Source organism: Sus scrofa, chromosome 2, assembly GCF_054392235.1.
Source record: "Sus scrofa isolate SSC_HxYL_T2T_F1_AM1 chromosome 2, Sscrofa_HxYL_maternal_Yorkshire_Landrace_v2.0, whole genome shotgun sequence".
NCBI lineage: Eukaryota > Metazoa > Chordata > Mammalia > Artiodactyla > Suidae > Sus > Sus scrofa.
In genome coordinates, this window is record NC_139384.1 from 124,834,674 (window position 1) to 124,978,852 (window position 144,179).

Sequence of the window (144,179 nt, forward strand, 5' to 3'; positions counted from 1 at the left end):
GAAAAACTTCCTGAGAATTTAAAAATACCCCTTTGCCCCATTTTTAAAACTCAGACTGCATTTCAAACAACTTAACTATTAACGTTGATCAGATAGGTTGTTCCTACCCAGGAAGGTGGCATGAACTACACAGAAACCTCAGGCTCACAGAACTATAGGACTCAATTTTGTCATTCATTATGAAGATTATCTAAAGAAGTCCAACACAATGTCTAATGTTTAGCCCTTCATAAATGGTAATTATTCTTATAATGTAAAAATGCATTTTTCTCAATGAATCTTATTAAGAATTGCTGTTTCATAATCAAGAGAGTTCATGGTGGTCTGCAGCATTTCTTCCTGATAGTAATGGCTAAGAGGTAGTATCTTTCAAAACAACAAAAAAAGATAAAGACCTACCTTATCTAATATTAACTAAAAAAAACTGCATGTTGACTATAAACTAAGAACACAGAATAGATGGAATTCCCTTTGTTGCTCAGCAGTAATGAACCTAACTAGTACCCATGAAGACGCAGGTTCGATGACCGGCCTTGCTCAGTGGGTTAAGGACCCAACATTGCCGTGAGCTGTGGTTTAGGTTGCAGACTTGGCTTGGATCCCGCGTTGCTGTGGCTGTGGTGTAAGCCTAGCAGCTACAGCTCTGATTCTACCCCTAGCCTGGTAACTTCCATATGCCAAGGGTGAGGCCCTAAAAAGATACACACAAAAAAAGAATACAGAATAAATTGCCACACCCAGGCATGTAGCCTTTTAGTAAAACTGACATTAATTAAATTTTAATGATTTTGATTTACTAAAATTCCCAGGTCAAATTCTTTCCTCAGAGGTGATTAAGATGCTTTTAACATTTTTATCTGAAACGTTCATCAATCCTAAAAGGCATTGCTAGCATCAAACAATGATAGAAAGCAACCATATTTGACCATGATTTGCCCATCAACAAAGAACATTTTTTTTCAAACTTTTACCTATGCACAAATGGTAGTTCTGAACCTTTAGATTCTTGACTTTCTAGAGGAAGCAGAGGGATTAAGTGATTTGTCAAGGTCATGTTACTTCAAATATAATTTTTGAGGGAGGGGGAAGTAGACACCAAGAAATTACAAAAATAAGGTTGACAGTGATCATCAAATTCTAGCTAAGATTAACAAATGGCGTATGAGCAGTTAGAAAAGGGGGTAGTATGGTTTCACTAAGAAGCATTTTCAGCTAACTTCATTTGCTTTCTTGATTTAATATACCAGCAGATTAGGCTACTTCCTCAGTAAAATCTACTTGTCAGCTAAACAGGACAGAATTTTTACAGTGTCCTTTTAGTAAACACGAAGAAACATATATAAGTGATCGGTAGTTGCTTCAACAACTGCACCCAAAGTACTGACTGAAAGTCAGGGTCACCTGGAGGGCAGTCTACAGTGGCATTCTGAAAAGGGTCACATTTTATCTTATTGTATTCAGTATTTATCAGCAACTTGTACAAAGCCACTAAATATCAAAGGCATGCTTCATTAAAATTGGGATCGACATAGGCTGAGGAAGGATCAGAATTCATATGGACCCTTATAAGTTAAATTTAGGAAGGATGAATGCAGTCCTTCAATTAGGTTAAGAAGAAATTGTATAATTAGTGGGAATGGATCTGGCTTACCAGCAAGTTTAGCAAGAACAATGTGATATGCTTACCTAATAATGATGGTAATAAGAATAATAAAATCAACATATACTAGTCATAACAGTCATATGAGAATCACTTTGATGTTGAGAATAATGCCTCTGGACCCTGCTCTAGTGAGACCACAGAAGAACTGTGTTTAGTTCTAACATATTTTAAGTCAGGGATTAAAAGTAGCCAATTCCAGGCTGATCTCGAATAGATAGCATGCAAGATCTGAGAAAAGTGTGAAGCCTGAGGGAAGATATGAAGAAGTGGCCACACAGGAGAGACAGAACCTTTCTGTCTAGCTTCACATATGTCCTATTTATAGGAACATCTGGGTGATACTCTTCTAACAAGGAAATCTTACCCATGCAGGAATGCTGAGTGGCTCTAACTCTGGAAGTCCATGAACCACTTCTGTATAACTGGGGTCTCTTCTAAAGTCCTCCTGCTTAGATCACAGTTAAAGGGCTGTATAATCATGTGTTCAGGAGCCTATCCCAGATTTCCTTAATAGCTGTGTTCTTTGCTATTAACATTAAATCCTCCGGGGGGGGGGTATACTTATAGAAGTGATACGACTACACAATTAAATATTAGAAATGACCACTGAGTACATCCTGTTTATTGTTTATGATTTACACAAAAAATGATGAATTGCGGTTGTAGAACAATAAACCAATCATTACATTTAGACCAGGGCTTTTTCAAAAACTTGCATTCCATTTTAACAGTTTACATATATTTAACAGCTTATATATATAAATTCAGATCACAAATAATCTTAAGAGTTAGTCCACGTAGAGATAAACAATTAAGAAACACAAAAGAAAACCACATAGATCTATCTTTAAATATCAGCATTCATATTACAAGAGAGAAAATGTTTAAAAAAATAAAATAATTAGGTCAAGTCACTTAACATATAATAGAGAAATAAGAGAAATAATATTTGTATTAATATTTATACTACTAATTTACCTTCATATATTCTTTACTTTTTTGAAAGGATCCAAGATGTGATCAAACAATATTCTGGTCTCTTAACTTGTCAGCCTCAGCTTACATTAGTTTGTTACAATGAAAATTCTAAAACTTCAATTTTTCTTTTAAAAGAATTTTTAAGCCAACTCTTATTCAACTTTTCTCCTTCATAGCAGCTGTTTATAGATAGTAGGGAGCTGAGAATGAAGGGCAGAAACAGATGGAAAGCAAAAAGTACAACAGCTATCTTAAGTTCAGCTCTCAACACTGCTGGTTGAATCTGGAACCAAAACTTAACAACTGGCAGATAACAGCTAAATCTTAACAGGCAAAGAAGAAATATTTTCTTTGGGACAGCTGCTATCTAGGAGAACAAAACCAATGTCCCTTTATACTGCCTAAATATAATGTGTGGCTTATTACAGAGAAATGTGTAGCACTGTCAGTTTAACCAGTAAAGTGTCACAACTGATCAATAGTACTTAAAGGAAACAAACAACAACAACAAAAATCACACGAGTCACATTTTTTCCACAATATACACATGAAAATTAATTGTAATCTGATTTGACTCCTTGACACTAACTGATCATCAATGAAATACAGTATGGAAAGATCACAAAGTAGAAAACAAGCAAAGATTAGTTTATACAACAGTGACTATATACATCAGAAGGAAAACATGCTACCTAATGCAACATTAAGGCCTGAATGTAAGCATTTCTAAAGTCACAGAAGCCCCAAAGAACCCCGAAATTACAAAGTCACCACATAACATGCATGCAATGTTCAATTCTGCTTTACCCATAAAAGGATACACAGTATTTTGCTGTAAATACCAGACACATTTACAATATATGCAAAAATTAGAATGCAAGTGTTATTATGTTCCTTATATTTAAGACTCAAATGTGCCAACAGTGAAAATCCACTTTTAAGAAAGGAGAAAAGAGATGGAATATAAATACTCGGAGAAATTACACAAATAAAAAGTTATTTTGCACTTGGGAAGCCATATAAATATTCCTTTTCTGTGTCCAAGCTAAATGATGCACATACTACTTGGATGGATGTTCACTCACTATGTGCTTTACTTTTTACTTGCTCAAATGTGGCACTCTTAACACCCATCATTCTCTGGTGCTGACTGATACCCAATAACACCTGCAAGTTAAATATTATGTTCACATAGACACACACTTGCCTATGGGGTGTGATCACCTAAATGGAAAGCTGTTAAGTTTTAGTTTGGTAATATAATTACAAAGACGATCCTATGGGTCAAATTTCCCATGTTAAGAAAAAAAAAGGAAGCTGATTTTCTCACTTTTGTAAAAGCTTGTGAACACAACTCTTTCAGAGGGTAAATCTGAGGTCAACATCTTCTCTTCTCTTTTACAGAAAATAAGGAAGGAACTGTTATATACTCAGTTCTGTTCACAAAGTCACTAGGCAATCATACAATCTACTTTTTCACCCATGGCTTAATTTCAAAATACTTATTTTTTACTTTAGTTCCACAGTGAATAATTTTACCAAAATATATGAGTGTAAAGAAACAAATGCTGATAAAATAATGTGAATAATCCTTGTTCAGCAATACTTTAAAATAAAAAAATGTAACACAGATTTAGATATGTTGTAAAAAGGTGTGGCCAAATCTGTCTCATATCCCATCTATTTTATGCTTTACACAATTTAGTACAATTAATCTTCCAGTTTTTTAAGGTATCAGGTTTTCCTTTGGGATACAACAGAAAGAGTGTTTTAAAACACTTTATGCTTGTTTTCAGACTTTCCAAAATACTTCAAAGTTACCTTTAACTATATCTAGTATTTATTATACAAATGTGCCATGAGTGTTTTGGACCTTCAAGTATAATTTTATCCAAGTAGAAAGGATTTCATAAGGCCATCTAATTCACCTCACTATACCAAGCACTGAGCACACGACATTGTTCATATGCTTTGTTAAACTTACTTTTAAGCACATCCACCAATTAAAATATAACAATTTATTTTACTACCTAACCGTTTCCTAGGGATTACATTTAAGGTTTTAAAATTTTATGATGCTCTAGCCAGAAGTTTTGTTTGGCATTCTAAAAAGCCCTAATTTCAAAGATGGAAGAGTAGATAGCTTCTTATAAAACCACTCAGTATTATGAACTAAGAGGTTTTGATGAAGCAAAAGCAAAGGGACCAATGAAAAAGCATGCTTTAGAATTCTTTTTTATTTGCAACAAAATCAAATTTGGCTACTGTTGTGATCACAGTCTTCACATTTGATGCAAATAGACAGGAAAGCTTACTTAGAATCACTTAGTGGCAGAACTTCAGAACAAAACAATGTGTGCCACATAGAGGATTATTTCTTCTGGAGAAAGTTAGTTGATAAGCTTGACTTTACAATTAATAACATATTAAACTAAAGAAAATGGATGCACTGCTCAACATTCAGCTTGAAAATGTTTAGTACTTTCTGCAAACCTAAATTTAGTTTAGAAAGGTTAATATTCTTTCTAAACTATGGCATAGACTATATATAGCATTTTTAATATATTTATATATAATTATTTGCACATCAGATTTAGAAGGAATTGGCAGATTTACTCTGATAGACTGATCTCATTCAAGTGTTAGGGTTTAGGGGGCTTCTGTAGTACTGTCATTTGAAGGTGGGGCATCATGATCAGGCTCAGAGGAAGCAGCTGCAGGTGTTTCAATCACAGCAGGTGGAAAATGACGGCGGCACACAGGGCATGTCCCTGACTAGAGGGAGAAAAAAACAAGGTCATAGCCAAAGGAAAGGTCTTAACTACTATAAAATATCTTAAGAAAGAAAAAACAGTATCATTATCCTACAAACAAGTCAAATAACTTAAAAAAAATAAATTTCTAACCCACACAATATAGAGAGGCAAAATTCTGATGCTATTTCCTCTTCATCCCAATCAGATTGTAATTTCTTTGAAGTAAACTGTGTCTCCTAATCATGTTTATGTCTTTCACGTTACTCATCTTTCATTTAGTGAGTATTAAATGAGAGTATACTAAACTCTCCACTTGGTACTGGTGCTACAGGGGTGAGAACATGGAGTCACAAGGCATGTCCTCCCTTGAGCTGAATTATTTTATGTAATCTACAATGCACAGGACTAGAGAAATCAGAGATCTAATTAATTCACACATTTATTACATCAAATCATGCCCCTAGATTCTTCCTCATTTAAGGCTCACTTTGGTTTAGCACAGATATGCCACAACAGGGGCACCATAGACCTTCTTTATAAGTTATATAATTCCTTTTCAAAAAGATATGGAGAGTTAGCTGCCTTCTAAATTATAAAATAAATTGCGGGAAGGTGGAACAGGGAAAGCAATTAGATTGGGAGCACATTATTTTAGAACCAATGGAAAATTATTAGAAATATATCATCTGGCAATGATACCCAGATATATTCCCTCACAATCTGATATTTTCCCCAAAGAGATCTATCTGATAGAAAGCAGGTTAAAGAAATCAAGTTGTTGAAGGTGACAAAGATTTGTATCTTGGGAACCTTCTCCCCAGGAGAAAGGCTTCATAATACGCTGTTTCCTGAGGGGAGAGAGACTAAAGAGATTATTACCTTGGGTTAAAGCAAAAACAATGATAATTCAAGATTGTACAACATATATAATATCTACAATTCAAGAATTTAACTCAGCAAACACTTATTGTGCACTTGCCATAGAGATGAGGCTATGAAAGCTACATTTTAGAGTCAAATAGATGAGTGCTGTTTCAATCAACCACACAGTGGCTATGTAACTTTAGATCAGTAACAATTATTGGAAAATGAGAGTAAGGATACCAATACGTCCCAGAATTACTGTTAGGATTAAATGGGAAAATACATATGAACAACAACTGTTGCATGACATAGAACAGACAAACAAAACACTAGCTCCTTTTTCAGGCTCTGATACTATTTTGTGAGTTTTAAAAAAGGGGATATTAAGAATAGAAAAGGTGGAACTTAAGTTGGACCTACCTAAACCACCTGCAATAACAATAAGGGAAAGACCACACCAGGCTAAGCAAACATGAGTGAATGTACAGAGGAGTAAGTCTGAAGATCACAGACCGTCTTGAAAACCTAGACAGAAACTTTAGATTTTATAAAGAAATGGTGAACAATGCTGCATTGGATTTTAGAGACAGTAACTAGAGTTCTGACAAAGATGAAGTATGAGTAGAAGGGGAGAAACAGAAAAGAAAGATAAAGGAAAGAAAAGAAGAGAGGAAGGGAAGAAAGAACCACATCCATAACTAAATAAGCTGGCAAAGTGCTTTGTGAAATTCCACTGAACTGCATGTAAACATCCTTAATGCAAAAATAGAGTTTACAGAGATGATTTAAGTAAAACTTTTTCTTAAGTAATTCCAATATATTTAAAGATTATTGGGTAAACATTCAAAAACAGTATATAAAAATTTGTAATAGGAAGTACTGGACAGGTTATTAAGTATTTCTCATATACATTTTTAGATACCAATTCTTATTAGCAGAGTATCTATAATAATGTTATAGTCGTCTGAGTAGTCCCATAGGCTTCTTTACTTAAGGTATTTGAAATCATCAAATTTCAGAGCTAGTTAAAAGATCTAATTCACTTTATCCTAAAATCATTTGCCTATATTGTTTTATACACAATGTTAGTAAGGTAAAATTGTTTGATATTACCATTAATCTGTAGTCATTAAAAGATAACCAATTTTAAACAATGAGTTAAAAAGTACTACAAGTAAGTAGCTACATAAAATAGGCTTAACTTATAGGAGAAGCTATTAAAATATTAATTTTTAAAAAGAAATCTGCAACTTACCTTCTGTAGCCAAATTGAGACACAAGGTTTGTGAAAGAAATGGTGACAAGGTAGCTCTGTCGCTATATCGTCCTTAATATACTCGCTGCAACAGATTGGACAGCATTGCTCCTGACCAATAGCTGAAAACAAATAATGTGACTTATTAATCCTATAAAGTTCAAGTTTAACAAAATTGAAAATCAACATATTAACTCATAGATGATAATTATGAAGGACAAAAGAACCACACTGATCAATTAATTGGCAAGCATGTTAAGACATGATATGCTTAAGACATGACAACTTGAAATTTAACAACACTGCTTTTGTAGAAAAGTTGACTGGAGAACATTTGTCCCAGCCTATCACTTGATAAATTAAAAAATTCTACCAGGTAAAAGTTTGTCAAAACTAGACTTTGTAGAAAATCTAATGAAAGTTTCTGACAGCATTTTATCTTCTAGATGCACTGACAATATACTTGAATAAGCAATGTGTCATTCAACATCAGATATCAGCTTTGCCCTCACCAGTGTGATCTTCAAGAACAAGGGTCTCTGGGAGACCATCGATGCTCTCTTTACTGGCTGGTGGGTTGGCTACCTCAACATCCACTGCAAGAGACTCTAAATGTGCAAGGGCAGTCTGAAAAGGAAGTCACATTTCTTTGTTAGAAAACCTGTTTTAAAGCAATAACAGAAAACTATTTTTAAAGGTAGCTTCCAAAATTACATCCACCATTATTCTCTTTCCCATTGGTTTCTTCTGCTTCAGTCCCTGTCTTTTTTGCCTCCTTTCAAAAGGAACCATCATCACCACTAACAAATCACAATAAAATAAAATATACCAAAAAAGTTCTATTTTTCCACAAGTACAACAAAAATCTATCTTGTTTCAATAACTATGTACTTTGCCCATTACACTTTTATTTTCAGAAGAATGGTTATCTCTTCCAACTTATAAGTTTCTATGTGAGATAAATAATTTGAAAGAAAGTAAACAGTTCAGATAGGTTCAACTCATCAAAGATAAAATGTGGCCAAAGTTAGGAGATGCTCAAGGTAGGAAGGCAAATAATGAATTCCTGAGTGGCTGTATCTGTTCCCGATACAGAGTGAGTACACCCACATTATTAGTTCCCTAGTACAGGCACACCTCGTTTTACTGTACTTTGTAGATACTGCTTTTTTTAAACAAACAAACAAACAAACAAACAAATTGAAGGTTTCTAGCAACCTTGTACTGAACAAATCTATCAATACCATTTTTTTTCAAATAGCATTTGTTCACTTTGTTTCAGTAATTCTCACAATCATAACAAGAGGCAAAGAAGATATTTTATAATGATAATAAATTCATCAAGAAGCTATAACAATCATAAATAAATATCTACCATCCACCCAATATCACAGCAGTCAAGTATAGTAAGCAAAAAAACCCTAATCTAACGTGACATTAGACAACAATACTGTAATACAGTAGTGTGTTAACCACTTTACTAAGTATAAAGGTTAAAGAACAAGAGTATTAAAAATAACTATACTACAGGGGAGTTTAATATCTCACTTTCACTAACAGATCATCTAGGCAGAAAACAAAAAGGAAACAATAGATGTGAACTATACTTTAGGTAAAGTGGACCTAACAGACACATATAGAATATTCTGTACATAACATCAGCAGAATATACATTTCTTCCGGAATGCACATGGAACACTCTCTAGGTTAGATCATGTGATGTATCATAAAACAAGTCTTAGCACATTTGAGAAGACTCAAATCACATCAGCTATCTTTTCTGACCAAAATGGCAAGAAATGAAAAGTCAACAACAGGAAGAAAACCAGAAAATTCACATATATGTGGAAATAAACAACACATTCCTGAACGACCAATGGGTCAAAGAAGAAATCAATAGATAACGTTGAAAGAAACAAAAATGGAAATACAACATGCCAAAACTTATGGGATGAAGCAAAAGAAGTTTCAAGAGGGAAGTTTGTAGCAAAAACCACCTACATTAAGGAAAAAGAAATATCTCAAACAACTTAACACCTCTAGGAACTAAAAAAGGGAACAAACTAAGCTGACAGTTATCAGAAGGAAGGAACAAAGATCAGAGCAGAAATAAATGAAGTAGAGAACAGAAAAGAAGAAAACAACAACTAGGAGCTATGTTTTTTTAAATGAAATTGACAAACCTTTAGTTAGACTAAGACAAAAGACTCAAAATCATAAATGAAAGAGACATTACACAGAAGTACAAAGCATCATAGGAGACTATCATGAATAATTAGCTATACAACAACAAATATCAAAAGAAATGGGTAAATTCCTAGAAACACAAAACCTACCAAGAATTAATCATGAAGAAACAGAAAATCTGTGTAGACCAATAAAAGTAGGGAGAATGAATCAGTAATCAAAAATTTCCCAGAAAAGAAAAGTCCAGGATCAGACGGTTTCCCTGCGAAATTCTACCAAAGAACTGATCTCAATCCTTTCTCAAACTCTTTCAAAAAACTGTGGAGGAGGGAATATTCCCAAACTTGTTTTATGAGGACAGCGTTACTCTGATACAAAAGCCAGTTAAGGACACAACAGGAATACACTGTTTTACTGAGTTTTACTTTATTGTGTTTCACAGGCAATATATTATCTATAAATTCAAGGTCTGTGGCAACCCTGTATTATCAGATGATGGTTATATTTTTTAGCAATATAGGATTTAAAAATTAAATATTTTTTAGCAATATACAATTAAAAATTAAATAAGTACATCATTTTTCTAGACATAATGCTATTGTCTACTTAATAGACTATAGTATAAACATAATTTTTATATGTACTAGGGAACAAAAAAATTGTTAACTTGCTTTATTGTGATATTTATTTTATTGCTGTGGTCTTGAGCCAAACCCACATTACCTCAGAGGTATGCCTATATAAGAAAAGAAAACTATAGCCCAACAAAATAGTAACAAACCACATTTAACAGCACAAAACAGGATCAATCATACACTGTGATCAAGTGAGATTTATCCCTGGGATGCAAGGATGGTTCAGCACACGTGAATTGATAAATGACACACCACATTTATAAAATGAAAAGATAGAAAGCATATGATCACCTCAAAAGATGCAAAAATAAACCCAAGCTGCCTTTGACAAAATACAGCATACTTCCATGATAAAAAAAAAAAAATCTTTTAATAAATTGGGTATAGGAGAAACACACCTCAAAATTATAAAGGCACATATATACCACATGTTCAAGGATTAGAAAAATTTGTATATTAAAATATCCATACTACCTAATCTATAGATTTAATGCAATCTCCATCAAACTTCCTATAGTGTATTTCACGGAAAGAGATAAAAACATCTTAAAATTTGTATGGAACCACTAAAAATCCTGATCCTGAATAGACAAAGCAAGGAACAAAGCTGAAGGCATCATATATCCTGATTTCAAACTATACCACAAAACTATAGTAATTTTAAAAATATGGTACTGGCATAAACACAGACACACATTCCAATAGAACAGAATCAAGAGCCCAGAAATAACTCCTGGCAAACATGAACAACTAATATTTTGACAAAAGAGCCAGGAATACTCAATGAAGAAAGGATAACCTCTCCAATAAGTGGCACTGTGAAAACTGAATAATCAGATGCAGAAGGATAATCACATGCATCAAAGTGAACCTCCTACCTTACATCACTCACAAAAATTAACTTGAAATGGAATAAAGACTTACACCTAAGACCTGAAACTATAAAACTCACAGAAGAAAATACTGAGCAAAAGTTCCTTGACACTGGTCTTGGCAATGATTTTCGGATATGACAACAAAAGCATAAGCAATGAAAGCAGAAATAATTAAGTGGACTACATTAAATGCAAAAGCTTTTGCATAGGAAAAGAAAGAATCAACCCAAAAATGAAAAGCCAAGCTACAAAATGAAAGAAAATATTTACAAATCGTGTATCTGATAAGGAGCCAACATTCAAAATATATAAGGAACTTAATAGCTAAAAAACAAATACTAAAAAATGGGCAGAGTAACGAATAGACATTTGCCCAAAGAAGACATAGAAAAGGCCAAGAGACACATTAAAAGAAGCTTGATAACACTAATCATCAGGGAAATTCAGATCAAATCACAATGAGATACCACCTCACACCTGTTAGAATGTCTATGACAAAAAGACAAGAAATAAAATTGTTGGCCAAGCTGCGTAGATAAGGGAGCTCTCATGCACTGTTAGTGGGAATGTAAACTGATGCAGCTACTACAGGAAACTGTAGAAAATTGCCTCAAAATTAAAAACAGAAATACCATATGATCCAACAACTCCACTTCTTGGTAGTTACCTAAAGGAAATGAAATTAGGATCTTGAAGAGATATCTGAACTGCATTTTTACTGCAATATTATTTACAATAGCCAAAATATGGAAACAATCCACTAGTGAATGGATAATGAAGACGTCACACACACACAAAGGAATATTACTCAGCCAGGAAATGAAGGAAATCCTGCCATGTATGACAACATGGATGAACCTTGAGGGCGTTATGCTAAGTGAAATAACTCAGAGAAACACAAATACCGTATAATATAACTTATACGTGGAATCTATAAAAGATGAACTTCATCACATAAACAGAGAATAGAATGATGGTTGTCAGGGACTGAGGGCTGGGGAAAATGGGCAGTTACTTGTCAAAGGGTACAAACTTCCAGGTATAAGTCCTGGGGATCTAAGGTAGCATGCAATTATAGACAACAGTATTATATTATTTACTTGAAAGTTGCTAAAAAAAAAAATCTTAAATGTTCACACAAGAAAGAAATGGTAATGATGTGAGATGATGGAGGTAAACAATCCTACTGTGATAATCATGTCACAATACATAAGTGTATCAATCACTTAAACTTATATGATGCTACATGCCAATTATATTTCAATAAAGCTTGAAAAAACAGGGCATATAAATCCAGTGGAGTATTATTCAGCCTTGAAAAAGGAAATTCTGATACATGGTGCAACAAAGATGAACACTGAAGGCACTATGTTAAGTGAAATAAGCCAGATAAATACTGTATACCTTATATCAAGTACCTAAAGTAGTAAACTCATTAGAAAGTAGAAAGATGGTTGCCACAGGATAAGGAAAGAAGGGATTATAGTTTTTTTTTTTTTTTATGATGCACTTAATGCCATCTGACTATATACTTAAAATGGTTAAAATGGTAAATTTTATATCATGTGTCTTTTACCACAATACAAAATAAACTAGGTTTCCTAGGTAGGAATAGGATTCTACCTGTTAATATCATGTTCTCTTAGACAGCAAACATAATCTTTTGTATATTCCTCAAGATCTAGCCTAGATATTTTAGCAATAAATTGTGTTTCCAAGAAGGATTTGAGATGATCTACATTATAGGATAGGGCCAAGGTGAAAGCAAGGTCAGGACTGAAAAAAGAGTAATAAGCAAAAAAGGTTCATTAAAAGAGTTATAATAAACATAGTTAATAACACTGGGTACTAAATTGGACTTTGGATTTGGAGACAGATACTGCAACAAGAAAAAGTGTGCCAGTAATTGAATTATTATTACCTCTCAGCTCCAAAACTGCCCTTCATTTCTGTTTTATGAAAATAGATCTGGGCCTTTTAAATATTTTTCCTTTGTCAGCTACCATGATCTTTGGCTTTACCAGTAGAAGGTGGTGGAGAGATATCACAGGAGGAAAGGACTTTGCTTCTTAGTTCTAGTGGACTTGCTGGGCAGGCCTCACTCCTGTGTAAGGGTTCTCTACTGTGGGCTTCGGTAACACAGACGACTTCTTCTGCACCAGGTTTTTCCAGTCTGATTGGCTTATCCCCTCCCTGACAGATTTTGTAGCGGAAAAGCTACGGCAGCTAAAAAAGGTAGGATGACTGAGGACACAGACTCTAGAGAAATGCAGATCTGGGTTATATCACTAACTGAAGAATCCTAACCAGGTGAGATTTCTTGCTGAAGGCAGGGAAAATATGGAAGAAGGACACTCTCAATTACAGATTGTGACCAAATACAGAAACAAGGACTAGTAGCTTTGAATATTTTCTATTTGCTTGGTATATATATTTGTTTATTTGTATCTATTAATCATTTTCCTTTTTTTTTCTATCCTTCCCATTTTTATTTAGTACAGCAGTCAACTTTATAATTTAATTTTTAAATAAGAGAATATTCAGTATGACTGACTTAATTTGTAATTGTAATTAACATAGCCAGCAATGGATACAATGACTCTCGGGACTGTTCATCCATTCATTCTGTGGAAAGGGTGAAAACTTCATTTTTAAGAACAGCTGCATCTTTTATGGGGGGGGGGGTGTCATACCTGCTGCATGTTAAAGTTCCCCAGGCCAGGGATCAAACCCACGCCAGAGCAGTGAGAATGCCAGGTCCTTAACCTGGTATAACACCAGGGAACTCCAAAAGTAGCTGCATTGTATTAGTTAGAAATATAGCCGTATTGTTGGATGCGAGTTCAAATCCGTGTAGAAAGGTGTACACAGAATCCAAGTAGTCAAAGATACTAACTGTTCCAATTATCAACTATTGTTCTTCAGATCTAAGGTGACTATTTTTGTAAGCTCTCTGAAAATGGATTTGGGCCATCTAAATATTTTCCCTTCTAAAAGCTGTCAAGTTATTCAGCTTTGTTCATCAAGGATGCTCAAGAGACAGCACAGAAGGAAAAGGGCTTTGCTTCTGATCCTGGTGAGAAGGCCTGACAGGCTTCTTTGGCATGCTCTCTCCAGCACCAGACTCCAGCAACGTGTACAGTTTCTGCAGCTTCTAGATGCTGTACTCCATGTGGCCAGCAGCAGCCAGTTACCACTAGCTTCCCCCAGCACCCACCTTAGACAGTTCTTTAGCAGAGGATTTCCAATTAGACATCTCCCTATGAATAGCTTTCCCCAGCACCCTACAGGGCTGATTTCCAGCAAGTTCTGCCAGCCCAGTACCACAATGACTTTTCTGCTATTAAGTGAGCCAAAGCCATCTCCATCAAGGTATGGATCGTAGAGTGGGGACTCTTCCTTAGGTGATCCTGGGTGATGGCTGTTCCTTAGATGTGTTTTTCTATATTCCTTAGAACAATCTTTGTTATTAAACAAGCCCTTTTTACTCTAATCCCATTACAGCTAATAATTTTTTATACTAAACTTTCCCACCAGGAGATAGGAAATGGAATGAAAGAGCCTGTAATTTGTTCCTTCCTTCTCATAAATAACTATATTTAGAATCTCCTCCAATTTTCTATGTATTTCTCAAGATGGACTCTGCAAGTACTTATCTGTGCTACATATAAACAAAAAAGAAGGTAAAACACTTTGCTGCACACCTGAAACTAACACAACATTGTAAATTAAGTATACCAAAAAAAACTAAAGTTACAAAAAAGAAAAGGGGTATGATTTATATAAGAAGTTCCATTTTAGGAGGCTATTCCAGGCTAACTATACTTTAATACATGTTTGGGTCAATAGGTTCATTTTTCCTTTCTTATGATTATCTGCATATTTGCAGTACTACTGAAAACCTGAAATTTCAATATACGTAAAAATAATTTATTGCCTTGGTATTAACATATATTTAAGGTTGATCTGGCAACAGGTCCAAGCAACAAGAGCAAGAGAGACCATTTTATAGCCACTGCTCTGAAAATCTATAAAAATGTGTCCATACCTTAGTGCAATATATTCATCTTTTTTTTTTTTTTTTTTTGCTTGGGCCGCTCCCACGGCATATGGAGGTTCCCAGGTTAGGGGTCTAATCGGCGCTGTAGCTGCCGGCCTATGCCAGAGCCACAGCAACACAGGATCCAAGCCGCGTCTGCAGCCTACACCACAGCTCACGGCAACGCCGGATCCTTAATCCACTGAGCAAGGGCAGGGACCGAACCCGCAATCTCATGGTTCCTAGTCGGATTCGTTAACCACTGCGCCACGATGGGAACTCCCTTTTTTTTAATCTTTTTTTTTTTTTTTTTTGGCTTAGTGCAATATATTCAAATGTGAGTCCAAGTGTCAGAAAGACAACTAAATGGCCTAAAGAGCCCAAATGGAATACATTTAGGTTTAAACACAGACCTAGCATAAGCCTTTGTCAGTACAAAATTTAGTTTCTAAAGAATAAAACAGAATTGAGTTTCTAAGGACTGAAGACTTAAAACAAATGACTTAATAATGATTTTTTTTTTTTTTTTTTTGCTTTTTAGAGCCATACCTGCAGCATATGGAGGTTCCCAGGCTAGGCGTCAAATCGGAACTACAACTGCCATCCTACACCACAGCTTACAGCAACACCGGATCCTTAACCCACTGAGCAAGGCCAGGGACTGAACCTGTGTCCTCATGGATGCTATGCAGATTTGTTAACCACTGAGCCCCATGATGGGAACTCCCTTAATAATGATTTTGAATGACCACTGAATCCAAACTTGCTACCTGATTAACACTTGGTTGACTGCTAATTTGAATGTATCTTTGAATACAGCCATTTACTGAAGGCTTACCATGGCACCAGGTTTTCTGCTGAGTGCTTTAATGCAATCTCACAATAACCCTTGAGGTAAATTTTGTTATTCCCATTCTATAGATGAGGACCTGAACCTTAAAGGAGGTTAAGTAAATTATCCAAAGTCACAGAGCCTAAAAGAATCAGTCTAACCCAAAAGTCCAGGAGCTTATTTTATGCACTACCTTCCTAAGGCCTACAGCCTAGTGTATATGAGGTACTCTGTAAATATGTTAACAGTTTCCCAGGGGTCAGGGGCATGGAGAGTCTTAAGAGTCTCAATTTCAATTAACTTTCTTATGTAATCTTTCCTCAAAGAAATTTGCCTGAGAACTCCCCTTCTGTCAAAGTATCATGCTGGCTCTCCGTTTCCACATTCCTTTTTACGCTAACCTTTTTCCACTTTTATAAATAAAAGCCTACTTCTCACCCATTCAAACAGGGCAATCTGAAATACTGGGGTCAAAATGAACTATAACGACTGAATAACAATTCTTTGCAGATGGTTTCCAATTCTCTACTTTCAAAACAAACAAACAACAACAACAAAAAAACACCCCACCAAACTGAAGGAGGCTCTAAATAATTTGTTAAGTTTTTGTGATTTTTGGCAAATATCTCAGAAGAATTCAATGACAATGCTATGACAAACTCCTTCCATTCCTACCAATTTACTTATTTTGAATAAGATTTTTCAAGCTTACATTCATAAAGGTGAAAACCAGAAATAAACTTGAGGCTGAACTGTATCTCATTAGAGGAATGAATCAAATGCACTCATAATGTAATTAGGGAAGGGAAAAACCCTCTATTTCATCAAGAGATGCATTTCCAGTAAAGCTTTAAATTATATTCAAATAATTACTTATCAAAATTTATAAGTTTGTTTTTGATGAAAAGACCCTACAAACAATTTTAACTCAATTTAAATCAATTTCATTACATTTAAATTCCTGAACATATTTCTACTGCAAAGAGGTAAATAATACTACTTATTACTTATTACAAAGAGTAAATAATATTTCTTAAGAATGCCAAAAAAATGTAGATGTCAATGTAAAGATATGCAAAGGAGTACTTTTTTTTTCTTCTAAATTTCTTCGGGAGTAAGTAAAAAGTTTTAATATCACTGTTTTAAAACAGTTAAAGCTCTTAAATATTTTGTCCTGTTCCCACTCAAATCTGAGGCAAATGTTTGCTGTCAATGTATTCACTAATATCCACTACCTGAAAAGAAAGATCAGCCTGGTATTGGAAAAATAATAGAAATGAAAACAACTATTGCCAAACAGAGATTGGACTGCTTGAGGAAAAAACACTTCAAAGCACTCAGTTTGTCTTACTGTGTTTGCTTCATGTAAAGAATGTTAGTGTTAAATTACTATTATTATTATTATTTGCTTTTTAGAGCCACACCCATGGAACATGGAGGTTCCCAGACTAGGGGTCTAATCGGAGCTACAGCTGCCAGCCTATGCCACAGCCACAGCAACACCAGAACCGAGCCGTGTCTATGACCTACAAAACAGCTCACAGCAACACCAGATCCTTAACCCACTGAGTGAGGCCAGGGATCGAACTTGTAAAGTCATGGTTCCTAGTTGGATTTGTTTCCACTGTGCCAGGATGGGAACTCCCAAGAATGTTAGTGTTAAATTTAAAAGGAAAAATCCTAAATTATAACTTATTTTCCGATTCATTTTTCAAAATGATTAAGTGCATGCTAGACCTAGAAAAAAATAAAGATTTCTAGAGTGATAGGAAGAACTATAGTGATTCTCTAGGAATGAAATAGGTCTCAATCAAATACAAATAAAATAAAGCTAAGCACTAAATCTGAGAAAGCTGTTATGCTGTGGGGAGGGGAGACACTTAACATCATTAATCTGAAAGAGAAGGACAGATGGGTAAGAACCACTGGGTTCCCTGAGGGCAGAAGCCAACAATGTGGGGACTCCAAGTTCCCTGACATACTATGCTCTTTCTCGCTTCTGGTTTTTGTCCACTCTTCTAGCTCCCTTACTTAGCACAACTTTTCATGACCAATCTCTCTGGCTCTTCTTTTACATTTCCCATTAGTAACAGATAATAAAACTTGAAACCAGACTCTAATATTGATGTATTCCATGTGGTCAGTTAAAATTTATATAACTCAAGGAAGTTAGTGATCCTTAATCTTTATATTTTCTACTTCTGATGCAGGTTATCATGGTGTGCCACTTGTTTCATGTGTCAGAATCTGGCAAGACAAATTATATGAACTGAGAAAAATCCTAATGCATTATCCTATCTCATGATGTTCTAACTTTTCTTCTACTACAAAGTATTTCTTTTTCACCCACTTCTGTCAATGAAATGTAACTGACATACAGCACTGTGTAAGTTTAAGGTATGTGGCATAATTTATATCATGAAATGATTACCCCAAAAAGTTTAGTGAGCACCCATCATTTCAATATAGGTACAAAAAAGAAGTAGAAAAAAATTATTTCCTTGTGATGAGAATCCTTGGGAGTTATTCACTTAACAATTTTTATATATAAAACACATCAGTATAAATTTTATTTTATCATGTTATATAAGTTATATCCCCAGTACTTATTTATCTTATTACTGGAAGTCTATGCCTTTTGATTGCTTTCTTTTTTTTGTCTGTTTAGGGCTGCACTTGTGGCACGTGGAGGTTCCCAGGCTGGGGGTCCAATTGGAGCTACAGCTGCCAGCCTATGACACAGCCACAGCAAATGCAGGATCTGAGCCATGTCTGCGACCCACACCATAGCACCCGGCAACGCCAGACCCTTAACCCACTGAACGAGGGCAGGCATTGAACCTGCGTCCTCATGGATGCTAAACAGATTTATTTCCGCTGAGCCACGATGGGAACTCCCTAATTGCTTGCATCCAATTCTCCCTTCACCTCAATCCCACCTCCAGCAAACACAAATATGATCACTTTTCCTGAGTTCGTTTTTGAAGTATAATTGATCTACAATACTATATTAGCTCCTCTTACACTATGTAATGATTAGATATTTCTGTACATTTCAAAATGAATACCATGATACATAGTACTTCTGCTACGGTCATTTTGTGGAAAATGTACGCTATAATGCAAAACTGAGAGCAATCATTTCCATGGAAGATTACAAAGCAGAGCTAACTTGTTGTGTGTACATGTGCATGCGTGTGTATGTGTAGATATATAGGTATGTCCCCCTCAATTTACTTATCACCTAATTTATGAATCTAAACTGGACTTTCTAAACTCATAAAATGCCAAATCAATGTGCTATTATAGTGTTCCTGAAAGTTCTCTCACTTTTGTTTTCTCACTTTTGATTCACTCACAGTTTTATCATTGCTTGACTTTGGAAATCACTAGAAATAGTGATTTATATAAATAAAGATTTCTTATAACAAAATCCACCAGTGCACTGGAAGTTACCAAATGCGAAACGCTTGGGATTTTGACCATAGGCAAATACAATTATGAACAAGTTTTTGTGTCTTGGTCAAATAAAGCAAAGAAAGCAAGACAAACAGGCACCGAATGTGCCACATTTATTTACCGTGTATGTGTGTGGGAATGGGGGGGGGTAAGTTTTCTAAATGCATCAAGAGAGATTTAGAAGCCATACGAACCAAAAACGAAAAGTCATTTGTAGTGTATCTTTGGAGCTTTAATTTCATTTAACTAATATACTTGTACACGTGTGTGTATAAAATATTCAATTTCACAGACCTGTATAATTCAAAATGTATTTTATAAATATAAGTAAAATAAACACTTTATATTCTATAGTAAGAGCTGGAAGGTTTTTTTTTTTTTTTTTTTTTTTGTCGTTTTGTCTTTTTAGGGCCACACCCGCGGCATATGGAGGTTCCCAGGCTAGGGGTCTAATCGGAGCTGTAGCCACTGGCTTACACCACAGCCACAGCAACATGGGATCCAAGTCGCGTCTGCAACCTACACCACAGCTCACAGCAATGCCAGATCCTTAACCCACTGAGCGAGGCCAGGAATCGAACCCAAAACCTCATGGTTCCTAGTTGAATTTGTTTACCAGTGAGCCACAACGGGAACTCCTGGAAAATATTTTAAGTTTAGGCGAATTTATAGGATGTCAAGTAATTTATATACATGCTGAATCACTACTCAGTAAATGTTATTAAATTGATAAGAAAGTTATTCACCTTTTCTTAAAAACAGTTAAAAAAACCTTTGATTTTTAACACTTTGCATCCCACCAACTTATATATGGGTACCAGAGTCACTAACATACCTCCATAGCCTGTGCTAAGCGTTCTTCTAGTGCCATGTAAGTCAGGAACTGAGGATCCACATAAGAAATAGCTTCAGCAACTCCTAGTCCATCTGCAAAGCCGTCAAACAGGCTGGAAAAAAAATACAACCTTGATTTGGGAAAACTTTATAGTGAAGACATAATTAATTATACTAGCAAACTAACAAGCTAATAAACATACTACAAGCAGAGAACCTAGACTATTTTAATATAAATCTTATGGGGTGAGGGACAGGAAAAACCCAAGAGACAGGTTAAATGCAAAGCATAAAGAATTAAGACACTGGTCCCACTCCTAATAGGCTGCCACATTTGCTGCACAAAGTTTGTAAGAAAACTCTCTACATTTCTAGTTCTAGCTCTGGGAACTGTTTATGGCTAGGATAAAGGTAGTACTTTCCTAATTCTTTCTCATGTCTTTCCTCTTTATTTCAGTTTCCAATTTAAATATAAGTGAGAACATCATAAAAAAAGAAAAGAATTATTGCATTTAATTCTATCATTGGTCAAAGACTCTTTTTCTTCTCTTACCTTGAATTACTTAATTACTTGGGGCTAAAAAATATTTTACTTTCCTCAAGTTTTTCTCATTAATCATCCTTCCGTTCTTCTAAGAACGTAAGCCTCCTCCCTTATTTTCAGGTTGAAAAAGATTTAGCTCCTACTGCTCATTTTTACTACAATTTTTTTTTTTTTCTCAAGGGCTGTAAGCCCCTTGAAGGAACACGTAATGTCTAAATCTGGTCCTCATCTCCTTCCTCCATTCCTACATATACACCGTTACTCCTTTTCCCTCTAGTCTTGGAAATACTGAGTATTTCGAAATCGGGAAACCGTTTAAGTGCATCCTCAGTCACCTTTTTTCTAAATCTTGTTCTCCTGGCAATTACATTCAAGTCCGTCCCTTCAATTATCCTTTCTGCAGATAATTCGTAAATGCCTACCTAATTCTAAATTACCTTCTGAGTTCTTGATCTACATTTTTAGTTTTCTGTGAGGCACTTTACTTCATGAATTCCTTCCACCTCAAATCCAAGTTCTCCAAAACTGAGCTTATTTTGTCTAAAGACTTCTGCTAACTTCCATAGTCCTATCAGAAACTGTATACCATAGCCAGAAACACCTACAATTATACATGCTAGCTTAAAATAGTTTTGATATCAACCTCTGTGCCACCATTAAGATTACAAATCTATCGCCAAGAGATACAGAAGTATTTTTATGAATAATATATTAAGGCATAGTAATATCTAGAAATCAGCAGACATTACATGGTACAAAGGAAAAGACATTTTCAAACAATCGGATTTTAGAATTAGAATGAAAACTAACATTACTGAATCCAACCTCCCTTGCGACACCAGAACTCCTTCATCTAGCAGGGAGATGTGTGGGTAAAGAGGAAGAACCTAGGAGCCAGTCAAACAGGAATTTAACTCATAGTTAACAATGTGAAAAGTTTAACTGTTAGTCTGTTTCTTTATCTATACAACAAATTAAATGAGCAGACACACAGGTGCCTTGCCCAAAGATGGCACCAGAGAAGGCATTCAAGAAACAGTAGAACCATTTCCTCCATGTGGAAAATACACTGCTTTCCTGCTTTCTAAGCAGGTATGTACAGTATATAAGAACCCTATTAAAAGTTCAAAGCTTATGTGACGTGCTCTAGTTCTGCCTATTGAAGCAACACAAACCATGCCCACTTTCCCTTTGCAGAAAATGCCTTCAAATGATTAGAGTCAACTATCCCCCAATAATTCTTCTCTTTTCTAGGCTAAACAAATCTAGACACCCAAAGCATGATATCTGGTTGTAATGTGGTAACTGCAGAATAATCAGCTAATATTAAAAACTCTAGTATCATTCATTTGGTGAACACCATGGTAATTATTGTTTCAGACATTAATCACCAAGGACACCAAAACTGGTGGATGGAACTGTGAGAGGAAAATGGTTATCTGCCCACTGAATGTTTATTAATAACAAAGGTAAAAAAATGGCAACCATACAGTGATGAAATCTGAAAGAAAATACCTTTACCAAGTGATAAGAATATCATCTGTAATGGCACCATTAGACACCGTGTGCTTTCTGAGATGAACTGAGAAAAATAAAACATTGCTGTTATAGTGTTTCTGCTAAAAATGTGTTAACTCAAATCTAAGTATGACATCGGACAAAACCAACCTAAGGGACTTTCTATGAAATAAACAGCCTGTACTTTTAAAAAATGTCAAAGTTATGAAGGACAAAAAAGACTGAGGGAATGTTCCAGATTAAAAGAAACTAAAAGAAACAGGTTAACTAAGTGCAATGAGTGTTCTTGGATTGGCCCAGAGAAAAATTTCTCTAATGACATTAATGAGACAATTATAGACATTTGAACAGGTCTAGATTAGATAACAGTACTGTATCAGTGTTAATTTCTTGATTTTGACAATTTTTTGTGTTATATAAAACAATCTCTATTTTTATGAAATTCATTCGAGGCTATTTATGAGTAAAGAAGCATCATGGCTGCAGTTTACTAATCATAAATGCATCAGAAAAAATATCAAAAATATTAAAAAAGGAAAGAAGGAATGCTAACAGGAATGTGGTAAATGTTAACATTTAGGGGATCTGATTGAAAGATATATGAGAATTTCTTGTACTATTTTTGCCACTTTTCTGTAAGACTGAAATAATTTCCAAAGAGTTAAAAAATTCTATTATTAAACCATGGTTATATCCACAAAGACTTAATTTCTCAGTCTTATTAGGTTAATTGTTATAACCCCAACTTCTAACCAATAGAAAAGTTGTTTTCAAAGAAATGATGCACCTGGGATGGGTCTAAATCCAAAAACCCATGTTTTTTCATCAACTCCTTTACTTGAATCTATGAAATATTCTCTGGCTATTTTACAACATTTCTGCAACTTAATCAAAATAAACTTTTGCTAGCGGACTTTTTCCATTTTCTTTTAAGTTAAAATAAATAACAAAAAAAACTTTAATTTTTTTTCTACCAGTGGCAGTATTTTTTTTAAATGTGTCAAAATTTGTGTTAGAGAATTTCTGCTTTTTGCCATGGCTTTTTCTTTTAGTTGTCAAAATGACATGCTATTTTAATGTGAAAATCAAACCATATTTTTACCTTATCAACATTTAGCTACCACTACATAAAGTGAATAGAGGACCACATAAGCAAAGAATGAGGTGTTGCCATATGTAGACAAAATTCAGAATATTCTGTCTTAAAATCAATGCTAAATTGTTTTCCATATTAATGAAAAACTATTTTGAAGCTTCCCAAATTTATGGACAATCAACAATGTCTCAAAAATATTAATAAAAGAGCCATATCCAGAAAGATTATCAATGTATTAAAACCTAAAATAAAGGGTTTTTTTTTTTTTTTTTGTCTTTTTAGGGCCACGTCCACAGCGTATGGAAGTTCCCAGGCTAGGGGTTGAATCAGAGCTGCAGTTGCCAGCCTACACCACAGCCACAGCAATGCCAGATCTGAGTCACGTCTGGAACCTACACAACAGCTCATGGCAACGCCAGATCCTTAACCCACTGAGCAAGACCAGGGATCGAAACCACATCCTCATGGATACTAGTCAGGTTTGTTATCAGCTGAGCCACGATGGGAACTCCTAAAATAAAAGTTTTTAAATTTAACTTAAAATTTATTCAATAAAGACCTCAATTTTTCTTTCAAATTTTTATGTGAAACTTTTGAAAGTTATTTAGAAATATATGTCAAAATCTTTAAAAATATCATGTGTCTCAATAATGTTATCTCTTATTAATCTGACCTAAAGAAATAACTTGAAGTACAGATCAAATTTTGGGGGATGGGAAGTTAACTGTATTATTTCAATGACAAAATAGTCAATTAAATTTTAGTGTGATAGTAGGATGGATCATCTATATAATGGAGCTATAATAATTATATTTATAAAATTTTGAAAATGTGCAAAAGAACAAAATTCCTCATATGAAACCATAATTGCCTCCCAAAATGCACAGATGATGCTAAACAGACAACTGTGTCATCTGCTGAGCACTGTGAGGAATGACTGCACAATGTCATCAGGGAAAACATCAGAAGTAACAGGGGTTCAGTAAGAAGGTAATGGGCAGACATAAGAAAGGGAAGAAAAGAAGGGGGGTGTCAAGATCAAGACTAAGACTGGCTGAGTTTCTGTAATGTTTGGGAAGAAAGAAAATAGGTTTTAGAGAGTGAGAATGTTTAGGATGGAATTACTAATTGCTTGTGTGGCTGTGGTGAAACCCCTTTTACTTCTACAATACGGTCAGTAAAAGTCTGCTCTGAACATACTGTTTTTTCTTCCCCTGGGGAGGAAGAATAGGAAATAGTAAGGAGGATTTTGTTTTTTCCTTCATGCTGCTGCACGTGAAGCATATGGAAGTTCCTGGACTAGGGGCTGACTAGGAAAGCAGCTGCTGGGCTACACCAGAACCACAGCTATGCAGGATCTGAGCTGTAATTTGCGACCTACACTGCATCTCGTAGCAATACTGGATCCTTAACCCACTGCACCAGGGATCAAAACCGCATCCTCAGAGACACTATGTTGGGGTTCTTAATCTGCTGAGCCACAGCAGGAACTCTATGTAAGGAGGATTTCATGGAGATGTTGAGTTTTTGTGTCTAGAACAATTTGGAGAAGTACAAAGAAGTAGCTCTCCACACTCAGAAAAACTGAAGACACAAAGGAGGCCTTAAAAACCTAAGTTCTAGAAACCTGCAGATTTATCAGGGGATATGAATGAGTTTTTCTTACCTTTATTTTTGCAAATTTTCTGTAATGGAATTTTTTTTTGTAATTGAATTTTAACTGGGAAAATAAGACAAATTCTTAAAAATATGTCTATGCAGAGATGGAAACAAGGATAGTAATAAGCCATATTTTTTTCCAGAAAAAGTTAACAAAAAGGAATCAGTTGGAACATTCTCTTTACATTTTAATAATCAACGGCTTTCAAAAAGTTATACTGCACACTTGGTTTATCTACGTTATAAACCAGAAGAGTTAAATCTTGATCATTATATCACAAACTATAACAATTCTATAATCTACTTAACTTATGTCACTTTTATTGGAAGATCACTATTCTTTGTCAGAGTAAAGTAAATTTAATACATCCAACATCTCTGGGAAGGTACAATTATATTTTCCATAAAGAGAAGGAAAACTATAGTCTTACGACTCTTCTCATTCAATCACGTTTTGAAAGTCTTTAAGTAATACTCAACTTTTTTTTTAATGGATCAGAGTAAGTGCTGCATTTAGCATAGAAAACTAAATTTTAAAGTCTGAAACCTCAAACATAAGTGTATAAACTAGGTGAGCAAGCTAACTAGGTCAAGCAAGCTAACAGTCAAAGAAGGAAGAACTCATTGACTAAAGTAAGTAAGAAGTTCATGTAGGAAGTGACACCTGAAATGAACTGTGAAGGAAAGGAAGACTAACAGATGGGAAAATTGGAATACTTCTCAGCTATCAGAGATTGTTTCTTCATTTAGAATCATGAACAGAGTCTACACAATGATCAAGTAAGCATGGGTAACACTGTGCTACATACCTCCAGTCCACATCTAAGTCTTCACTCACACTGGAGTCATCCTCAAGGTTATTGTTACCATCCAACATGAAAGCTTCTGGCTGTGCAAATTCATTGGCAGGCTCATTTCCTTCATCACTGCTGCTTTCATTGACCTCATTGTACTGTAACCAAGGAATTTCTCCCTCTTCCAAGGATGTCTGTTCTCTAATACAAATATTTAATGGAAAGAAAAATAATATTTTAAAACATTGTAAGAACTTCCCTTAAAGAGTTATTTTTAGTGCAAATAGATTCTTCATCCTTTGAGTTCTAAATTCTTGGTACTTATATGATTCTAAAAAACGTTTCTTTAAATGTAAAATTATTTAAAAGGGAAGCAAATTTGTTACAGGGTCATATGTATATAGAAATAGCTCCTAATTACATGAGAATCTATTTATTTGATACACTTATTTATGTTTCTGTATTTTCTCCTTTTAAGGAGAAAAATAAGAAAAACTCATCCTAGACAATTAGAATTTATTTATTTTTTTATTTTAGGACTACACCCATGGCATATAGAAGTTCCCAGGCTAGGGGTCTAATTGGAACTGCAGCTGCTGGCCTACACCACAGCTATGGCAATGCCAGATATGAGCTATGTCTGTGACTTACACCACAGCTCATGGCAGTGCCAAATTGTTAACCCACTGAGTGAGCCCAGGGATCAAACTTGTGTCCTCTTGGATACTAGTCGGGTTTGCTTCTGCTGAGCCACAACTGGAACTCAAATTTGAATTTTTAAGCCCTGATCTTGAGTAGTTTCCCTTCACAACTGAAATAAAATCCCAAGTTGCTCAATCTGGCCTACAAATCTACATGATACATGCTTTCTTCGGACCTCTTCTCCAAATGTTCCTATGTTCCTCCTCACTCTCCCCTCCATTTACTCCTACTATTCCTTCTACTCTTGGAGCACATGGAGATCTTTCCACTTTGGGGCTATTTCCTCTACCTGAAGTTACTTTCACTAGACTTTTGCATAGCCACTCCCTCCTTGGTTTTCAGGTCAGACTAAATGTCACTTCTTTCAGGGAAGCCTGTCTTGACCACCCATTTCAAATAACTCACTAGTCACTGGCTACCATAATTACTCAGCTTATTTTCATTACAAAACTTATTTCTAATTATCATTTTCTTATTTGCCTTATTGTTAGTCATACTGTCACTAGAAAATAAGCTTACAGAATCAGGGACAGAGAAATTAATGGCACAGATAAAGAAAACAAGAAAGAGATGCAAGAAGCATTTCAAAACTATAGGGAAAAGGATCACGTAATAAATGATGTTGGGACAACTGGGTATCCACCTGGAGGGAGGGAAGGAGGTTAAATCTCTATCCTTATTTACACTTAAATAAATCCTAAGTCTACTTTTCAAAAAAAAATGCATGTGCACCTCCCAAAACCACTAAAACAAAAGTACTAAAAAATCATGAGAGAAAATTTTACAAATATCCCAGTGTCGCATGATGCAAAACCTTAAGGCCATAGGTAAACAAACTGTTAAATTTCACAACATACATATTAAACACTCATGCAAAAGACAAAACACCAAAAACTGGAAAACAAACACTAAAGAGAAAAATCTTAAATTATAATATATAAGATCAAAAAGGTATTTCAAGGCTGCAATGACTGAATAAAAGGTACTTTTTGAATTTATATTAAGAAAACTATAATAGAAAACTACATTACTCCACGGGATTTTCTTACTCATTTTATTTAATAAAAAATATTTGTTAGTATATCAGAAGCAGGATAAAATTAGAGCATAGTCTTGGTGAAATTTAATGTTAGTTTGGATTTTAAGATGAGAAATAATGTTATATAACAATTTACAACTTTCAACTTGAACAGCTCTATTCATTCTAATAATGTACATTTAACTTCAGGAGTAAAAATGTTTATGAAAGAGATATAGACAATGCCCAAAATAAGAATCAACACATTTTACAAAAAAAAAAAAAATGAGTTCCCGTCATGGTGCAGTGGTTAACGAATCCAACTAGGAACCATGAGGTTGCAGGTTCGATCCCTGCCCTTGCTCAGTGGGTTAACGGCAGCATTGCTGTGAACTGTGGTATAGGCTGCAGACTCGGCTTGGATCCTGCGTTGCTGTGGCTCTGGCGTAGGCTGGCAGCTACAGCTCCGATTCGACCCCTAGCCTGGGAACCTCCGTATGCCGCAGGAGCGGCCCAAGTAATGGCAAAAAGACAAAAAAAAAAAAAAAAAAAAAAAAAAGAATCAACACATTTTAAATACATAGAAACACTACCTCTTTATATAGCTAAACTCATCAATGTTTCTCTAATTTCATATCCTAAACTACACTTTAGAATAACAGGTTTATAAGAGTCTAGTAAAATCAGAGTAAGTAACATAAGAAAATGTGCTTATTTTGTTACATTTTAAATGTCTAATATGTAAAGATACTGGATGTTTTCCTTTTGTGCATAAAAATTAGGTCCATTGAAAAATTAAGCCCCAAATGGCTTTAAAAAACAAAATAAAAATAGAAGTTTCTTAGCAGCAGATCCCTCTTCACACCTTTATGAGAGTGTTAGGTTTCAAGTCCCCTTCAAGAGGACTGAACTCAAAGCCTCTGGACAAGACAAGAATTACCAGACCCTTATCACCACCCCACAGATCTCACTGTAGTGCCCCTTCCCCCACCTTGAGCTACTGGCTTACCCCTTCCTACTCCCTACTAGGAAAGGAATGTTGCCCCACTCTTCACCCAACCTCTACAGGGGCAATAAGAACATGGCAGGCACAACATCAGGGGACTCTCTGGGGAACTTCCCCCCATAACCTGTACCTCACGCAAATAAGGCATCCTGCCTAAGCCCAATTAGGGAATCAAAATGCCCTACCTGCAGACCAATCAACGCCCTCATACATACACAGTGGGCTAGGGCAACAATAATCAGTGGGCCTGGGGTGGAAGAAATCATGTCCCCACTCAGGTATGTAGTATGGGGATATAAGGGAAATCCAACTGTAAAGCAGGGCCAGTTCCTACTCACAGGGTGTCCGCGCTCTCTGAGAATGTACTTTCACTTTAATAAACATGCTGTAACGTGCCTGCAGTTTCAATTCTTTGCTGTTGTGGGCAGGACCAGGGCAGGGACTGATGAAACAGCATAACCAGAACTTGTGCTGTGCAGTAACCCTTGTGGTGACTCATTTTGTCTCCTCCTAGACTGGGAAACTGGGAAGGGCATATACAATGTTGTCTCTAATCACTGTAGCCTCATTCCCTGTAGCAAGTTCTCGACACATAATAGGTGCTCTCTATGTGCTGCAAATGTAGTAATAAAACCTTGAAAAATAATCTTTTAAAAGTCAAGTAATTTAGACATTAAGTCTGGAACAGTCCTTGGAAATGTTTGTAATTCTAATATATGCCTACAAGAAGTACTTTTTTTTTCTATTATACAGCTATCAAAATAACTGTTACTTCAGATACTTAATATAAAACAAATATACCAGTGAAAATGCTGTAGTATATGAAATAAAATTAATTTATCAGTTCTTTAATTCAAAAAAGAAGAAAACTAAAATAAATCATGCTGAAGCTAAACAGTTTATAACATCATTATAAACAATTCTTGGCTACATATTTTGTTTAAACATTTGATTCTGTCTTTCATGACTCACTATAACAGAAACAAAAAAATAAGGCTACATGGCATATGCTTTCAATATGTTACATAAAGTTTATTTACCATTTAACCCCAAATTTGTCAGGCTACAAGAGCGGCACTGTGCTTGGCCAGAGATTACTTTTGACAAAAGTAATCTTAATCTTAAAAAAAAAGATTCATAATAGGATGAAAAATATCTTTCATTTTTGTGTAGCTAACAGGAGAAACAAATATTCCCATGGGAATGTAAGTATATAATGTTTAAATTTAAATGCTTAAAAAGCTTTGAAAATCTTTCTGTAGTATCTTCTTTCTCCCTACACATGTACACATATGCACATACCACTCACACACACCATATGTAATACATTCACAAAAATTTACAGTGTCAATGCCCTTTCTTCATTTTGGTAATTCAAAAATTGACAAAATGCCATTACATCATTAAACAGTAATTTATGAGGCTTAAAATGTCATATTATCTAATCAAGTCTCCAAAGGGTCAATTCTAAAAAAAAATATCTAGTAGATGGAAAATGTGGAAGCCCTACTACCACTACTACCAATGTCATAGGTATTTCACCTGGGAAGGAAAATTGCCTATCTGCCCTTTCCTTTTGAGCAATTTCAGCACAGTTTGGAGGAAATGAATGCTGCTGCTGTAACAGGAAGCCAAAAATGCCCCATCATCTATCCCCGCAGTCTACTTCCAATGGAAAATCTTGCAATACCACCAGCATCATATTTTCTTGATTATAGGCTACGCTGTTACTTCAAAGCCTCAGATAAAGAGACTGTTACTCTCTATATGGTCTATGCTTCATGATTAAAGATCTCTATTCCTCAATAACAGACACTAAATTTAATAATATTACTGGAAAAACAATATTAAATTTACCAAGACATATTAATAAACTAATACTGAATATTTTAAAGAAATTTTCATTAAAATTTTAAAATATGCTATTATATAATCATGCATCATAGAATTTCCTAAGACATAAAGAAAATGAAAGGCAGACAAATCAAATTAAATCCCTGAAAACACTAACTACTCTGATTTTACAAATCTGAGCTGCTTTCTTAATAAATCAGCAATTCAAGTATCCATTATTAACAGCACAGAATATTAAATCTTCAGGTTAACACCAATATTTTAAAGGGCTGATGCTTTTGTAAAATAATACAGCTATTTATTACAAGAAATTTATTTTATAAAATTTTGGAGAGCATTCCTAGTTAAATTTTTTTTTTTTTTTTTGTCTTTTTGTCTTTTTGCCTTTTCTAGAGCCGCTCCCATGGCATATGGAGGTTCCCAGGCTAGAGGTCTAATCGCAGCTATAGCTGGCACCCAATGCCAGAGCCACAGCAATGCGGGATCCAAGCCGCATCTGTGGCCTACACCACACCTCATGGCAACGCCAGATCCTCAACCCACTGAGCAAGGCCAGGGATCGAACCCACAACCTCATGGTTCCTCGTCGGATTCGTTAACCACTGAGCCATGATGGGAACTCTGTTAAATGGTATTTAAATCTATTTTCATTAACTGTTTTTACAAAATTACTATTTCTGACATTGCCAATTGTGTAACTAAGTCTCTGATAAAATGATATACAGTTCCATATGAGATCAGTGATCATAATAGTATAACTCTAGATATGAGAAAACACAATAAGGGAATAATTTCTTGGACCATAACAGCCTAGTAAGACAGGTGGTTCAGAGACCTGTGGCTACTGTTAATAAGGCCTACTCCAGTAAGAGCATATTGAGTGGCCTGTCAACAAAATCTTCGCCAGACTTGGGAATAAGCATTCCTGGCACTGTGGGACAAAATGGACAAAAAATGCCTCTGAAAACGCAGTCAAATTTATGACCATGGGGGAGCCCTGTAAACTGGAGATTAACATTCTTAGTTAAATGGTATTTAACTGGTTTTCATTTTATAACTTAAGACACACATACATTTACGTAGTTGCTAAGCTTTAGGTATAAATTCTTTTTTGGGGGGGTGGGGGGGCCTTTTAGGACCACACCTGCAGCATGTGGAAGTTGCCAGGCTAGGGGTTGAATCAAAGCTGTAGCCTGCCAGCCTACACCACAGCCACAGCAACACCAGATCCAAGCCACGCCTGTGACCTATACCACAGCTCACGGCAATGCCAGATCCTTAACCCACTGAGTGAGGAAGGGATCGAACCTGCATCCTCAGGGATACTAGTCAGGTTTTTTAACTGCTAAGCCACAATGGGAACTCCATAAACTCATTTTTAATAATTCTAATTGTATAGCATATGCTTAACATTTCAAATCCCTATCTTGAAGAGGTAAAGTATGAAGGAAAGTAAATGAAATTTGAATCAAGAGTTGAAAAACAAATAGGAATTACAGTTTACAAAATCAATAGTACCCTGTTCCATATCATGCAGTTGGAAAGATGGAATTCCAGCATGTAAGCTGAAGAATTGTTTTTTTATTCTAGTAAATTTAGTGTTGATTAGTGGAAAAAAATTATTAAATTTTCACTAAAAATTGAGTATTTACATAAAATGTTTGTAAAGTCAATACAGCTGTAAAAGCCTACAGAAAAAAATACACAAGTGTGATGATGCTTAACTTGAAATTCCAAAAGACATCTCAAAAATACACTACTGTCCAGCAATTACTGTACACTCAGTATTGTCCAGCTCTCTGAAAGCCCATTTTCCACCTTTTTTTTTTTTTTTAACTTCTTATCCTCTCCATCTCTCAACATCTAGTAACAACGAGAATACTCAAGTCACTGGAGAAACATCTACCTGTTATCTTCCCACTTGTTACAATGGAAGAGTCTCTGCCCCTACACACCCCTCTCCCTGAGTTCTGATCCAAACCCTTCTCATCTTCTCAAGAGCTTCATTCTGTCCTATCAGTTATCATAGTTATCAGTTACTCTCTTCTTCAACATTCTATAAGCAAACATTCATGCTTCCAGTTTTTTAGGGGTTAGGACAACACTTTTCTTGGCCTCAAATCCACCTGTGGTCACTTCCCTTTTGTAGAGAATCAGGCATGGTGACTATATCCACTTTCAGTTCCCTTTATTTTGTAACCCCCCCCCTATTTTTTCAAAGACAAAATATATACAATCTAGTTAAGTTATAAAGCATATTATATTGAACATTCATAAACCTACCACTCAAGCCAGGAACTACAAATTACCATTGATTAGCATATATCATGTGTTCTACAATTTTCCTATCCCCCTGGCCTGATCCTCCAGAGAAAAGTATTATTTTGTTGATGCTATCGTTATTCCATTGCTTTTTGAAAGGTGTTTTCACTATTCTTGTATACTTAAACAAGATATTTACTACTGCTTGTTTTTAAGCTTTATGAAATAGATATCATATACATTTTTCCAGGAATGGTTGTTCTCACTCAGTACCCTATCTTTAAGATTCATCCATGTTTTTGCAAGTAACTGTGGCTCATTCATTCCCATTGCTGTGTAATACTCACCAACAGTTTTTCTTCTATTAATTAGTACTTGCGTAATATCTACCTCAACAGGTAGTGTGAAAGAATTTATTAATATTCTCCAAAACACCTGACACTGTCAAATTTCTTAATATTTGCTAATGCAACGGGTAGGTTAAAAAAAAAAAAAGATACCTCCTTGTTATCTTAATTTACACTCCCCTAATTACTAATATCTAAGCATCTTTTGATATTTTTATTCATCACTAATATTTCCTCTTCAGTGAACTGTCTGCTCAATGTTTTGATGATTTTGCAATTAGCCTATCAGTTTTTCTTACTGATTTCTAGAAGTTCTTCATACATTCTGCACATTAAGACTTTACAGTCTATAAATATATTTTCCTTGTTTCTATCTTTCCTTTTCAGTGTTTCTTTTCTTACAATTTTTTTGTCTTTTATTATTCTTCCATCCTGCCATGCCAAGACTTCCCCCACAATGGCTACAGAAATGGTGCTACTGAACACCTGTCTTGCTCCTGATTTTAAGGGAGATTTTTTTTTTTTAATGCTTCCTTACTGAAAATTATTTCTAATTTTTTAGATGGTTTTTTTAATGAGGGCAAGGAAAATCTGCTCTGTATTAGTTTCTGAATTTTTATCATGAACAGGTGGTAAGCCTTACTATAGAATATATAGAATCTATCATATGAATTTTCTCCTGTATTTTGAATGACATTTACAAGTATTCTACATCAAACTACTTTTGCCTATCTGGAATAAACTCATATTGGTAACTGAGTTTTATCTGTCAAAAAAACACACAAATTCAGATTTTCAATAATTGTTTAAAATTTTGATGTGTATTTTAATGAACAAAAGAGGCTTAAAATTTTCTTCATATACTCTTGGTATTAGGGTTATACTGGCCTTATTAGAATGACCTGGAGAAATAGCTCTTTTTCTGTTTTCTTAAAGAGTGGTGTGATTTGGTCTGTGAAAGATTAACTTAAGAGAATTCAGCTCTAAAAACATCTGGATCAGTTGTTTTCTCCAAGAGAAGATTTTAAATCACTGAATACATATCTGTAATACTTACTGTATTATTTAGGTTCCCTATTTCTTCCTAGGAATTTATTAACTTCTAGGTTTTCAAATGTAGAAGTGCAAAGTTCACAGGATTCCTTTTAGTCTATCAAATCTTTATTGTGTTTGCAGCTGTATCCACTTTTATATTTCATTATTATTTATTTGTGTTGTCCTTTTTTGGTTCACTATCAAATGGAATGTTCTCTTTTTCTTAACCTTTTCAAAGTTATCAGATTCTGATTTGATTCTCTCTACTGTAACTGTTTTCCAATTCACTGATTTTAGTACTTTTCTTTGCTAATTTTAATTCTTATCTCATTTTATTTAATATTCCTTTTCTGTTTTTTAAATTAAATGCACAGCTGCTCCATTTTCAGCATTTGTTCTGTCTTAACATAAGCATTTATAAAGGTTTCCCTTTAAATACCAATTTCATTGTAATCCCACAGATTTTGACGGGCAGTGTTTTATCATTGAGTTGTTAGCATTTTAAAGTACTAGTATGATTTCTTCTTTGTCTTAACTGGTCTTCCAGAAGGATGGATAATTTAAAATGCAAGGGGAGTTTTAAATACATAAAATAGGAGTTCCTGTCATGGCTCAGTGGAAACGAATCTGACTAGCATCCATGAGGACGCAGGTTTGATCCCGGCCTTGCTCAGTGGGTTAAAGATTCAGCCTTGCCATAAGCTATGGCGTAGGCTGCAGATGCAGCTTGGATCTTGTGTTGCTGTGGCTGTGGTGTAGGCCAGCAGCTGCAGCTCTGATTTGACCCCTAGCCTGGGACCTCCGTATGCCAAGGGTACAGCCCTGAAAAGACAGAAAAAGAAAAAACATAAAATATATATTTATATATTAAAACGTCTTCATTATTTATTCTTAATTTAATTGCATTGAGGTCAGAGAATACAGTCTGTGGGATATAGATTCTTTGAAATGTGTTAATCTGTGCTTTGTAGTCTAGTGTATGTTCAGTTTTTGTGTGTTTATATTCCACAGGATGAAGTGTTCATTAAACCATGTTTAAATGAGCTGTTCAAATCTGTAATTTTTATATCCAAGAATTAGCAACTGAGAAAGGTATTTTAAAATCTTCTAATATGACCAAAAAAATCCATCAATATTCTCCAGTTTGGTCAAATTTCAATTTATATATTTTGAGTCTATTTTATTAGGTGCATTCTTAAAATAGCTACTTTTACTGGTAAATTGGATTTATCATTACATCCATACCTTACTCTCCCCAATAATGCTTTTCTGTCTTTAAGTCTACTTTGTTAATATTAAGATAATTGGTCCATTTCTTTTAGTTAGTATTCCCCTGAAATAGGATTTTCTGTCTTTTCACTTTCAATTTTTCTGTATACTAATGCTTTAAGTGTGTCTTTTGCAAACAGCATTTAACTTAAAAAAAAATCCAACTGATTTCAAGCTTTGCCTTTCACAAGCAAAGATTAAGCAATTTATATTTATTACAGGACTTGTTCTTATATCCTTCTATTTTCATTTTTATTTTTCCTCCCTTTTTATCTTTTCTTTTTTCCTTCCTTTCTTGTTATTTGGATTGACTTTAAATTATTTTTCCATATCTTAAATTCTTTTTTTATTCTTCTACAGGTTTGCAATACACATTTATTTATTCTTATAGTGATTATCCTTAAAATTTTACCATACGAATTTAACTTATGTCGAAAATTAACTTTCAGCTATCTCTGAAGCAACACATTTCAACTCTGATCTTCCCCTTGTCAACTTAAATACTACTGCTGTGCAATGTTTTAGTTTTGTCCCCCTCACCATTTGACTTTTACTATTTAACAGTTTATCAGTTTTATTACTTTGAGGTATCAATGCAAGTAACTGGTGACCTTCAAAGCATGTAAGTTAAATATGCAATTGCCTCCTGCCATCCACAGTGCACGTCTAATGGACACTTAAAACTTCCAAAAGGTGTTCCTACTTCACAGTCCTCTTTCCAGACTTCTTCACCTTGGTCAATGACATTAACATATACCGAATGCTCAAACCAAAAACACCCAGTCACAATCGACTGATTTCTCCCTTCTCTCACATCCAATCCATCCTAATATTTATAACTCAAAAATATTCTCAAAGCTGTTTACTTTTTAAAATTCTCACTACGGTTCCTTCACAGTCTAACCTACTCTCCATCCTCTTTTTTACTTTAGTCCCTTTCCAATTCAATCTCCATAAAGTAGTAAGAGTGATTTTTAAAAAATGTGTGTCAAATCAGTTAATTCTTCACTTAAAATCTCACTGGTGTCTGAATAAATTCCAAATACTGTATGCCCTGCATAGTCTGGTTCCTGCCCACCTCATCTTATATTACTCTTCCTTTCACTCATCTGCTTCAGCCCAACTACCTTCATACATGCCAAGCCCTTTCCTCTTCAGTATCTCTGTTCTGGTCTTACCTTTTGCCTAGAAACTTCCTCTCCACTATTCATTCTCATCTTTTAGATCTTAGCTCAAAAGTCAATTCTTAAGAGGGGAAGTCCTCCTTGACCATTCTAATTAATGTAAGCCCCTATCAGTTACTTTATCACATTAGTGTTTTATTCCTTTCACGTAATTATCACAGTTTGTAATTTACCATATTTGTTTCTTATTAATTATCTGCCTCTCTAGCCATAATGTAAACATCATGGGGGATTTTTACTTGTCTTATTCATTGATATAATCCCAGGATCCAGTACAATGCTTGGCACATTCTATATGCTCAATAAATATCTGGTGCATGAATAGTTACTACCACAAATTACATATGAAAAATGTAGTAATAGTACATAGTACTAGTACTAGTAATAGCACTAGTAATAGTAATTAAAGGTGATCAAATATAAAATTACGAAGAGAAAAAAAAATGCCTCCTCCGCTTAACCACTGTCAAAAACAATTACATCTGTAAATTTCTTTCTTTACAGATTTCCTAAGATGTTTTATTCTCGGATTTTCTTATAGAAACTAATCACAAGCTATAAATTTATACCTTTTGAAAAGTAAAAATTTTAATGGTACTCCAAGTTGAAATAGTTTTTTTCCTAAGAAAACATATTTACCAAATTAGATCCCATGAGAGACTAAGCTAAAACTAACCATTTATCATAGGAAAAAACCCCTTAATTATTGAAGTAATACAACAAAACACCAAGCCTAGAAGGCTTCACAAGCAAATATAAACACCCTTTGAAGGAATAAATAGCTATTTAAACACCAAAGGATACAAAAAAAAAAAAGTTCATTATCTTTTGGAAAAGCAAGTATCAAACTTATCAAGACAAAAAACCAAAATAAAGCCAAAATACAGCTAGACACTACTAGAGACAATTCACACTTAGGTCTCAATATGAAAGTCCTATGCAAAATATTAGCAAACACAATCTAGCAGCTCATTAAAGCAATAAACCATGACTACATGGGCGGGGACCTGAGAAGATACAGGGACTCAAAAAAAAAGGGCCTTGCCTGATAGCAAAAAAAACCTGAAGGCAGGTTCCTAACCAAGGAAGGGAGCTCACCTGAACGGTACAAGCCGAAGGTGGGCTTCTGGTCAGGATGAAAGCCTGCCAGCATGGTACAAGCCGAGGATAGGCCTTAGGTTACACAGCTCTCACTCTGATGTTGATGGTGAAGAATTGGGGCTTTCCTGGGAAAACAATTTCCATGTTTGCGCTGGAGAGCATGGACTATTTCTCGGGTGGCCTAGTCTTTCCTGCTGTTTTATTTGTTATTCAGTTTTCCTCAGTCTTTCCTGATTATTTACTTATTATTCTTATTTTCCATTCTTATTTTCCTGTGATTTGTGACTTAGCAAAGTTACAACAATAACATAATAAAAATTTCATCCTGAAGGACTTTTCCCCTATTTAAATCCAACTTAGTTAAAACATAGTGTCTATCTATTAACTGGTTATATAGTAAATTTTAGAGTTAGGATCTTAATGAGGTTCATAAACGTTAGACATATATTACCCAAAAAACCTAGCTATGAGTTTTGTCCTTGATTTTAAAAGCTTTTAAGTGATAGCTAGTTTAGTTAAGTCGGTTTATATCTACTTACACTATCTCCCTGCCATAATGCTTTGAAGATAAGCACCAGTCTACAAACAAGGTTTGTAAATGTCAAATTCTTGTGTCTATGGCCTCTTCAAAGTACTAAGTTTAGTTAAGATAGAGATCTTAAAACAGATGCATAGCTGCTATACCATGTAATAGTTAACCAATGTACTTTTAACACTGTAATGTAATCTGTAGTGAAAAACTGTCTATATAATCAACCACTGTTGCCAATAAAGTTTGAGCAGTCCAGCGCCCTGAAAGAAGGGACAAAGAGGCTGTGTCCGTATGTACATTCACCGACGCCATGTCCCTCTCCAATCGGGAAAAAGTGTACACTCCCTGGCCGCCGGAGTTGGCCTCTGGCATACATGATCAAGTTTTTTATTATTATTTTTTTAAAGGTTTTATTATAGTTGATTTACAATGTTCTCTCAATTTCTGCTATACAGCAAAGTGACCCAGTCATACATATATAAATATATATATACATTCTTTTTCTCACATTATCCTCCATCATGTTCCATCCCAAGTGACTAGATATAGTTCCCTGTGCTATACAGCAGGATCTCATTGCTTGTCTACTCCAAATGCAATAGTTTGCATCTACTAACCCCAAACTTCCAGTCCATTTCACTCCATCCCCCTTGACAAGTGCAAGTCTATTCTCCATGTCCATAAGTTTGTTTTTTTTTTTTCTGTAAATAGGTTCATATATTAGATTCCAGATATAAATGATATCATACAGTATTTGTCTTTCTCTTTCTGACTTACTTTACCTAGCATGAGAGTCTCTAGTTCCATCCATGTTGCTTCAAATGGCATTATTTTGAGTTTATTATAACAACTAAGGGTAGGTGAATATTAGGAAATCTAGTAACAGAATAATTCCTCATGATCATAAGGCCAAAAGCAAAAAATTGTTATGTCATTTCCATTGGTGCTAACAAGCCTTTAATAAAATTCAACAAACATTCTTGCTAGAAACCTATAAAATACAAACAGGGGAATATTTCCTTGGTGTGATTTAAAAAACTGTGTGTAGTGGGAGTTCCCATTGTGGCTTGGCAGCCTATGAACCCAACTAGCATTTGTGAGGATGCAGTTTCAATCCCTGGCCTCACTCAGTGGGTTAAGGATCCAGTACTGCCATGAAGTATGGTGTAGGCTGTGCTACAGCTCTGATTTGACCCCTAGTCTGGAATTTTCCATATGCTCCACCTGCGCTCTAAAAAGAAAAACAAAACTATATATATATATACATAGTGTCAAGTGCTATGTATTGAAATAAACCTAAAAACTAGAAATCATTCTTACCAGGGAAATACTAGTGGAGAAAGGGTTGAAACTATGGCCAACAGGTTATTTCCAGCCTGCCACTTGTTTTTAATAAATAAAATTCTGTTGGAAGAGAACTGCACCCATTTATTTACTTATTGTCCATGGCTACTTTTACACTACGACAGAACTTAGTAGCTCCAAATGACACACAAAGACAAAGTCAAAAATATTCACTACCTGGCCCTTTGATAACCCTTGCACTAGAGTATTCCCATTAAAGCTAGAAAAGACAGAGATACTTTATCATCAACCACTAATTTCTGAAGATGTCATCCAATGTAATTAGACAGAAATACTGAAACTTCAACTTTTGCAACTGCTCCCATTTCCATGAATAAATCACTAATTTCCCTCTGAGGGTATCCCTTCTCCCTTGCCATTATCTCCACTAAATAGAAATGGCAGTTATGATTATACCTAACTTATAACTCATACCTAACTCAACCAAAATTAACTTTTAAATGCCCAAGTTTTCTTTAATAAAGCAAAGTGGAAACACACTATATCTCAATATAAGACACTATAACAAACACACTTCTAAGACAATACAACACACCAAAAGCATAACCAATAAATCAGTAGGATCTACTTGTCCTACACAGGGCTTATAAATGCAATTAATACCACATCCAACATATAAACGTAGTGTGTAACACTCTTGTGCAATAAACGTAAAAATAACAAATCTTACTGCGGACATACCCTTCCTGAAGAGATAGTTCTTGGTTTTCTTCTTCAGGACCACTGCTATCACTTTGTAGTTCAGGTTCATTTTCATCTTTTCCTGGCAGAGTCTCCCAGCTTTCATCACTAGAGGACTGATCTTTTTCTGTACCAGAAAATCGATGAGGCAAAGAAGCAGACCATTCTCCATCACTGCATTCTGAACTGCAAATTTAGAACAGAAATAAACTGTCATGACATGTACATTTATCCCCTGGAGTTAATCAGGCATCATGGTAAAGAATGTTCTATTAATACTCTACATGCTGTATCACATGCCAATTCAATTTTTAATATATTTTAAAAATACATAGATAACTTTTTCAAATGAATGCAGCATACGGCAAGTTATATAACAATTTATTATTTTCTTTATTAAAGTAACTAATTCCACGGTGGTTAGACATAGGTTCTTTATATTACAGACATGTTTCTAAATAAAATTTAAGTAATTTATTTGGTAATCACAAATTAAACACTATATGGAATAAATAAGATTTATTATTCATCTGTCCTAATCAAAACAATCTTCTAATTACATATTGACAACTGGTAACATACTGTCTATAAATAAATTTTCACTATTACCATGATTTAAAAGTTAACTTTTTCCCTTCCTTTTACAAAAAGCACTTCACAATGGAGAGAGATTCAAATTTACAAAAAGCAGCACTGACAAATCTTTACTGAAATCTTTTAGTAAGACTGTGAATACAAAATAAATTTCAATTCAAGACCCTATTTAGATAAGGAACAAAAAAGCATGATAAAGGAGTTAAAAAAACCTCAGAGAAATTACTTTTAGTTATACACACTGAACTTTGGTTAATTTGGTTATATTGAACAACTCACAAAACATTAATCATCTTACATTACCAAAAACTAAAATATTACTTATCAATGTTGAAAATAAATCTTGAATATTCTTTCTAACCACATCAATCATTCTGGTGGTTAAGAATTCCCTTAAAGATTACCCTTTGTGGGAGTTCCCGCTGTGGCACAGTAGACATGAACCTGACTAGAAACCAGGCTTCAATCCCTGGCCTCATTCAGTGGGTTAAGGATCCAGTGTTGCCGTGAGCTGTGGTGTAGGTCACAGATACAGCTCGGATCTAGTGTTGCTGTGGCTGTGGCGTAAGTCAGCAGCTGTAGCTCCAATTGGACCCCTAGCCTGGGAATCTCCACATGTGTGGTCCTAAAAAGCAAAAAAAAGATTACCCTTTGTGCACTGACTTTTTAAGAAACCAAAAATTTACAAATTTTATGTTTTTGAAAGGAAGCGATAATTGGTAAGACATTATTTTTTCTTTATGATATTTTATTAATATCTAGACTAGTTAGTGAGTCCCTCCTTTATATAGGCAAATGAACCCAAGAGATTCACATACAGTTAATAAAAAGCAGCACTAATCTCAGTTCTGAGAAGTTAGAAGAAGTGAAAAAATAAAATCAGCTTCCAATTTTCAGTAAATGATAGGCAACAGGGCCAAAATATCCTGGAGAAGGAAGAGAATACAGCCCTGGCCTAGCAAATAAAAGATGTTCCTTCACTGGGTATGAGTCAAAATTACTTACATTTTGTAAAATTTTCTGTGACACAAAGAATAATCTAAGAACAAGTATACCATTTCCAGATTTCTATGAGTATCAAAATCTAACACAGAAAATTGGAGATTACAGAGCTAAGTTTCCTTGACTATGAAGCTTCTCAAATTCATTACTAAATTACCAACTCCAATTTTGATGTCTTTAACAAGTAGAGTATGATTTCTGTATTTGCAGCTATGTTAACATACTTAACCAAGAGCAAACTTTAGTTTTTAAACATTTCACTCACAGAGTATGATCCTATCCAGAAAGGTAACATGAAACTTCTGAACCTTTCTAGATTGATGAAACAACTGGTGGAATATCTCCAAATTTCAACATACGAAGGATGTCTATAATCAAAAGTTAATATATTTAAGAAGCTCATGTCAAGAACTGGCAAACTACAGCCTTTCAGACAAATCTGGTCCTGCTGCCTGTTTTTTTTATGGTATGTGAGCTAAAATGAATTTTTACATGCTTACCTCTGATTTTTGCTTCTTAGCAAAACTAAAATATTTATTATCTGGTCCTTTAAGAAAAAGTGTGCAGACCCCGGCCTACATCATTATTATTCATTATACATAACATTTACCTCCACATAGGTAACTTTTAAATATATATCCCCAGTCCTGACCACCATATTAGGTTTTCATAATCACTAACATCCCATCAAACATTTTAGGTTTTACCCCTCTTTTTCAAAAGTTATATATTTTATAACACAAATCATTTGCCTTATAAGTCCCTTTCCTGATTTTCTATCTGCTAATGGTATATTACCCTGCCCTGAAGTTGGAAAGCATCTATCTTTGACTCTTCACAAACCCATCACATTTAAGTTCTTTCTTACTTTCCATTTTTTTCTGTAAAATGACTCTTGTATCTTACCTTCTTTTTTCTCCATTTCCCCTAAAAAGCCTTGGTTCAAGTACTTCTCTCCAAACCTAGAACTAGACAGTCAGTTCTTACTTGGTGTTCCTAAATTTAATGTCAACTTAACTCAAAAAACATATTCTGAATGTCATTATCACTTCAATTCATACCAAATAGTGCATTTATAATATTATTCCAAAGATCTTTAATAGTTCTTCTCCACTAAACAAGCCATTTGCCTAATGCCCTCACAATTTTGCTCCAGTTGTACATTAACACTGTGTCTTAAGGTACAGTAGTGGAGAACCACGGTTTTGGAGTCAGTTGGCCTGGATTTGAATCCACCAGTTATTAACTGTCAAAAAATTACTTAATCTCTCTATGCCTTTACTACCTCACATATCAGGTGAATATAATAGCATCTAATAGCTCAATGAGTTCATGCGGAAAGTAAACAATACATAGAAACCATTCTAACAGCACTTGGTAAATAATAAGCCATCAACAACTACGAGCAAATTTTTTTTAAACAACATTTTTTTTTTTGCTCAAATACACTCTAGTTTCTCTTAAGCAACATTCATAAAATTTCAAATTTGATATGCTAGGTCTATTTTTTTCTGATTTGCATTAAAATAATAATATAATGATAAAAATCAAAAACACTTGTCTGTGCCACTTTAACAAATCTTGGCCTATAGGAAAAAAAGTATAAACATTGAATAGAACTTATGACTTACTACAACCTAATCTCAGTTACAAGTACATTCTTAATCCACTCTTCTCTTAAGAAATGTTCTATTCCAAATACTTTTCCCTAATTATGAATTTTCATCACAACTATTCTTCCCACCATCAAGAATGTCTCCACAATCACTTCACTTTTTTTTTTCCAAGACCAGATCAGTTATTCAAGATTTCCTTCTATAACACTGCTTCTTTTTGTTTTTCAATTAATTCATGGCCTAGCCTTCTTATTTGTTTAAGCTAACTCACCAAAGTACAGCTCCTTCTTTAACACTGCATTTAAAGGTATTTTTCTTAAGTGAAAATTCACTTTCTTTGGCCAGAAAAGCATCCAAGGAAATGCACCTGAATTGTGAAGTATTTATAAGCTTTTGGAAGTTAACTAAGACTGTGATATCAACTGATTTAGATAGAAAACTTTTAGTGATATCAGTTTATTTAAAAGAGCCAACAATTAATTCTTTCAGAAATTAATACACATTTGTGATATGTGATAGAAAGTAATTTCCTATAATATTTCATTCTGAACATTACCATCCATGACAAATTTCAAACTTAATGTCTGTTACTAATTTGTAGCTCTAAAAGTCCAAACTGGCTCAGAGGACAAGTCAGAGGAAACTCTGTAACTATAAGTAAGATTTTTTTACTATGAAAAAGAAAAAAAACTTTTTTTTTTTTTAAACTGAAGAAACAAAGTTCTATATCTAACATCAGGCAAAAAGCTTCATCTATGACATATGACAGCCTTTTTCACCCTGGTGGTGGAACACCATGGCAAGCTTTGAAGTCTGACAGAGTTGGGTTAGAATTTGTTCTGTACTTACTAGCACAAGCTTGGGCAATGAACCTTCCTGAGCTCACTTTTCCTCATCTGTAAAATGAGGATATTAATATTTTACTTTTCAGGTCTACAATGATGTTTAAATGAATACCACAGATAAAATGTTTAGCATGATTTTTGGAAAATGGTAAACATTTAATAAAGGTGGTATTTACCTCTTTGATTATATAAGCTGTCTGCTTAGAAATTTCCATCAGATTTCCTACCAGCACACACCACCATTTCTCTCTTTTCTCTACCAAAGAAAATCTACTCAATGTCCTCTGGTTTGTCTTATAAAATAGCAATATAGTCTCTTAGTCACCCAACAGCTTTATACCAGAGGTTAACAAACTATAGCCAGGCCCATGAGCCAAATCTGGACTCTTGCCTATTTTTCAATGGCCTAGAAGAAAAGGATGTGTGTGTGTATATATATATATATATATACATATGTGTGTGTGTGCGCGTGCGCGTGTGTGTGTGCATATGTGTGCATGTATGTGTGTGTGTGTGTGTGTGTGTATAATTTTAAAATGGTATATAGATACCTACATAATATCCTAAAATTTGCCTCTTGGTCCACAAAGCTTATAATACTTACTATGAGGTCAACATTTAAAAAAAAAGTTTGCATACTTGAGAGAAGACAGGGCATAGAAGCAACCAATATAGGTCAAAGGAAGAGAAACCATGCAGCAGAAAAGGGGGAGCAAACAGCTTGATGGCAGCAATGAAGCAAAGAAAATGGGTACTGAGAAAAAGTCAACTGGCTATGGAAATCAGGAAGTCACTGTTTTGTTTTGGTGGTTTTTTTTTTTTTTTTGTAATTTTTTGTATTTTCTAGGCTGCAAACTTGGAAACAAGATACAAGGGTTTGCTAAAATATTAGAGCATGTGCTTAAAGATCTTTGTTTTGGCTGCTTATAGATATTTTATTTGTTGGGAGTCAGCGAAATCATAGGAGCGCTTTCTGGTGGTTTTTAACTAATATAATAAAAGAGGAAAGGAGCTTAATTATATGTATATTTTGTCTTCCTAATAAGGCTGGTGAACACCAAGGTAACAGAGATCATTATTATTTGCATTTACAGAGTACCTAGAATAAAATTTGACCCTAGGGAGAATTTCAATGAATTCTTTTTGAATATATAAATTAAAATCAAACTAAATAACTAATAGTCCTTTTATTCTCCCAAAGTCATCATCAACAACAAAATTATCCTGACATATTTTTCTTAGGTGAGATTTCTTTTAACCTTTTAAGCAAGGTTAAGACCTGGGGACAGAAGAACTCTAAAAGAAAGCTCAGGTGCTAGAAAAAAATGTTCAGGAGATGGCACACCTCTCTTTAGAACAATTAGACCCAAGCTTAAAATGCGCTAGCATGGCTGAAACGTTCTTTTAAACTCACAATCTTGTCCTCAAACAGTTATTAAAGTTCTCAGGGTATATTTCAAAAGAGCAGGGCATTAACCTTCGCTCTTTGGTCTAATTCCAAGTCTGGTAATTATATGCTGCCTATTAAAATTCCCCTTGCAGTTCTAATTTAATAAGGTAATGCACATCTCCTATCAAACAGCTCAGAGCAATGCTACCAGCTGCAATGCTTATCCCATAGAGTGTAAGGTTTCAGATGTGACTAAGTGATCATTTAGAATTTTTTAGGGAAGAAATGGGTCATGTAATCATTAAAATACTTTTCCACTTATAAAAGAATATATAAACTATACCTTTTTTAAAAAGTGGACCAAAATTCCTAGACCTAAAAATGTCATAGTAAATTTTACTTTATATTCTTGGTAAGAGCATTCTATTTGTAGATATTATAATACAAATATGTCAAGAAAGCTTTTCAAGTATATCATCTTTAAGTCTTATAAAGCAGAGACAATGCAAAAATAACCTCACAGACTCAAAGCAGAAGCTATTTAAACTTTCCCTCTCAAGGTACCAGTGGTACAGTCACTGTGTTTCCCAGCTCTCCAATCTGCAAATATCAGAACTGAGTAGGGCCACAGCAAATCATTAGGAAGATGAACAAGTGACAAAATGAAACTAAATAGGAGTGTACAGCTACTAAATTTCACCCTTTATCTAGCACCATATTAAAAGGCATTCCTGGGAACTGGGATCCTCTGCAGAGAGTAAGCCTCTGGAAACAGGAGCACAGAAATACCATCACTCCTCAAGACTGTATAAACAAATTATTGAAATGAGGTCTTAAAATGTATCTGAAGGCTTATAGTTGCAAATGGAAGTGGAATCTTAGGTAGAATCAATATCCTTGAAAATTTACTCTGTGATAAGAGCCTTAAAAAACAAACAATAAGTGTTTCTGGAATTTCAGTGTGTTTTAAAGAATATTCCAACACTAGCTCCATCGTTAAAGCACACCCAAACTACAGGTTCTATTAGTCAATCTATTTCTAAAAAGTTGAAAGAAAAAAAGCTCCTATTGATTTTAAGGGTTTTTCTCATCTGTATATTTTATTTATTTAAAAAAATCTGTCATTGTTCAGAATATTTACATCACTTGAGGAAAAAACTTATAAATAAATACACTAAGAAAATACTCTATAACCCCTGAAAATTCAGAACCATTCTAGGCAAAGAAAACACTTCAACTATTAACAACAACAAAATCAATTTAAAAACAAAGAACTGGGGCAGTTCCCATGGTGGCTCAGCGGAAATGAATCTGACTAGCATCCATGAAGATGCAGGCTCGAACCCTGGCCTCATTCAGTGGGTTAAGGATCCAGTGTTGCTGTGCACTGTGGTGTAGGTTGCAGACATGGCTCGGATCTGACATTGCTGTGGCGTAGGCCAGTGGCTATTGCTCTTATTAGACCCCCTAGCCTGGGAACGTCCATATGCCACGGGGGCAGCCCTAAAAAGCAAAAAAATAAAAACCAAGAGCTGGAGTTCCCTTTGTGGCTCAGCATTAGTGAACCCAACTAGTATCTATGAGGATGTAGGTTCAATTCCTGGCCTTGCTCAGTGGGTTAAGAATCTGGGGTTGCTGTCAATTGCAGTGTAGGTCACAGATGCGGCTCAGATCTGGCATTGCTGTGGCTGTGGTGTAGGCTGGCAGCCACAGCTCCAATTCAGCCCCTAGTCTGGAAACCTCCATATGCTGTGGATGCAGCTCTAAGAAAAAAACAAAATTAAATAAATAAATAAATAAATAAATAAATAAAAACCAAGAGCCAAGAAAACTACCCTTTTTCTTGAGATTGTCAAACAATGTAAAGATTTCATTAACTTCACTAGATGACATTATACCCGACTATAAAAAGCAAACGAAAGTTTTTAATTTTTTATCAATGTGTCTATAATGAGAGAGCAGGAACTAAATTTTCTTCAAAAAACCAAAAACGTGGTAAAAAACGAAAAAACTTTATACTTTCAAAAAGATATCTAAGACTATTAAGTTGTTTTTAATAGTAATCTAGAGGTATAGTGTGGTTCACAATCTAATTCAAAAATCTTAGGGTGGAATATATTTTGGAACTTAGATTTTTCCTTAAGATTTAGAAATACTACTTAACAATTCCCAGTAGGTCTAAGCCAGCACCCGGAAATCAAACACTTTCATATTTCTGCCACAAAATGTATGAATACTTGAAAAAAGGCCTCATTTTAGTTTAGCTCTAGATCTGCCATCAAGGAAGTTAGTATTAGGTCAGGTTTTGCTATCAATTTCTGTTTTAAGAACTCTGTGGGTTTTGGATAAAAGACTAGATCTAAACTGAAAAAGTAGAAATAAGCTAGAAAAAAGTTCTTAACTAACTTTACTCTTAGCTTAAACAAGAGCAGGTTACATAAACAGTCTGCTAACACTTGAAGTTTACAAACTTCGAAATAGCAGGAAAAATTATACTTCAATTGTTTCTAAAGTTACTTGTAACAAAAGCTTAGTTCATATGTCCAAATAAAAAGATTTTATTAATTTTATGATATGAAATAAAATATATAAAATGCACTGATATTCCAAAGGCTAAATGTCTTCCCCTGTAGTACCTTCTAGTTAAAAAAATAAAAATCATTTCTGTAAGTTAATAAAATCTTGAAAGTGCACTGTAATTGAACAGGGCAAGGGTTACAACCAGCTTAAAAGGTTAGGTCAAAGTCTAGACTCTAGGGTAATGAAAATTCAAGCAATCAAAGAAATTCTCAATTTTTCTGTTCTTTCTGTTGTCTTAAAGTTTGGGGGGAACGACAGGAATCCATATAAGAGAAATCAAAATGTTTAGTATAAAGAAAAAGCTGTATGTTCTCTTGAAAACAGTAAATTACAGTGGTGAAGAATGTAGAGCCTGGAGTTAGGCAGCAAGTAGATATTCAAATTCCCCCTTTACTTTTTTCTAGCTTTGTGACCTTAGGAAGTTGTAAATAATCTTGTGCCTCAGTTTCTTCATCTACAAATAGGGAAAATAATAGAATCTACTACATAAAGTTGTTAGTAAAAATTAAATGCTAAATAAAAATAAGTAAAAAAAATAAACAGTGATAGGAAGAGCAACAGAAAGAATAGAGAAACAGGAGATATTAATAAATATTGGCAAAGTTAATGTAATGTTATTGATCAAAATTTTCTATGACCTTAATCACTTTTTAAACCCAGACTGGCTTAATATAGGAATTAAAAAAAAAAATGTTTACCTCACATACCATTAACTGAAATACCATGAACAGAAATAGTATTTCTACCCTTTAGTAATAATTAATAATTGTTACCTGAACTTATAATTTCTATAAATTCCTGAAATACCTCAAAGTTTCTGTGCAAAACTAACCAGTAGTTTACATGTACAGTTGGTCCTCAGTAAATAAGACCATTTGATAAGCCAAAATATCTAATTTCTGACCATGTCAGAGAGTCCATCCATCAAACATCTAATTCTAGAAATAAATCACTTTGCTCACTACACAATCCCACAAAATATTACATAAAACCTTACCTATCTTCATCTTTGTCATATAGTTGGTAGTAATCTCCACAGCCATTCCAAAATGTGTTATCCACAACTTCCTGCCTTCCTGCTGAGGCTCCATTTTCTGGTGTTATTTGGTTATTTTCTGTTTCTCTCTGTGTAACTCTTGAGAAAGGCAGATCCAAGAACATACAGTCATGCTCTCCATCATAGTCATCACATTTTATTAAGAGGTCATCTGAGCCATTTTCCTCAACCTCCAAAGCCTCTCTCCACCTCTGGACACTTCTTTGTTTAGCCTCATGCCTACCAAAACCTGTTTCTTGGTCCACCTGGCTTGAACTTATAACTTTCCTAACTTTGGGCCTCACTACCTGTTCAGGAGAACTTCCCTGGTTTTTGTTCTTATCACTGGTATTTTGTTCACTGCAAATATGCCTGGGAGCACAGGCTGAACCTTCAGTTGAATTTTCTCTTTGTCTCTCCTGGCTAGTATTTTCTTGTTGTTTCTTTCTAATAACTTCATCTTCAGAAGAGGATCTCTGAAATTCCTGATTGTTCTGATCAACAAACTCGGTATCATCAGTAGAACTTTTCACTAAAGGTGGTGAATCTAACTCTTCAAACTCATTCTTTAATTCACAGTTAAAAGAGGGAAGTGGTGGTGAAACACCAGTGTATGCCTCTACCTCTCCATTTTCCAACTCAAATATTGAATTGCCCAGTGCTTCCTGGTATCTATCACCTTCCATAACTTCTGCAGAAAGCTGAAGATGGTCATTATCCTCTCCATGTCTGCCATCTGGATCAAAAGAGTCAGTATGAACCAATGTAATTCCATTTTGGACACTTGAAGCATTACAAGCTCCTGGAGTATAATCTCCCTCAGCGTGATTGTGAAGATCTGTACTGCTTCCTAAGGTCTCCCTGCCTTCCTCGCTATGATGTACTGCAGCAAAGGACGGACTGCTCTCAACGTTTTGATTCAATGCTGTATCACAAATGGGAATATCTGCTTCACTTTTTTCAAATAAAGGGTCACTGGGCGAAGAATGAACTTGATCCAATGGACTGGAACCTTCATAGAGAACAAAAGAAAACATATGTAGAGGAATTAATTTAGATAGATTTTATTTAATAACAATTCTTAAGAAGAAACTGTACCAATTATTACCTATTTGAGAATATGAGTAAATTTCTCTGACATGTGCTTCTAGACTCCCTAATTTAACTGGGAGGGCAGAATGGTCATCCTATGAGTTCATTCATACAATTTAGTAGCCTCTCGACATACTGTCCCTCAGATGTCTTCTGTAGGTTTTTAACCATTCTAAAACCTAAAACAATCTCTAAAAGACATTTAAAAGGGAGGCTAATGAGACACTACACAGTGAGAGACCAAAGTGAAGTCAAAGAGTAACCTCCCAGTTGTTGGAGAGTACAATTCACACTTAAATTCTTTTACTACACACAGCTTTTTAAGGTGCTTATAACAGCTATAAGAGCAGGTTACAGATCTAGCAGAAATAAGATTCTATTGAGTTTTATGTCATTTCAGAAAATTATCTCTGTATCTAGATACATAATATTAGATTTCTATGCCCAAAATGAACTGCTGTAATATACCTATGAAAATGAATTAACTTTAGCTACCTCACAACTATGACTGAAAAACAACAAAAAATACAATGGTGTTTCTGACATAGTTTGTCAGAATTCTGAGACAAAAGTAAAATTGTATCTACTCTAAAAATTATTTTAAGCACGACTATCTTTACCATCACTAATGTAATAATTTCAAAAATGAAGACATTGAGAATAGCTGGAACAAAAATTTATGAATTATAAAAAACTGAAGGGAAGTCTTGTCATATCGCAAAAGGCCTTCTTTAACATAATGACCTTGGCTAATAATTCAGATTCTTGTACATAAATGACAGTAAAAATAATCTAGAATTATCAACTTTGCTCAGGAAAGAGGAAGATTATATTCCAGTCCAAAAAACATGTAATTATAGCACATGGATATGTGCAACATACTTTTTCGAACCAATGAACAATTAAGAAATTTTAATTGAATAATTAAATGCTGCTTGACATCTGTATTTTATATGATGATTCTTAAAAAAAATTATTTAGTTACAAATAAAATAACAAAAAAGCTATTTAAATGTAATATGCAGGGGAAAATATACTCAGTTCACATTAACAATTTTTTTTTTGATTCAAACATGAAGATTTCCTCTGGCTGAAGGATGTGACAATATAATCACTGCCATGCCTAAGTAGTTATAATGATTGGCCATATTCTATTTTCTTTGTTTAAGTTTATATACTATTAACATTAAATTCAATAAAAATTTAAAAACAGAACTTCTTAATAGGAAATGTACAGCATTTATACTCAGCTAAATATAAAACTGACTCAATATTTCAAATATTATATGACCAATTCTTACATGCTTATTAAAAATAATTCATGTTACATACCTGAGGAATTTTCTTTTGGAACATCATCTAGTTCCAACACTTCATAGTCATCACCAGCCCGACCTAAGCTCCTTTCATGCCTGGTCATACATGGTTTAAAACTGACATATGCATGTCTTCTGCCATATCTCCTGCCTGTGATTGTCTGATATCCTCCTGCTGATTTGGGCCAGGCAGCCTTGCTGGATTCTTGATCCATTGCTGGAAAACAGAGTTAAAAATAAAAGGGGCACAGCCTCTTTTATTCTGACCTTTTATTCTGATATTTGGGGTAATGTTTCAACGTGTATCTATTATTTGCCAAAGCATAAGCTACTGAACATCAAGTGCACCTTACTAGTACTACACAAACTTACTTGAAAAGTAAATATGAAATACATTAGGAGAATTATGTGACCTCTTTACCCTCCAAAAATATATCTTTTAAAGTTTGGTACCTTAAATGTATTTCAGAATTTTTATAATGTAACCTACCAAAATTTTTTTTCACATGCCAAATTTCTATACTGTAAAAGCTCCTTAAGAATTGGAGAATGATCCTCCAAATTATCTAAGTACCTTACATATAAGTGCTCAATACAAATTCATTAAGTGAATTACTCACACAGGTATATTGGACTAAATTACATTAAAAGTGAATACATTCCAAAGATGAAAAGTAATTTCTTTAATGGTACCTGTACTATCATAAAGAACCAAGTGGACCACAATTAAACAACCTGCCAAAATTAGGGCCAAGGAAAATTCTCTGAAAGAAAACAGTGATGAGCCAAGTCAAACACATGCTACCCCACTTTTCAAAACTACCAATGGTATACATAAGGTGAGAAAATCCATTAACAGCTGAACAACCTGAATACTAAGTACTGATTCTGAAGGGATATACAGTAGCGAACAGTAGCATCTTTATTAAGTAGCACATTGTCATATAATATACGTAGACCCAAGTGAATAAGCAAATGAATAGTATACATATATAATAATCATGTATATCCCATGTGTGTATGTATATCATATATGTATAGATCATATACATGATAATATATCATGTATATCACGTGTGTATGTATCATCATACATGTATACTACACATTTGCTTATTCAATTGGGTCTACGTATATATGCAGGAACTAAAAATATTTTCTCACAGAATATGGGACAGTCAATAAATGAAATAGTTATGTATTTTTTGTTTTGTGACACTGAAATAGGAAATCTAATTGTTTCTAAGCACAAAGAAAAACAAATATGTATTTATAATATATAATACCAAGTATTGCACTGTTACATGATTGATTCATAAACTTTATGAGGTGAATATTGCATTTTTTTTAAATATCAAAAAATTAGGGTTAAAATTAATTAAGTAACTTGTCCAGTAACCTAAACACCAAAAGAATAGTTTCCAAAGTGGAAAGCAAAATAGATGCCAAGGGAGTGTGAAAAGAAAATATAAGAATTTCTATTTATACTCATTTTTGTATCAATATTAGAAATTAAGCTTTATAAATATTTAATATATGGATTAAAACTGGCCCTAAGTAATACCATGGTCATATATCACATATGGTACTCAAGAAATATGGAGGGAAAAATAGGAAGTCCACAATGTTAGAGGAACTGACAGCAACATCATGCTTACCTGCCGGCTCTTTTTCAGTATACTGTGACATATATGGCAGTTTTTGTGTGCCCAGTTCAGTGGAATTATGGATGTGATTTACTTTTTACTCACACAATGGATAAGCTGCAAAAGATTCCTACAAAGAAACCACGGATTAAACAAAATATTAATAATACAAGGGCAAAACAAAAAAGGCAAAAGTAATACTTCTCTCTCCTAACCCATAACATAGAAAAATACAACTGGATCTGACCAGTTCAGCTCTTTATTAACTCATTACACAGAAAAATACAACTGGATCTTACAAGTCAAACCAAAGAACCTTAAAACTACCAAGATGGCTGCTTTGAAAACAGATTTAGATCTCATCATGAAAAATCTTGCTTTAATACATTTTAACCTTAAGACCGACAATGATAACGAAACACATATAATTTATAAGTAAGAAGCAAATATATTGGGAAAAGTGTTAATTAGGGTAAGTGACCAAACTGTTTGGGGGTCTACCACATACTATGCCATCTTTTCTTCTCCACCAAAACACTTTAGCCTGGCATTGTTAAAAGAAGTTAACCCGGGAGTTCTCGTCGTCACTCAGTGGTTAAATCCCACTAGGAACCATGAGGTTGTGGGTTCGATTCCTGGCCTTGCTCAGTGGGTTGAGGATCCGACATTGCCATGGGCTGTGGTGTAGGTCGCAGATGCGGCTGGGATCCCGTGCTGGCATAGGCCGGCAGCTACAGTTCCGATTAGGCCCCTAGCCCGGGAACCTCCATATGCCGCAGGAGTGGCCCAAGAAAGGTCAAAAAAGACAAAAAAAAGGTTAACTCTAAGAATATAAACTTCATTTAAAAAATAAATAATGGCTTATGATGATTAATAATTAATGTGTGTAAAAATACTATACTTATTCTTTACAATAATCAACTGATCACTGAGATATCTTAATCTCAAAGAACCTATTCTAAATACGAAAAATTTACCAGGTAAATATAAAAATATTTTCATCTGTTTTGAAATTAACCCATTTATTAACTATTTTATTTTATTTTATTTTATTTTATTTTTGTCATTTCTTGGGCTGTTCCCACGGCATATGGAGGTTCCCAGGCTAGGGGTCTAATCAGAGCCGTAGCCACCAGCCTATGCCAGAACCACAGCAACGCAGGATCCGGGCCGCGTCTGCAACCTACATTACAGCTCAGAGCAACGCTGGATCCTTAATGCACTGAGCAAGGGCAGGGACCGTACCTGCAACCTCATGGTTCCTAGTCAGATTCGTTAACCACTGCGCCACGACGGGAACTTCCCTATTAACTATTTTAAAAGTTGTAATCTGTGCTTTTTTAAAGTTTGGCAAGGGCTTAGTTTTTTTATATAAATATTTTATTTACTTAAACACTTGAGCTATTGCTAGCTGCCTATTACCAATTCAAATTTGTTTGAAGATGATAGTTCTACAAATGAGTTTAACTGTATATTGTTTATTCAGCCACATATAGCTACATATAGCTATATATAAACATATGTAAAAGTACACACACATTCTCCCACATAATTTATAAATTCAGTAATAGGTTATGATCTGCTAATATGTCTGAATCAACACAGATTGTCAGCAATCGCTAAAGGATAAAGAAACATCAAAAGAATAATCTTAGCATACTGGCAAAAACAGAAGCTCTGATTAAAACTGTTTTAATAATGACAAAAATTATCTGCAGTAACTTGAATCCTCACAGATTCATAGTACAATACAAGGCAGACTTAAAGGATGACAATGGATTTAAGTTCACAAGTATTTTACCCAATGCCCTTTATTTAAAATAAGGCAATATTCCAGGCACTATTTTCAGTGCTGAAGATTTAACAATGAGCAAAATAAACAAATGCTCCTCCCCTCCTAAAACTGCAGTATGGGATACAGACACTAAAGAAAACAAGTAATAAATAAATGTTACACAATATATACTATGGAACAAAATAAAGCAGATAATAAATTGAGTCTGGGGGTATGCAGTTTAAAACAGTGTGGTTAGGGAAGGCCTCAATGAGAAGGAGTTGTTTGAGCAAACACCTGTGTGAGAGGGCGCCACATGTAAACTTAGGGAAAGAGCATTCTAAGTAGAATAAACTGAAGATCTTGAAGTGAGAATTTCCAGCAGTTACCATAGCAAGAAGTGAGGGATGGAATGAGTAAGAGAGAGAAAGCAACAGAAGAGGTCAGAAAATTAATTAGGGAAGGGTGAATAGGGGGAACAGATCACAAGGGCCTTTTATAGGATAATATAAGAAATGTAGGTTTTATTTTGAGTAGATGGAAAACCATCAAATAGTTCTGAGAAGAGACATTATCTAACTTCTTATGCGAAAGTACAGTCGACCAAGTTTTCTGATATAGGTTATGAAAGAAGGTAAAGACTTAAAGTTGACTCTAAATTTTACAGCCTGGGCAACTGGAGAAACAGAGTTGCCATTAACTGACGTACAAAAATTTGTGGAAGAAGCAGGTTTAGAGAAAGTTATCTTGAGTTTAGTTTTGGATATATTAAATCTGAGATACTGATTATATATTCAAGTAGAAATGTTAAACAGGAGGCTGGAGTTGACTGGAGAATTCTGAGCTATCAGCATAATTTGGGAGCTATCAGAATATAGACAATGTTCAAAACCTGCAAAAGAAGTTTAAGTGGACTTGGAGAAGGAAAGCAGTTCAAGGGCTAAGCCCTGAGATGAGACAACATTAAGAGGCCAGAGGAAAAGCACCAGAAAAACTAACCAGTGAGAGAGAAGCTGGAGAGAGAAAAGAAAAACCCAGGAGGGTGGATGTCAAACGAAAGTGCTGTTAAGAGTATAAAAATGATGAAGATCACCCAGTTTCTTTCTTTCTTTTTTTTAAAAAACTTTTTCATTGAAAGATATTTTCAAACAGAAAATAAAGATTTTTTCAGAAAGAGTCTACGTAGTGGTCAGAAGGACAATGGAAGAGTGTGATCTGTGAAAAAAGAGATTTGCCAAGGGAATGGGTAACCCAGACTCTGTCCTCTTCATGGAAGACCTGTTTCCAGAGAATTCAGACCCAAACCTTGCATGGAGTCTAGAAGACACTGTGGTCCTCCCACAGCAATGCACAGACACCTGTGTTCTTTACAACTGTCAGGCTGCACGTACCTGTCAGAGGATGGAACAGGCAGTTCCTTGGCAGAAACCAAACCCAGGCCACCAATTCACCCTGTTTCTTAATCACACTTTTCTTTAATGTGCATTCACTTCCTTCTTAAATATTCTTTTTGGAGCCCTCCAACACCCTGGTCTAAATTCAGTCTACTTATTTTCAAGACCCAAATACTTCTGTGCTATCTTTTGATGGATTGTACTTCTGCGTTAGGTACCCTGAGTTAAAATTCACACTTTCCTTTAGTTTGTTTATTCTATTGTTTTTAATTTATTTTTATTTTATTATTTTTACTTTATTCTACTTTATGTATTTATATGTACTGTTATATTTTATCTTTTTTTAGTTATTTGTATTTATTTTATTGTCTTGTTTATTTTTATTTAATGTTTTGTTTATTTATCATTGGGTATTTTTCTTTACTACAAGATCCTCAAGTAATTGTTTCTGGAATTTTACATAAGGAGGTAAACAGTGACTCCTTGCATGTCATACTATTTTCATTTTTCCTTCATACTCTGGATATAGTTCAAGATAAAATCATTTTTTTCCCAAACTCTAAAAGACACTGTTTTCTCAGCATTCCATGCTGCTGTTAAGAAACTGTCCTGCCAATTTCTCATTCTTTTGTAAGTAAACCAGTTTTTCTCCCTGGAATTCTTAGGATTTTTACTTAACAAATGGTATTTTGTAATTTTACAAGGACTTCCTTAGGCCATTTATAAAACTTCTACCGCAACAGCTCTAGCTGGATTGCTTTAATTTAAAGGCTCATTTCAGACTGTCTCAGAGATGTCCTTTTTTTCGTCTTTCCTATTTTCTCCGTGCTTGGCCCGCATAGTTTAATCCTTTGTCTCAAAGTTTCTTTCTTATTTTCAATCTATGAAATGGCAGATTTCATCTACTTTCAGTTCCAACCTTCCAATATTCTCTATAATAATCTTTTTAATTTCTTGCATTTTCTTGTTCCCTGAATCTTCTTCTATTACTAGTAATATTTTCAATAGTGGTTCTTGTCTTACGAATAAAATGTAGACTAGAATCTCTTTGTAGATACCAATGACCTCTACTTCATCGGAGTCCAGCTATAGTTAAGTATGTATGACAGTGTTACTCATTCCTATCTCTGAAGTATAAAAAAGAAACAAACCAGAACATGGAGGAGAGAGGATGAATAATAAAGATCATAGCTGTGTCTCAAGATTAAAATACATTAATTTATTAGTGCCAAATTCGTATCTAAAATTTATTGGGGAGTTCCCGTCGTGGCGCAGTGATTAACGAACCCGACTAGGAACCATGAGGTTGCGGGTTCGGTCCCTGCCCTTGCTCAGTGGGTTAACGATCCGGCGTTGCCGTGAGCTGTGGTGTAGGTTGCAGACGCGGCTCGGATCCCGGGGTGCTGTGGCTCTGGCGTAGGCCGGTGGCTACAGCTCTGATTCGACCCCTAGCCTGGGAACCTCCATATGCCGCGAGAGCGGCCCAAGAAAATGGCAAAAAGACAAAAAAAAAAAAAAAATTTATTGGGAAAATTGGTTTGAGTTTTCCCTAAAGAAACACTTCCTTTGCTAAATTAGTCTCTTGCTCCTTATACTATTCATCTAATAAATAACCCATGATTCCTCTCTGTGACAATTATTCATTTCAAATGCTTTGGAGTTTTCACACACTTCTTCCTGATTGTAAAAAATGAAAACAACATTCCCCCCCTCCCCAAATTAAAGCAAACAAACAAACAAACAAAAAACCTATACAAATGTGCTGCTTAGAATTAAAAGAATTAATCAAGGAAGTATCAATCCTAGGTGTTCCAATTATTAACCTAGAAGTTATCATTTTATCATTTGAACTAGGCTGGTATGCCAGCATCTCTAGACAGACAATGGAAACCACCCAAAGAACTGGAAGACTGACTTAAAAGACAAAGATCTTGCTTGAAATGCATTGTATCTATCAAATGCACCGTGTCTATACATTGTCTAACATAATACACAAACAATTGTGAACAAAGGGATGAATGAATGACTGAATGAATGACAAATCTGTGCTCCCTTCTCTAATGGAAATACAGAAATATAATGAAAAGAGAGACTAAGCACTGGGAATACTTAGATTTAAACTACAGCTCTTATACTTAACCATATATTAAACGAAAGCTAGTGGTAAGACAAGCAATTCAGAAAACTCAAAATCTGAATAGTAATACAGCAAAAGACTTAAGCAAACATAATAATGAATGTTCATATATCTAAATAAACATAATATACACTGAAGTTGGTACATACTAAGCCTATACCTTGAACTGTCTTCAGAATTATATTTCTCCAACACCACTGAGTAGTAGTCAACTCATAACCCAGAATGTATAATACTTTAAAATTACACAATTATTATTTTTTGCAATGTACCCTACTCACTTCAGTAACATCATCATACCTCTGTTAGAATAATGTGGTGGTTTTACAGTATTCCACAAATTCTTTGATACTTCACCCTTCAAAAAGCAGATCCCAATTTGTACCCTTTAAGTGTGGGCTATACTTAGTGACTTGTTTCTAATGAAGACAATGTGACAGAAATGACAGTGTGTGATGTACAAGATTCAGGCACAGAACACACTGTGGCTTCCTCCTTACTCTCTCTTGGCTTACTCTCTCTAGAAGAAGCCAGCTGCTACACCGTACGATCTCTCAAGTAGTCCTAAGAAAAGGTCCACTTGATGAGGAACTAGAAGTTTCTGCCAAGACCCAGAAGGAACTGAGGTCTCTGGCAATAACCTTGTGAATGAACCTCCTAGGAAGCAGATCCTTCAGCTCCAGTCAAAGCCTCAGATGACTAGTCCCAGCCTATACACTGATTGCAAATCATGAGACCTTAAGCCAAAACCACACAGCCTGCATGCTCGAATTTCTGACCCACAGAAACTATGAGATAATAAATGTTCTGAGCTGCTGGTCTATGGCTGCATAACAATTATCCTGCATTAGGTAAAAAATACAAGCAATTCAAATTACATGTATTTGGATTCTGAATTTTCTTATACTTCCATCTATCATCAGAACAAAGATTTGCTAATATCATTTCCTGAAAGTACATTTCCTCCCTTTAAAAAATCTGCTTATTCTCAACATGGAAACTGCCATGTTGGAAATGACGGTATCAAAATGAATTACACTGGTCTTCTGCTTGTTGACGATATCAGAGCTGGGCTTAGCACCTACACTCTACCTATCACCTAGAAGATAATCATTGAAATAGATACTTATTGAATAGCTACTGGATCAGGAAAACTTTTAAAATTTAATTCTAAATTATTTAAGTGAAGTTTTAAGCAAAGGGAGAGAGAAATCATTTAAACTTTCAGAAAAAGAGTTGCAATTAAAAGCTTGGCTCTATACCCCTGTGACCCATTTGCTGGGATCCAAAAATAACTCATTTAAAAAATAAAAATAAAAACAAATAAATTATATAAAACATTATATAGTTTCAGGTGTACAACATGATTCAATATTTATACATACTGCAAAATGATGACAATAAGTCTAGAAGGCATCTGTCACTACACATAATTATAAAATTTTTTCCTAGGGAAAAGAACTTTTAAAATCCACTCTCTTTCAAATATGGTGCTATTAACCATTGTCACGATGCTGTGCATTACATTCTCACGACTTATAACTGGAAGTGTGTACCTTTAAACTCCCTTAACCCATTCTGTCTGCTCCCAACCCCCTTACCTCCTCTGGCAACCACCAACTGGTTCTCCATATACATGAGCTTGTTTTTGTTTTTGTTTTTTTTTTAATATTTCACATTTAAGTGAGATCCCATGGCATTTGTCTTTCTCTGTTTGACTTATTTCACTTAGCATAATGCCCTCAAGGTCCACCCACATTGTCACAAAAGCAAGATTTTGTTCTTTTTCATGACTGAATAATAGTCCATTGTGTGGACTGGAATTTTTGTCCATTTATCCATTGATGGGCACTTCAGATGTTTCCCACAACTTGGCTGTTGTAAATAATGCTACAATGAATATGGGAGTGATTACATATTTTCAAAGTTAGTGTTTTCATTTTCTTCAAATACATATGTAGAAGTGGAATTTCTGAATCAGATGATAGTTTTTTTTTTTTTTGAGAAACCTCCATATTGTTTTCCATAGTGGTTGCACAAATTTACATTTCCACTAATAATGTACAAGGGTTCCTTATTCTCTACATCCTCACCAACTCTTGTTATTTCTTGTCTTTTTGATAATACCCATTCTAACAGAAATGAGTTGATAACTCACTGTGGTTTTGATTTGTATTTCCCTGACAATTGATGTTATCTGACATTTTTTTCATGAGTCTGTTGACCATCTGTGTGTCTTCTTTGGAAAAATATCTATTCATATCCTCGGTTCATTTTCTAATTGAACTGATTGGGTTTTCTCGCTACTGAGTTGTTTAAGTTATTTATATTTTGGATATTAACCCTTTCTCAGATATCTGACTTAAAATATTTTCTCCCATTCAATAAAGTACCTAGAAATAACCTACTTTTAAAGTGTCTTTTATAGAAATAATTGAGGGGGGTGAAAAATGTGTGAAGTATGTGGTGATCAGTCTAACTAGTCTTCTGGTGATGATCACTTTGTCATGAACAAAGATGCTGAATCATAAAGCTGGACACCTGAAACTTAAATAATGATAAATCAAAAAACAAAATAAAAGTTCAGAAACAAATACAATTTGATCCAACTATTTGAAGGAAGTCTTGATTACTCTTCCGAGCACTCTGGAATATTTATTTTATATCTCTCATATTTAGCTTTACATATATGCACCAAAAATATTTCTTCAAATTCCTCTTAAAGTAAGATGTGGTATATATACACAATGGAATATTACTCAGTCATAAAAAGAACACAATAATGCCATTTGCAGCAACATGGATGGAACTGGAGACTCATACTAAGTGAAGTAAGTCAGAAAAAGGAAGACAAATTACCATACGATACCACTTACATCTGGCATCTAATATATGGAAAGAATCTAATATATGCAAAAAAGAATCTCATGGACTTGGAGAACAAACTTGTGGTTGCCAAGGAGGAGGGGGAAGGGAGTGGAATGGATGGGAGTCTGGAGTTAACAGATTAAAACTATTGCATTTGGAGTGGTTAAGCAACGAGATCCTGCTGTATAGCACAGGGAATTATATCCAGTCACTTGTGATTGAACAGGATGGAAGATAATGTGAGGAAAAGAATGTATGTATATATGTATGACTGCCTCACCTCGCTGTACAGCTGAAATTGACAGAACACTGTAAAACAACTATAATGGAAAAAATAAAAATTGTTAAAAAACAAAAACAAAATTCCTCTTAAAATAAACTTTTCTAATTATCTAGCCTACATTTCCCTTTAGTAATTTAGTCACATGAAAACTTTTTAATGATTATCACATTTCAGCTAGAAATTCAGAAATAAAAACTTCATGATAAAGTAAGTTTACATCTTGAAAAAACTATGTTTCCAAATTCTGTCCTGGTAAAACCTCTATCTCACCAAGTGTTTATAAATTTCTCATTCTGTTTTTTAAAAAAGTTGAAAAATACTGTTTTTTTTTTAGAAGACTATCAACAGAAATCTTTGAATAAAGAATTAAATGAGCATATACCTAATACCCAACACACTAGAACAATAAAATGTTCTGTGGTTAACTGATAGTATTATTGGCTAATGGGGGAAAATTAAAGAGGAGTCAAAGGAAAACTGAGATGAAAGAATAAAATATCCAATCCATTAAAAAAACAGATGAAGAACATTCCTCAAGTTTACCTCTCTAGGAAGATCTCTAATTCAGATGTCACAAATAAGGACCCTGCTCAACCTAACTTCCTTTGAGATGGAAAAGTTAAATCAGCTCAGAATAAATAATAATAGTAATAATAATAATAATAATAATAATAATAATAAAGCTGCAGAGAACTACCATAACATTGTAAATCAACTATACTTCAATCTTTTAAAAAAGCTTCAAAGATTTACTTTAGTGTCAATGAGCCAGGTAAAGAAAAAACAAGGGTACAGGAAACAAGGAAAAGAGAAAATTCAATGTTATGCATACCAAAAGGTAGCAAATTTCACCTGACGATTTAAAAAAAAAATCATAAAATGTGCTGAGTTAATACCTGTGATACATACTTAGATGCGTGCTATTATCAAAGAAAAAAAGGGAACATGTGAATGGGGTTGGGGAGATACAGAAACAAGCATGGCAAAATGTGGACGCAAGATGATATATACATGAGGGTTCCTTACAGTCTACAGAAATTTATAAATTTTGGAGATAAAAACTTTAAAATTATTTTCTTTTCTACACTCATTTGTGGAAAAACTGTTTACATATAATAAAATATAAAACTTTTAGGCATACAAAATAATGCAGTGAATTTTTACATATGTATATATCTGAATAAATACTCCCTAGGTCTGGAATTCTGTTGTGGCTCAGCAGTTACCAACCCAACTAATATCCATGAGGATGCAAGTTTGATCCTTGGCCTTGCTCAGTAGGTTAAGGATCTGGCTTTGCTGCGAGCTGTGGTGTAAACTGCAGACATAGCTCAGATTCTGGACTGCTGTGGCATAAACCAGCAGGTGCTGTGTTAGAGCCCTAGCCTGGGAACTTCCCATATGCTGCAGGCACAACCTACAAAGCAAAAAACCAAAACAAAACAAAACCCTTCCTAGATCAAGATACAAAACCTGTACCATCTGTTCAAAGGGTTCTCTCTTGCTCCTTCCAAGTCAATGACTCCTCTCAAGCAAAACGCAGCCATTCTCTTGACCTCTATCATACCAGTTTAGTTTTTCCTATTTTAAACTCTATACCAGCGGAATCACACATCATAAACCCCTGTGTCTGTCTATTTTGCTCAACACAATATGTTTCTAGGATTCATTTATGTTGTCATAAACATCCTTGTACTTTTTTAAAAAATCTTTTGTGGACACATATGACCTGGAATTACTGAGTCAGAGTATAGAGCTGTATTTAGCTATAACAGATACCAACAGTTGTGTAAAGTGGCTGAAACAACTTACATTCCCACCAGCAATATATAAGAGTATTTGTTGTTTCATATCCTTGGCAACATTTGATAATGTTTCATATCCTTGGCAACATTTGATATTGTCAGTCTCTAATCTCAGCCATTCTGGGAGGGGTGTGATGGTGTCTCATTGTGACATTTCTCTGATGAGTAATAATGTAGAGCACCTTTACCTGTGGGCATTGGCCTTTTGGATATCTTCTTTTGTGAAGAAACTGCTTACTTTTTTGCATACACTAAAAACTGTGTTGTTTGCCTTTTTCTTTTGAATTTTAAGAGATACTTATAGTTTCTGGATACAAGTCTTTCACCAGATTTACTTTATGTGAGTATATGTCTATAACTTGCTTTTTCTCTTGAATGATGTCTTCATGAATAGAAATTCATAATTTACTGTAGTGTAATGTAACAATTTTATGTTCTATTTGAGAAATTTTGTGATCTTAAGGCAATGAAGATATTCTCCTAGGTTTTCTTTTAGAAGCTTGATAATTCTAGCTTTTGCATTCGGATCTATGACCCAACTCAACTGAACTTTTGAATATAGTATCAGGTAAAAATCAAGTACCTCCTCTAGCCCAAGTATCTAATATCCAACTTAATGAGCACAATTTATTAAAAATAAATGGTTTTTTTCTTACCTTCAGTAAAGCTTTTGTCATAAACTAAAAACTGTATTTGTGAAAGTCTATTTCTAGACATTTATATTCTTCGATTGGTCTTTCTGTATACCTCGTACTAATACAACATTGTTTTAATTACTGTAACTTTATAGCAAATCTTGAGACATTAACATCTTGATATGAATTTTGGAACCCATTTTATAAAAACTGTAAAATACTGGGATTTAAAATGAAATTGTATTAAATCTATAGTTCAACTTAGGGGAAACTGATTTTTTTGGGGGGGGAGTTTAGGCCACACCCACAGCATATGGAGGTTCCCAGGCTAGGGGTTGAATCAGAGCCACAGCTGCCAGTGGACGCCACAGCCACAGCAGCATCAGATCCGAGCTGCGTCTGTGACCTATACCACAGCTCACAGCAACCTGGATCCTTAACACACTGAGGGAGGATAGGGATTGAACCTGCGTCCTCATGGATGCTAGTCGGATTCCTTAACCACTGAGCCACAAAGGGAACTCCGAAACTGACATTTTAACAATACCAAGTTTCCTACCATATAAGGATAGAATATTTCTCCACTTACCTAAGTAATTTAAAAATGTCTCTGAGCACAGTTTTATAATTTTCAGTGTAGAAGTAATGCGTAAGCTTTTATTAGATTTCTTACTCAAGTATTTTACATATTTTGATTCTATTCTAAATGTACTTTTCTAATTTTATTTTAGTTTTTGGTTTCTAGTACACAACTTACAATCTTTGCATTTTTTCCTTGTATTCAGTCATTTTGCAAAATTCACTTATTCTAAAACTTTGCTGGTAAACACATTTTTTAGACTTTTTTCTTTCCAATTTTTAATTTTTTTTTAGACTTGAAGGCACTGGTTAGGATTCTGATACAACACTGAATAGAAAGAAGGATACTGGATATGACACAGGTTTTTCACTGAGAATGATGTTATTAGCTATAGGATTTTTTGTTGGAATTCTTTAAAAAATTAAAGATGTTTCCTTCTATTCTCAGTCTGATGAGGATTTTTAACATAATAAATGTTGAATGTTGTCAAATGATTTGTCTATCTTCAGAGATGATCCTATGATTTTTACACATTGTTCTATAAAGTGATGGGTTACACTGATTAACTGTAAAACATTAAACTAACTTTGTATTCCTGGAGTAAATCTGTGATATCTTTTTTTACATTATCACTGGATTATTTCTGTTTCTGTATTTGTGCTCATGAGAAACACTGGCCTATATTTACACCTTCTTTGTTATGTTCTTGTCAGATTTTCCTACCAAGATTATGCTAAAACCATAAAATGTTCTGGGATGTGTTTTCTTTTTAATTCTCAGAACAGTCTGGGTAAAATTAGCATTATATCTTACTTAAATGTTTGAGAAATATACCAGTGAAACCATTTGGGCCAGGAGTTTTCTTTGTGGAAGTTTTTGATAAACTGACTTTAACAGATACTGGACAATGTAGATTTTCCATTTCCTCACATGTCAGTTTTGATAAGCTGTATTTTTCAAGAATTATGACCTTTAATTCAAGTTATAAAATGTACTAACATAAAGTTGTTCTTAATTCCTCTTAATTAACAATTTAATATTTATCAAATTTATAGTTATGCCTCCCATTTTCATTCCTAATATTGGCAGTTTTGTGTTTTCCCTGTTTTTTTCCTTCATCAGTCATTATAGGTTTATTATTTTTAAAGAGTCCTCTCAACAAACTGACTATGAAATTTTTCTATGGAGTTCCCATCGTGGCTCAGTGGTTAATGAATCCGACTAGGAACCATGAGGTTGCAGGTTCGGTCCCTGACCTTGCTCAGTGGGTTAAGGATCCAGCATTGCCGTGAGCTGTGGTGTAGGTTGCAGATGCAGCTCGGATCCCGTGTTGCTGTGGCTCTGGTCTAGGCCAGCGGCTATAGCTCAGATTAGACCCCTAATCTGGGAATCTCCATATGGGAGCAGCCTAAGAAATGGCAAAAAGACAAACAAAAACAAAAACAAAAAACAACAACAAAAAAAACTTTTCTATTTCAACGAATTCTACTTGATGTTTCTATTTCCTTCTTCCAACTCTCCTTGGATTTGATTTGTAGCTCCCTTCAGTTAGGAGCTTACACCACTGATTTTGAACTTTACTTCCTTACTGATATATGCATATAGGCATACTTTGGAGATACTGTGGATTCAGTTTTAAACTACCAGAATAAAGAAAATAATACAAAAAAAGTCACAAAAATTTTTATGGTTTCCCAGTGCATAGAAAAGTTATGTTTTTGCTATACTGTAGACTATTAAGCATGCAACAGCTTGTGTTCAAAAAAACATGGCCACAACTTAATTATAAAGTATTTTCAAAGGAGGCAAGAATATACAATGGAGAAAAGACAAACCCTTCAATAAGCAGTGCTGGGAAAACTGAACAGCTAAAAATAATAAAATTAGAATACTTTCTAATACCACACACAAAAATAAACTCAAAATGGATTAAAGACCTAAATATAAGACTGGAGACTATAAAATTCTTACAGGAAAACATAGGCCAAACACTCTCTGACATAAAACCACAGCAATATCTTCTCAGAGCCACCTCCTAGAGTAATGACAATAAAAACAAAAATAAACAAATGGAACCTAATTAAATTTAAAAGCTTTTGTACAGCAAAGGAAACCCTAAACAAAATGAAAAGGCAATCCACAAATTAGGAGAAAATATTTGTAAATGAAGCAACTGACAAGGGATTAATCTCCAAAATATATAAACAAACACCTCCTGCAGCTCAATACTAAAAAAAAACAAACACATCAAAAAATGGACAAAAGATCTAAATAAGACGATTCTCCAAAGAAGACATACAAATGGCCAAAAAAACACATTAAAGAATGTTTGACATCACTAATTATTAGAGAAATTCAAATCAAAACTACTATGAGGTACCACCAAATACCAGCCAGAATGGCTCCCATCAAAAAGTCAACAATAAATGCTGGAGAGGTGTGGAAAAAAGGGAACCCTATTACCCTGTCAGTGGGAATGTAAATTGGTGCAACCACTGTGGAAAACAATATGGCAATTCCTCAAAAAACTAAAAATAGAACTACCATAACATCCAGCAATCCCACTCCTAGGCATCTATCCAGAGAAAACCATGACTTGAGAAGATACGTGTACTCCAACCTTCACTGCAGCACTATATGCAACAGCCAAGACATGGAAGCAACCTAAATGTCCACTGACAGAGGAGTGGATAAAGAAGATATGGTACATATACACAATGGACTATTACTCAACCATAAAAAGGAAATACTGGCATTTGTAGCAACATGGACTTGGAAATTATCATACCTAGTGAAGTTAGTCAGACAGTGAGACACCAACATCATATGCTATTACTTATATGTGGAATCTAAAAAAAGGATACAATGAACTTCTTTACAGAACAGATACTGACTCACAGACCTTGAAAACTTATATAGTTTCCAAAGGAGACAGGGTGGGCTGGGGGAGGGATGGGCTGGAAGTATGGGATGGAAATGCTGTAAAACTGGGTTGTGATGATTGCTATACAACTATAAACGTAATAAAATTCATTCAGTTAAAAAATATATTTTATTGCCAGAAAATACTATCAGTAAGCAAATGCTTTTGGACCAAAGGCACCAATAAACTTGCTCACTGCAAGGCTGCCACAAACTTCAATTTGGAGAGTTCCTATTGTGGCTCAGTGGAAACAAACCCATCTAATATCCATGAGGATGCGGGTTTGATCCCTGAACACACTCAGTGGGTTGAGGATTCCACATTGCTGTGGCTGTGGTGTAGGCCAGCAGCTGCAGCTCCAATTCAATCCTTTGCCAGGGAACTTCCTTATGTCACAGGTACAGTCCTAAAAAAAAGCAAAACAAGCAAACAAACAAAAACCCTGCAAATTATTTTTTTTAAAAGCTATATCTACAAAATCCAATAAAGCGAAGCACAACAAAAAAATGCAGTATGTCCATATAAAGCAATAAAGTTCTCTCAAAGCACTGCTTCAGTTGCACTCAATAAGCTCTGAGTTAATACTTCTGTTGTTACTCAGATCAAAATATCTTCTGATTTACATTGTGACTTCATTTTGATTCATGGACTATTTACAAATATCCTGATTAACTTTCAAAACATTTGAAACCTTTCTAGTTGGTTTTTCTTTTTTTTCTTTTTTAATTGCTGCACACACAGCATATGTAGGCTCCATGGCCATGAATTAAATTCTAACTGGGAGTTCCCGTCGTGGCGCAGTGGTTAACGAATCGGACTAGGAACCATGAGGTTGCGGGTTCGGTCCCTGCCCTTGCTCAGTGGGTTAACGATCCGGCGTTGCCGTGAGCTGTGGTGTAGGTTGCAGTCGCGGCTCGGATCCCGCGTTGCTGTGGCTCTGGCGTAGGCTGGTGGCTACAGCTCCGATTAGACCCCTAGCCCGGGAACCTCCACATGCTGCAGAAGTGGCCCAAAGAAATAGCAAAAAGAAAAAAAAAAAAAAAAAAATTCTAACTGCATCAACACCAGATCCTTTAATCCACTGCACCCAGCCAGGGATCAAACCTGCACCCCACAGCAACCGAGGCTGCTGCAGTTGGATTCCTAACCCACTGCACCACAGTGGGAACTCCTTTCTAGCTATTTTTCTGTTACTGAGTTGTAACTAATTCCACAGTGGTCAGAAAACATGCACTGTATAATTTCAATCCTGTGAAACTTGCTACGTCTTTAAAGATCAGAATATTTTGGCAAATGTTTCATGTGCACTTAAAAAAAAAAGTACGGTCTTAAGTTTATATAAAATGTTCTACAAATATCAATCATATCAAGATGATTAATTGTGTCAAATTTTCTATTCCCTTACTGATATTTTTATATAATTGTTCTATCAATTACTTTAAATTTACACTTAAAATCTCCAGATATAAATTCATATCTATCTTTACTATGAACTCATATATTCAGAAATGATATTACATAAAATACACTTAGCATTATTATGTCTTCTTGATGAACTGACATACTTATTATAATCTTTTCCTATTCATATTTTATAATACTTCTTGCATTAAGTCTACTTGGTACAATATTGATATGGGCATATCAGCTTTCTTTTGATGAGTGTTTGCAAATAATACTTAGTCTTCTTAGTTTCATATTATGTATGCCTAAAAGGTGTTTTCTTTAAATAAATGCCTTTAAAAATTTTATCATGCAAACACTCATCAAAAGAAAGATGGAGGCAGTATTAATATCAGATAAAGTACAGTGCAAAAGAAGAAATACTTCCAGAGATAAAAAAGGATATTACATAATGATAAAGGGGTCAATTCACCAAGAAGACATCACAATCCTAAACATTTATGCACCAAACAACAGAGTTCGAAATACATGAAGCAAAAATAAAACATAATCAATTATATCCCAATTAGGCTTAATTTTAAAAATTTTAAAATAATTATAACAAAAAGGAGAAACAGACAAATCCACAATTGTACTTGGAGACTTAAACTCTTCTCACAGTGACCAACAAAATAAGTAGAGAAAAGCTCAGTGAGGAAATAGAAAACCTAACAAGCATCATCAATCAACTTGATGTGACAATTACAGAATTTTAATATAAATAATTTAGTATTTAATGTACAATATAGAAATTTATATTCCACCCCTAAGCAGTATAATATACATTATTCTGAATTACACATGAAGCATTTGTCATAAAACTTCAAAAAATTCAAACAAAATTAGATAAAAGTCTATTATCCATCTATAATAAAATTAAGCATGGAAACCAATTATAGAGATAGGCAAAAATCACAAAATAGTTGGAAATTAAACAATACACTTCTAAACCCATGGATTAAAGTGAAAGTCACAATAAAAATTCAGAAAACATCAATATAATAAAACTTTTGAGACCATAAAAAGTAGTGCTAATAAGGCAAAGAAGATCTCAATAGCTTAAGCTTGCATCTTAAAAAATCATAATAGCAGATTTAAATCCAAAGAACACAAGAAGAAATAGTAGCAAAGAGCACAAACCAATAGAATTAAAAATATTTTTTTAAGTAATAGAGTAAAAAGGTGGGTCTTTGGAAAAAAATAACAAAATTGATAAACCTGGAAACATACAAAAGACAAAAGAGGGAACACATTGCCAGGATCAGGAATGAAAGGAAAGACATAACTACAGATGCTACAGACATTAAAAGGACAATAAAGAAACAACCTTATGGCAATCAATAGATCTAAGAGACAAATTCCTTGAAAGACACAAAACTACTAAGGCTCACATAATAGGTTACTCATATAGTCAAAGACTGAAAGTTTCCGAGAAAAAAAAAAATTAGATGACCCCAATGATCCGATACCTATTAATTAAATTTAATAAATTTAAAATCTTTAATCAAAGAAAACCAGGCGCATCTATTGCATTTGGAGTGGATAAGCAATGAGATCCTACATAGCACAGGGAACTATATCTAGTCACTTATGATGGAACATGATGGAGGATAATGTGAGAAAAAGAATGTACGTGTGTGTGTGTGTGAGTAAGAGAGAGAGAGAGAGAGATTGGGTCACTTTGCTGTACAGTAGAAACTGAAAGAACACTGTAAACCAACTATAATGGAAAAAATAAAAATCATCAAAAAAATAAAACTAGACACAGACGGATTAGCATGCAAACTCCAACAAACATTTATGAAATAAATACCAATCCCATTCAACTTTTTTTCAGAAAATATAAGAGGCACTTTAAACCGATGAGGCCAGCATTATCCTTATACAAAATAAAATTCCATATAACAAGGCATCCTTCATGGACACGGGTTTACACAAAAAACTACTCAATAAAATATTAGCAAATCTAATTCACCAATTTATGAAAATGATAACATATCACAACCAAGAGAGGTGTATCTACAGAATAAACAACTGATTCAACATCTGAAAATAAATCAATGTGATTCATCTTATTCACATGCCAAAGATAAACCATATGATCATCTTAATAAATACATTTAAAATATTTGACCACACTCAAAGTCCACTCATGATAAAAAAAAACTCTCAGCAATCTAGGAACCAAATGGGGACATCTTTAACTTGATAAAGGGCTTTATATTTAATAATGAACGACTGAAAGCTTTCCTCTTAAGATCAGGAACTAGACAAGGATATCCATTCTCACCACTCTTATTCAACATCATACTGGAGGTCCTAGCCAGTGCAATAAGGGAAAAAAGAGGTGGGAAGTGCTTACACACAAACTGAAAACAAAAGAAACAGAACTGTTCTACATTCACAATGACATAACTATCTACATGAGGAAACTCAAAATAATCTACAAAAAAAAGTTTTAGAAAAAGTGAATTTAGCAAGGTTTCCAGATTCAAGGTCAGTATACAAAAATCAACTGTATTTCTACAACTGTCAGTGAACACTTGGACAGTGAAATTGAGGAAAATTATTTACAATAGTACAGTGAAATTGAGGAAAATTATTTACAATAGTACAAGAAGTAATGAATACTTAGACATAAACCTAATAAAATATGAGCAAAAACATCTGTATGTTCAAACTACATAAAGCTAATGAAAGAAAACAAAGAAGATCTTTGATTAAAAGCAAACAAATGGAGCTATCCTGTGTTCATTGATTGGAAGGCTCAATATTAAGATAGCCATTCTTCCTAAATTGATCAATTCAGACAATATAATCTAAATTAACAACCCCCCCCAGTACTTTTTGTAGAAACCAACGAATCACTTCTAAAAAATTTTATGGAAAAGCAAAGGAACTAGAATAGCCAGAATGGTTTTGGAAAAGAATGAAGTTGAAGAGATTATATTACCTGATTTTAAGACTTATTATTAAGCAACAACAGTCATGACAAATGTGGCACTGGCAAAATGACAGATACAAAGACCAAGGTGATAATCCAGAAACTGACTGACATACCTGGTCAACTGATTTTTGACTAATTCAGTGGGGAAAAGGAAAATATTCCCCCAAAATGGTGCTAGAACTGGGAAAACACACCTTGACTCTATCTCATACCATATACAAAAATTAACTCAATATGGATGAGTTAATATAAAAGATCAAAGTTCAAAAACCATAAAATTTATAGAAGAAAATATGAGGAAATACGCACAATTTTATACTGACCAACTTAGAACATAGAAACACAAATCATAAAAGGAAAAAATGATTAAATTTAATCAAAATCAAAAGCTCTTCCGTTTTAAAAAGTTAATAAAAGGTAAGCTTTAGACAGCACTGTGTGTATATGTATCTACGTGAGTCAAAGAACTTGTACAAAAAAATATATTAAGAATTCCTCCAGCTCAACAAGACAAACAACTCAGTGTTTTAAAATGGGCAAAAGATTTGAACACATTCTTCACAAACGACTTCATAAACGACTCATAAACACATGAACGAATTCTCAGCATCATTAATCATCACATAAATGCAAATATAAAATACAGTGTAATATTACTACACATCCACTATAAGGGCTTCCCAAATGTCGATGAGGATGTACAGCAACTAGAACTGTAAAATGGGAAACAGACTGGCAGGTTCTTATAATTAAACACTCATTTATAATACAACTCAACAAATCTATTTCTAAGTATTTACCAAAAGAAATGAAAACATATATTTACACAAAAAATCATGAATGAATGTCCCTTCATAACAGCTTTATTAGTAACAATCCCAAACTGGAAACAATCCAAATATTCATCAATAGGTGAAATGGTGAATAACTGTGGTAAATCAATATCATAAACTACTACTCACTAATAAAAAGTCATGAATCAACTAAACATACAAACACATGGACTATCCTCAAAACACCGTACTGAAAGAATAAAACCTGGATACAAGAGAATACATACTACATAATTCCATTTATATAAAATATTAGAACAAATGGAACTCATTAATAGTGAAAAAGAACAAACTTTCCCAGAGCTGAGGGTGAAAATGTGACTTACTGCAAAAGGGCAGAAGTGAAATTTGGGGGATGACAGAAATATTCTGTTTCTTGATTGTGGTGGTGATACATGGGCATATACGTTTGTCAAAACAAACTGAGCTGTACATTTTAAATATACACACCTTATTGTAGGTAAATTATCCTCAAAAAAGTTGATTCTCTAAAAAAGCACTCTCATGGGAAAATATTAACCAGAGAATGCTGGTGATGCCTTTATACACCCACTCGAAAAAATGTCAAAAACATCTTACAAAACTCAATGCCCATTTATGGTTTTTTAAAATATCATCAGAATTAAAAAATAACAATAAAATCATCTTGAAAAGCTAACAATACAAGAAAACAAATTTAACCTGGTATATTCTCCACTTATCAGAAAAGCTTTGGCAAATACCATAATTGATGTTAAAACACCAGAAGCAATCCCCTTAAAGTCAGGAACAACACAAAGCTTTTAGTCATCATTGCTATTATTTAACATTATATAGGATGTATCACAGCCAAAGCCATGAGGAGAGCACACAGTGATAAAATTTAAAGGAAAGCCACAAATGGGGAGTATGTTCAGATAATCAATTCAATAAAGTGATTAGATATATGATAAACAAAAAAATTGAAAAGCTTTCCTATAACGAGAAGGGAAAAAAAGAAAAAAATGTTATTGAAAGTTTCCATCTACCAGAGCAATCAAAACATAAAATAGCTAGGAATACTAAGAAGGAATGTCATACATATGAGGAAAAAAACTATAAAACTTTCTCTAAGCAAGATAGGAATACCATACATACATATATTTGAAGGAAGAGATGCAATATCACAAAGATCAATTTGTTCCGTATTAATCTAAAATTTCAATATAACCTCATTCAAAATGTCTAAAGATTTTAAAATTTAATTTACAAGTTGAGGCTAAAGTTCATTTGGAACAGAAATGCATAAGTGTCAAGAATAATTCTGAAAAGAATAATAAGGAGGGAGAAATGGTTATCAAATTTTAAGATATTTAAACTAGCAATTCCATTTCTGGGAATCTATGCTACAGAAATAATCACATAGAGGAAGTTTCCTGAACAGCTGACTCTTAGGATGAAGGAAAAACTAGAAGGGGAAGTGGGAATTGCACTTTTTACCTTACATTTTCCACACTGAAGTTTTAAAATTTAAGATTTAAAGCTTGTAATTAAAAACTAATCAATAAATGTAAAGGTTAGCTGCAAATAAAGCATTATTTTTGATAGGAAAAAGAAACTAACATAAATGTCTTTCAGTAAGGAAATGGTTAAATAAACCATGGCCCATTTAAACTACTGAAATATCATTTAACTTAAAGTATCAGGGAGACTTTTACATACAAGTGAAGATGTCCAAGATATATAATTTAGTGAAAAAACCAAGAGATATACTAATTTATTTGGTATACCTCCACCAACCCCAACCCCAACTTTCTATGAATGCATATGTGTTTAAAAGTGCATTCAGAAAAATATAAAGTAAATTGTTAGCTCTAGATACTGGAACGATACTAGGGATGAAAGGATATATTCATATTTTACCTAATACACCTTCCTCTGTATTGTTGAATTTTACATATAGTTTGCATGTATGTAATTAATTTTTTAAGGTTATTTCATATAAAATGATAAATTTCAGAAGACAAAAACTGGAAAAAAGTTAAAGCGTTTTATAAAAATCTTTTAAACGTTTATCTTCATGTTTATTTACGTACTCTGCAAATAATCTACAATCTTCAGCAGAGGTGACTGCCATTTTAAAGAAATTAAACATACTAAATAGTTCATGATAAAAACATATTAAGCCTTTAAAAAAATCATCAGCTTCCCAGAACCAGTAGGCTCAAAGCAATATCTATACGTTTGCTTTAAAAAAAAAAAAAAAAAAAAAAAAAAAGCCTGGAGAGCTAGGTCTCCTAAACAGATTCTTCCTCCCAGCAAAGACTACCTCCTCCTCTTTTCTTCAACTCGGTCTGAGGCTTTCAACTCACCATTTTGAATGTGCGCAAAATCATTAACGAATGATTAGGGAAGCCGAAATTGAAGGTGCATCTGCGAGAGGCGTGCTCTGATCTGACAGCACTAACCAGGAGAAGCACTAATAGAATGGAGCTAATATTGGGAGAAGAATGACTGCTATGGTCTGGACAGGGCGTCTGCGTGCCCGAGCCTCGGTGACAATCGAGAAAAATGCAAATACAGTCAACAGAGCGACGGCAACGGAAGGTTTTTCAGGGGAGAAAGGCTGCAGGCCTGTGGCGTAAGACGTATATCAGCTCTACACGGGGGTGATTGGAAATGGGCATAGGGGGAGGGGGAGAGGTGTAGGTAGGGGACACACTCTTCTTAAACGGTCTCCAGTGTGGGGAGAAAGGCAGCGGGGTCCTTGGCCGAGCCACCAAGGACAGCAGAAGAGGCAGCAAGAAAAAGTGGCCTGTAGAGACTCCGATACCATTCGATGCCATCGCTAGAGGCAGCGGGCGCGGAGGCCACCGACAAGAGCGTAGCCCCAGGTTCGGGCTGGACAGGACCCAGGAGGCGAAGAAGGCCTCTCACAGCCATCAACCCCACCCACCATGGCCGGCGCAGCGGACCAGGGACAGGCCCCGCTCCTTCTGGAGAGCAGAAATTAAGAAATGGAGGAGGTGACGGCAGCAATTTCCTCGCCTTGACCCTCACATTCCCAACATCAGAACAAGCCACATTTAAAAAAAAAAAAAAAAAAATCCCCTCACCGAACTGTGCAGCGGCTCCAGAGCGAGAACAGCGCTCGATCCTCCACCCGCCACCACCGCCTTCTTCTCCGCCTCCGACTCCTCCCCCGCCGAACGCGCAGCGGCTGGCGGCGGCGACAGCGGCGGCGGCGGCGGCGGCGGCGGAAGCAGAGGCAGCGGCGGCTCGCCCCGCCCCTTGCGCCGCGGTGGAGGCAAAGGAGGAGGCAACGCAAACCCCGCCCCCGGTCAGAGTCGACCAATAGGCTTAAAGGACCTCTTGGGGAACAATCCACATATCCAATCCGAACCTGAAGAGTGGGCTTACGTCAATGGTTGGGACGTGGCAGAAAAAGGGAGAAATATTTGGACTGTCTCTACACCCCGATCCCCAGTTCTCACTCGAGGGGACCTCACGGATTGGCCAGAGAGCGGAAGGACGGAGCTGCACTCCATCCCCCAAACCCTCGCCTAGCCCCGCCTCCTTTCCCTGCAGCACTGCGACGTTTAGGAGGGGGCGGGGCACCATGCTGGGGCTGGAACAGCACGGCCTTTTGTGGTTTGGGCTGGGAGAAAAAGGCGGGGTCTCAGGGAAAGGGAAGGGGATGTGGGGAATTGAAAAGTCTGACGCAGCTAGACCTTCAGAAATTGCAATTGCAATAACCTAGATGGAGGCATTAAAGTCAATCCTAATTTGACTGGAAATTAACAAGATTAGGGTTTCCTGGCGTAAAGTTCAATCCATCGCATTTCAGATGTGGGTGGGTCAAGGAAAAAAAACGGCAGGTAGAAGGACAGGTCTTCCTCTCTGCCCATCTTGACTGCGCACTGGATAGAGCCTTGTCCACTCCCACCCCGCAGTCAGATCCTGGCCCCCTCATTTCTTATTTCTTGGGGTGGGGCCGGGATATAGAGGTTGTCTGCGTTTCCTTTTCATAGCCATGGCCTGACCAGAGACTTCAGTTTGCATCTTGGGGCTGGTGCGTAGTCAAGCGGGGAAGTAACAACTCCCATCACAAGCAACCCAAATAATACAACAGCTGAAGTCCCTGGACACTTTGCTTAATTTAAATGCGGATAACGGTTTAGTCAGTCATGTCACTGATGCTGGTTTCTTTGTTTTACACATCTTCTTTTTTCATCCTGAACATGTCCCCTTTTCTGATTACAGTCCCTCTCCCACCTTATTCCCCGACCCCCTTCACCCCCATCCCACACACCCGCCCAATGCCAGAGATGTATTTATCTCATCCCCTAGCCAAGGCTTAAGAGCCCCACTTCTTGTGCTGGCCCTAGCAACTGCAAAATCTCCTGCCAGTAAGTGGAGACTAATTTTTTTTTTTTTTTTTTTTTTTGCTGTTGATGAAAACAAATTATCGAAAATTTACTTTTACTATAGAAACTTAGACTATGAGAATTTGCTAGACGTAAGTCTCTTAGCCCACTAGTGAGAGGTAAGGTACATTTCTTACCAAGAAACCATTTCCCACTTGATACTTCTCTAACATGTTGCTCTAGAAGTTGTGGCTCTTTCTCCATCCAGGTCTCCCCCTCTTTGAAAGAGAACTGATATTTCCATCACTTCCCTTTAGAATGTTGCATATTGATCCGGTTGTATACATTAAGGTGTTTGTTGGGGCAGGGGTTCCCAAATTAGTTTCTTTCATGCCATACCATACCTGTGCATAAGACTCGGAGGATTATTTTTTTCTTTTTTCTTTTCTTCTTTTTTTTTATTTTTATTTTCCCACTGTACAGCAAGGGGATCAAGTTATCCTTACATGTATACATTACAATTACATTTTTTCACCCACCCTTTGTTCTGTTGCAACATGAGTATCTAGACAAAGTTCTCAATGCTATTCAGCAGGATCTCCTTGTAAATCTATTCTAAGTTGTGTCTGATAAGCCCAAGCTCCCGATCCCTCCCACTCCCTCCCCCTCCCATCAGGCAGCCACAAGTCTCTTCTCCAAGTCCATGATTTTCTTTTCTGAGGAGATGTTCATTTGTGCTGGATATTAGATTCCAGTTATAAGTGATATCATATGGTATTTGTCTTTGTCTTTTTGGCTCATTTCACTCAGTATGAGATTCTCTAATTCCATCCATGTTGCTGCAAATGGCATTATGTCATTCTTTTTTATGGCTGAGTAGTATTCCATTGTGTATATATACCACTTCTTCCGAATCCAATCATCTGTTGATGGACATTTGGGTTGTTTCCATGTCCTGGCTATTGTGAATAGTGCTGCAATGAACATGCGGGTGCATGTGTCTCTTTTGAGTAGAGTTTTGTCCGGATAGATGCCCAAGAGTGGGATTGCAGGGTCATATGGAAGTTCTATGTATAGATTTCGAAGGTATCTCCAAACTGTTCTCCATAGTGGCTGTACCAGTTGCCATTCCCACCAGCAGTGCAGGAGGGTTCCCTTTTCTCCACAGCCCCTCCAGCACTTGTTATTTGTGGATTTATGAATGAAGGCCATTCTGACTGGTGTGAGGTGGTATCTCATGGTAGTTTTGATTTGCATTTCTCTTATAATCAGCAATGTTGAGCATTTTTTCATGTGTTTGTTGGCCATCTGTATATCTTCCTTGGAGAAATGTCTATTCGGGTCCTTTGCCCATCTTTCACTTGGGTTGTTGGGTTTTTTTGCTGTTGAGTTGTATAAGTTGTTTGTATATTTTAGAGATTAGGCCCTTGTCAGTTGCATCATTTGAAACTATTTTCTCCCATTCTGTAAGTTGTCTTTTTGTTTTCTTTTGGGTTTCCTTTGCTGTGCAAAAGCTTTTCAGTTTGATGAGGTCCCATGGGTTTATTTTTGCTCTAATTTCTATTGCTATGGGAGACTGACCTGAGAAAATATTCATGATGTTGATGTCAGAGAGTGTTTTGCCTATGTTTTCTTCTAGGAGTTTGATGGTGTCCTGTCGTATATTTAAGTCTTTCAGCCATTTTGAGATTATTTTTGTGCATGGTGTGAGGGTGTGTTCTCATTTCTTTGCTTTGCATGCAGCTGTCCAGGTTTCCCAGCAATGCTTGCTGAATGGACTTTCTTTTTCCCATTTTATGTTCTTGCCTCCCTTGTCAAAGATTAATTGACCATAGGTGTCAGGGTTTATTTCCGGGTTCTCTGTTCTGTTCCATTGGTCTATCGGTCTGTTTTGGTACCAGTACCACACTGTTTTGATGACTGTGGCTTTGTAGTATTTCTTGAAGTCTGGGAGAGTTATGCCTCCTGCTTGGTTTTTGTTTCTCAGGATTGTTTTGGCGATTCTGGGTCTTTTGTGGTTCCATATAAATGTTTGGATTGTTTGTTCTAGTTCTGTGAAAAATGTCCTGGTTAATTTGATAGGGATTGCATTGAATCTGTAGATTGCTTTGGGTAGTATGGCCATTTTTACAATATTGATTTTCCCAATCCAGGAACATGGAATATCTTTCCATTTCTTGACATCTTCTTTGATTTCTTTGATTAAAGTTTTATAGTTCTCGGCATATAGGTCCTTTATCTCCTTGGTCAGGTGTATTCCGAGGTATTTGATTTTGTGAGGTACAATTTTAAAAGTTATCGTATTTTTGTATCCCTTTTCTAATATTTCATTGCTGGTATACAGAAATGCAACTGACTTCTGAATGTTAATCTTATATCCTGCTACTTTGCTGAATTTATTAATCAGTTCCAAGTAGTTTTGGGGTTGAGTCCTTAGGGTTTTCTATGTATAGTATCATGTCATCTGCATACAGTGACAGTTTGATCTCTTCTCTTCCTATATGGATGCCTTTGATTTCTTTTGTTTGTCTAATTGCTGTGGCTAAGACTTCCAAAACTATGTTGAAGAGCAGTGGTGAGCATGGGCATCCCTGTCTTGTTCCAGATTTGAGTGAGAAGGCTTTCAGTTTTTCCCCATTGAGGATTATATTTGCTGTGGGTTTATCATAAATGGCTTTGATGATATTCAGGAATGCTCCCTCTATACCCACTTTGGCGAGGGTCTTGATCATGAATGGATGTTGAACTTTGTCAAATGCTTTTTCTGTGTCTATTGAGATGATCATATGATTTTTGACTTTTTTTTTGTTAACGTGGTGTATGATGCTGATTGATTTGCATATGTTGAACACCCTTGTGAACCTGGGATGAACCCAACCTGGTCATGGTGTATAATTTTTTTGATGTGTTGTTGGATTCGGTTGGCTAAGATTTTGTTGAGAATTTTTGCATCTATATTCATCAGTGATTTTGGGCGATAGTTTTCTTTTTTGGTGGTATCTCTGTCTGGTTTTGGAATGAGGGTGATGGCGGCATCATAGAATGTCTTTGGGAGTATTCCTTCTTCTTCAACCTTTTGAAAGAGTTTAAGGAGGATGGGCACCAATTCCTCTTTATATGTTTGATAGAAATCACCTGTGAAGCCATCTGGTCCTGGACTTTTTTTTTTTTTGGTCTCTTTTAGGGCCACACCCAGGACATATGGAAGTTCCCAGGCTGGGGTCGAATTGGAGCTGCAGGGGCCTGCCTACACCACAGCCACATCAATGCTAGATCCGAGCCTCATCTGGGTCCTACATCACAGCTCACAGCAACGAGAGATCCTTAAACCACTGAGCAAGGCCAGGAATTGAATCTGCGTCCTCATGGATACTAGTGTGGTTCATTACCACTGAGCCCTAATGGGAACTTCCTATTGTTTTCTTTAAATAAGTGCTTTTCTTTCAATTTCTTTAAAAGGAAAATTTTATAAGTTACTATGAATAGAAAACCTGTATCACCTCACCTAAGTTGAAAGAAACTGAAAGTAAACTTCAGTGAATATAAATCAATGTTTTTAAATTCTGGGGCTAGAGACTATATTTTCTGCTAAAGTCTCTGAGCCTAAAACCCACTCCCTATGAAAGGGAAGTTACCAAGCATTAGAAGCATATTTTAAAAGCAAGAAGGCAAATGGCATTTTTATCATGATGTAATCAAAGGAGAGATAAATAGAACCAAAATAGGAATCACTCACTCACTATGTGAGTCATTGTTTTTAATCCCAACTAGTCATCCAAGGCACAAGGAGTGATTTATGTTACTCTTTGAGAAACACTCTTGTGGAGGCTTATAACGTATATTCTAGAATCGAAATTCTATACTCTCAAACTAGCTCCTGCATTTATGCTGAGTACCTCCGAATAATCTCTATTTACCTCTCTGGCTTCAATTTCCAATTCAAATATGTGGAAGGTAATAACAGTTACTCACAAGCTGTTGTACTATAGACTAAATAACATAATAAATGTGAACCATATACCTAGCAAGTAGAAGTACTAAATACATTTGACTTATGTACTGTATTATTATATGTATATAGAGTTAATAATATGTATTAATGATTTATATGCATTATTGTTGATTTTAGAGGAGGAAAGCACTCCCTAAGGCAATGAGTTGAAGGTATCATGGGATGAAAGGCAGTACTTCTGAAAGAGTAATTCCCATACCAACAGCATCAGCATTACTTGGGAATTTTTTTTAAACACAAATTTTGGAGTTCCCCAGTGGCTTAGCAGGTTAAGGGCCCGACATTACCACTGTTGTGACTCAGGTCGCTGCTGTGGGATGGTTTTGATACCTGGCCCTGGAACTTCCACATGCCACAGTCACAGACAAAAAAAAAAAAAAAAAAAAAAAAAGCAAATTCTCAGGTAGGTCCAACCTCAGACCTGAATTGAAAAACTCTAGATATGGAGCCCAGCAATCAGTATTTTAGCAAGACTTCAAGGTGATTCTGATGCATGCAAAGTTTAAGGACCACAGATGTAACAGAAGGAAAACTGTTCCTTCTCAGGAGTGAGAGGACCTGAATTGAAATTATAGTCTTAGAGTGACAGCAGCAAAAATGGAGGTATAAACACCTCAGAAAATTCTTTTCTCTATAAAAGCCACAAGAAAAATGGCAAAATTGTCAAAGTCATCTTTTTCAGAACTCTGGAAATCAACAAAGGGCTTGCAGCAACCCAGGAAGCATTTATTCAAGAAAACAGTTGCATCTTAGTAATAGGAGCAAGTTTTGTGATGTTTTGACTTGCCCTAACCCAGTCCCCTCATCTCCAAATCTGCTGTAGCATGGAAAAACAACAGTCCACAATTATGGTGAAAAGAAACAACCTGGCAGATACTGGATGAGGCAGAATGAGGCTGGAACTCCTTCAAAGCCTGATTCCAAGAGAGTAGTCTTCATTTGAGCTATCTGGTTGTTCCCTAGAAGACCTCATTTGTAAGGCTCTCTTGATTTGATTTGATTCAGAGGCAACTCAGTGCTTTCCTGGGGAAAAACTTTCCCACCAAAAGCATGTGTCAAAAACAATGAGAGGGAATTGATTAACTTTGCTGTGCCTTAGGCAGTGAAAACATCTTGAAACAGACAATAAGTTAACCAGAGAGCTTAAAAGGAAAAGCTGGAGAATGTCTGTAGGAACTCTGTAAATTTCCAACACATTAATGAGAATCCAGAAACCCACACACATGCCCAAGGCTGTGCTAAGCAGTATGTAAGCACAGGAAAGATCTGAGAAAGCTCTAAACATTCACCTAAAGCTGACCTTGAGTCTTTGCATAAGCAAGAAGTGAACACTAAGGGAGAATTGTCAACTGCCTGGTTTGGTGTTGAAGCGCTGCCCAACACACACACACACACACACACACACACACGCATATATACTCTCAACAAAGTCTGGGAGACATAATGATTCCAGGCATTTAGGGAATATCTGTCGTATCATTAGCTGAGCACTAAGCTAACCAAACAGTCTTCAAATGGCTACTCATGATTGTTGATGAACAAATTAATCAGTTGATCTAAGAAAGAATTTTATTCAAGCCAAATTGAGGATTATGACCTGGGAACAGCATCTCAGGAAGCTCTGAGAACTGTTCTACCCATTAGAAGTCAAGGCATAGTTGTATAGGTTTTTGGAGACAGAAGGCTATGCATTAAATGATGTATTATTGACAGTTTACACAATCTAGATCTAAGCTTCATCATGGCCCCTTACAAGATCAAGAAGCAATGTTATCTTTAAGGAGTTGTCTTTTTGATGCTAGGAGAATATTGCTGTTTATGACTTAGGAGGTATTTTTGCTGATAGGGAAGTTTGGTTGATGTATAATGCAGATACACAATGCACAGTAGAAGGGAAAGGGGAGGTAGAGAAAATGGTAGAGAAAATTTTTGTGTGGTTAAATTTTTCTTGTCTTGCCATAAAATATGAATTTTGTTTCATATTACAAAGAAAAGAGACTTTACGAAATAGTGCAGAAAAGTCACTGAACAAACAAAACAACAAATAGCAATAAACAAAAAACTGGGAAAGAGGAAGAATTTAATTCCCAAGGTTTCAACATGATATCCTCTTAACTCTCTCTCTTTTTTTATTTTTTTATTTTTTTATTTTTTTTTCCTAGGACCGCACCCGCAGCATATGGAGATTCCCAGGCTAGGGGTCCAATCGGAGCTGTGGCCACTGGCCTACGCCACAGCTACAGCAACGCCAGATCCAAGTCGAGTCTGTGACCTACACCACAGCTCATGGCAACGCCGGATCCTTAGCCCACTGAGAGAGGCCAGGGATAGAACCCGAAACCTTATGGTTCCTAGTTGAATTCGTTAACCACTGAGCCACAGCAGGAATTCCCTCTTAATGCTCTTATTTTAAACAAAACCAAGCATTGGTTTCTTAAAAAGATCAACAAAGTTAAAAAGATCAACAAAGTTAACAAACCTTTAGCTAGATTGAACAAGATAAAGTGAGAGAAGACTCAAATCACTTAAATAGGAATTACTACAACTTTATAGAAATAAAACATTATTATAAAGGAGAACTGAGAACGTTTATATGCTAACAGGTTAGAAAAACTAGAAAAAAATGGACAAATTTTTAGAAAGACACAAAACACAAAAAATGACTCCAGATTCTAGAAATAGAAAATCTATCTTTAGCCTTGTCGTTTATGAACAGAATGACCTTAAGTTGGTCATTTAATTTCTTTGGGGCTTAGCTTCTTGAGCTGGAAAACAAAAATTATAAAATTATACCTATGTCATTGGACTTAAACGAGGTTATAAATACAGAGAGGTTATATTAGTTAAGGTAACTCTAGCCATTGTAATAAATAAACCCCTCAGGTCTCACTAGCACAACACAGATTAGAAGGACAAATAGGAATCTCTGCTTCAAATTCAGGGACCTGAGCTCTATCATCTTCAATATATGGCTTTCATTACAAGACTGAGCACCAATATCCAGTCAATAGAATGGAGAGATCCTGCAGGAAAAGAATGTGAAAGATTTATGAGGTTTTTATTGACTTCGCATGGACAGGGCTTAGTCATTAATGATCATATTCTGCCAGGAGAACACCTTGAACCATGGAGATTTGGTTTTAGGCTATGTTGGAAGTAATCTATTTTGGTTTAATCCTTACTATTAGGATGTAGTCTTTATTCCTAGATTGTGGTACTAATTCTTGGAGTATCACCCTACTGGGGTCTCAAATGAAAACCTGGGATATTTACCAAGATCCTAGATTCTGCTTAGCTCTTTATAATCTCATTTGTTATTTTCTGCTTTGTTTCTCAGAGTCTTGCTCTTTGCATATATCATTTATTTTTTATTTAAAGAAATTATTATGATTGATTAACAATGTTCTGTCAACTTCTGTTGTACAGCAAAGTGACCCAGTCATACAAAAATATATATACACATTCTTTTTCTCATATTATCCTCCATCATGTTCCATTACAAGTGATTAGATATATATCATTTAAGAGCCAGCCAGCAACTTAAAGGGAATTTACTTGAAGTTTTGAGGTTTCTTCTTTGAAGTTCCTGCCTCTTGAAGAATTTTTACACTTGAGTTCAGCCATTTTGGCAACTTTATACTAAAGAATGCCACTTTCTGCTGTAATTTTAGTCCTTGGTGCCACAATTGGGTAAATGTTCTCAGGGAAAACTCCAGGATGAGTGAGAAACTTCCCATATGTTTCAGTTCTCTCAAGAATCATGGGTTCTCAAGTCCTACCTGCACTCCTTCCTCTTCAATGCCTTAAAACATTGTTTTATTTATTTATTTTTCACCTTTTTTTTATAGTTACTTGCAGTGAGAGGTTTAGTATGATGGAAGTTTATTAATTGTGGTTACCATCAAAAGACCACCAGATGGTTGTTTTAAAGTTTGAACAAGGAAATGCATTTTTAGTCTACAATCACGGTTCTTTATCAATAAAACTGCTTCTAAATCTTAAACTTCTGATATTTTTTCTTCCATATATTCTTAGAAGTCATTAACCATATCCAGAGTTCTTTCCTAGATTTCATCCTCATCTTTTTTAATTCTTTGCTTTCTAAATTCCATGCCTCTCTTTTTTTAATTAAAAAAATTTTATTATAGTCAGTTTACAATGTTTCTTCAATTTTTGCTGTACAGCAAAGTGACCCAGCCACCCATACACACCCATTCTTTTTTTTCCCTAACCCAAGAGACCAGACACAGTTCACTGTGCTGTACAGCATAACCCCATTACCCATTTGATCTAAATGTAACATTTTGCACCTAAAAACCTCCAAATCATCATTAGTCCCCCTCTTTCTCCCCTCCACCCTTGGCAAACACAAGTCTGCCCTCCATGTCTGAAACCTGCTTCTGTTTGTAGATAGATCATTTGTGCCATATTTTAGATTCCACATATAACTGATATCATATGGTATTTGTCTTTGTCTTTCTGCCTTACTTCACTTACTATGACAGCCACTAGTTCCATCCATGTTGCTGCAAATGGCATTATTTTGTCCATTTTTATGGCTGAATAGTATTCCATTGTTTATATGTGCCACATCATCTTAATCCATTCATCTGTCGATGGACATATGGGTTGTTTCCATGTCTTGGCTATTGTCAATGGTGCTGCAATGAACTTAAGGGTGCATATATTTTTTGGACTGAAGTTTTGTCCAGATATATGCCTGGGAGTGGGATTGTTGGACCATATGGTAGTTCTATATCTAGTTTTCTGAGGTACCTCTCTACTGTTTTCCATAGTGGTTGTACCAATTTACATTCCCACCAACAATGATGGAGGGTTCCCTTTTCTCCATATCTTCTCCAGCATTTGTTGTTGACTATTCTGACAGATGTGAGGTGGTACCTCATAGTAGTTTTGATTTGCATTTTTCTGATAACTGGTGATGTTGAGAATTTTTCATGTGCCTGCTGGCCATCTGTGTGTCTTCTTTGGAGAAATGTCTATTTAGGTCTCTTTTGCCGATTTTTCGATTGGATGGTTTGTGTTGCTGTTGAGTTATATGAGTTGTTTGAATATTTTAGAGATTAAAGCCTTATTGGTTGAATCATTTGCAAAGATTTTCTCCCATTGTTTAGGTTGTCTTTTCATTTTTTTTTTGAAGGTTTCCTTTGCTGTGCAGAAGCTTTTGAGTTTAATTAGGTCCCATTGGTTTATTTTTGTCTTTATTGTCATCATTCTAGGAGGTGGATCAACAAATGTTGCCGTGATTTATGTCAAAAAACATTCTGCCTAAATTTTTATCTAGGAGTTTTATAGCATATGGCCTTACATTTAAGTCTTTAATCCCTTTTTGTTCCCCCAGGCTAGGGGGACAAATTGGAGCTGCAGCCACTGGCCTATACCACAGCCACAGCCACAGGGGATCCAAGCCATGTCTGTGACCTATACCACAGCTCAGAGCAATGCTGGATCCTTAACCCACTGAGGGAGGCCAGGGATTGAACCTGCAACCTCATGGTTACTAGCTGGATTCATTTCCACCGCACCACAATGGGATAGAGAATGTTCTAATTTCATTCTTTACCTGCAGCTGTCCAGTTTTCCCAGTACCACATGCTGAAGAGACTATCTTTCCTCTACTGTATGTTCTTGCCTCCTTTGTAATAGATTAGTTGATCATAGGTGCTTGGGTTTATTTCTAGGCTTTTTATCCTGTTCCATTGATCTATATTTTTGTTTTTGTGACAGTACCATAGTGTTTTGATGACTGTATCTTTGTAGTAGAGTCTGAAGTCAGGGAGCCTGATTGCTCCAGCTCCATTTTTCTTTTTAAGAATTGCTTTGGCTATTTGGGGTCTTTTGTGTTTCCATATAAATTTAAGAAATTTTTGTCCTGGTTCTGTGAAAAATGCCTTTGGTAATTCTATAGGGATTGTGTCAAATCTATAGACTACATTGAGTTGTATGCTTATTTTGACAGTATTGATTCTTCCAGTCCAAGAGCATGGTATATCTTTCCATCTGTTTGCATCAACTTTGATTTCTTTCATCAGAATCTTATAGTTATCAGAGTACAGGTCTTTTGTCTATTTAGGTAGGTTTATTCCTAGGTATTTTATTCTTTTTGATATGATGGTAAAAGGGATTGTTTCCCTAATTTCTCTTTCTGATCTATCGTTGTTAGTATATAGAAATGCAATCAATTTCTGTGTATTAATTTTGTATCCTGCAACTTTATTAAATTCATCGATGAGCTCTAACAGTTTTTAGTAGTGTCTTTAGGATTTTCTAGGTATAGTATTGTCATCTACAGACACTGATAGTTTTACTTCTTTTCCAATATGGATTACTTTTATTTATTTTTCTTCTCTGATTGCCATGGCTAGGACTTCCAAAACTAGGCTGAATAACATTAGTGAAAGTAGACATCCTTGTCCTGTTTCTGGTATTAGTGGAAATGCTTTCAATTTTTCACTCTTGAGAATGATGTTAGCTCTGGGTTTTTCATAAATGGCCTTTATTATATTGAGGTAGCTCCTGTCTATGCCCACTCTCTGGAGAGTGTTTATCAGGAATGGTTATTGAATTTTTTCAAAAGCTTTTTCTGCATTTATTGAGATGATCATATGTTTTTTCTTTTTCTTTTTCTTTTTTTGGGCTGCACCCACGGCATATGGAGGTTCCCAGGCTAGGGGTCTAATTGAAGCTGTTGCCACTGGCCTATGCCAGAGCCACAGCAACACCAGATCTGAGCCACGTCTGCGACCTACACCACACCTCATGGAAATGCCGGATCCTTAACCCACTGAGCAAGATCAGGGATCAAACCCGCAACATCATGGTTACTAGTCAGATTAGTTTCCGCTGTGCCACGACGGGAACTCCTGGTTTTTATTTTTCAGTTTATTAATGTGGTGCATCACATTGATAGATATGTGGATATTTAAGAATCCTTGAATCCCTGGGATATATCCTACTTGATCATGGCATATGATCTTTTTAATATATATCTGGATGCAGTTTGCTAATATTTTGCTGACGATTTTTGCATCTATGTTCATCAGTGACATTGGTTTGTAATTTCCTTTTTTTGTGTGGTATCTTTGTCTGATTTTGTTATCAGCGTGATGGTGCCTTCATAGAATGAGCTTGGCAGTGTTCCTTTCTCTGCAATTATTTGGAAGAGTTTCAAAAGAAGAGGTGTTAAATCTTCTCTGAATGTTTGACAGGATTCAGCTGTGAAGATATCAGGTTATTTCCTGGACTTTTGTTTTTTGGAAATTTTTAAATCACATTTTCAATTTCAGTGCTTGTGATTGGTTTATACATATTTTTAATTTCTTCCTGGTTCAGTTTTGGTATGTTGTGCCTTTGTAAGAATCTGTCCATTTCTTCTGGGTTGTTCATCATATTGGCATAGAGTTGCTCATAGTAGTCTCTAATGATCTTTTGTATTTCTATGGTGTCAGTTGTAACCTCTCCTATTTCATTTCTAATTTTATTGATTTGAACCCTCTCCTTTTTTTCTTGATGAGTCTGGCTAAAGTTTTATCAATTTTGTTGATCTTTTCAAAGAACAAACTTTTGGTTTCATTGTTCTTCTCTATTGTTTTATTTCTTTTTTTTTTCTTTTTTTTTTTTTTTTTGGTCTTTTTGCCTTTTCTAGGGCCTTTCCCGAGGCATATGGAGGTTCCCAGGCTAGGGGTCGAATTGGAGCTGTAGCCACTGGCCTACGCCAGAGGCACAGCAACACAGGATCCGAGCCATGTCTGCAACCTACACACAGTTCATGGCAACGTGGGGTCCTTAACCCACTGAGCAAGGGCAGGGATCAAACCCGCAATCTCCTGGTTCCTAGTCAGATTCGTTAACCACTGCGCCACGACGGGAACTCCTGTTTTCTTTATTTCTATGTTATTAATTTTTGCTCTAATATTTATGATTTCTTTCCTTGTACTACTTTTGGGCTTTGTCTGTTCTTCCTTCTCTAGATGTTTATTGTGTAAGTTTAGGTTGTTTATTTGAGTTTTTCTTATTTCCTGAGATATGATTGTCTTGTTATAAACTTCCCTCTCAGAACTGCTTTTGCCATGTCCCATAGGTTTTTGCATTGTTTTATCATCTTCATTTTCATTTTTCTCTAAGTGTCTTTTAATCTCCTCTTTAATTTCTTTAGTGATCCATTGGTTTGTTAGCATATTGTTGAGCTTCCAGGAGTTTGTGTTTTTTGCTCTTTTATTCCTGTAGTTGATTCCTAGTCTCATAACATTGTGGTCAGAGAAAATGCTTGAAATAATTTCAATATTTAAAAATTTACCAAGGCTTGAGCTGTGGTACAAGTTGGGATCTATCCAAGTGCACTTGAAAAGAAAGTATATACTGCTGCTTTGGGGAGAAAAGTTCTATAGATATCAGTTAAGTTTATTTGGTCTAGAGTGTCGTTTAAGGCCTACGTTTCCTTGTGGATTTTCTGTCTGGACGATTTGTCCATTGCTGTAAGTCAGTCTCCCACTATTAATGCGTTACTATCAATTTCTCCTTTTATAGCTGTTAGTAGTTGCTTTATATAATATGGTGCTCTAATGTTGGGTGAATATATATTTACATTTATTATATCTTCTTTGATTGATCCTTTGATCATTGTGTAATGTCCTTCTTTGAATCTTGTAACCTTCTTTATTTTAAAATCTACTTTGTCCAGGAGTTCCCATCGTGGCTCAGTGGTTAACAAATCCAACTAGGAACCATGAGGTTGCAGGTTTGATCCCTGGCCTTGCTCAGTGGGTTAAGGATCCAGTGTTGCCGTGAGCTGTGGTGTAGGTTGCAGATGCAGCTCAGATCCTGTGTTGCTGTGGCTCTGGTGTAGGTCGGTGGCTACAGCTCCGATTAGACCCCTAGCCTGTGAACCTCCATATGCCATGGGATCGGCCCAAGGAATGGCAAAAAAAAAAAAAAAAAAAAAAAAAGACAAAAAAATAAATAAAAAAAATAGAATCTATTTTGTCTGATATGAGTATTGCTAATTCTGCTTTTCTATAATATACATTTTTGTGTAATATTTTCTTCCATCCCCTCAGTTTAAGTCTGTATGTGTCCCTAGATCTGAAGTGAGATCTCTTGTAAACAGCATATAATGGGTCTTATTTTTGTATCCATTCAGCTAATCTGTGTCTATTAGTTGCAGCATTTAATCCATTTACATTCAGTGTAATTATGGATAAGTATGAAATTATTGTCATTTTATAATTTCTTTAGATTGTTATCTTGGGTCTTTTTTTTCCCTTCCTCTTTTGTTTTCTTCTCTTGTGATTTGCTGAGCATCTTAATGTTATGTTTGGCTTGCTTTTTCTTTTTTATGTGTGTGTCCATTATAGTTTTTTGATTTGTGGTTCCCATTATATTTTGATATAACCACCTATATATGTGCAGAATTGTTTATGGATTCTGGTCTCTTAATTTCAAATACATTTTAAACTCAAAATGGATTAAAGAACTAGATATAAGACCAGATAATCTAAAACTCTAAGAGGAAAACATAGGCCAAACACTTTCCAACATAAACAAGAGCAACATCTCAGATCTGCCTCTTAGAGTAATGACGGTAAAAACAAAAATAAACAAATGGGACCTAATCAAACTTAAAATTTTCTGCACAGCAAAGGAAACCCTAAACAACACAAAAAGACAACCCACAGAATGGGAAAAAATCTTTGCAAGCGAATCGACTGACAAGGGATTCATCTTCAAAAAATATATATATATATATATATATATATATATATATCAAAAAATGGGCAGAAGATCTAAACAGACAGTTCTCCAAAGAAGACATATGGATGGCCAAAAAACATATGAAAAGGTGTTCAACATCACTTATTATTAGAGAGATGCAAATCAAAACCACTCTGAGGTACCACCTTACACCAGCCAGAATGGCCATCATCCAAAAGTCTACAAACAATAAGTGCTGGAGAGGGTGTCAAGAAAAAGGAACCCTCGTACACTGTTGGTGGGATTGTAAATTGGTGCAACCACTGTGGAAAGCAGTATGGAGAGTCCTCAGAAAACTAAACATAGAACTACCATTTGACCCAGCAATCCCACTCCTGGGTATCTATCCAGAGAAAACCATGACTCGCAAAGACACATGTACTCTAATGTTCATTGCAGCACTATTTACAATAGCCAAGACATGGAAACAACCTAAATGTCCATTGACAGAGGAGTGGATCCGGAAGATGTGGTACCTATACACAATGGAATATTACTCAGCCATTAAAAGGAATGAAATACCAGCATTTTAAACAACATGGATGGACCTAGAAATTATCATGCTAAGTGAAGTCAGCCATACAATAAGACACCAACATCAAATGCTTTCACTGACATGTGCAATCTGAAAAAAAGACACAATGAACTTCTTTACGGAACAGATACTGACTCACAGACTTTGAAAAACTTACAGTTTCCAAAGAAGATAGTTTGGATAGTTTGGGGGAATGTGCTGGGGTTGTGGGATGGAAATCCTATAAAATTGGATTGTGATGATCACTGTACAACTATAAATGTAATAAATTCATTGAGCAATTAAAAAAATAAGAAAAATTTCTGCATTTGCCCTCTCCTTTTCTCATGCTTGCTAGTTTTGATATCATACTTGTCAGTGAATGATTTCCTACTTTTATATTATCTTTGCCTTTAACACTGAGATTTTTCTTTTTAACATTCTTGTTTCTAATTGTGGCTTTTCCTTTTCTGCTTAGAGAAGTTCCTTTAGCAGCTGTAGAGCTGGTTTGGAGGTGCTGAATTCTCTTAGGTTTTACTTGTCTGAGAGCTTTTGATCTCATCATTGAATTTGAATGAGAGCTTTGCTGGGTAGAGAACTCTTGGTTCTAGATTCCTCCTTTTCAATTACCTCAAATATATCTTGCCACACCCTTCTGGCCTGTAGAATTTCTACTAAAAAATCACCTGTTATCCTTACGGGTGTTCCTTGTATGTGATTTGTTGCTTTTCCCTTGTGGCTTTTAATATTTTCTCTTTGTATTTAATTTTTGTCAGTTTAATTAGTATGTGTCTTGCTATGCTTCTCCTTAGGTTTATCCTGTATGGGATTCTCTGTGCTTCCTCAACTTGAGTGACTGTTTCCTTTCCCATACAGGGAAATTTTTGACTATAATCTCTTCAAATACTTTCTCTGGCCCTTTCTCTCTCTCTTCTCCTCCTGGAATCCTGAAGATGCAAATGTTGTTACATTTAAGGTTGTCCCACAGGCCTCTTAGACTCTCCTTAGTTCTTTTCATTCTTTTTTCTTTACTCTTTTCTGTGGCAGTGATTTCCATCAGTCTGTCTTGCACCTCACTTACTTGTTTCTCTGCCTCTGTTAACCTGCTATTTGCTCATTCTAGTGTATTTTTCATTTCAGATATTGTGCTATTCATCTTGTTCTTTAAACCCTCTTGATCTTTGTTAAACATTTCTTTTAACATCTCAGTCTGTGTCTCCACTCTTTTTTCAAGATATAGATCATCTTTACTATCATCACTCTGGATTTTTTTTTCAGGTAGATTGCCTATCTCCTCATCATTTAGTGGTTTCTGTGTGTTTTGTCTTGTTCCTTTTTCTGAAAGCTACTTCTTTGTCATATCATAATGTCTACCTTTCTGTTTATTGTCCCCTTGAGAGTAGGTATGTAGATTGATCAGCAGGTGCCTAGTCCTGTAATTTCTCAGGGGTGGTAGCAGTTCACATGTACCCAGAGAATGTGTTGGGAGCAGCCGAGTGGCTGCTAGGGATGGGGTCTGTGAAGCAGGTGGCAGTGATTCACAGTTCACAGGTTTGCTCTTGTAGCATTTGGGGGCAGCAGTGGCTCCTGAGAGCTCTCCTACTACCAGATACCTTTCAGGACTATTTCCTATAGCTTGCAATGTCAGCAGTTACTCCTGCAGCCCCCCTCCCCCCCGCCTTTGCTGGGAAAGCTCTAGGGACTGCTCTCTGTAGCTGCAGGGGCAAGTGTCCACATTCTGTAGTCATTTCCCTTGCTTGGCTACTCTAGAGATCTGTCTCTGCCCCAAGGGCAAAGACTGCTCCCAAACTGTTGCTAAAAGGCTTTCTCTGTAGCTGCATGACATGTACTTCTGGCAGTCCCTCCGCCAGCCTGGATGCTGGTCAGAATGCTCTCTGTAGTGGCTGTGGATCTGAATGTGGACTAATGGGCCTCCTATAGCTCCCTTGGCATGGAACGTGTGCCACTGGTGTGGGCCCTGTAGCTTGTGCTTTTCTCTACCAGGGAGTGTGCACTGTGGCCCTCTCTTGGCTGTTTTTGGCATAGATTAAGTGTCGCTAGCAAGAGTCCCTGCAGAACAACTGGGTGGAGCCACAGAGCTTATGCTTTTCCAGGACAGGCAGTCTGTGGCTCCAGCAGGGGATGGGTATCAGCATCTCTTCTGGTGTGGGACAGTCACCACTAGCATGAGCTCCTGCCCAGCCACTGGGCAGAGCTTCAGAGCTTGTGCTTTTCCTAAATAGGCAGTTTGTGGCTCCAATGCCTCTCTTTTTCAATTTAATAGTGACTACCTTGAGGCTATCAGGTTTGAGTGGGAAGTCATACTCATAAACTGATTTTTTCCCCATAAAGATTAGTTTGAATTGGCCTGCATTGATCAAAACCTCCCCCAGTCTTTTATCTCACAGTTTATGGTCTAGTAGAAGTCTACTATTCCAGTAATTTGTAGCTGTAGTCCCAAACTTCTGGAATTTCTCTATTTCTATTTGCAAACAATCATTTCTTGCCTGAGCTCATCTCTTTCATCTTACACTTTAATAAACCATCATTATGGACAATGCACACCCCTAGAATTCTGTTTTCAAAGCTTTATAGATTCCACAGGCACCATATCTGCCTCCCAAATTACCACAACGATATCTGTTTTTTTAACTAGATTCTTTGAGACTGCATAGCATGCGTCTTCATTTTTCTAGCATCTACTATCACTTAGGTTACCATCCACTGACCATCTGATAAGCCAGTGCCATGTATTTACAATATTTTGTTATATCTTATATTAATTAAGCAACACTGTATAATGTAACAGATTAAGCCTAAAATTTCATGGAGTAACTCAATTGATGGCTATTTTCTGAAGACCTAAGGTTCACCTAGCAGTGGGAGAGAAAGAGAATGGGGGAGAGTTACTTTATATTGTAATTTAACCCCTGATCCTGGCAGAATCTAAGCCATCTACAACCATATGTTCCAAATTTGTTTTGAGATTCCTCTTCAAGTAGTTTAAAAGAACTTTGACCAGCTGAGTCGTGGTTGAGGGAAAAGGAGCATAAAACAGGTAGTTAAAAAAAAAAAGAGATTATAAACACTCTACCAATTATAGTCTGTTACATAATTCATTCTATAGTTTACACCTGTGGTTTTCAACCTATTGAACCTACACAAGTTCATCAGCATCACCTAGGAACTTGTTAAAAATGCAAAATTTCAAAATGCATCCCAGACTTACTGAATCAGAAACATTGGGAATGGGGCTTAGCATTCTGTATTTAATGAGCCCCCAAGATAATCTGAATATAGGCTAGGATTTGAGAACCATCCCATTTCAGAATATCAATGTTAGTTTGAGAATTGGATACAATGACGTAAGACGGTTTCTCTTCTTTCCTAGAAAGACTAACTGAAGTTACATGGTAAGTACTTTTGCGTGAATATTTAAGTATCAGAAGAATAGAGTGTGAGTTGGACTGTGACAGATAATATTGATTGGCTTCTTCAGCTTTTCTTACAACCTCCTAAGATATCTGGAAACTAGAAAGTTAAAAGCTCATCTTAGATTTTCTTGCTGTTAAAGTTCCAGATGTGATTGAGGGTTTGCCAATTAGATGCACTCATGTGAGATTTTGTAAGGTGAAAGGCAATATCATAAGGCAATGCTACCTTTCTACTCTTTGGGTTATTTCTTCTGCAAGCCCAGGTTGGAAGAATTGGAATTATCTCTAGCAGCTATGCCCGAGATCCTGGTGTCTGCTCTCAAGTTCTGTGGCAGTCCAGAATTAGATGAGACATCCATTTTGTTGGTGTGGATTGTGGTGGAGAGGATGCAATTTTGGAGCTGGGAACTGCAGGGATTCTTTCATTGAAATGCCAGCATATGATACTCTGTCTTTCTGTTCATGGCAAGTGCAGAAGTTCCTTTTGGTGGCTCCACTTTCGGTGGTGTGATTTTGTGGCTAGTCCTTGGATGCCCAAATCAGAGCCTATTTCATCAACCCTTCCTTCCAGCCATTTTATATCATATATGAATTTTACCAGAGTAGATTAAGTTTTCTGAAACTGTTTCTAAATGATATAATAGGTGACCTGTATTTTTTCCCCTCTGGAAGCTTTTAACATATTTTCCTTATGTTTTGTGTTCTAAACTTTTACAAAAATTTGTTCTAAATTGTGGGTCTATTTTGATTCATGTGCTAGGCACAAGGTAAGCCTTTTCTATATGAAGAGTTAATTCTGAGCACAGGGATTTTTTTATATTATTAACATTAATAATTTATTCCCCTCTCTTTTCTTTACTCTCTCTCTCTAGACATCCTTCATTCTTTGTTCTCATCCTTCCATTCCCTCAAATTTTCTCCAATTTTCGAAGAGTTTGTAGACAATAATTCCCTCTATTGAGTTAATTTTTCAGCCACATATTTTTTATTTCTATGAGTTCTTCCTTTTTTATGCCATACTGCTCTTAGTTTTTAGATGTGATCTTTTTTTTGAAACTTCCCAAATATTCATCCCCTACTGCAAACAGCTTTATTGAATTATGATTGACAAATAAAAGTTATATATTTAAGGTAAACAATCTGATGTTGTGCTATGCATATACATTGTGAAATAATTACAATTAAGCTAATTAAAATTTTAATCACATCATAGTTAATTTTGTGTGTGTATGTGTGTGTGAACACTTGAAGTATGCTCTCTTAGCAAGTTTAAAGTATGCAGTACATTAACTATAGTCGCCCATGCTGTATATCATGCCTCCCGAACTTGCTTATATTATAACCGAAAAGTTTGCACCTATGACCAAACTGTTGTCCCACCCTAGTAGCCACCCACCATCCAACTTTCTATTACTATGAGCTGACTTTTTGAAATCCAGAAGTAATTGAGGTCATGCAGTATTTGTCTTTCTGTGTCTAGTTTAGTTCACTTAGAATAATGTCCTCCAAGTTTACATAGACAAATGGTAGAATTTCCATTTTTTAAAGGAATAATAAAAATATTCCACAGGTAGATATATCTATCTATTACATTTTTCATGGGAACTCATTCACTATGCTTTTACTTTCCCCTGTGGGAGAATTTGTTGGTTAAAGGAATCTTAGCATTGATCTGTGCTGCTTTGTGGGAGAGGTGTTATGGGTAAAGTGAAACCATTCTTAGCTTCTTCCATAATATATTCTCAGATTTTTTTTGTTCCAGTGGTGTGCTGAAGCATCCGGACTGGATTCCTGGACACCCACAGAGGTGCTCTTATCTATGGGTGGTTATCAGAATCAATGTTCTGTGGGTGAATGATGATGATAGAAAACTATTCTGCCATCTTGCTTATCCTAAAGATTCTAACATTTATTTTTATCTTTTATTTTTTAAAGTTTCCTTCTGTTATGTTTTCTTCAGTGTTATTTATAGGAATTTTTTTTTCTTTTCAGTCTGCATCCATGGCATATGGAAGTTCCCAGACTAGGGGTTGAATCAGACCTACAGCTGGCAATATAGTAGTCATTAGCCACATGTGGCTACTGAGCACATGACATGTAGCTAGTCTCAAGATGCCTATGTATATAAAATACTTACCAGATTGTAAAGAAGTGGTACAAAAAAAAACTCATTAAAATATTTATACTGATCACATGTTGAAATATTATTATTTCAGACACATTGGGTTAAATATATCAAAAATTATTTCACTTTTTTTAACTTTTTAATTTGGCTACTATAATATTTTAAATTCTATATGTAAAAATCAAAGTGTATTTCTATTTCTTAGCACTTATATAGAGTTTTCAATGATCTTATTTCATTCTGTATCTTACTTCTGCTTTTAATAGTACTAATATCTAGCTTGCTGAATACCAAGTATCACTGAGGTTCTTTTTCAGTTTGCTAATTTCCAACATCAGCTATAACTCCTTCCATGTATTCTTAATATTTATCTTTTTCTCTGTCTGGCTCCATCAGTAAACATTCTTCCATTTGATTTCTGTTTTCTAGGAAGTAATTGAAATCTTTCATGTCTTGATGTCCTTCTTTCTACTTTTATAATTTAGGGTTTCCACTTATAAATTTCTTTAATATTATTTTCCTGTAGATTCCAGAGGAAGAAGACATAACATGCTGTTTTGAAAATACTCTTTGAAAAATAGATTATTCAATCTTAAAAGACATTCTTTGGATCATATATCCAGTTATATCTTCAGCATGGCCTGGGACAACACTAAAAACAGTAAGGGATTTCTAATGAATCCATACCTGTAATAGAAAGAGACTATATATTTGAACCAAAAGTGATAAATTCTGTTTCCTTATGATGGAGACTGTATCCATTATAGTTGTAAGTAAACAAAAGTAGTTAATTAAAGGGGTAAAGTAAAGTATTGAAAAAGATACTGGGGTGCAAAACCATTCAAATCTATGGGATGCTGCAAAAGCAGTGCGTATAGGGAAATTCATAGCAATACAACTCAAAAAAAAAAAATCTCAAATCAACAACTTAACCCACCCCCTAAATGAATTAGAAAAATAAGAACAAACAAAACCTAAAGCCAGCAGAAGGAAGGAAATCATAAAGGTCAGAGAGAAAATCAATAAAACAGAGATTCAAAAAAATAATAGAAAAAATCAATAAAACCAAGAGCTGGTTTTTTTGAAAATGTAAACAAAATTGACAAACCTTTGGCCAGACTCATCAAGAAGAGGAGAGAAAGAACCCAAATAAACCAAATAAGATGGGGGGCAAAGCAAGATGGTAGAGGAATAAGAGGTCATGCTCACCTTCTCCCACAAACGCATCAAAAAAACACATCTACATGTAAAACAACTTGCACAGAAAATCAACTGAATGCTGAGAGAAGAACTTAAACCTCCAAAAAGGGCAAGAAACTCTTGACAACACTGGGTAGAACATACGAAAAAAAGAGAGAGAAAAGGAATCAGGATGGGACTAGCATTCCTGAGAGGGAGCTGTGAAGGAGAAAAGGAACCCACATGCTGGGAAGCCACCTAACTGACAGAAAGATCAGCCAAGTTTGAGGAACCTCAAAGCAGCAGGACTGAGAACAACAAAGCAGAGTGAGAGCTGCACAGATCATCTGAACCATCAGCCTGGACACCACAGCTTGAGATGCTCAAGTAGGGGCTGGGTGATGAGACTCAGGCTTTGTAGGTCAGTCTCGGGGAGAGGACTGGAGTTGGTGGTGTGGGGACAGCCAAAGGGCTAAGGAGCAGTGCGCCACAGGTGGGGGAGTGGTATACCACTGGCTGAGGGGAATGCCATGGTAGAGGGAACCTAGGAGAAGGTCCGAACCTGCAGGAGAGGCAAGGTGCCATTGTTGGGGAGGGGAAGAGGAGGAGGGGCAGACCACCATAGGAAACTCCCTGCACCAGAGCATGTGCATGCCCATGGGCTCTCAGAGGTTGGGGCAGCTGTGGTGCAGGCTTCCACCAGCAAGAAGCCTCTTGCTTGTTTAGGGGAGACTGGGCACTTCTTGTGCAGGCTACAAGTGGCTAGGCACCTCTTAGATGGGCTAAGCACATCAGGGGACTAAGTACAACGTGGTGCCTCTTGCACAATCCATAGGTGGCAGGGACAGACTGTGGCAGTTGTCTCAGAGGCCAGAGGGGGGGGGCGTGGCTTTCCACCACTGGGGGCCTGTGAGTGGGCTCCACCTGCAACCCCAGTCACCTCAGGGGATGGCAAAAAAGAAAAAAGAGGGCACTGCAACCAAGCACCATATGCTACTGCTCTCACTCCCCTGGGAGCACACCTGCCCTGCAGCTGCCACTGCTAAATGCTCTGGGTGGCACCCAGACACTTGGTCACTGTCCCTTCCCAAGACCCTACAACTAGGAGCAGCTGGTGCAGCACCTGCATGGGCTAAGTGGGACAGGGTGCTTCTTGTGTGGTCTGCAGGTGGCGGGGGCAAACCACTGCAGTTATCTCTGACTCCAGAGGTGGGCGTGGCCCACTGCCACTGGAGATACCTGAACAAAAATCACTTGCAGCCCCAACCATCTCAGAGGGCATCATAGGGAAGGACATTGCAATGTAACGCAACCTGTTGTTGCTCTCGCTCCACTAGGAGCACACCCACCCTGCTGCTGCCACTGCCAAAAGCTCTGGGCAGTGCTCAGATGTTTGATCACTGTCCCTTCCTAGGAACCTGCAACTAGGAGCACCTTGTGCAGCACCTACTGTGGGGGCTAAGCAGGATGAGGTGCTCCTTGCGTGGTCTACAGGAGGCAGGGGCAAACCACCGCATTTATCTCTGGCTCCAGAGGTGAAGGTGGCTGATCACTAGGGGTCTGTGAACAGACACCACTTGCAGCCCCATTAACCTTAAGGGCACCACAGAGGAGGGCATCGTGACCGAACACCACCTGTTGGTGTTCGGTGGCACCACCCTTGCTGCCACTACTGAATGCTCCAGACAGTACCTACACGCCTGATCTCTGTCAATTCCCAGGGTCCTGCAACTACGAGTAGCCTGTACAGCACCTCCTATGTCCGCTAAGTGAGACGGATTGCTTCAGGCAAGGTTTACAGGTGATGAGAGCAAACCACCATAGTTATCACTGACTGCAGAGGTAGTCGTGGCCCTTTACCACTAGGGGTTCCTGAACAGGCACCACCTGCAGTTCCAATCACCTCAGAGGAGGGTATTGCAATCAAACACAAGCTGTTGTTGCTCTCACTCCCCTGGGAACTCACTCACCCTGCTGCTGCTATTGCCACATGCTCTGGTGACCTTGTAGATTTGCCTACAGCTCATTACCATTTCCCAGGGCCCTGAAACTAGGAGTAGCCTGTGCCACCTTCCTGCAGGTCCTTGCTGCTGTTGAGAACCCAATGAACAGGCACTGACTGCTGGCCCTACCCACTGCCTCCTTCTCCCTGAAAACACACTGAACATCCTGGGGATAACAGCCTGCTCACACCAAAGAAAGAGACAGCAAATATTCAAACTCCCACACCAAAAAACAAATAGTAACTCCCCCCAAAAAACAAAGGGGTACTCTTGCATAGAAGTAGCCTTGTAAGACTACAGGTTGGCTTCCCCAAACTTACATAAAAAGAAAAACACAAGCAAGATGAAGAAGCTCAGAAACCATCCCCAGTTAAAGCAATAGGAGAATTCACTGAAAGCCATCAACAATGAAACAGACCTCTGCAGTCTGACAGATATTGAGTTCAAAAGGGAGATAGTGAAAATACTGAAGGAATTAAGAGAGGATATGAACAGTAATGCAGATTCCTTTAGAAAGGAACTAGAAAATATAAGGAAGAGCCAAGAAAAACTATAAAATTCATTTGCAGAGATACAAACTGAGCTAGAGGCAATAAAGAGTAGAATGAATAATGCAGAGGAATGAATTAGTGACATAGAAGACAGAATAATGGAAATAACCAATCAGGACAGCAGACAGAAAACCAAATGAAAAAACATGAAAGCAATATAAGAGACCTATGAAATAATATAAAGCAGGCCAACCTATGCATAATACGAATTCCAGAAGGAGAAGATAAAGAAAGGGGGATTGAAAATATATTTGAAGAAATTATGGCTAAAAACTTTCCAAATCTAAAGGATACAGATATCAAGATATAGGAAGCACAGAGGGCCCCAAACAAGTTGAATCTAAGAAGTCCCACATGAAGACATATTATAATAAAAATGGCAAAAGTTAAGGATAAAGAGAGGATTCTAAAGGCAGCAAGAGAAAAGCAAAGCATTAATTATAAGGGAACCCCAATAAGGCTATCACGATTTCTCTACAGAAACACTACAGGCCAGAAGGAAGTTGTAAAATATATTTAAAGTGCTGAAGGGAAAAAATTTGCAACCTAGAATACTCTATCCAGCAAGAATATCATTTAAAATAGAAGGAGAAATAAAGAATTTCTCCAACAAACAAAAGCTGAAAGAGTACAGCAACACTCAAATACTCATTCTAAAAGAAATGCTGAAAGGGCTTCTTTAAACTACAAAAAAAGTAAGAAGAATTAGGATGGAGGAAACCACAATTGGAAAGCAATCACTTAAACAAGCCAGGATACAGATCAAACATGAAGATGTTAAAAAAAAGACACCAAAATCATACAATGTGGGGAAGGAAAGTAAGAAAATATAGATTCTTTTTTTATTTTAATGATGTGTTTGAGCCTATACAACTTTCAGGCTAAAGCAAGCAGATATAGGAAGGGGTTAACATACTTAAAAAATAGGGCAACCACAAATCAAAACTGAAAATTACATTCAAAAAAACTGAAAAGTACTCAAGCATAAAATAAATGGAAACCATCCAACCAAAAAAAGAAAAGAAGAAAAGAGAGACAGAATCAACTGGAAATCAAGGCTTTAAATGGCAATAAATAATATCTATCAATAATCACCTTAACTGTCAATGGACTGAATGCTCCAATCAAAAGACACAGAGGGGCAGAGTGGATAAAAAAAGCAAAAATCTTCAATCTTCTGTCTATAAGAAACTCACATTAGAGCAAAAGACACTTATAGATTGAAAATGAGGGGATGGGAAAAGATATTTCATGCCAATGGACAAGACAGGAAAGGAGAAATTGCAATACTCATATCAGACAAAACAGACTTTAAAACAAAGTCCATAAAGAAAGACAAGGAAGGACACTATTTAATGGTTAAAGGATCCATTAAAGAAGAGGATATTATAGTCATCAATATATATGGCCCTAATATAGGAGCACCCAGATACATACAACAAATACTAACAGACATAAAAGGAGAAATTGATGGGAATACAATCATAATAGGAGACTTCAACACCCCAATCACGTCAATGGACAGGCCCTCTAGACAGAAAATCAATAAGGCAAAAGAGATCCTAAAGGACAGAATAGAAAAATCAGACTTAATCAACATTGTTAGGACATTACATCAAAAAAAAATTCAGAATATACATTCTTCTCAAGTGCACACGGAATATTCTCAAGAAATGATTACATACGGGGGCACAAAACTAAGCTCGACAAATTTAAGAGTAAGAAAGATCCACACAGAATTGGGTAGGAAGGGAAGGGAGCTGATCTGGTAGGGACCTTCATATCTGGGAGGGGACACAAAAAAGGAGGGGGATCCTCCCTGGAAAAGGAGCAGTTTGAGCTACATATTAAGCTCTCCAGCCCTGGGATAAAATACCTAGAAGACAGATGCCCTTAGCTGGTTTGAAAACTAGTGAAATTAGCAGGAGGGCTGTAAGAAACCTAGTCTCTTCTTATGCAGAGTAGATAAACACTTGATTATTCCCAAAATGAAGTAGAGGAAGCAGATTCAAAGTGCCCAGGACTCTGGCCATCTTCCTGTGACTGCCCCAGTGTGTACCCCACCCTAAGCCAAGCTCCTACTCTGGGCACACTTGCTCTGTGGCACACTAGGGCAAGGCTGACAGAACTGAGGGGAGTGAGGACCTGTAAGGCACAGTACAAGCTTGGACCCAGAATGGCTTCTGAATGGGACAAGGGCAGCCATTGCTTCTGCTTATGCAGGCAGCAGATTAGGAGCAGTCTAGGAGTCTGACACAGCCTGCACTCCATCCCACAATGAGCACCTGCTATGGATGCTCTTGCTTCAGAATTGCTTCCCTCTGGGCCAAAGGTGTTGTTGGTGCTGTGATGGGGGAGAGCATATTCTTAGCATTAACAGAGTCAGCTTGGACTCAACACTAAAGGATTCTGCTCTGGCAACCTAGGACCCAACCCTGCCTCACAAAGTTGGTGGGTGGTGTTGGCGACTGAGCAGAGGAGAAGCCCCAGTTCATACCAGGTTTGGCTCTAGCTCCTCCAGTTCCAGCCCCACATTATACCAAGGTTCTAGGGTGCTAGCACACCCTGGAGGAAGTCATAACTCATGCTTACACCAGAACCAACTCTCTAGGTATACTAAGACTATATAGGGATGCACTCACATAAGAATTCCCCTTTAAGACTGCAGTAAGTAGTTGCTTCACCTAATTTCATAGAAATAGAGAAACTTCAGCAAAATGAGCAGAGGTATTTCAATGAAAGAGCAAGAGAAAAGCTCTGAAAGAACAACTAATGAAACACAAACAAATAATTTACCAGATAAAGAATTCAGGAGTTCCCGTCGTGGCGCAGTGGTTAACGAATCCGACTAGGAACCATGAGGTTGCGGGTTCGATCCCTGCCCTTGCTCAGTGGGTCAAGGTTCCGGCGTTGCCGTGAGCTGTGGTGTAGGTCACAGACGCGGCTTGGATCCTGTGTTGCTGTGGCTCTGGCGTAGGCTGGCAGCTACAGCTCCGATTCGACCTCTAGCCCGGGAACCTCCATATGCCGCAGGAGCGGCCCAAGAAATGGCAAAAAGACAAAAAAAAAAAAAAAAAAAGAATTCAAAGTATTAGTATAAGAATACCAAGTGAATTAAGGAAAGATGAGATGAACACTGTGAAAATTTTAAGAAGGAACTAGAAAATATTAAAAAGAACGAGTCATAACTGAAGAATACAATAACTGAAACAAAAAGCACACTAGAAGACTGTGCACACAAACAGCAGACTGGGTGATAAAGAAAAATGAAAGCGTGATCTGGAAGACACAATAATTGAAAATTATACACTCAGAACTGCTAAAAGAAAAACAAAAAATAAGAAAAGTTTAAAGAGACATCCAGGACAACATCAAGGATACAAATATTTGCATTATAGAGGTCCCCAGGGGCAAAGAAAGAAAAGGACGTAGATGATAGTAGAATCAAGGTGGCAGAGGAGTAAGATGTGATGCTCACCTTCTCCCACAAACACACCAAAAAAAAATCTACATGAAGAATGATTCACTCAGAACACCTACTGAATGCTGGCAGAAGACCTTAAACCTCCAAAAAGAGGAAGAAACCCTCCACATAACTGGGAAAAGAAAAGGAAAAAGAGAGAGAGAGAGAAAGGAATCAGGATGGGACTAGCACTCCTGAGAGGGAGCTGAGAAAGAGGAAAGGAACCCACACCCTGGAAAGCCACCTAACTGACAAGGAGATCACCTGAGATGGAGGTACCCCAAATTACAGATAAAAGACTAGACTGAGGAGGTCTGAGCAGAGAGAGGGCTGCAAAAGCCATTGGTACCACCATCCCCAGAAACCAGAGCCAGAAAACATTTGGGCAGGGACTGGGCAATGAGACTCAGGCTCCAGAGATCAGTTCCAGGGAAAGGACTAGGTTTGACAGTGTGGAGACAGTCTGAGAGATCTAGGGAGCAGTGCACCAAGGCCTGGGGAGCCAAGCACCACAGCCAAAGGAAGCTGGAGGAGGTCTGGGGCCTCAGGAGAAGCAAGGCACCATTGATGGGGAAGGCAAGAGGAGCAGGGCCGGACTGCCATAGGAATGCCTTTCTCTGCACACACATGGACTCTTGGAGGGTGGGGCCACAGGAGGTGAGGTGCCACTTGTGCAGGCTACAGGCAATGGCCCCTCTTGCACTGGCTATGGATGGTGGCACCTCCCTTGTGGGCTAAGTGGGACAGGGTGCTTCTTGCATGGTCTACAGGCAGTGGGGGCAAAGTACCACAGTTATCTCTGACTCCAGAAGTGGGTGTGGCCTGCCACCAGCAGGGGTCCATGAACAGGCACCACCTGAAGCCCCAGTCACATCAGAGGTTGGCATAGAGGAGAGACATTGCAACTGAGCACCACCCATTGTTGCTTTCACTCCCCTGGGAATGTACACACCTTGCCACTACCACTGCCAAATGCACTGGGTGCTGCCTAAACCTGCCTGAGACTCATTGCCAGGTTCCAGGGCCCTGCCACTAGGAGCAGCATGCACCACCTTCCCGTGGGTCCTTGCTACTATCAAGGCTCAGCATCAAGGTACTGTCTACTAGCCCTTCCTATTTCCTCCATCTCCCCGAAACCACATGCAGCACACTATCAAGGGGATAACAGCTTGCTCCCACTGAGGAAAGAGACAGCAAGCATCCAAACTCTCACGCCAAAAAAAAAAAAAAAAAAAAAAATAGTAAGCCCTCACAAAATACACAGGGACATTCTTGCATTTAAATAGCCATCCAAGACTACAGTAGCTGGCTTCCCTAAACTCACAGAATAAGAAATATATAAGCAAAATGAGGAACCTCAGGAACCATTCCCAGTTAAAAGAATAGGAAATGTCACCTGAAGGAGCAAACAATGAAAGAGACCTCTGAAGTCAGACATCGAGCTCAAAAAAGAGAGAGTGAAAACACTGAAGGAATTAAGGGAAAATATGAAGGAATTAAGAGTGGATATGAACAGTAATGCAGAATACTTAAGAAAGGAACTGGAAAATGTAAGTAGGAGCCAAGAAAAATTAGAAAATTCATTTTCAAAGACACAAGCTGAGTTAAAGACACTAAAAACCAGAATGAATAATGCAAGGGAATGAATTAGTGACATAGAAGATAGAATAATGGAAGTCACCCAATCAGGACAGCAGACAGAAAACCAAATGAAAAAACATGAAAATGATATGAGACCTATGAGGTAATATAAAACAGGCCAATCTACACATAATAGGGATTCCAGAAGGAGAAGAAAAAGAAAAGTAGGTTGAAAATATATTTGATGAAATTATATCTGAAAACTTTCCAACTCTAAAGGAAACAGATATCAAGATATAGGAAGCACAGAGGGCCCCAAACAAGTTGAACCCAAAAAGTCCCACACCAAGACATATTATAATAAAAGTGGCAAAAGTTAAGTATAAAGAGAGGATTCTAAAGGCAACAAGAGAAAAACAAAGACTTAATCATAAGGGAACCCCCATAAGGATATCAGCTGATTTCTCTACAGAAACACTACAGGCCACAAAAGAGTGGCAAGATATATTCAAAGTTCTAAAAGGGAAAAACTTGCAGCCTAGAATACTCTACCCAGAAAGGATATCATTTAAAATAGAAGAAGAGATAAAAAGTTTCTCCAAAAAACAAAAACTGGAAGAGTATAGCAATACTAAACCCATTCTAAAAGAAATACTGAAAGGACTTCTCTAAATAAAAAGAAGTAAGAAGAAATAGGATGGAGGAACTTACAATTGGCAAGTAATAACTTAAATAAGCCAGTATACAGAACTAAAAGAAAGAAAAAATTGTAAAAGCAATGATAAACACAAGGAACAGCAAAAGGATAAACATGAAGATGTTAAAAAGAGATATCAGAATCATAAAATGTGGGGAAGTTAAAAAATCTAGACTCTTTTTTTTTTCTAGAATGTGTTTGATCCTATGTGACTATCAGGCTAAAGCAAGCAAATATAGGAAGGGGTTAACATGCTTGAAAAACAGGGCAACCACAAATCAAAACCAAACAATACATCCACAAAAACTAAAAAGAAGAGGACATGGGCATAAAATAAAAGCAAAACATCCAACCAAAAAAGGGAAGGAACAAATAATAAACACAGAATCAAGTGGAAAAATGTTTAAAATGGCAATAAATATATATTTATTGATAATTACCTTAAATGTCAATGGACTGAAGGCTCCAATCAAAAGACATAGAATGGCAGACTGGATAAAAAAAAACAAGAGCCTACAATACGTTGCCTACAAGAGACTCACCTTAGGGCAAAAGACACATATAAATTGAAAGTGAGGAGGTATAAAAAGATATTTCATAGGTACGGAAAAGACATGAAAGCAGGAGTTGCAATACTTATATCTGACAGAATAGACTTTAAAACTAAGGCCATAAAGAAAGACAAAGAAGGACACTATTAAATGATAAAAGGATCCATTCAAGAAGAGAATATTACAATCATTACTATATATGCCCCTAATATAGGAGCATCCAGATACATACAACAAAGACCAACAGACATAAAAGGAGAAATAGATGGGAATACAATGATAGTAGGAGACTTTAACACTCCACTCACATCAATGGACATATCCTCTAGACAGAAAATCAATGAGGCAACAGATACCCTAAATGACACAATAGAAAAGTTCTACTTAATAGATAATTTCAGGACATTACACCCCCCCCAAATCAGAATATGCATTCTTTTTAAGTGCAAATGGAACATTCTCAAGGATTGACCATATGCTGGGGCACAAAACTAACCTCAACAAATGTAGGAGTATAGAAATTATTTCAAGTGTCTTCTCTGACCACAAAGGCATGAAACTAGAAATCAACCACAGGAAAAAAAAATGAGAAAAAAATTCACTATGTGGAGACTAAACAACACATTACTAAAACACCAATGAGTCAATGAGGAAATCAAAAGGGAAATTAAAAAAAAAATCTCAAGACAAATGACAATGAAAACACAACCATTCAAAATCTTGGGATGCTGCAAAAGCAGTGCTTAGAGGGAAGTTCATGGCAATACAGGTCTTCCTCAAAAAAGAAGAAAAATCTCAAATCAACTACTTAACCCACCACCTAGATGAATTAGAAAAAGAACAAACAAAACATAAAGGCAGCAGAAGGAAGGAGGTCATACAGATCAGATAGGAAATCAATAAAATAGAGATTCAGGGAGTTCCCGTCCTGTGCAGTGGAAATGGATCTGACAAGGAACCATGACGTTGTAGGTTCAATCCCTGGTCCTGCTCACTGGGTTAAGGATCTGATGTTGCTGTGAGCTGTGGTGTAGGTTGCAGACATGGCTAGGATCCTGTGTTGCTGTAGCTGTAGTGTACATGGGCAGCTGTAGGTCCAGTTTGACCCATACCCTAGGAACCTCATGTGCCATGGGTGCAGCCTTAAAAAGCAGCAAATAAAATAAAATAAAATAAAATAAAATAAATAAAATAGAGATTCAAAAAAACAATAGAAAAAATCAATAAAACCAAGAGCAGATTTTTTGAAAAGGTAAACAAATTGATATACCTCTGGCCAGACTTACTAAGAAGAGGAAAGAATTCAAATAAACAAAATAAGAAATGAAAAAGGAGAAATATCAATGGATACACAGAAATACAAAAAATCATAAGAGATACTATGAACAATTATATGCCAACAAATTTGACAATCTAGAAGAAATGGACAATTTTCTAGAAAAACACAGACATACATCTAGAGAAGAAAAAAGAAATCAGAAATAACTTTGAGTCAAATAAAAATAAAACCACAGCTTTTCAAAATCTAAGGGACACAGCAAAAACAATTATAAGAGGGAAGTTATAGCAATATAGGTATATATAAAGCAACAAGAAATGTCTCAAATAAATAACCTAACCTACTGTCTTAAGGAATCAGAAAAACAAATCAGGTGTAGGAAGGAAATGTAAAGAGTGGAGAGAAAATAAATAAAATAAAATAATAAATAGCAATAGAAATACCAATGAGACCAAGAGCTATTTTTTTAAAAGACAAATGAAATTGATAAAACTTAAGCCAAGAGCAAGGATAGAGGACGTAAACAAAATAAGAAATGAAAGATGAGAGAGAACCAATGCCACCGTGACACAAAAAACAATAATAAGAGAATACTATGAACAGTCATATGCCAACAAATTGGGCAACAGAGAAGAGATAAATACATTTCTAGAAATGCACAATCCTCTAAGACCAAGTCAGGAAGACATACACATTCTGAACAGAACAATCACCAGTAGTGAAATTTGTAATTTAAAAGACCAGCAAACAAAGGTCTAGGAATAGCTTCATAGAAAAATTCTATCAAACATATAAAAAAGAACTAATACTATCCTTTTTGAATTATTCCAAAAAACTGAGGAGGATTGAACACTCCCAAATTCATTCTGAGGACACCATTGTCCTGATACTAAAAACGGAAACATTACCAAAAAAAATTATAGGCTAATATCTCTGATGAACATAGATGTAAAAATCCTCAACAAATTATTATCAAATTGAATTCAATAATATAAATAGAATCACACATCATGATCAAGTGGGATTTATTCCAGGAAGGCAAAGATGGTTCAATATCCACAAATCAATCAGTGTGATACACCACATTAACAAAGGAAGGATAAAAATCACATGATCATCTCAACAGACACAGAAAACTGTTTTGACAAAATTTAACATTCGTTCATGGTAAAAACTCATCAAAGTTAGTATAGAGGGGATATATCTCAACATAATAAATACTATATAAAATAGACCCACAGCTAACATCATAATAGCAAAAGCTGAAAGTTTTTCCCCTGGAGTTCCCGTCGTGGCGCAGTGGTTAATGAATCCGACTAGGAACCATGAGGTTGCGGGTTCGGTCCCTGCCCTTGCTCAGTGGGTTAACGATCCAGCGTTGCTGTGAGCTGTGGTGTAGGTTGCAGATGCGGCTCGGATCCCACGTTGCTGTGGCTCTGGCGTAGGCGGGTGGCTACAGCTCCGATTCGACCCCTGGCCTGGGAACCTCCATATGCCGCGGGAGCGGCCCAAGAAATAGCAACAACAACAACAACAAAAAGACAAAAAAAAAAAAAAAAAAAAAAAAAAAAAGAAAGTTTTTCCCCTGAAATCAGGAGTAAGACAAGGATGCCCACTCTTGTCACTTCTATTTAACATAGTATTAGAAATATTGCTATCCACAAGAAAAATAAATAAAAAGCATCCAAATTTGAAAGGCAGAAATAGAACTTTCACTCTGCAGAAGATATGATACTATATAGAGAAAACCCTAAAGTCTCCAACAAAAAAACTATTAGAACTAATAAATGAGTGCAGTAAAGTTGCAGGATATAAGACCAATAAACAGAAATTTTTTGCCTTTCTATATACTAATAATAAATTATCACAAACAGAATTTTTTAAAAATCTCATTTATAATTGCATCAAAAATAATAAAATATGAAGAATAAATTTCACCAAGGAGGTGAAAGAAACTCTGTAAACTATAAGACTTTGATGAAGGGAGTTGAAAATGATACAAATAAATGGAAAGGGAGCCCATATTCATGGATTGGAAGGATTAATATTGTTAAAAATGTACCTACTACCCAAAGCAATCTATAGACTTAACATAATCCCTATTGAAATACCCATGACATTTTTCACTGAACTAGACCAAACAAAGAATTCTAAAACTTATGTCCAACCACAAAAGATTCCAAATAATCAAAGTAATCTATAGAATAAAGAATAAAGCTAGAGGTATCATGCTACATGTCTTCAGACCATACTACAAAGCTACAGTAATCAAAATAGTATGGTGCCAGCCCGAAAACAGATACATAGATCAATGGAATAGAATAGAGACCAGAAATAAGGTCACACACCTATGTTCTGTTAATCTATGACAACAGAGGCAAGTATTACAATGGAGAAAAGAGAGTCTATTTATTTATTTGTTGCCTGAACCCCTAGCAGGTGTAAGGTCCCAGGCCAGGGATCAAACCTGAGCCACAGCAGTGACAATGCCAAGTCCTTAAGTGCTAGGCCACTAGGGAACTCCAAGGCATTCCGTTTAATAAGTGATGCTGGGAAAACTGGAAAGTTACTTATAAAAGAATGAGATTATATTTTCTCACACAATGTACAAAAATAAACTCGATATGGATTAAAGACCTAAATACAAGGCCATAAATCATAAAACTCCCAGAAAAAAAACAGAGGCAGAACACTATTTGATATAATTCATGGGAATTTTTTTTTAATCAGTCTCCTAAGGCAAAGAGAACAAAAATAAATAGAACCCTATTAAACTTAAGACATTTTGCACACAAAAGGAAACCAATGACAAAATGAAAGGACAACCTACTGTAAAGGAGAAAATATTTGCAAATGACATGGCTGATAAAGGGTTAACATCCAAATATATAAACAGCTCGTATAATACAATATCAAAAAATCCTGAGACATGATTGAAAAGTGGACAGAAGATGAGGGTAGACATATTTCCAAAGAAGACATACAGATGGCCAAAAGGCTCATGAAAAGACACTCAGCATCACTAACCGTCAGAGAAATGCAATAAAAATCACCATGTGGTGTCAATTCACAATTATCAGTATGGCTCTCATCAAAAAAGCCACAAAGAACAAATACTGGTGAGGTTGTAGAATAAAGGGAACCCTAGAACACTGCTGATGGGAATGTAAATCAGTACAGCTATTGTGAAAAACAGTATGGAAGTTCCTTAAAAAACTAAAAGTAAGAGTTCCCTGGTAGCCTAGTAGGTTAAGGATCTTACATTGTCAATCTGCTGTGGCTCAGATTGTTGCAGGGGCAATCTGGCCCAGAACTGCCACAAGTGCAACCAAAAAAAAAAAAAAATCCCAAAAACTAAACTAAAAATAGAAATATAATATGATATAGCAACTCCACTCCTGAATATATAGCCAAAGAAAATGAAAACACTAATTTGAAAAGATATATGTAGTCCAATGTGATATATATATATTCCATATATATGTGGAATATTACTCAGCCATAAAAAGGAATGAATTTCTGCTATTTACAACAACTTGGGTGGACCTAGAAGTATTATTCTTAGTGAAATAAGTCAGAGAAAGATAAATACTGTCATATCATCACTTACATATGGAAAATAAAAAAAATAACAAATAATATGAATATAACAAATGGAAACAGACTTAAATATAGAGAATAAACTAGTGGTTATCACTGGGAAGCAGGACCAGGGTAGGAGATTAAGGGGTACAAACTACTATGCATAAAACAAATAAGCTACAAGGATATATTGTACAGCACAGGATATATAGCCAATGTTTTAATTATTTTTATTTTATTTCATTTTTATTTTTAGGGTTGCACCTGTGGCATATTGAAGTTCCCAATCTAGGGGTTGAATCAGAGCTGCAGTTGCTGGCCTACATCACAGCCACAGCAATACTGGATGTGAGCTGTGTCTGCAACCTATGCTGCAGCTTACCGCAATGCTGGATCCTTAACCCATAGAGCAAGTCCAGGGATCAAACCCGCATCCTCATGGATACTAGTTGGGTTCTTGATCCACTAAACCACAACGGGAACTCTGCCAATTTATATGATAACTTGAAATGGAGTATAATTATAAAAATTTGTACCTCTATGTTGTTTACCTGAAACTAATACAACATTATAAATCAACTATACTTCAATTTAAAAAAATGCATTGGGTCGTTCTCAGAAGTGTAGAGAAGACTGGAGAAGTAAGCTTGGGAAACTGGCAGGAACAAGAGGTTGGGCATGCAGAATCAGCCTGAGGCATGCCATATAACCAGGCTGATGAGTACGCTGCTGCCACCCCACTGAGCACTAAATAATAAGGCAGCACTAATGCTGTATGTCGCTCTTGGCAACTCAGCCACTAAAAATTGGCTGCTGTTGTGGCCGAATGAACTCTTCCCTGACCACGCTTCTTCTTCTTCTTCTTTTTTTTTAGGGCTGCACCCACTGCATATGGATGTTCCCTGGGGAGGAGTCAAATTGGAGCTGTAGCCACTGGCCTATGCCACAGCCACAGCAATGCTAGATATGAGCATTGTCTGCAACCTACACCACAGGGCACAGGCAACCCAGGATCCTTAACCCACTGAGTGAGGCCAGGGACTGAACCTGTGCCCTCATGGTTACTACTCTGATTCTACCCTGATTCATTTCCGCTGAGACATGACGGGAACTTCTGACCATGCTTCTTTATATTACCAGCTCCTGAGCCAAAGTCCCTGGAGGGGGTAACTGATTACCAGAGCATAAGTCATGTGCTGGTAAAGGGAGGAAAACCAGGTATCTGGTATTTTCTGCTACTGTAATGAGAATCTCTGCCTCCCCTTAAGATTTTACATAGTAGGAAATTCCTCAGATAGCAGAGAGGTTTGGATTCTAGGTAACCAAGGGACATAAATTTTCACTTTAGAGCACATAGCTCTGAATATTGATTCAGAACCAACATTCAGCATAACTTGTATAAATGTGAATGTTTACATATGTTTAGAAAATAGATTCTTTTAATTACAGTAATGGAAAAATGCAGAGATAAACAAGCTGTGAGATCTAAAACACTGTATCAGATGATTTCTATAAGATAAAAATCTGAAGGTTTAGATGAGAGTTGATATGGTTCAACTTCTCACTCAATGCAGACATCATTTCCAAGATCCATTTCAACATTTGCAGTATTTGGGGAGCTCAATGAAATAGGGTCTCATTCCAACTCTGATTTGTTAGTAGAGTAATATTAGAAAATTCCTCCTTATACAAGATGAAATTTTCTTTCTTATAACATTTACCCATGAGTCTTAGATCTGATGACTAGTTATTCAGAATAGAGCACAGTAGTTAAAAGTTTTATTGTAACTGCTAGAGTTAGACCAATATTTGATTCCTGGCTCTGTTTCTTACTAGCTGAGTGAACTCTCTAATTCTTGTTTTCCACATCTGGAACATCATTGTTTTAATAGCATCTACCCTAAAGAGTTATTGTGAGGCATAAGGTAATAACTCAGTGCTAAGATCAGTAACCAACACAGAGTGAGCATTCAACAAATATTACTGATGACAATGATTGACTGGTTGATTGATGAGGATGATGACAATAGCGTTTCCCAAAATGAAAATTTCATGCCAAGGAAATGCAGAATGAAACTGGAGAAAGAACACTGAACTGTTGTAAGATTTCAGTTGTAATCCTGATTATACCACTGACCAATTCCATAATCTAAAAGAAGTTATCATATCATTCTTTTTTCTTTTTTTTTTTGGCTGCTCCCATGGCATGTAGAAGTTCCTTGGCTAGGGATCAAACCTGTGCTACAGTAGTGACGATGCTGGATCCTTGACTACCTGCACCATAAGAGAACTCCTGATTACCTGTGTCATAAATACAAGTTTTTTATTCCTAGAAATACATACATATTTCTACAGGTAGTCTATACGTTTGATCACATGCATCTATAAACCCTATGAAGGCAAGATATATGTTTTTTTCCTCCACTGTATCTTGGCATTCAGCAAAGTACACATGAACATATACACGTACGCACACACACATACACCCACATACAGTGAATTGAAAAGTTGCATCATTTGGGCAACCCTGATTCTATCTCCAGGCAAAGACTGACCTTTACCTCTTCAAGTGCTAACTCTGCTTTTGAGAAGTAGTTTTATGTAGAATTTTGAATGACACTTCAAAAAAAATATGGTGCTATATGTTTTGCTAAATTACTTCAATCCAGTCTTTTCAGCCATTAACAAACCTTTGAAAAGTCAATGCTGCCTGGAGTTTATACTGCCAAACGTTTTGAAATGTTGACTTAGAGGTGAGAAGAAGTAGCCAGAAATTGCTTTTGTAGAATATCCCCTAATTTTGTTTTGAAGAAAGACTAAGTGTAGATGAGGACACTAAGAAAGAGAGATATTTTGGATTGCAGGGCCATCATTATGCAGATAATATTCAGCTTTATTCAGCCATACATCTCCCTTTTCTCTAGCCCAGATGGTGAAATGACTCATCTATTCCACCGGCCAGCAAAACAACGGAGACAGAAGAAGAGCTGTTATGATCCAGATAAAAATGGACAATGTTTCAGAAGTAAGGGGAAAATATTTCTAGGCAATGATGATGGTACATTGATCGTACGTGTTAATACTTTACATTCCTTTTCAGATTCACAGCTTGAGTTTCATATTGCTTCCAGGATTCCTGAGGAGGAATAGTTCTGGACCAGGAATTCTTTTTTAATCTTTGTCGTGTATGTAAGTTGCAAATATTTTTGAGCATCAAATTACTTACTTTAGTAATTTCTCTTTGTGAAACCTAAACACCAATCTTTAAATGTGTGAATTTAAAATTAGTTTCCTTGAAAATCATATTGCAATTTTTTTGTGTAGCATATTCTAGGTAAGGATTTGCTTAGGACAAATGTATAAATTCCTTTAATGAATAACTGGGAAGAATGGCTACTGGATAGAATGAGGTAGATAAATATGGGGTCTGAAAGACAAAAATGAATGGAATAGAATGAAGAAAGTTTTGTGAAGGCTTGCCTCTGTGGTTGTCATTATGGGAGGTTATGCTGAGTCCCTGTATAGGAGCTTTTAGATATGTTATAGAAAATCATGAATCTTACTTCCTTCCCCAAAGAGCTGCAGAAATAATTGATCTCTAGGAAATCAGACTTGTCTTTCACTAAGTAGAAGCTTAGTGTTTAATTCCAGAGAGAATGGAAATAATTAGGTAAGATTTGTTCTTAGCTGTTAGTGGCATAACTGTGTTCTGAATCAAAATTCCTACTCCATTTGCTCCCAGTGCCATTGACCTAAGCTTCCTAACTACAGTTGCTATTGGTATTCCTCAATCCTAAAATATTTGATAGTTGCCTATGCCCCATGACATTGGGTAAAGTCTTTCCCCTGCACACTCAGGGACAGCTCTACACAGCCAAGCCTACTTTGCTGTTGTTATCCAGGGAGGGCTATTTTCATGTTCCATGCTAGCAAAACTAAACTTATTCATAAAATATACAATTTATTATCATTCTACTACCACCTAGCTGACACTACTATTACTCAGAATACCTTTTTCTACTGCAGTAGGCGTCTCTTATTTTGAGACGCCTAACATACATTTCTCCTTCTTCTGGTGATAATATCTAGATTTCCCATTGGGGAAGAACCTCCTCTCATTGCCTACAATCTTCATGGGTCCATAAACCAAGGTGTTCATCCAGGCTCTGGCTAAGGAGTGGATACATTACTTAGGCTAATCCAGTCTGAATCTTTCTCTCCCTGGAGTTTCAATCTTCAGTAGCATAAGAATAAAAACATAGTTGGAACTATTCATCAAGATAGTAGTGTCTAAACATGGAATATTTTTCTCTGAGACAAACTAATAAGTTACATCACATTAATGATCCCAAACATTGGTGTATTATTTGTTGAAATATATTAAGAAAAAAGGGGAAAAAAGATAGTAGTATCTATTAAAAAGACTGTCAATCATCTCCACTTTCTAGATATCCAGAGCTGCTCTGTTTCACACCCATTCCAACACACAATTATTCAGCTCTCTGTAATTCTATAAGCTAAACCTTTATCCACCTAATAAATTCTCTATATGCTTAAGTTAGAGACAATGTCTGTTGTTTATAAACAAAGAATACTGATGGCCTCTGTGGTGGTGGACAGAAGAATATCTGCCCCAAAGATGTTCACAACCTAATCTCCAGAATCTGTGAATATATTATGCTACATGGCAAGGGGGAATTAGGATTGCATATAAAATTAAGATTGCCAATCAGCTGATTGGGCTGTGGAGAAAAGGGAACCTTCCTGCACTGTTGGTGGGAATGTAAACTGGTACAGCCACTATGGAGAACAGTTTGGAGATACCTTAGAAATCTATACATAGAACTTCCATATGACCCCGCAATCCCACTCTTGGGCATCTATCCGGACAAAACTCTACTTAAAAGAGACACGTGCACCCGCATGTTCACTGCAGCACTATTCACAATAGCCAGGACATGGAAACAACCCAAATGTCCATCAACAGATGATTGGATTCGGAAGAAGTGGTATATGTACACAATGTAATACCACTCAGCCATAAAAAAGGATGACATAATGAATGCCATTTGCAGCAACATGGATGGAACTAGAGACTCTCATACTGAGTGAAATGAGCCAAAAAGACAAAGACAAATACCATACGATATCACTTATAACTGGAATCGAATATCCAGCACAAATGAACATCTCAGAAAAGAAAATCATGGACTTGCAGAAGAGACTTGTGGCTGCCTGATGGGAGGGGGAGGGAGTGGGAGGGATCGGGAGCTTGGGCTTATCAGACACAATTTAGAATAGATTTACAGGGAGATCCTGCTGAGTAGCATTGAGAACTTTGTCTAGATACTCATGTTGCAACAGAACAAAGGGTGGGGAAAAAAAATGTAATTGTAATGTATACATGTAAGGATAACCCGACCCCCTTGCTGTACAGTGGGGAAATAAAAAAATTATAAAAAAAAAGATAAAGAGATTATTCCAGGTGGCCCAATGTAATCACACAGTATTAAATGGGGAAGAGGAAGGCAAAAGAATTAGAAAAAGAGAGAAGACATCTTGAGAAACACATGACGTGCCATTGCTGGCTTTAAAGAGCAAAAAGGACCATGAACCAATGAATGTGAGCAGATTTGAGAAGGTGGAAAAAGTGAGAAAATAGAGTCTTCCCTAAAGCCTCTAGAAAAATATGGCTTTGCTGACGTCTTCGTTTTAGACCTATTTCATATTTTGACCATCAAAACTAAGATATAAATCTATGTTGTTTTAGGCCACTAATTTTACAGTAACAATAGGAAACTAATATAGAGCAATAAAATATCACTGTGTAAATCCTATTTATCCTTCACAGGAAATAGCACTTTCTCCATGAAGGCTTTTATTTTTAATTATTTTTTAGCTGTGAAGTATTTCAAACGTGTATAAAAATCTGGAGAAATTTATCCTGAATATACATGTTTTCCGCCCAGTTTTGCTATATTATAAAATCTTCAATTCTAAAATATAAATAAAATATAACAAAGTCCCTTGAGTGCAGTTTTCTTAATCTCATTTCCCTCCAAACTTTCCTAGATATATCTCTTAACCTGAATATATCATTCCTGTGTATACATTTCATAATTTTATTTATGTATAAAGAATATGTACTTTTCTTTTTCACATTTTCACACTTACACAAACCTGTATAAATCATTCAATGACTTCTATTCACTGAAAATTGTATTTTTGGCCTTTATATATGATGAAATATATAAGTCTAACATATTTAATTTTGGTAGCAAGTAGTACATATACTAAATAGCAATAACAAACCCTCTCAAAACTGAGCAGCTTGGAGTTCCCATTGTGGCACAGTGGACTTAGAACCTGACATAGTGTTCATGCAGGTTCGATCCCTGGCCTCTTTCAGTGGGTTAGGGATCTGGCATCGCCACAAGCTGCAGTGTAAATCACAGATGCAGCTCAGATCTGGTGTTGCTGTGGCTGTGGTGTAGTCTGGCAGCTGCAGCTCTGATTCAGCCTGTAACCCAGGAACTTCCATATGCCACAGGTACAGCCCTAAAAAGGAAAATAAACAAAAAGGAAAATAAACAAAATCCAGAGTAGCTTAATGCATATTGGACACCACAAAGGCAGCACTGCTAGCAGGGGAGTTATATATCAGGATACTCTTAGGTCAGGCCCAGACTTGATGATATATAGCTACATGAAGAGGTACCCTGATTCTGCTCCCGCTTTCTCACTCGCATGATTGCTATCATATTGGCCAACACATTGACAATTTTGGGCTGATATTAGTTGGATTTCTAGGCCAGACATCAGAAAAATCTATTTAGACTCTCTCTCTCATATACAAACACACACTCAAACACGCACACACACATGTACACATACACTTAGGGAAGAACATCTTATTTCAAAGGCTGCTTGAGCCACATTCACCTCTGTTCTAGGAAGAGCTCATTTGTAGGTTTCAGTTGATCCGGCCATCTACCACATAGTGTTGGATGTTGAAATCCAGCTTGTGATATGAGCCATCTCCAATTTTTTTTTTTCTTTAGTAAACTGTGGTTTCTCACTTTGTTTACAGAATTTGATTTGGCTTCTAATATTGTATATTTGGTGACTTAGTTTAAGATCAAGTATAGAAATCCCCAGATAGATCAGCATGTGCAAGTAGGCTCAAGGAGAGACCGATGATCAATTTCTAGAAGTCCTGTGACATTGATTAAGTGTAAACTTCCCAGGAGATAGCAAGAGATATCAAAATGTGAATTTATTAAATTAAGCTGAAAAACAATTGTTACGAAAAGTAGAAGACCCACAGTCAGAATGAACAGCTTTTCTCTCATAATTAAGGTCATGTGATTAAAGTTACCTGAACATAAACATTTTAACAATAAGCATTAGAGAAGTCAAATATTTCTTATATGAGGTGTGATGTGTCCAAATCTCCATGGACATAATCTTTCTCTAGGCACCAGGGCATTTAAAATATAATGCCTAGGAGTTCCCTTGTAGCCAAAAATAAATAATGAAATAAACAAAACAAAACATGATGCCTAAAACTCCCTCTCACTAAGAACCAGTTGGAATTGATACTTTCAATGTTATCCTTGATAACTCTCCTTTCTATGTCCTGGGAAAGATCCCAAACTATGCTGCATGACTCTTCTTTGCTGGGTTTCCTTGGCTAACGTGACAGGTATGTATATAAACATCATCCATATTTTAAAGTTCTGAAGGCACAGAAAGTTATATCTTTTGCAGGAGAATTTTCCCATCAAAGATAGGGTAGTTATGCTCAGTTTACTGTTTGTCTCACAAGGCATCCTATTTCCTTTACTTCTAAGTACTTGAGGGCCACCTCTATATATAGTTCTCAATACACACCACATCTAGCTTCCAACAAGCACAACACTTACAATTTGTTGCTATATGGAGAACAACGTGTAAGAAACTAAAAGATAATAGCTATGGAAATTTATACTATGAAATGCAATAGACAGGTACAAAAATGTTAAGTTGCCAGGTTAAATGAATTACAAAAGATATATCCATAAAATAATCAAAGCAGAAATTTTTTCTTTCTCTAGATGGCATGCAGTCTTTTCGGATCATTCATTATGTTTTCTGTAACTTAACTGATTTTTAATATTTGATGCACTTTTAGCTTAGTAACTGTATAATGGTGATCAACACCAGATAAGGATACATTTGTTTCTAGACTAATTAATATCCTAAAGCCCTTTTGTGAAGATCAGAGCACACGTGAGTGAAAGGTCCAAATGATAACAATACCAAAGGAGGAGTTCCCATTGTGGCACAGCAGAAATGAATTGGACTAGTGACCATGACTTTGAGGTTCCATCCCTGGCCTCGCTCAGTGGGTTGGGGTTCTGGTGTTGCTGTGGGCTGTGGTGTAGCTCACGGATGCAGCTTGGATCCTGTGTTGCTGTGGCTGTGGCGAAGGCTAGCAGCTGTGGCTTCAATTCAACCCCTGGCCTGGTAACCTGCATCTGCTGTGGATGTGGCCCTAAAAAGCAAAAAAAAAAAAAAAAGGAATTTTTTTATCAGCTAAAAACTGTTCAGATGCTTTTTTTTCTTAAACTTTTCATGTATGACGTAGTGATAAATCTCAATTGTTTTTCAATTAAGCGTAGTTTAAAATTATGAAATGTCATTAACTCATTTGCAGTCTTATGTTTTGACAGTTGGCCAAGTTCACTTCCTTTCTCACATTGCCCTTATTCTAGAGCCTTTTTTTAAAAAGTGCACAATAACTTAGGTGTATGCAATAGCTGGTCTGCTGGAAGGATTCTGGAAAGGAATATACCATTCCATCTTGGCTTCGGCTCATATAGTCTAATATCCTGACTTCATTCCTAGGCAAAGTATGGATGAGCCTCACCACCTCTCTACTCCCATCTACTAAAGTTTTTTGTGACTTTTTCCCCTTCAGTTTTACCCCTTAGGGCTTGTCTTGACCTGATTTTATTCTTAAGGTATAATAACATTAGAAATGCAAGAAGAAATGGGAAGAAACACACTAAAAAGAGAAAATTTTAATATACCTTTCTCAACCCACGACAGATAAAATGGACAACAAATAGTAAGAATATAGAAGACCTAAAAACATAACCAATAAGAGAGACCTTATAGGTATCTTAAATTGTGTATCCAAGCAGTAGAGACTCTATCTATATTTGTATACTCAATGAACACTCATAAAAAAATTGACTGTATTTTAGCACACATACCTGTACATCTCAATAAAATCCAAAGAATAAAAATAATAAAATAGCCCTTCCTAAATGTAAGGCAATCAAATTGGAAATTACTAACAAAGTTTTTAAAGACCTTTCAACATGCAAATTTTCAATAATTATACCTTATTAAACAACTCAAGTCAAAGGAAAATAGACTAAGACTGCAGATTTCTCTTACTCCACAATAGTTAAAACATGTAAGCACTTCTTGAAATTAAATAGGGAAAAACTTACTCCAACTTTAAATTGTTGATATGTGCTAGAGAAGACCAGCTGTTTTTACTAAGTAAGCAATGCTCAATGTGTTTTTTCTTCCTCATATTTTTAGCTGGGTTGCTCCATGTGTAATTTTTTAAATGTTTATAAAATATGACATTAACAAAAGTGGTTCAATTATTGTCTTACTTTACATCTGAATGTAAGAAAAAATAAAATCAATCACCAACAAATATACATATGTGTATGTATATAAATAGAGAGAGAACACACACACACACACACACGTATATATGAGAGATAGAGCAAGCAAGCAGCGGGAGGTGGTATCATGTCCTTAGAAATAAGTACAGTCATTGAAATTCTATAATTCTGTTTTTTCACTTCTACCTGCTTTTGTCTCTTACTCTTTTCCTGAGAACCCAAAACATGTGGGTAAATCTAGAGTAGAACAAGAAGGCAAATAGCATAAACTTTTGCTGCTTGCAGAAGGAAGCAAAAGCTTCTCTGCCTTGAAGAAATAAACTTCTAACTTTTATTTTTCCTTCTCATTTTGTCCCCAAATAGTTCCTCAAAAAAGAATTCTTTTCTCTTTTCCCCTCTGTATTTTTGGTTCCTAAAACCAAGATGGCAGAATAGGCATGATTCTGTGTAATGTTGCTGTTCCTGGCTTAGAAGCAGGATTTGGGTACAGTATGGCCAGGGATTGGCTGCCTGAATTAATTATGATTTGTAGTTGGGTGAACATGAGTTTGGTGAGAGAGGAGCACATACTGAAAACTGGTTTAGGGCCTACATGGTGCCCTATGAAGACCAAGGTGGGGCTCAAGACATTGGGTGGTTTTGCTGGTCAGTAACTGATTTTTCCTTATGAGCCCCATTTTCATTTCACATGGTCCTCATGGGACTGGCTGCACCTTAAACTCTAGAAGTGGGCATGTGACAAATCAGTGGTTCCCAAATCAGAAGAGTGATTGTTGAGCCTCAATACATGATCTAGCCAGGACTATGAAAATTAGATCTGAAATTTTTGGCATAATACATAAAAAGACCCTCTCTTCCCTGGAGCTGCTCTTCTGGACATTCATCATGTTTTTAGCCCAGTACTTTTGAACAAAATTCCCAAGTTTCACATCATTTCTATTTTATGAAGCCTGCCTCACCAAAGTAGAACACAGAAAACCCAGGCTCTTTAGCAGTGAGGAAACAGGCATGTGACCTATATGCCTTCATCAATCACTGTCATGTGAAAATTTTGATTGTAACATCAACAACTCAAGGAAGAAAACTCTGGGGGCCCTATTTGATAGGTGAGGATAAGAACTAAGATGTATGGCTTCTGAGGGTGGCAGTGGTTGCATGGTTGAGTTTCTAGACTTGGAGGGGCCTATTACCATCAGAATCTGAGCTTTGGCACCCGTGTAAACAAATCACCCAGTGTTGGTGCCAGCAGCAACAACAGCTCTTTTTGGAAGCTTGGCTGTAGGTGTGGTTCTTCAGCCTTTACAATTCTGTAGCCTACAAAGTAGTCTTTTAATAAACTTACTTTCTCTTTAATCCTCAGAGTCAGTCTGTGGTTATAAGTAAGAACTTGGACTATAATGTAAAACTGGTAGATATAAACTTGGAAATTTCAAGGACCCTGACATGAAGATAAAGTAGAAAATAAAAGAAAGGCTGGCTGAGAGATCAAGAATTAGAAAGTGTTTGAGAATTGATGACTACCTGGATCCAGGATTGCCTGGATTTAACATGAATAGCTATGTAAGCCAATAAATAAATTCCTTTTTTTTGGACAAATCATTTTGGATTGGATTATGTGTCATTAAAATTGAAGGCATTCTGATTAATATAGGTTCTTGATTAGTATCTCTCTATAACCATATCTATATTTATGGCAGGAGTGTCAAAATTGTGTGGGTGTTTTTATTTATTTATATATATATATATATATATGTTCTTTTTCATATTCTTATCTATTATAGTTTATTAAAGGATATTAAATATAATTCCCTGTGCTATACAGTAGGACCTTGCTGTTTATCCATTCCATATATAATAGTTCGCATCTGCAATCCTAAACTCCTAATTTATCCCTATTCTACCCTCTTTCCCCTTTGGTAACCATAAGTTCATTTTCTATGTCCATGAGTCTGTTTCTGTTTTGTAGATAGGTTCATTAGTGTCATATTTTATATTCTACATATAAGTGATATCATATGATATTCGTCTTTCTCTTTCTTACTTTCCTTATCATGAGAATCTCTAGTTTCACATGTCACTGTAAAAAGCAATATTTCATTCTTTTTTTATGGCTGAGTAATATTCCATTGTATATATCTGCCACATCTTCTGTACCTATCCATTTGTCAATGAACATTTAGGTTGCTTCCATGTTTTGGCTATTGTAAACAGTATTGATACTATCATAGGAGTGCATGTATCTTTTCGAATTAGAGTTTTCTCCAGATATATGCCTAGAAGTGGAATTGCTGGATCATATGGCAACTCTATTTTTAGTTTTTAAAGGAAATCCCCTAATGTTTTCCATCGTGGTTGCACCAGTTTACATTCCCACCAGCAGTGCAGGAAGGGAATCTTTTTTAATTTGTAGGTGTTTTAAAACCACCATAGGGCCACAGCTGGTCAGTGACAGAGTTGGGATTCAAACCTAGGAAGTCTAAATCATACTTACTATGTCAAAGGAGGTTTGTTAATCAGAATATTAAATCTGCCAAAAATTACTGACATTAAAACTGATATTAAATGATGAGTTTTAATTTTTCTTTTTAGCAGCAGAACCCTTTAAACAAATATTTTTAAGTAAAGAATATTTATGTTCAATATGTAGTATTGGTGAAAAAAAATAAAGTAAAAAGCAATATGTGCAGTATGTACCCATTTTTAAAAAACAAGCAATCCCATCCATATATGAAAAAAATACATAGGAAAACACATGAAGATATTAATGGCTTGGTGGACTTGCAGGTGATTTTAATTTTTTAATTTTAATTTTTTGCTTATCTGCATGTATTGAGATTACCTTTGTGTGGAGAAAACGAAGGCCTTTTTTTCATAAGTTTAAACTTTCTGAGATGACTTCCCCTATACTGAAACGCTGATCTCATTATTTCAGAATATGTTGACAACTTTTGTGCTGAATCAAATTAATTTTTCAAAGTTATCAGTAAACTGAGAGAAATAGTCAGTGATGTCTGGAAAATTATGCATTTGGCATATATTTAACTGCATGCTGACACTCAGGGGTATTTCAGTCCTGAACTGTACTTAGAATTCTTGGTTCTTGCCTTTTAGTCTATCGAATAGAAACCCCCAAACTGCTTCATAAGCACTAGCTAAGGAATATTTGTTCAATACTCAAACACGGCATTTGAGTAGGCACCATGGCTTTTAGATCCAAATAGATAATTTATTTGATACAAAGACCTCATCTCCTCTCTCATCAGCACCTTTTACAATCTCACTGAGATAGATGTTCCAGCCTAGTCATTGGATCTGTTCTGGTTCAGTGGTGGACAAAATTAACCTATATGCAGATAGCATCCTTCTACATTTGCATGAAGAAGAGAAAATCATTACCAGTCCTTTATTAGCACCACTAAAGATTTTGCCTTTCTGATTAAAAAATGTAGCTGAAACAGACTGAGAGAATCAAACTCTATTTGGTTCTCCCCTCCAAAACATTCCATCAGCATTTGATAAATTTAAAGACAACTGTAATGAGAAAAATCACGGCGTGTTGGAGGTGTAAGGGGTCTTAGAGATGAGATGGACTTGTTTTGCTGATAAAGAAGCAGATACCGCAAAGCTTGTGACCTGTTAGGGTTAGAAGTACAAAGTGGGGTGACCTGACTAGAAACTAGCTGTCCTAACTTTGGGGCAGTTCTGGTCCAATCAAACCATACTACATGCTATGAGAGAGCTTTCTAAAATTCACAAATGAGCTGGAAACCTCTGGCATTTCCAGGCAACAATTTCTTTTTCTTAAGGGAACATGGAATTATTAGGGCATGACCATCATTTTCAGCAAAGTATCAGGTCACCAGGTCCTTTTCTGAAAAAGAGTCTGTATATCTGGAGTGTGGGCATGTGAATATATCTGTGCACCTCCTACAGTGAAGCTATAATTGAATTTCTCATTGAGGTCACAGTTTTACCTTGTGGAAAATAGTAAAAAGGGTCAGGATATACCCTTCTTTATGTGTGGGACCCCCATAGAGACTTGGATTTAGAACTACAGAAAAACACTTTCTGTCAAATATTCCCCAGTTGCCAACAAAGAGATCTTAGCTCTGGGCCGCAGGACAACTTCGACAGATGAAGATTTACACTGTCAGGCAAAGAACTGGAAGCAGTCAACTACTAATTAGGAATTCGGAGGAAATGAAGAGACTATGAAACGCTCTGTCTGCTGGTATCCTGTTAATTCTTTCTCATTGCAATAAAAATAAATTTAACTCAAAAAGGAGGTAATTCCAAGTTTAGGAGATTTCTACAGAAACTTTATGATAGCATTCTATGTTAAAAAGCTGCTTTGTTTTAGACTATTCTCTTCTCAGTCCTGTGATATTAGCACAGATGAGGACGATGAGGTACAGAGAAATGAGGCAGTTTCTGGCTGCGATTCTGGCTCTGTACAGGGAACTGCCCTTCAGGGTCTTAATCATTAATGTTGCAGCTGTAGGCATATTATAGACAAACAAACAATCAGTTCAGAAGAACATGAAGATTAAACAACACGAAGTGTTCTCTTAAAGGCAAAAATCCCATGACCTAGATAGTCAAAATATTATGCTCACAGAGATAGAGATCTTCTTCTGCTAAATATGCTGAGAGTGGCTTCTTTTGACTCTGGGTTTTGGATATGAATTTGTAACTCTAGGAGACTATTCTATTCTCTCAACTGAGAGAATGAGAAGTCTAACAAAATGAAAATATTTATTTTAAAAGTTGCATCTCCAGAGGGAATAAATGCTTTTCAGACCACTCATTGTGTCATTGGGGTATAATAGTTGAAAGCAACTGGATTTTGACATGCCCTTATGGTCGATAGATTTTAAAAGTTACACTAGTAAAAATGAAAGTCTTCCACCTATGGTGAAGTATACTTTAAGGTCCTGCTGCAAAATCTTTTATAGCATCTGGAGAGTTCACAGACTGTCAATCTGAAAAGCTGTCCAGACAAGCTTCCCACACATCAAGGTGACCTAAAGCAGAATGTTGTGTTGACAATGACCTGCAGACTGAGACATGCGTTTACTATTAAAAGGATTCAATAGTTTCACTTTTATTCATTCAAATTATTTACAGATCCAGTTATTCTAGGTTTAGTTTAATTTCATTCAATGTGTATAATTTGCATGGCTGATTTAGCAAAATAATTACCTTTTTTCTGATAAAATTCCTTATATAATATTTGTTCTTCCATTCAATAGTCACAACAGATATTTATTAAGTTAGATATTGAGCTGATCACTGTTTGTGAATTTTGTTTTTTTATCTATTTATCTATCTATCTATGCATACACTCTTCCCTCCATCTTGAAATATCCTTACCCTCTTTCTTTTCTAGCTAATTCCTCCTTCTCCTGAAGAATCATGTCTTCTGAAAAGACTTTCTTAGTCCACAAAATTACTTAGATGCCAATACATTTATTTATTCCTTGGTGAGACTAGGTGATCTTCACTTGGGAAGAATATGCCATGTGAAAACAGAAGAATTGGTTTGTAATGGGCACACAGAGGAAGCCATGCCTGCAGGGGAGATGAAGGAGGAGAGAGACAGAGAAGAAAAACCAGGAGAGAAGGCAAGGGACCACTGTTCCCAGGCATAGAGCATAGTGAGCCCTGTTCACTGCTCCAAAGAAGTAAGCTAAGAAATGAAAACCATCACTGGTTTATATTTGCATTTGTTTAGATGCACACAGAGTAACACTGAAATGATTTATAAAAATGTAACAACAGTGGTTACTTACAGAGGAGAGTGGGCCCTGGGGAGATGAGGAATATGGATGAAAGGTTGACTTCCACATTTTGTGTATCTTCTAAAGTTATCAAGTTTTGAATTATTTTAATGTAATACATATTTAATAAATTAAATGAACATTAATTAGACTAATTGTACCTCACTAATGTTTCATATAAAATTAGCAAAATATACAAACTTCTAAAATTTTGATATGAAATTAAAATTGAGGAATTCCTGTGGTGGCTCAGCAGTTAACAAACCTGGCTAGCACTCATGAGGACACTCAAGGGTTTGATCCCTGGCATCACTTAGTGGGTTAAGGATCTGGCGTTGCCATGAGCTGTGGTGTGGGTCGCAGACATGGCTTCGATCCAGCATTGCTGTGGCTCTGGCTTAGGCAGGCATCTACAGCTCTGATTGAACTCCTAGCCTGGGAACCTCCATATGCCATGAGTGTGGCCCTAAAAGATTAAAACTGAGTTTAATGTGTTAAATGATCTAATCAACACTTGCATGAAATTTGTATAATAAATCCTTAGTAAAAATCATTTTTGTGTTTGTTAATTAGACTGCATTGGAAAACAGAGGATGTTTTCCCATCCATTTGGATTAGGAATCAAAATATACTAAAATAGCATAAGGCACTTTCTTGATTCCACAAAGCTTCTGGACTCTTTATTTTAAAGTAGGTCAAGTGCACCAGAAATACAAGATTTACGTATACCTATTTAGGGATCAAATCTTTACATTCATCATAGAGGTTATCTAAGAATGAAGGATGTTAATAAAGACAACTTTCCATTGGGGAAATGAAGTAATGGAAATGATAGAGTTATTTCACTTTCCCAGGAATATTTGTCAGAGTATTAGCGTCCAAAATATTCCATCAGATAGGCTAGGATTTTGTTTCTTGTTTCATATGTGCTATATTATATCATTATGGATTCTTAGTGAGGCCTATAGAGAGACTTTTTAATGTATTGGTTGTGTATGATAATTTTTGTGTAGTAAAGCTTTCAAAATGTTTTTATGCCATTTGCTGTAATAACTTTCACTTTCTGTCTTAAACCTCCTGTGTGGGCTTTTGGGATGACACCTAACCTGTCAGATCCTCCTTTCTGGGCTTATTCGTAGCTAAACAAGTAGTTGTTTTTCACTGATTTAAGTTAATCATCTTGAAATAAATTCAAATTTATTTTTAGTTTTTAATTAAAATTCAGAGTTAGGAAATTTTCTGAAGTTCAGTAAAAATGATAGTATCTATTATTTTCAAGAAGTATATAAAATACTAGCTCATGTGCCAAATTTGCTAAAACTTCCAAAAGAATTTTCCAAGAACCTAATCATTTTTAACTTTTTAAAAATAAGATTTTCCCCCCAATGGTTAAATTTCACACTTTTACCTAAGAAGAATTCTTGGGATGTGTATTATATTTCAATTTAGTAACTCCAAAGTATGACAGAAGGACATACTTCATCATTACAGCATTTTTGTGAAGATTAGTAGGTATGTATGTGTCCTTAATGGGAAAAAATGTCAAAAGCCAAACATTTGACTCATTCTTTATTTTAAGCACAATTATAACATTATAATCTACATTTTATTAACTGTAAGAGAAAATAAGCTGATCTTCATCATTTTTCTTTTTAGTATAAAGTCCCAATCAAATTAATTTTTCTACTATTTATACTTAAAATTTCTCTCCCTGATTAGGACACTTAAGACAGGCTAGGCTATCTTGAACAGCAAACTAATCCTGAAATCTGTATGACTTTACACAGCAAAGGATTATTTCCTGTTCAATAAATGCTAATTCAAGAATGATACTGTCCACTATGGTGTGACTCAGGGATCAGGCAGCTTCTTTTTGGTTCTGCCACTTCAACATGTGGCCTTAACTGTGTGGTAGAAGCACCTTCCACTCCAGTTACCCCAGTGGCCAGAATTAGCTGCATGGCCACAGCCAACTGTAAGAAAAGTTGTAAAATGCTATTTTTCTTTGTGTTCAGGAGCAGAAAATGAAATCGACTAGGAACACACAAAGCATTGCCTTTGCCACAGTTTTAAGTGTTAACCCTTTGAAAGTACTTTTTCTAGTACCAAATATACTTGGAAAAGAAGAACTTTTATGACCGAAACCATATTAGAGCTGTTACTCATCTCTGATACCTTCTGTTCATGATGGAAATATTTTAACCAACCATGCAGTCACATACAACTGACCGTCCAGTCATGGGATTTGTGAACATCCTGGGTGTATTACTGCTTTCAAGATTTAATGTCATAATTTGTTTTATTTTAATTGGATATTGCAAGAGAGGTGAGACTGGAGATATAAGAGTATATTAGTTTTTAGTATTGCCAAGCGGTGACTTTAGTGTATCTTTTAAAAATATTACCATCAAAAATGATTTGCATGCCTCTGATAATAAATACGGACTTAAAAGTTTTACTGCAGTAAGCATTCGATGGAGTTGGGCACCTACATTAACAAGAATGAAATTATATCTAATAAAAATACTCTATAAACCTCACAGAGATAAATGAGGTATTTTCATAACTTAAAATTCCCTCTCATCTGGGAGAATTTTTAACCTAAAATAAGAACCAAAATTTCCTCAAATTTTATAGTTTCAGGCTATTCTGAATTTTACCAGAATGAATAATTTTTAAACAAAATTATCCCTACCAAACTTTAAAGTATAGTCAAAGAAGGTTGAAATATTTGCTCTTGGTTTGTTTATTAATGTGAAGATATCCTGGGTACAAAAGAGAATCAATGGCTATATATCTAACATACCTAGACTTTACCATGGCACACCGGGCACTTGGAATGGATAATATAGCTGTCATGGGAGGTTTGTGGGTTGATCTACTGGGTACAACATAAGAGTTATATATGGTAGCTGGCCTGGCAGGTCTGAGCATTGGTACAAAATTTATTCCAGCTTGGCTCCCAGACACTTTATATTCTCAAGACTATAAGTAACAGGTGAAGTCCTGAAAGGTAACTTTATTGTTGGAAGTGATGCAAACGTAGTTTAGCCAAAATAATAGATATGTAGATGGATAGATAGATAGATAGATAGATAGATAGATAGATAGATGAACAAAGAAGCAAGAAAACAAAGTTTTAAAAAATTCCACAAAAGGAGATTTCTTATCTCACATTGCTATTAACAACATTGATGGAAAAAGCTAACCATGAATGAAAAATATGGAAAAAAGCATATTTTGAGCTTTTAGCTCCCACTGACTCAGAAATAGCCCAAAAATAAAGATTTTTGTTTATTAATTCTAGCCAGCAGCTTTAGATGCAAAGTCATAACTGTGGACCAGGGAACTCAAAGGAATTTTTGCAAGAAAGAGGAATAGAACTCAGAGAAAGCAGCTTTCTGTAAGCTGTTCTTCCTGGTCTCAAAACATGGGACAGAAGATATTTTTGCAATGCACTAAAATATAAGCTAGAGAAATCATAAGTCCAATGTTCAGAACAGCCAAGAGAGCCAGCCATGGAATACTGTGTGGCCAATACCACTCATGGGACCAAAATGGGTTAAGGCTTCCTGTGGCCAGCGTAGCCCTGAAGTCAAGATGGGCATTATGATAAGAGAGATTGAGGAGAAGTCTGGAAGAGTCCTTAAATTTAAGGCAAGTCCTGGACTTTCTAGCTGGTGATCCAAGGTTGAGGTCCTTTTGAAGATCAGGCACCTACAGGAGATATTCCAGTTGTTTATTATTTAATGTATATATATACATGTAATTATATGTATATAATTCCCATGTAAAATGAGATTAACAGTTAATAAGACTGTACCTATTTCTATAGTAGACATATTCATTATTTTCATAAACATCCTAGGGAACATTTGGGATATGTAGATATTTGATAAATACAACCATATACCTAAGCTGACAGTTCAGTAAAATTTTTTATTATTTACCTGTCTTTTCCAAAATTATGAATTAAATAACTCTTTGAGATATTATAAAAACTGTAATACCTACTTGACCCATATAGAGCCATTTGATAATCTAGGGTCCTGATAATATTCCATGGTCAAGGATTGTTCCATAATTGACACCCTTAGGTCCCTCAGTGGCTTCTGAGCAGGGGTCAGGTGTGGCTTTGACATCTGGAGATTGTTGTACCTGCAAAGAATGGCTTTGGCTGATCAAAAATGTGGTGAATAGGGTAACTGCCACCAGACAAAAACCCTTTAGAAGGAATGTATTTAGCCATTCAGTCTTCTTTTTACCCATTTAAGAATATCTACTAAATGCCTACATACTCCAGGCTTGTTCAGATGATTACAACTTGGGATGATAAGTGATCAGTGTAAAGAAAATAGGGCAGGTAGTTTGAAGGAATGAAAAAAGTTAGGATTCAACTGTTGAGAAAATCAGGTAAGTTTTGAGAAATCAAGCAAGCAAGGATGGTGAGGTGGAAAGGGTTTTGTAACCAAGGAACCTTCTCAAGAAAGGGCTCTGAGGGCTTATCTGCCATGACTCCTTCGGTGAACTTTTTCGTCCCAGCAGAACTGGCCACTCCCAACTTTATTCTCTGTTGTACCTGTAACAACTTTCAGTAGAGATGCCTTTAATATTGTTGCTTTATTTTGTTTATTTTTCCCCTCAAAAATCTGTCTTATTTATTTTTGAATCATTATCACTGAGTGTAGTATGTTTATGATTTTGCAGATTAATTATCTGCGCCAGTGGTTGATGTTGGACTAGTTGTCGTCTGGACTTTGAGGGTGTATCAGCTGTGAAAGCAGCAGATAAAATTAGGCTCTCTCCACACAAATAAACAATTACTAGGATACATTTTTTTCTATGCCATAGTACTTTACACAGTGCTCTGCAAGGACATAGTTTTTGCTCAGTAAATACAGTTACTTCATCCTTAGACAAACTAAGCCAAGTACCAAGCTTGCTTTACTTGGCAGCTGATGGTCACTCTTCAAAGTGGATGTTGGGCCAGGATTTTCAGACCATGGATGTGGGGTTCCCACTTTTGCAGGCCGGTCCCTCTGCTCTTGTCTCCATTACTACTGTCCCTAGGGTATCTATTCATATAGGCGCTAGGCTGTGAATCTTCTCACATGAAAGCACATCCATTCTCTTTAGGAGAGTACATCCCACCTCATGGAATACTATGCAGTCAACAGGGATGTTTGAAGTCCAGGTAGGGTAACTGGGACCAAGATCCAGCCTAGAGTCCCTCATGTATCCTGAGTTTGTGACCCTGTAGCAACTTCCCTTTTCAGATTGATCCCACTGCCTTGGATCATGAAGCTGCACCACCATCCATGCCTTTTTCTCTTATCTGCTTACCCTCATCTAGCTTCCTGCAAGATGACTTCCTACCCAGGATGACTTCTTCCACAGAACCACCCTAATTCTCTCTCTAAAGTGATTTCTCATGTAGTTGTCACACTTTCTTAGCAGTAACTGAATGAAACGCTAAACAAAGAGGGGAATTAGATTAACTACTTGAGAAGTTCAAGAGTAGCTTAGTTTGACAGGCTAATGATAGCACAAGGACTCAATCTCTCTTTTCCTTTTTTTTTTTTCTTTTGTCTTTTTAGGGCCACATTCCTGGCATATGGAAGTTCCAAGCTAGGGGTTGAATGTGAGCTACAGCTGCTGGCCTATACCAAAGCCACAGCAACAAGGGATCTGAGCTGCGTCTGTGACCTCCACCACAGCTCATGGCAATGCTTGATCCTTAACCCATTGAGCAAGGCCAGGGATTGAACCTGCATCCTCATGGATACTAGTCAGGTTCCTTACCGCTGAGCCATGATGGGAATTTCTCAATCTCTCTTAATCTTCGCCCCCTCCTACTTATCTCTTTCTTTCTCTCTTCCCTTACCCTATCTACCCTTTCCCTCATCCCCTTGTTTTCCTCTGCCTTGGCTTAATTCTTAAAGAAACTCTTCATTCATGGTGTCAAAATGTTACTGGGAGCTTAATGACTACATCCAACAAGTTGAATTCTAACAGGAAGAGAAGACCTATTTTTTTCCATGAGCCTACCAAAAGTTTTCAAAATATATCTCACTGGCCTAACTTGAGCCATGTGCCCAACAGTGAACCAATCATTGGAGCCATGAGATTAGAATCTACTGACTGGCCAATCTCAGGTCACTACTTATCCCTGGAGATCAGCCAGCCCAGTTGTGGAGAATAGCTATATAGAGTGTGGAAAAGGGTTGGTTCCTCAAATCTATACTAGACACACTCTCACCTGAAGGAGGGGAAATAAAAAAAAACAGGCCCCCCCCAAAAAAAGTATCCTTGTCAAATTGTAATCCGTACAGGTGAAAATGCCATCTACCTAGGTATGTTCTCCTGTGCTAATTCCTTATGTGAGAATGAATTATTTAAGATAAAAATATCAGAGAAGTGAGATTAACATTTCAATTGTTTTTCATACTTCAGGCTTCTGCATGATGTGTTTTCCCTTAGGATTCTTTTTTTTTTTTTTTTTTTTTTTTTTTTTTTTTTTTTATTTTCCCACTGTACAGCAAGGGGGTCAGGTTATCCTTACATGTATACATTACAATTACATTTTTTCCCCCACCCTTTGTTCTGTTGCAACATGAGTATCTAGACATAATTCTCAATGCTATTCAGCAGGATCTCCTTGTAAATCTATTCTAAGTTGTGTCTGATAGGATTCTATTTAGATCCCCACTAACCAATCCTTATGAGGAACTGAGTAATTTATCAATCTATAAAACCTATACCAATTATAAAAATATTGAATTCATTAATTTTTGCCTCATTAATTTTGATCAAATATTTTCATCACAATAGAAATTTAAAATTTATGAAAAAAGAACAAAGTACACTTTGAGGAGCACATACCTCACTTCTGCTTTTGCTTATTCTTTCTTGGGAAACAGAAAATATTTCTAAAGAGGAACATCTTAACACATCTGGTGTGATTTTCTAGTTATCCAGTTTAAGCTAAAAAAAGAAGTGGTATCATCTGTTTTTATTTTATACGTTTTGAAACATGAGTCTCTGAAAGCTATTTTCTAACATATGTCAATTTACCACTTGCCAGTTCCTAACTGATAGCCAGAAACAGCCACACTGGCAGCCCCCTGAAAGAGTGTCAAGGTATTTTCCTATTACAATTGTCTTCACTTTGGAGTTGTCAGTAATATTTTTATTCTAGGGTAGCATATTTCCTTAACTTGAAGGAGACATGTGAGTTGAAGCATAGAGTAGGAGGAATAAATGGGATGATGTATTTACAGTAATGTAGGGGTAAGGCAGAGAAAGTTTTCAAAAAGAAGTATTAGATAAGAAAGTCCATGTCATAGGTCACAGATTAAATAGCTTCTAGCAAAGCATGCTTCACTATACCACATCTTAATTTCTCCTGTTATTCAATCTCATGAATGTTTGCAACCAGAATTAAGATGTATTAATCATATCTAAAGGTACCCAACCATATCCAAAGCTTCTCTTACATTTCTTGTCCTTTTTAATCCTTTGATGGAATTTAAAATGCATCAGTGAGTTTCCATTTCTGTTTGGGAATTCATAACAGAATAATATTTTGACATTTATTTTGAAAGAGGGGGCCTAAGTGCCAGTCCTAGGAGAAATCAATATTTTTACCTGCCCCAAGATAATTTGGTGTTGAATTTCGCAGTTCAGTAATTTCCAGACCTAGCAATTCAAGGGCCTCCATATGATTAGCGTCATTTGTTCTCTCTAATACATTCTCCCCACCCCCATGACATTACTGAAATTTGTTTCATTGGATTTTAAAGAAGAGGAATCACTGTGAGCACATCAAAGTCAAGGCTATCTCCATGTTATTATTGCTGTATCATCGATGTCAAACTCAGTGCATGACACACAGTAGGGAATGAGTGAATCAGTCTTCTGAAATTCTCAGACCCACATTTGCTCTTAGAGTCCTCAAATTTGGGTATCTTGAATAGTCTTACAGAAATTAGAAAAACCAACAAATTGACTTTTAATTTTTTAATTATTTTATTTTTAATTATAGTTTTGAGTCAATTTCTGCTATATACTGTAGTGACCCAGTTATATATATACACACATATATATACACACACACACAACACACATATATATATACACACACACACACACACACATATATATACACACACACAACACACATATATATAGATTATATACACACACACACACACATATACACATGTACACACACACATACATATATACACACACAACATATATATATATATATAAAGATTATATATATATTCTTTTTCTCATATTTTCATTGTGTTCCACCCCAAGAGATTAGATAAAGTTCCCTGTGCTGTAAGTAGGACCTCATTGCTTATCCATTCTAAATGTAATAGTTTATATCTACCAATCCCAAACTCCCCATCCAACCCTCTTCCTCCCGACTCCCCCTTGGCAACCAAAAGTCTGTTCTCCATGTCTGCGAGTCTGTTTCTGTTTTATAGATAGGATAATTTCTGCCATATTTTAGATTCCACATATAAGTGGTATCATATGGGGAATTTGCCTTTTTCTTTCTGACTTACTTCACTTAAGTATGAGAATCTCCAGTTGCATGCATGTTGCTGCAAATGGCATTATATCATCCTTTTTTATGAGTAGTATTCCATTGAATATATGTATCAAATCTTAATCGATTCATCCATCAATGGACATTTAGGTTGTTTATTTGTTCTTTTTCTTTCTTTTTTTCTTTTTTTTTTTTTTTTTTTGTCTTTTTAGGCTCGCACCCTTGGCATATGGAGTTTCCCAGGCTAAGGGTTGAATCAGAGTTGTAGCCACTGGCCTGCACCACAGCCACAACAACATGGGATCCAAGCTATGTCTGTGACCTACACTATAGCTCACGGCAATGCCAGATCCTCAACCCACTGAGTGAAGCCAGGGATTGACCCTGCATCCTCATGGTTACAAGTCAGATTCATTTCTGCTGAGCAAAGATGAGAACACCCAATGAGGTTGTTTTTATGTCTTGGCTATTTTTAAAAGTGCTGCAATGAACACAGGGGTGCAGGTATCTTTTTGTTTGAAAGTTTTGTCTGAATATATGCTCAGGAGTGGGATTGCTGGATCATATGGTAGCTCTATATTTAGTTTTCTGAGGTATCTCCATACTGTTTTCCATAGTCGTTGTATCAATTTATATTCCCACCAATGGTGTAGGAGGGTTCCCTTTTCTCCACATCCTCTCTAGCATTTGTAATTTGTTGACTTATTAATGATGGCCATTCTGAGCAGTGTGAGGTGGTACCTCATTGTAGTTTTGATTTGCATTTGTCTAATAATTAGCGATGCCGAGCATTTTTTCATGTGCGTGTTGGTCATCCATATGTCTTCTTTGGAGAAATGTCTCTTTAGGTCTTATGTCCATCTTTTGATTGGGTTGTTTGTTTTTTTGTTGTTGAATTATATGAACTGTTTGTATATTTTGGAGAATAGGCCCATGTCATTGCATAATTTGCAAAGATTTTCTCTCATTCTCTGGGTTGTCTTTTCATTTTTTAATGGTCTCCTTTGCTGTGCAAAAGCTTTTGAGTTTAATTAGGTCCCATTGGTTTATTTTTACTCAAGGAAACCTACAGATTCAGTGCAATCCCTATCAAATTACCAATGACATTCTTCACAGAAATAGGACAAAATATTTTAAAACGTATGGAAACACAAAAGATCCCAAATAGCCAATGCAACATTGAAAAAGAAAAATAGAAATGGAAGAATCAGGCTCTCGGACTTTAGACTATACTACAAAGCTACAGTCATCAAAACAGTATGGTACTGGCATTAAAAACAAAAACGTAGATCAATGGAACAGGATAAAAAGCCCAGAAGTAAACCCAAGACCCTAAGGGCAACTAATCTATGAGAGAGGAGGCAGTAACATACAGTGGAAGAAAGATAGTCTCGTCAATGAGTAGTGCTGGAAAAACTAGACAGCTACATGTAAAAGAATGAAATTAGAACATTTTCTAACTTTACACACAAAAATAAACTCAAAATGGATTAAAGACCTAAATGTAACGCCAGAGACTATAAAAATCCTAGAGGAAAACATGGGCAGAATGCACTCTGACATAAATCACAGCAAAATCTTATTTGATCCACCTCCTAGAATAATGATGTTAAAAATAAAATGACTTTAATAAAGAAAGGAGAAGGACTTCCACAGGAAAACTTTAATGGTGGTTCTCCAAATAAATCTGGGAACTCACATGTACTCTACTCCAAATGTCTTTTATGGTAGTGACTACTCAAAAATGCTTCAGTGACTATAGTGGTTTTGAACATAAGTGTGGGAGTTTTGGAAAGAGGAATAACTCTGGTGACTAATGATCTGGAGTTGAATTACTAGATATACTCCTTACAAAGTTACTTAACCTCTACTTCCTTCAAAATAGGCAGAATAATATTACCATCCAAAGCTGTTGTAATAAACGGATAATAATTTAAAAGATCTTGGCCAAGTGCCTGGTATTTGTGCTCATTCACTAAGTGGTAGATATTATGATCCTTATTATAATCACTACTCATATCAGCTGTTCTGATATTACATAGCACAGAATATATGTGCTATATGTAATCCAAAACTTTACAGCTTAGTAAGTAAAAGCAAAACTGTACCCAGTGCTACACTGGTCACTGTTGCAGAATGATAAATTCTGTTCCTTTTGCTGTCATATTTTTAGCAGTGGGACCTAGCAAGGTCCAGATTTCAGGCACAGCTAATAGACGATGGCCATGATAAAGGCCATGCCATGAGGTCTGCGTGGTAGACCCAGATATCATTAATGGTAGTGAGAGAGGAGACATGCTTAGTATTCCAAACTGTTTCTATGTTGGAATGATATATTATGACATATTATCCTACAGATACAAATGAATATCTGTATTTTGTGTATAGACATCAGAGAATGAACAGAGAAGTCTCAGGTTAATTTTTTTTGTGTCTTTTTGTCTTTTTAGGGCCACACCCATGACATATAGGGGTCTATCGGAGCTATAGCCACGGCCTACACCACAACCACAGCAACACCAGATCTGAGCTGCTTCTGCAACCTACACCATAGCTCAGGGCAATGCCAGATCCTTAACACACTGAGTGATGTCAGGAATTAAACCAGTGACTTTATGCTTCCTGGTAGATTAGTTGCCACTGCACCATGACTGATGGGAACTTCGTCAGGTTAATTCTTAATGTGATGCAAAAGCAGATTTCCAAAAGAGCCCTCTTTGCCTCTCTCTCTTCATTTCTTCTTTCTTTGTTAAGATGTACTAGGCATGGTCTAAAGAAAGAATATTTACAGTTTACTGGATAATAGATAAAAATAATCACATTTTTTTCCCATTTTGACCTATTCTGGAAAAAGTAAAAGTCATTCTGTGAAAAGTTAAGTGCTTTAAAAATACACTGACTCTTGATTTACTAGAGAGATACCATGAGTTATGTCCTTAAAACTTTTTGACACATGAAAACATTAAATACAAATAATTCCAATTTCAACTTTAGAGTTTATTTACTGAAGTATTTTTTTAAAAAAATAGTTGCCATAATATTCCTTAACAAAATGGACAATGTTCAAAATGCAAAGGCTCCATACTAAATGGGTTGACAAAAGTTATTTACTGGAAATTGCTTAACAGTGTGAACTAAAAGTAAGGGTGAAAGGTGTAGTTCTACCCAATCATGTGGCTCATGCTATTCCAGCAATAGTTTATCTCCAGATATTGGTTAAAGCGACAAATTATGTGCTTAGGAGTTTATGTACTTTTAGAGAGGAAAAAAAGGTTTACATATGCTATGTCATATGACCAGGTAAAGCATTTAAATGCAATCTACATATAGGCGTAATTCCAGTCAACATCTTTTAATAGCTATATCACTTATTTATAAACAATACATATTGATTTCTCTGAAATATAAGAATTCTCTTTTGAGACTCATTTTTGGAATCATACATTCTCATAAAAATGACCTCTGTACAACACCAATTAGATGTACAAAATCTGGGAGGCAGGCCCCTGAAAACTGCCAGAGAAGTCACAGTAGTTTTGGATGTTGCTTAATAAATTTTGAGATAGTTTGCGGAGTTCCCATCTTGGCGCAGCAGAAATGAATCTGACTAGGAACCATGAGGTTGCAGGTTCAATCCCTGGCCTAACTCAGTGGGTTAAGGATCTGGCATTACTGTGAGCTGTGCTGTAGGTCGCAGACGTGGCTTGGATCTGGCATTGCTGTGGCTCTGGTATAGGCCGGCAGCTGTAGCTCCAATTAGACCCCTAGCCTGGGAACCTCCATATGACACAGGTGTGGCCCTAAAAAGACACAAGACAAAAAAAGAAAAAGAAAAAGAAAAAAGATAATTTGCTTTCTTGAAAGAATTGAAGGCAATAATGATCTGATTCATTATTTGCATGATTCATATCCTATTAAAGGTAATTATAATACATTATCCACTCAAATTACTTAACAATGGTCCATCAATATTTTCTTAAAAGAAACTAAAATAAACTTTTATTAAACTTTTGTCTAAAATGAACTTTTAGTTAACTACAGATTTAACTGAATGTTATAGAGGTAGATACGATACCATGGCTAATAAAAATAAACAAGACTAAATTCAAATTATAATTTTCACTGACCTCCAGCAATACCATTCATAACCCAACATTTTCCGCACTGTTCCAATCAAATATTCTATCTTCATCAATTTCATTTGCTTTCTCACCTGGAAACTATTATTGTCTTGTTTATCCAGGCTTGTTTATTTTCCCTACCCTTCTTCCTTTCCCAGTTACCCACTGCTGTAAAAAAAACTTTCCAAAAACTTGTTAGCTTAAAACAACCATCTCTGATTCAAAGAAATGGAAGGATGCCCCATTCTCTTGGACCAGAAGAATTAGTATTGTTAAAATAATCATACTAGCCATTAAATCTACAGATTTAATGGGATCCCTATCAAATTACCTATGATGTTTTTCACAGACCTAAACAAATAATCCTAAAATGTTGATGGACCCACAAAAGACCCAGAATTGCCAAAGCAATGTAATGGTAAAGAACAAACTTGCAGGTATAACCCTCCCAAATTTCAGACAATTCTACAAAGCTATAGTAATCAAAGCAGGGTGGCACTGCCACTAAAATAGACATATAGATCAATAGAATAGAATAGAGACCCCAGAAATACTCTCTGATATAAACTGTAGCAATATTTTCTTTGATCATTATCCCAAGGCAAAGAAACAAAACAGAAATAAACAAATAAGCCCTAATCTAACATAAAAGCTTTTGCATAACAAAGGAAACCATAAACAAAATGAAAAGGCAACCTACAAACGGGAGCAAATATTTGCAAATGAGGCAGATGACAAGGGTTAATTTCCAAAATATGCAAACACCTCAAATAACTATTTTTTATTAATATTTTATTAACTGCTCCCAAATCTATAATTTGGGTAGGACCCAGCAGTGTCAGCAGTTCTCTCCTCCACATGAGGTCAACTGGTATGGCTCAAGACGGTTTAGTAACACTGAATGAGAGAGTGCCTCTGGCAACCGGCAGCTTAGCTGGGCTGTTATTTGGAGGCCTCTGTTCCTCAGTGCATTTCTTTGCAGGGCTCCTTGGCTTTCACCATAGCACAAAAGCTGAGTAACAAAAAGGAATGTTCCAAGAAGTCCAGGAGGAAGTTGCAAGAGTATTTATGACCTAGCCTCATTAGTACCAGAATGCCACCTTTGCCACATTGATCGACAAAGGCAATAAGAGTGTTGAGATTCAGGAGAGGAAGAAGTCTCTTCATGGAAGGAGTAGCAAAGATTTTAGACATTTTTAATTAATCATGTCCTGTCTGTATCCAAGTTCTGCTGAATCTACTATCAAGACATCTCTTGAATTCATTCCTCAGGCTTTGCTTCCCCAAATTTTCTTGTGCAGAGCAGAGAAAACTGTGTTGGTAATACCAAAGCATCCTGCAAAGAGATGATGAACAACCCTTGCAGCGATGTTTTCAATAGTCTTCAAAAAGCCACAAAGGCAATTTAAGCAAGTTGAGACCCTGGGAAAGGTTAAAAGGAAAGTTTCTCACTATGGTCATTGTAATATTTTTTTCTTACAATCATCTTGAAAATCATTCACTAAATTCTCTCTTCTGCTCTGTGGAGAGATTTTCAATGACTATATATGGATATTTATAAGCAGAAAGTAAAGACATATTTGCTGATATCTTGGATTTCTTTTTAAAAAGATCTGGGCCAACCACCACAAGTTATCTTACCCTATCTAAAAAGTAACATAAAATTAATGCTGATTCATTTATGGTCAATGTACTACAGATGAATTTGATTTTTTATGTGCTATAGGTTTTCCCACTGTGTAAGCAAATGTAGATGAGAGTCCCATGCCCATTTTATAAGATGTAGTGTATTATTTTTACTGTTTAAATTATTATAGATATAATTTATTGTTGAAACTTTGTTTTATGGCATATTAGCTTAAAAGCTTATTTGTTTTTGTGTCTCTTATTTAGGACTATGACTCTCAACTGAGACACTAGTATTACAAGGGAAAGTGATCTGTGTTACCACAGAACCCTATATGGCGTGGTTTCCAGGAAAGCATTGTGAACATAAACAAGGACTGTCTGTACTGTTCTAAGAAGTAGAAACAATACAATTCAGCATTTGAAGGGACATTGAAATTCACCCTGTAACCAACCACTGTATCTGGGTAGAAAATGAATAAGGATTCTAATGAAACTTGGGGAAGAGCACTAAATGGGATTTAATATATTCTCCTTTATGTTTCCATAGGATGATAATTGTTTTCCTCAATCCTGTGACAAAAGGAATTGGAATGGACAGGAAGGCAAGGAAAATTTGTCTCTAAATTAATTTTCAATAAATTATTGGCAAACTTCATCAAGACCAGTTTAAGGAGATTGATCAAGATGGCAGAATAGGAAGATAGGAACTCAACTCCATGCATGAACACAACAAAAATATATCTACTTATGGAACAATTCTCACTGAAATCTAAATGGAAACTAGCAGAAAGAGTCATGTACAAACAAGTCAATAAGATCCACACAGAATAGGGTAGGAAGGGAAGAAAAGTGATTAAGTTAGGACCTGTGCCCCTAGGAGGGGACTCAAAAGAGGACTCAGAAGACATAGGGGGATATCTATGCCGCAGTTCAGGCCAAATATTGGGCAACACATTTCCTGGGTCCAACTCAGGAAAGATGATTCCTCTTGGTATGTTAGAAGGCTGCTGGGACTGATAAGAGGGCTATAAAGCCTGGAATCCATACCTGAGGAACACACTACACTGGCTTGCCCTAAAGGCAAAATAGAGAGGGCAGATTGAGGGCTGCCCCAGTGGCTGCTGAGTTTCCTAAAACAGCCCCAGCATATGCTCTAGTCCGAGCCAAGCAAATGCTCTAGCCCAGTTTACTTCATATCACAGCTCAGCACTGGACCTATGGCTGCAAAAACCAAGAAGAGTGTGGCCATGAGATGCAGAGGTGACTTGGACCTGTGAAGTGCCACTGCTAGTGCTTAGATAGGGAGTGGTCCTAATCTCTAATGGAGGCTTAACCACCACAGATGAGGCCCCATACATGCCTAAGATTGGCTGCATGCACTGCATCACAGATCCACAAAAGGGTATGGTGGCAGAGGTTCAAAGTGATGATCAATTGTGAGGAACAAAGGAGACTTAGGCCTGAAGCTGTGTTTGAACAGAGTAGGGGCAGCTACTGCCGGCACTCGCACTGGTGGGATATTGGAGATGGTTTCGATCTCTTTCTGTGGCTGGCCCACCATAACCCTTGCCCCTTATTAAGCCAAGAGCTTGCATGGACTCTTCTTGCTCTAACAATGCTCCCCTCGGGGGCAAGAGTGCTGCTGTTAGGAGAGAGGAAAGCATACATTTAAAAGGAACAGAGCCAATTTGGAACTGATCCTCAGGGCTTCTACTTCAGCAACTTGGGATCATATTCCAGCCCTGATATGACAGTGATTGCCATTGAGCAGTGGGGAAACCTTGCTTAACATTTGGCTCTGGCCCTAACCCATCTGTAGCTCCAAATTCTACCAAGGTGACATTTATCAGCGAACTCTGAGGAAAGACAAGACTTATTGTCAAGTGAAATACAGGTCCCCCACCAAAGACATTAGGAAATGAGAGTATAAGGCTATTCCCACACAAGGACACCCCTTCAAGACCACAGTGGGTAACTGTTTCACCTAAATTCATAGAGACAGAAAAACGAGAAGACAGAGCAACCAGTCTCAAATGAAAGAGCAAGAGAAAACCCCTGAAAAAATGATGAAACAGAAACACACTATTTACTATTTAAACAATTCAAAGTGTTAGTACTAAGAATGCTAAGTGAATTACAGAAAAGATAGATGAACACAGTGAGAATTTCACTGAGGAACTAGAAAATATAAAGAAGCATCATCAAGAACTAAAGAAAAACACACCAGAAGTTGTTAATAACAGACTG

General features: G+C 36.1%; 1 protein-coding gene and 1 pseudogene across 1 annotated transcript; one reads left to right on the forward strand and one right to left on the reverse strand.

Annotated features, from left to right (window-relative positions):
- Positions 1-2,256: 2,256 nt before the first annotated feature.
- PJA2 (praja ring finger ubiquitin ligase 2) lies at positions 2,257-76,233 on the reverse strand. The gene is made up of 10 exons (XM_003123822.6): positions 76,158-76,233; positions 53,474-53,591; positions 51,832-52,032; positions 49,369-50,419; positions 40,345-40,530; positions 26,004-26,189; positions 20,379-20,490; positions 8,029-8,143; positions 7,517-7,638; positions 2,257-5,416 (listed from the first exon to the last, which is right to left on the reverse strand). Exons 2-10 carry the CDS (start codon positions 53,502-53,504, stop codon positions 5,291-5,293), a joined length of 2,130 nt encoding a protein of 709 aa, XP_003123870.4. The 5' UTR covers positions 53,505-53,591; positions 76,158-76,233; the 3' UTR covers positions 2,257-5,290.
- On the forward strand, positions 75,552-76,760 carry LOC146405670 (uncharacterized; annotated as a pseudogene).
- The last annotated feature ends 67,419 nt before the right edge of the window (positions 76,761-144,179 follow it).

What these genes read in the sequence shown, in the direction of transcription:
- PJA2 (XM_003123822.6), bottom strand. Translation starts at nt 53,504, where the DNA reads ATGTCACAGTATACTGAAAAAGAGCCGGCAG. An exon ending in TATGACAAAGATGAAGATAG is followed by an intron (nt 40,531 to 49,368) that starts GTAAGGTTTTAT and finishes CTAAATTTGCAG; the next exon opens with TTCAGAATGCAGTGATGGAG. An exon ending in TCTCAATTTGGCTACAGAAG is followed by an intron (nt 5,417 to 7,516) that starts GTAAGTTGCAGA and finishes TTCTCCCTCTAG; the next exon opens with TCAGGGACATGCCCTGTGTG.